General features: G+C 48.4%; 1 protein-coding gene across 2 annotated transcripts; it reads right to left on the bottom strand.

Annotated features, from left to right (window-relative positions):
• Positions 1-51618: 51618 nt before the first annotated feature.
• Positions 51619-115083, bottom strand: SH2D4B (SH2 domain containing 4B). Of its 2 annotated transcripts, XM_036495871.2 has the most exons (8): positions 114682-115083; positions 95396-95555; positions 93002-93149; positions 77737-77884; positions 70549-70765; positions 64808-64932; positions 54616-54836; positions 51619-52020 (listed from the first exon to the last, which is right to left on the bottom strand). In XM_036495871.2, exons 1-8 carry the CDS (start codon positions 114863-114865, stop codon positions 51928-51930), a joined length of 1296 nt encoding a protein of 431 aa, XP_036351764.2. In that variant the 5' UTR covers positions 114866-115083; the 3' UTR covers positions 51619-51927. The 2 variants fall into 2 exon arrangements, with proteins under 2 accessions (XP_036351764.2, XP_058527881.1); XM_058671898.1 differs by lacking the exon at positions 77737-77884.
• Between the last annotated feature and the right edge of the window lie 13087 nt (positions 115084-128170).

Here is a 128170-nt window from a genome sequence, read left to right on the forward strand (position 1 = left end):
CACACCTCTTTTTTTTAAGACTTACTAATTAATTGATGTAAAGCAGTATCAGAGAGAAAGATCTTCCATCTGATAGTTCACTTTCCAATTGGCCGCAATGCCTGCAGCTAGGTCAAACAAAAAACATTCTGGTCTCCCATCTGGGTGCCGAGATCCAAGAAGGTGGGCCATCTGCTGCTGATTTCCCAGGCACAATAGCAGGCAGCTGGATTGGAAGCAGAGCATCCAGGACTCAAATCAATGCCCCATTAAGGATTGCAAACAAAAGTAGCAGCTTGGGGCCAGAGCTAAAACTCAATTGACGAATCCTCTTCCTGCAAATGCTGGGATCCCAGATGGGCACCAGTTCATGTCCCAGCTGCTCCACTTCCCTGCTTATGGCCTGGGAAAGCAGCAGAGGGTAGCCCAAAGCCTTGGGACCTTGCAGCTCCGTGAAACACCCGGAAGAAGCTCCTGGCTTCTGGCTTCTAATTGGCTCAGCTCTGACCTTTGCATCCATTTGGGGAGTGAACCAACATATGGAAAATATTTGTCTCTGTCTCTCATTCTCTCTGTAAAACTGCCTTTCCAATAAAAATTAAAATAAATATTTTTTTTTCATGGGGCCAGCATTTTTGTACAAAGGTTTAGGCCTGTGAGGCTAGCATCTCATATACTGCCAATTCATGTCCTGGCTGCCCCACTTCCAATCAGGCTCCCTGCTAATGCCCCTGGGAAAGAAAAGGAGGTGGCCCTGCCTCCTGGCTTTGGCCTGAACTATCTCCGGCCATTGGGCCATGAGGTGAGTAAACTAATAATGAATGTCTCTCTCTTCACTCCACTTCTCTCTCTCTCTCTCTCTCTCTCTCTCTCTCTCTCTCTCTGCAATGCTACATTTTAAATAAATTGCTTTTTAAAAAAACAAAAGCCAATTTATCAAAATATGTGAATTGCCTTTATAGTCATTTAAGACTCCTTGAATTGGATTAGCTTTTGCAAGCTCTGGCACCATTACCTTTACCTTGCACTCAAGCATTCTTACCTGCCCAGGGCTGACAGAAAGGCAGCTACAACTCTAGGGGGCTGCTCCAAGACAGCCTGCAACAGGATGCAGGAACTGTGTGAAGACAGCCGCACAAGGTTCCTATTTTAAACTATTTGTAATCCAACTGAGCCATGAATACTGTCCACATTTTTTTAAACGCAAGCGTAAGACATGAATATTGGAACTGGCACCATTACATAGTAGCTTACACCTCTGCCTACAGTGCCAGCGCCAGCATCCCAAAATGGTGCTGGTTTGAATCTCAGTTGCTCCATTTCTATTCCAACTCCCTGCTAAATGTCAGGCTTGAGTTCATGTTCAGAACCAGGTAACCACATAACACACGATTCAGCTCAAAGCAAGCTTTACTGGGAGCGCTCCCTGGCAAGGTTGACTAGTCTGGTACGGTCAGCAGGCCAGGGAAGTTGTGCCGGGGGTCGTGGGGTGGCGTCTTCATATGGAGGTCAAAACCGGAAATGAGGTGGGGTCTGGGAACAAAGGCATTTGCCTTACATGGTGTTGTAGAGTGCTGATAGGTTCCTTCTGATCTTGGCGAGCTCATTTGGCTGTGGGGCCAGTTAGAATCTCCAGGGTTGGTTGCATCCACCACCATCCTCAGCCACCTTCTCCTTCTGGGACACTCATCACCACCCCTGCTGGGCCTCACACTAAAGACATGGGAAAGCAGCCAAAGATGGCCCAAGTCCTTGGGACCCTGCACCCATGTGGGAGACATGGAGAAAGCTCCTGGCTCCTCGCTCCTGGCTTCAAAATGGCCTAGCTCTGGCTATTACCCACAGTTGGGGAGTGAACAAGCACACAGTCTCTCCCCTGTCTCTCATCTCTCCATACATCTGCCTTTCCAATAAAAACAAATTAATCTTTAAAAATAAAAAGCTTTTAGAAAAAAAGAAAACAATCAAATTATAACATTCTGGAAAATAAAATTATATTTAAGATAGGTAAAGACAGATTCCATAAACTAGATTGCACTAAAGCGAATTAAATTGAACATTGACAAATTACAAATTCTCTGAAGATTTTACCCCCAAAAAAACATGAAGTGAGTCAAAGACTCCAACCTATGTCTACCCAGCATTCTCAAAGTAAAAAAGTAGAATGAGAAACAATATTCAAAGAAACAACAACCAAGAAGGCTCAAGCATTTAAGAAGAGTATATACACATATGTTGTGTATGTATATATGTGTGTGTGTGTGTGTGTGTGTGTGTGTGTGTGTGTGATAGGTAGATAGGTAGATAGATAGATAGAAAGCCAAACAAGAAGGATAGAAAGAAATCCACAACTAGATAAGTTGTGGTGATAACAGAAAAATCAAGACTAGAAAGTATAAATGTTATAAAGAAAGACAGCTGAATTACTCTCAAATTCTCATAAATAACAACAGATCCCAGAAAACAATGGGGTGACACCCCCTGGAGCTGAAGGGAAAGGACTGCCACCTGCAGTTCCTCTAGACTTCCCTTTCTAAAGGTTCCACCACCTCCCAATACCACCACCCATGTAGATCAACTCCTCCACACACGGATCCTTGGGAACACAGAACACATGTTCAAATCATGCAGTGACCAGAACTAACTTGCCAAACAGGAAAGACAATTAAAAAAAATTTTTTTATCAATTTAGACAGAGAAAATCACTGAAAGTAACCTCCAATGCAATATATTTTCTCCTAGTCCTAGAAAAGGGAATAGTGATCACACAAATTTTAAACACAAAATACATCTAGGAGGAAAGCCTTCCTATACCTTGTTTCTTCTAATATCTATGTTGCTTATGAAGAACATATATACAATAAATAACACAAAAGCCCAACATCTGGCAGGAAAGATAAGTCGTCCACATAAGCAACAAGGCAAAAGATGGCCATATCTTTGCTGACACATGAATCAGGTTTTGTACAAGTGCAAAAGCGAAGGAGAAAAGAAAGTTAAAATGAGAAAGAGAAAGAAAACTCATGAAAATGGATGGGAAATCGGAAGGCTTTGCTGAGAGAGGAGATGTGCAAGATGATTCGTGAGGAATAGGCAGATTGGGCTGCCAGCGGCAGAGCAGAGCATCCCGTGAGGAGGTCACTGAGACACATGCTACTCATAAAGGAAGAGAAGTAAGACTGTCTTGTGTGATTCGCACCTTATTTTATCCCAAAGTGGCCCCTGAAATTTTTGTGCATGAAGAAATAACATTGCCTTCTGAAATCCCAAAGGTCCCAGGTACTAGGGAGGAGACAGAAGGCAAAATAAGAAAGAGTGGATAAGTCACTACAGGGGTCAGGGTATTCTGACGTCACAATCTCCCAAGCCAACCTCTGGGAATCTTCTTGGTGGACTACAGGAAAGGGAACTGTGGGAGCTATGACCTACCAGGGGAAGTTCCCAAGTTCCCCCACCAGGCCCACTCCCAGACCCAGATCTCATGCATGCCAGCACTTACCCAGAAGTCTGTACCCCAGTGTCAGCTTTTGTGTGTACTGATGGATGTTGCAGTCTGGCCCGCCCCACACCCAGTTCTTGGATGTTCCTGCAGGTGTTACAACTTGAACCAGCCCAACCTGTTCCCAACCCCAGTACTCATAAGTGTTGTTGAGTTCCATGGTAATGTCTAGCTCAGCCCGTCACCACTCCCAACCCTGAAGCAAGCCAGCTGGCATGGCAGTCCCACAGGGGTGAGCCCATGATTCTGCATAGAATCTGCTCCCAAATCTAATTCTCTCATGAGCTGGTTAATGTCATGGCCTAACCTAACATGGTCTACTCCTTGCCCCAACTCTCATACAGTGGGTACTGTGGTTGAACCCTGCCAGGCAGGTCCCCCAGCCATAACTTTTGTGTGCACCCATAGGCAGTGGCCAATACCAACTGGCCCAACTCAGCTCTCTCATGTAGGCAGGTGTATTGGTTTGGCCCCAAAAGGTCCTCCTGTTTCCCTACACTATACCACTCAGTCTCAGTCCCCTCGTTCGGCTGAAAGTGTAGTAGCCAGGTTGGTGCAAGGTCCCCCAGAAGTCACTGCTCACCTGTCATGTTCTCCTTCAGCAGTTCTTCCTTCCACACAACTCCAGACCTGCTTCCCTGAGCAATCCACAGCCCCCATGCCTGCAAGCTCACAGATCCCCAAGCCCAAACCTCTAGAGGTGTGCTGTGCCAGCCTGGAGCCCTGCCTGCCTACCCAGGGCCCATACACACTCGCATGTGCATTCCCAAAGCCTGTCTTTTGCCACGCCAGCATCTGCCCCCATATATCTCTAAAAAAAATAGAATAGGTAACTATGCTAGCATACTGGTATCATTAGCACAAATTTGGCCTTAGCGAGGCCCTGGACGCCCACCAGCTATTAGCTGGTTTTCTCTCAGCAGTGTAACACTTGCCTAGGTAAAATGCAGTCTAAGCTGTTACCTACAGCTGGGGAAAGAGTTGTCTTAAATGAAACAGAAATCAGTTTGGCTGATGTGTCTTTTAAATCTATTTTAATTTGTAGAGGTCCTCCATTTTCTTTTTCTTTTTTTTTTTTTTTTTGTGTGTGTGTGTTTGTTTTTTGATAGTTTTTTGATGCAAGTGAGAAAGGAGCAATAGCAGAGAGGAGCTGGGGATTGCTGTCTGTTGGATCTGCACAGCACCCCTGAGCCAAGTGACAGCCTGGCCGGCACTGCTTAAAACAGACACCCTCCCTTCCATGCACCACCCAAACCTCCCTTCTGTGCATTGTTCAAACCCACCTCTTCTTCCATACAAAAATCACACGTTCTGATACTGCAACTTGCAACCAGAGTCAACTTGAACTATCCAATTACAAGCTGTGTCCCTAGTCATTATAATGTCCTAGGTCACCATAATATCATTATAATAAAGTCACCATGCTCGACACTCCCACTCCCATCATAAACCTGATGCATTGATGCTTCTGACATTTCCAAAACATAGCAAGAAAACAGTGATACCCAAACCTCCACACTGAATCTACCCCCTTCAAATTTTCAATGAATCCCTTCCCCAGACTCCATCCCCTCTGCCTCCAGACCGCAGAGGAGGACTTCCCTGAACCCTGCCGACTGCAGCTCACTCTCCTGAACTTGCCTGCACTTGCGCCTTGAGTATGTACTTTGGCTGTAGATAAACCTCTCTTTCCTACTCACCAGTATCTCTTCCTTGAATTTCTTCCTGAGTGAAGACAAGAATTTGGACCACACCTGCAACACCAGGGGCCATCCTACAATATTGTTATTGTTTTATTTTGCTTTTCACCTATTAGAAACCAAGTCATTTGTCTTCTAGAATTTTCTATACTCTGGATTTTGCTAAATGCATCCTTATAGTCCACTAATTTGTGCTCCATGTTTCCTGGAAATGGAATACTTAAATCTAAAGACCTTGTGGTAAAGTGAGAGAATGAAAGAGTATATTTGTATTTATGGTGTTTATTGCCATTAGAACAGAAATGCCTAATAATTTCTCTTCCTGTGGTGTTATCAACCATTTGTAAGCATTGACTGGTTCCATTGTCTGGTTTCATTAATGCTTTTTGGAGCCTGCAAAATGACCTAACTTGATCACTCTTTTTCTTATAAACTGAATTTCTTCATGTAGAGACACTGCTCCTCCAAATCCATTATCTTGAGAAAATCAGAAGAAACATTTGAAGCTTTCCTTTGTTTCCTAGATGTTTAAAATAATGTGACTCCCAGGCATCTTCTCAAAGTGACTGAGGAGATTTTTTTTATTATCAACAGTGTGAACACTTGCAATGAAGTCTATTTCTTACTTTAATCTGCTGCAATTATTATCCTCATGAATGATCCATGCAAGCCCATCTTTGACTGGGGGGAGCCTATTTGGGTGGTCTCTCAGATCCTCTGGCTCATCTCTGGTGATATTTAACAGCTTCTTTGCTACTTAGTGTTTTAGACTCATCCTGAACTGGAATGAAACCTGGGACCAGCAAATTCTACAGTTCTCTTAGAGGTCAATAACATTGTCCACAAGTGGATCCTGGAGTGCTCACGGCTACTGACAGGTCAGTACTTTGAAGCCTTCTCAGTAGATAGATCAAAATGTTAAGGTAAAAGTTCAATATGACAACTCAAATTGATGATTTCAGAGTTTTTTACTTAGCCCTGTCCCTCTTACATCTTTTTCTCATTGTAACCACACCAAAAATATAAATCTTAATAAGCTAATTGGTTTATCCATGATACACAAACACAACAGTCTCAGAATAACGGTGCCAACACGACTGCCATCAGTACAGTTTCTGGACACAACTGAAGATCTTTTGCAGTTATTTTTTGGTTTTTTTGGGAAAGACGCCAAAGTGCTTTGCTTTTGTACCACTTGGAACACTACTTCTCTGCAAAGTTATGCTGACAATTGAATTCGCGGTTAGGCTTATTTGCTCCATTTTTCTGAGAAATCTTTTTAAAGCTCAATTAGCTTTCTTTCGTCTCATCTCTTGACCCCGCAACTCATCCTTGCACCTCCATTTCTTTGCCTGCTCTTGTTCCATGAAGGCCATATTTTCCAAAATACACATTCTGTTTCCTGACTATAAATATTTTTGGCTTCAGGATTGTCTGAAAGGCCTAATTGCGTTCTTTTTGCCTTGTTTTTCTGCCGTTTCACTCTTAAACATGGTTCTTTGTAATAAAGCATAGTATTTGTTAAGGAGTGGATAGCTTGTCTTAAAACCAAAAATTGTCATCCCCTTACTCAATTCTCCTCTGAATTCCCTGAAACTCAAAAACTTCCTGCTGTGTTTCAAAACTTCCTCTCTCTGTGGGCTGGTGCTGTGGCATAATAGGCTAAGCTTCAGCCTCTAGGGCGCCAGCATCCCTCATGGGCACTGGTTTGTATCCCAGCTGCTCCACTTCCCAACCAACTCCCTACTTATGGCCTGGGAAAACAGTGAGAATGATCCAAATCCTTGGGACCCTATACCTATGAGAGAAACCTGGAAGAAGCTCCTGGCTGCTGGCTTCAGATCAGCCCAGATCCAGCTGTTGTGGCCATTTGGGAAGTGAAATAACAAATGAAAAAAAAAAAAATATATATATATATATATATTAAATGAAAAAAATTAAAATACATATATATATATATCTCCTTTCTGTATCTCTGTCTTTCAAATAAGAATAAAAGTATTCAAAACAAAACAAAAAAGAACGACAAAGCTACTCACCCCATTCTTGAACCATCAAGTCACATTATTAAATCATCAATTTTTGACCGCTAGGGTGGGTATCAGTTCCAACTCCATGGAGACTGACCAATGAGGTGCCCATGCACATATAGGGCTATGACCTAGGAATCACACCAGGAACCAAACATGTGCCCCACTGTTGCTGCCACTATGGAACCAAACATTGGCGAATCAGTGGAATCAGAATATACTGACATTTTAGGAAGTGAGAAGTCTATAGATTACAGTATCAGTTGACTGGGCTCTTCTTCATACTGATCCATATATGACTCTTCCAGGGGCCTTATTATTCAGAAATGTACCTGTTAAAGTGTCTACATCCTGCCTTCTCTGAATTGACCCCATAAAACTTTCCACAAATCCCTGATCTAGACATAAATGTGGTTTTTACTCCTTGTCACCATCCTGGTGATCCTTGTAAATAAAAGGATCTTTTATTTCTTTTCCCAAATTCTTGATGACATGGATTGGATTTTTATACGCCACACAGTGAACCTACCTCATTTGTAATACCTTTTCCTACCTTTCTCCAGTACAGACATGGAATTAATCATATTAGCTGATATCAATATATTCATTAATCTTACTAAGTACCAATAGCTATGAACTGAGCACCAACTACTACATACAGAGAGCTAGTTTAATGTCTGTAACAGTCCTAAATAATAAATAATGCTCTCTCTATATATTTTGGAAATGAGAAATCCAATATATGGAAATATTTCCCTCAAGAAAATACACCTAACAATTGCCTAGCTAGAAGGAATCTCTTCTTAGAGCTAAATCGAAAAAGAAGCACAATGGTCCGTCTTCCTGACTCTAGCATGTAATATAAGTTCATTACTTACTGAGCTACTAAGCTAAAAGGCATGGCATTAAAGATTAAGGCAAAGAATATAATTCCTAGTGAAGATGGGAGTAAGGTAAAAGCTCTTAAAAAAAAAAAAGATTGCAAACTAGTACTTCTCTGTTCCCAGTATCCTTTTCTCTATAACAGTCCCCAATATGTAATGCACCACAGCCAGGCCTCCCCTCTGGTTAGAAATAGAACGTGGAGAAACTACATGGAGCAGAAATATCCCATGGAGGTGGAAAATGATGAGCAAGACCCTCACCTCTCAGAAAATAAACCTGCCTGTTTCCTAGCCGGGGCAAAATTTGTCTCTAATGTGTGAGAAGACAGTAGGAAGAGGAGTGGCTGTTACCACCTCTTCCGGAAGATACAGTGGAAAGAAACTCACCACTGCAAGAGTTTAAGATTCAGGTTGGGCGAACTCAGCAGACACTAGGTCCTGCCTTAATGCTTTGAGTCACTGGTACTAAAGAAAGAGAGATGTCCTAAGACAATGGGCACCTGGTCAATCTTTCACCAGCACTGTCATTAAGAAAATTTCTTCCCAAATGTTGCCAGTGGCTGTGTTTCTGTGTTCAGAACTATTTTTGTTTGATTTCACTAATATTCATAGTGTAACTGGGAGAAAAATCTTTCAGGAGCTGCTTGCCTAAGGCCATCTTAAAGTGGATGTCCTCTGGATGTTAAATAACATCATCTTCACAACAAACCAAAGGTTAATTTTCCAAATTATCAAGTAAGGAAACTACTACTTGATAAAAATATGGTCAAGGTTATTTGGTTATTAAGTGCCGGAAGCTGAATTCCAAAACTCTTTTCAATTGCTCCATCTTACCCACTTGTCTCAGGGTAAGCTTTCCAGGCAATACTTGTCTCTGATTCAAAGAGAAGCAGTTCCATGTCCCAAGTACAGAGTAGCACATGCTGCTAACTTCCTTCTTCATCCCAAGCCTGTTCTGAACAGGGAACTTTAATTCATAAGGACCTTCCAGCTGTAGCTGTGCTAATGTCCCTGATGTCACCTATATTCCTCCATTGACTTGGACCTTGAACACCAGGTACCTATATATCTACGATCTCACTGCTGCTCTTCCCAATATCTAAGCAAAATTCTTCCAACAATTGTTAGCCAACCAGTGTCTACCATATGAAGCAGGGTCAAAAAACATGAGTTTCTTCTTTACTCAATGAGGCTTCCCTGTGAGGAAACCATCCCCCTGACAGAGCAGGCACATGCAATGGACCTTGGCTCTCCTAGTCTGAGCTAGTTTCTCTCACAGGACCTCAGCTTTTCCCACTTTAATAATAATAGCAATAATAAGGGACACTCCTTTTCTCTGACTGGTAGGGTTCTCCCAAAGGGACAATTCAGTGCCTAAGATACATAGAAAGGGAAATTTTCTGAAGGAAGTCCATATTGGTCCATTCTGAATGGACCAATAGCAATAGCAACATACCTGGGAGTGGGTAATGTATAAACAACAGAAGTGCATTGCTCACAGTTCTGGAGATGGGAGCATCCAAGTGAAAGGCACTGGAGAATTTCCTGTCTGGAGAAGGCTTACTTGGTGCTTCCCAGATTTCACTGTCTAGCTGTATCCTCAAGCTCACTGAAGCTTCCTGTGTGAGAACACTAAGTCTGTTCATAACAATGAGGTTCTCATGACCTAACTCCTCAAAATGCATCTCTCTCTCCTCAGGAGAGGCCTTGGAGCAGTGGATGAGGTGCCCTGGGGACATCCACACCCCATATGGATTCCCCTGTGTTCAAGTCCTCAGTCCACTGCTGATTATGGCTCACTAATAATGCATACCCTGGGAGATAGCAGGGGATTGTACAAGTACTTGGCTCCCTATCACTCGTACGGGAGACCTAGATTGAGTTCCAGGATCCTGGCTTTGATTTGGCCCAGCCCTGGCTACTGTGGACATGTGGAAAGTGAACCAGTATATAGAAAAGTCCTTTTCTCTGTCTTACTCTCTTTCTATGTCTTTTTCCCTCTATGTCTTCCTCTCTCTCCCTTTCACTCAAACATTTAAATAATTTATTAAATATTTAAAAATAAAGGACCCAACTTCTAGTATCATCACACTGGGTATTAGGGTCTAGCCTAGGACTTGAGGAACACCAACACTCAGATCACAGCCAAGTCACAAACAAGCCTGGGATGGTCTCCTGTCAGCCCTAGGGAAAGTGGAGTCCATCCTACTTCCATCGGGATAGCTTTTCTCACTCTTGGAGAGTGTTCTTGGAGACCCACAGCAAAACCATGCTAGAATGCACTAACATGTCCCTAAGGACTCTCCTCTGAGGAAACTGAAGACCATAATGGGCAAGCTTCTAAGTAAAAACAATAGCTGATTGTGCAGCTGGGAAACATGAGTTAGTGGGGGCTTAACTTTTCTGCTTCCCTTTGCTCACTCTTGGACTAGACTGTCCAACACAGATACGGCATTAAGTGCATATCTGCTAGCCACAGCCTATTCAGCCAGTACACTGGGTGCCTGCCAGAAGAACCCTAAGTGCTCAGGAAATGCAAATCCTCATTGTTTCTGACCAAGGTCACGATGGGGAAGGGGCTACGCTGAACTCCAGCCAAGGCATCCCTCCTTCCAGGCCACAGATTAACCCTCCACCTGACTCATTCCTGTTTAATTCCTCAGCAGAAACTTCTTAAAGCTTTAACTTCTTTTTAATCAGGTCAAATAAGAATGTTTTTAATTAACTGCCTTGGTTTTTATGCCTCACATCCAGCTGCTTTTTGCAATCTGGCAGGTCCCATCTGTCGGTTTTTCGACAGGCAGCTTATGCATTCATGGCTCCCTTCTCCATCCTTTTACCGAGTAACCCCTGTGGTACCCTCAGCATTATCCTATGTGCTTTGGAGACAAAACCCATGAAGAGGTGGAGGCAAAACTAGCACAGAGAGCCTCACTGCAGGCTGATGAGTGTGCTACCAAAGGGATATGCAAAAATGGGAAAAGCTGGTGTCCATGCTGCAGAAAAATTGAGAAGGAATTCAGAGAAGCAATAGCTTTGGGCCCAAAAGGATGAATTTGCCAAGTGAAGGAGGGCTTCTGTAAAAGGCAAAGAAAAATAGATGTCTTCCCAATGTTAACAAAAGCAAGAGAGAAAGCAATAGTATTCCGTAGCAAGTCAATGAATAAAACATTGGGAGTTAATGCACTTCACTTTGTAGTTTGCTAATGCCCATGTTATGAACAGGATTTGTCTCCCAAATGTTTGGTGGATTAGGATGGAGGCCTGATCTAATAACAGTGTGTGGAGATGGTGGTGGTGAGCTTTGGGAAAGTGATTGCTTTGACTTAAATTACTAAGATGGAACCCATGAGGAAATCATGACGGCTTCCCAAGAAAAGTCCAACAGAGGGGGTAGATGAAGACTGTCTCCTGGTTTACCATATGCTTCTCTCTTCCGCCCACACTCTTCCCGCTCACCTCCACCTCCCTCGACTCCAGCCACTGATCTTAAACTGTGAACCTCCAACATCATAAGCTGAAATAAACCTTCCTTCACAAGTAACTCCTCTTGTATATCCTAAAGGCATAGAAGCTCATAACACACTCCCTCCCAGGCCTGAGGAAATGGCATTCAGATACCAGCCTTAATTCCCCAAACCAGACAAATACTACATTCACACACACCCCAGGGAAAGGTGTGGGTGCCAAGCCCCACTTCACCACCGAGACACTCAGAGAAGGGAACTTGGGCAGATACGCCTAGAGAGAAGGAAGGATAAGGAAAACATTCCAGAATGGCCTGATTTCTGTCCAAGATTGGGAATGAAGTAGCCCAAGAGTCCTTCCAGAGAGCCATTCCCTGAGCTCTCACACAGGGTCGTCCAACAGCTGGGAGCCCATGGCTCCAGAGTTCTGGCCTCCCATGGCTGTCTCTCACATCAAGACAGTGACACTCTGGTATCCAGTCAGGGCTAGATGAAGACAAGACGAGAAGACGGGAAAGAGGTGTCAGAGGAGAAGAAAATGAATAATTTTGGGGGGATTTTTGTTTTTGCTTTTGTTCTGTTTTGTTTTTGGTGTTGTTTCCCACACCATGGCCTCACTGAGCCCTGGCACTTTTCTCAGCCTCACTATTCTTATCGTAAGATTGTTTTGCATTTACTCAGTGCTGTGTGCCGAAAGACACTAAATAAGTCATAAATGCGGGGGCAGCATTTTCTACTCTGCAATCCCCAGAGCTCCTAAAAATAACACTGAGCACACAGTGGGAAACTAATAGATGCCTGCTGTTTAAAACACAGATCCATTGATTACAGTAAAAATAGAGTAGATTGAAAATTCGCAGAAATGTGACCAGCACCATGATGCGTCTCTTGTGAGTGTCTCCGGCCACTCTTTTTTTTTTGCAGAGCCCTGATGCAGAGACAATCGCCTCCATGTATTTCACAGATTAATTTAATTGAGTCCCTGCTGGACAAAGTGAGTTGTTGTGAAAATTTATTCAGCTTCCAAAAATCTGCTGAAGAAGGAGCTGCCGATCGCACACCCAGTTCACCCTTCCACACCGGCTTTGCCCCGAAGCAGGCAGCCTGAAATTGAAGTTGCCTATCCCTTGCTATTTAATTAAATTGACAGAGTTGGTTATTTTTTTTTTTTTACTTAATCAATGCAGTGATTATGTCAGTTACAAAAGTCTGCAATTGCTCTTCCAGCTTGGCAGGGTACAAAAAAGCACAGCGTGGCCAATTCACACAACGGGGCTCTGTGACATGTCCCCACTGGGACAGAGATGAAAGCTCCAATCTCTTTTGCCGTGAACTTCATCTGGATCTGGGGTAAATCAAGACTGAAGCGCGCATATTTATTAAGCACTTGCTATGAAGGAAGCACTCTGCCGGCTAAGAGCTGGAGCAAATGGGAATGATAAAAATATCGAGCATGCGTTCAACATTTCCGTCTCACAAATACTTCCTCCCGGGGCCCGGCGGCGTGGCCTAGCACCTAAAGTCCTCGCCTTGAACGCCCCGGGATCCCATATGGGCGCCGGTTCTAATCCCTGCAGCTCCACTTCCCATCCAGCTCCCTGCTTGTGGCCTGGGAAAGCAGTCGAGGACGGCCCAAAGCTTTGGGACCCTGCACCCGCATGGGAGACCCGGAAGAGGTTCCTGGTTCCTGGCTTCGAATCGGCACAGCACCAGCCGTTGTGGCTCACTTGGGGAGTGAATCATCGGATGGAAGATCTTCCTCTCTGTCGCTCCTCCTCTCTATATATCCGGCTTTCCAATAATAATAAATTCTTTTAAAAAAAATATTTCCTCCCATCAGCTTCTTCAATCCTCATAGCTTTTCTGAGGGACCGATACAGCAGTCCAAGAAGCGCACCTGGACAATGGGTTTGTCAAAGATGGAGGTCCTGAGCAGCCGAGTGCTCCCCCCATGGTTACTCACCCATTACACGGTGGGGCCAAGACTTCAGGAGAGTATCACAATTCTGAGTTTCTAACTCTTTTCTATTTTTATTTGAAAGGCAGATCTACAAGGATAAGGAGAAACAGAGAAAGAAAGATCTTCCATCCACTGGTTCACTCCACAAATGGCTGCAATGGGCAGAACTGAGACAATTCAAAGCTAGGAGCCAGGAGTTTCCCCTAGGCCTCCCACATAGGTGCAGGGCCCCAATGCTTTGGGCCGTCCTCCACTGCTTTCCCAGGCCACAAGCAGCGTGCTGGATGGGAAGAAAGTGGAACATGTGGGACAGGAATTAGTGCTCACATGGGATCCTGGCACCTGGGAATAGAAGATTGGCTGGTTAAACCATTGCCCCAGGCCTTGAGTTTACGACTCTTTCAGGGTATGATGAACTGGCAAATGAGCAATGTCTAATAGAATCAATATAGTACAGACGATGAAGGCAGGAAAAGAGCGTGTATTCTGAAAATGATTGCGGGTCTAGTTAGATTTCTGGGATTCAGACTGGGTGTACAGTGAGTGTGTCTGATCACAGTAGGATACAGGGCTGAGCAGCACAGCCCTGGTGTTCAAACCACAGCATTGCATTTTCTTTCAATGGACCCTGAGGTCTGGCACTGTGCAATATGTGGATCTGAAATCCTCTATGGGCAATGATTCAAGTCCAAGCTGCTAAACATCTGATCCAGCATCCTGCTAATACACCTGGGAAAACAGCAGAGGATGACCCAAGTGCTTGGGCCACTGTACCCATGTGGGAGGCCCAGGGGAAGCTCCTGGCTCCTGACTTCAGCTTAGCCCAGCAACCAATTGGAGAATGAATCAGCAGATGAAGGATCTCTTTCTGTCTCTCCCTCCTTCTGTCTCTGTAACTCCACAATCCAGATAAATAAGTATCTCTTAAGAAAAAAAATTAGGGCCTGGCGAGATGGCACAGCAATTAAAGTCCTCACCTTGAACACGCCAGAATCCCATATGGGTACCAGCTCTAATCCTGGCAGCCCTGCTTCCCACCGGCTCCCTGCTTGTGGCCTGGGAAAGCAGTGGAGGATGGCCCAAAGCCTTGGGACCCTGCACCCATGTGGGAGACCTGGAAGAGGCTCCAGGCTCCTGGTTTCAGATAGGCTCAGCTCCAACCGTTGTGACCACTTGGGGAGTGAACCATTGGATGGAAGAGCTTCTTCTCTGTCTCTCCTCCTCTCTGTATATCTGCCTATCCAATAAAAATAAATAAATCTTTTTTAAAAAATTAAAAGATGTGTCCAGCCTTCAAGATACACTATCCCAGCCTCCTAATCAGGTCACAGCGATCCCAGCTGGGCCCTGCCCTCTCCAACTAGGACTATAACAACATCCTAGTTCTTTGGTGATAGCACTGAATTTTGGAATGTGTCATTACACAGTAACAGCTTGCCTCCAGATGCTAGCCGCGTGGCTTGAAGCACCATACCTATCTTACTAAAGAACCCCGGTCTCTAGAATGGGTGATTTTTTAAAAATCTATTTCCCATTCTAGACTAACCCAGACACAGAACATGCCCTGCCAGGCACGGTGTGCAGCACAAGACAAGCTCTGAGCAGCGTGGGTGTTAAGCGAGAACACAAGGGGATTTCAGCTTGCCCTGGAAAGCGCTCCACAACTTCTGTCCCATCAGACCTCCTCCTTCACATTCCCCCAGGGAGCAGACAGCACAGCCTTCTCCTCAGCCTTGTTGTAGATGAGAGAGGTGGCCACGGTGGTGTCCTCAAGTCCCAACACTCTTCCCTCCACTGCACTGGCCTCTGCCAGGCTCAGTGCCGGCCGAATGCCCACATTGCTTATACTCACCTCATAGCTGGTCTTGGGGTGGGGGGAGGGGCCTCTCCACCTGAATTTCTCTCTCCATCGAAGTGTGTCTGAACCTCAATGATCAAAGTTCAAGTATGATAGGCCTGCACGTACATCAAGTGTCATGGAGCTCAGGAAGTCACCGTGGACTCTTTCCTCCTGACGACCAGCAGGAGCACAGGAATTTTAAGACAAGAGGACATTCCAAGCACCCTGGAAAGACCTTTTAAGACAAGAGGACTTCCTGCCCCCCAAGGTTTGGACCTGCTGAACCAGACAGGACCCTGCCTCACATTATTGGCACAGATCCCACACGCAAGCCTCATTCTCTTACAAAAAAAGAAAAAAAAGGGAAAAAAAGGAAAAGTAAGCTTTTCTAAATCATAGTTGTAATTCTCTGCCCCCTCCCATGGTTAAACAAAAATTCATTCACTAGCCATCTCATGCATTCAACTGCATTTACAAGAATATCAAATATTTATCAGAGACTTAGTTAATGCTGTTCCATGTCACAACCCCTCAGTGTCTCCAGCTTTCAGATGGGTTTAGAAACGTCCATTGCTTCCCCAAAAATACACTCTAGCAGGGGTGGAAAATGGATCATTTGGTGTGGCCCTGGGTAGGCAACTGCAGGAAAGACTTGGAATTCAATAGCAGGCTAATCTTTAAGTTGATAACTTTGTATGGGCAGGAATGATGCTACAAATATCCAGATGGCCCTTGACAGAAAGAAAAAAAGGTTCTCACCCCTACTGGGGGGGAAGAAGGTACAGGAAGGCAAGGATGGCATCTAAGAATGGCACAGGTGGTAAGAAAGCACAGACTCTGCTTCCAACTCTGTTGGCTTTTGGACTGCTGTGAACCACAATTTTCACCTAAACAAAGTCAGAATAAAGCAGAGACTTCCCTACTCCACTCTCCTGTGACTCTACATAAGAATAAGTTCCTGTTTTTGAGCTGATGTCATGTGTAATTTTTTTTCTTTTTGGCTGGTTCACAGGGTTTGTAGTAAGCTTTGCCACTTAGCACCTTTAAAAATAACTAGGTTTGCCAAAATTCTGATAACGATTGTTTATAATTAGATGCACTTGTGAGCACAATATGATTACAACCTGCAGGGCAAGATGATTTCTCCCCTATTTCAATTATAGTTGGAAATAATTAAGTACTTCCTGCAACACAGAAAAGTACAGTTTTATGTCTCAAAATGCAAGTACTTTAACCAACTGAAGCAGTATTGCCCCCTTGGAGTTTATTGCACATGTTGAATTATTATTATTCTGATTATCACTCCATGATTATAATGTATTCCATTTAGCACTGTAGATTGCTAAGTACTTCTAGATAATTTATTACTTAGCCACTCAGTGGTTCTTATACAGCACCTGAGCAAAAGTTAAGGACAAAATGTTAGCCTTCCATCTAAATAGACTTAATTTTCAAATATTCAACGTTGAGTTTTATTATGCCTGAACAGAGCTGCTATGGTTTAATTCCTTTTGTCACCATCTCCCTGGATAATAATTCCTTAATTGCTTCTTAGCTGGAAATATTAATCATGGAGCAGCCTTTAATAAGACCAAAATTATGGTGTTTCTTATCCCCAAAGATTAATGGGGGGCAAATTGTTCTTCTCTTGCTTGACACAGGCTTGTGTGGCATAAACCAGTCTCCCTGGTTTGAATTCTACTTCAGCCAGTGTCTCCCCCATCCTCAGACAGTCTGAGCTCCTCCAGGATAGGAAAGCATGCGTGACTTGTCTCTGTATTTGCTAAGGAATCCAAGTCAATAGCCAACACAGTGGATTCTTACAGGCACAACTTATCTCAATAGATTATGGAAATCATGGTTACTATATATCTCTGCTTCTGTTTTCTATAGGAGCTCATCAGTCGGTTGGTTGGTTGGTTGATAAATTGGCAGAGCTTCAAAAAATTCTCTAGTGAATAGTAAATGAACCCCAACTGTGAGACTGATTCTATATCCTACAATAGAGATCCAAACAAAGATACGTATTTTCCTGCCCTTCACCATCAACTCAGCATTTTGGGTGAAAGATAGATTTCTTAAAAAGTAAGTTGATTCTGAACTTGAACTGTGGTTATGCAACAAGGTGGAGGAATCCACCATGGTGGGAGGGTTTGGGGAGGGGTGGGGAGAATCCAAGTACCTATGAAACTGTGTCACATAATACAATGTAATTAATGAATTAAAAATTAAAAAAAAATTTTAAAGTAAGTTGATTAAACTCCTAAGCACTTAGAAGTGAGTCTATCCCTGCAGATCTTGTCCAGAGTGGCCCTCTGGGACAGGTGTGGGACAGTTGACATTCAGTGTCACAGTGTGATAGTATAAGAAACCCTCTGTGATCTTCTTCAGCCAATAGGTGCTTAAGATCTCTGCTGTGAGAAGTTGTTCACAGAAGAGAGAATCCACACATATAATCTCACCGAAGGTTATTCTCCCAACCTCGGGCAAGTGAGATGGGTGTCTTGCACAGACCCCTATGTAAAACAACCTCCAGGACTCTAGAGCAAGCAGAGCAAGTGCAAGGTTCATGCACCCTGAAGGTTAGGTTGAAAAAGGGGAGATGAAACTGGTGGGCATTGCACAGACATCACTGAAATGCAAGAAGCACAGGCTGGGAAAAGTTGATTCAGAGACTCACTTACCTGAGACCATTAAGGAGAGTTTCAGAACCAGAGGTAAGTACGGTGTAAGACCAGGGTGTAAAGAAAGGCAGCCAGAAAGACACCAGAAAGATGGTCGGGAGAGACTGCCTATGTTACAATCGAAAATCCCAGAAATAAAATTCAACAAATGTAGAAAAGGAAGGACTCAGAAATTCGTGTTGATTATAAATTTGGAAGAAAAGTTAACTTTGAGTTTCTCCTTAAACCACATTAAGTAAATTTTTAAATGAATTACAGAGCTACATATTAAGATATTAAATTCCAATTATATAAAAATGAGACTATAAAATTGACTATCAAGTATGTAAATTAGAAGTAATAGAAGAAATCACAATGAATAGATCATCAGATTTAATTACATGCAATTAAAGCTTTCGCATAGTTAAAGAACCAAAATAAAAAAGGCAGATGAGAAAAGAAATCCTTCTGTAAATATATCTTTAGGAAAAACAAAGAGGTAATGATTTTATTCTGATTCAAACAAAGAAGCACCAATTTGAAAAGGAAAACAGTTAAATAGTAGATGGATTAGTAAAATAATGTTCAAAGAATTCAGGTATTATTGTCATTATTCTATTATTCTATTTATTATTTTAATCACATTTAACAGTGAATTATGTTGTGTTGAGTATGTATTACTCTGAGTACTTCTTATAAAAGCTACTTAATAATGGCTTCAATTCCCAAGAAACGATCCAAATTATGGAGAGAGGTATTATGGTGTAGCAAATTAAGCTGGCACCTTGGGCACCTGCATCACATGGCAGAGTGTCCGTTCAAGACCCAGGCATTCCATTAGTTATTTCATACAGAGTCAGCACTAAACCAATGCAGAATTGAGAGACTAGAATGGGAACAGCATAAGCACCACCAAGCGGGAATAATAATACAACAAACAAAAGTATGAGAACAAGTATGCCAAGAGGGAAAGAGGACTAGTGTTTTTAGTCACTTATAACAGCATAAGCACCACCAAGCGGGAATAATAATACAACAAACAAAAGTAAGAGAACAAGTATGCCAAGAGGGAAAGAGGACTAGTGTTTTTAGTCACTTATAACAAGGTGTTGGATGGTAATTTCACAAGTCAAAAACCAAGAAATGAAAACCCTCTAAGAGTCTACCACATGAACAAACAGCTAAAGAAAATGTGGTACAAATTCACAGTAGAACAGTACTCAGTCATAGGAAGCAATCAATCTCATCGTTGGCAAAATACATGGATGTCACTATGTTAAGTGAAATAAGTCAGGTGTAAGAAGACAAACACCACTTGAGCTCAATTATATCTGAACTCTGAAAAAGTTGATTCATGGCAGTTGAGAGCAGAATGCTGGTTGTAAAAGTCTGGGGAGAGAACGGAGGAGGGAGGGATCGGGAAAGGCTGGTTAATAGGTATTAGGTTATAAAAGACAGGAAAAGAAAGTTCTGGTCTTGCATAGTCACAAACAATGATGATAGACTCTGTATTTTTGGAGGTTTAGAAAGACTAAAAGAAAGGATTCAGAATACCTTCACCATAAACAACTGATGAATTCCAAAAAAAGGAACACCTCAGAAGATGCAGTCCCAAGGAAACCTGACCTTTGAGGCGAGGTGATGACCTCTTCTTGTTTTAGTGCAATTATAATGTTATAGAAATAAATGGGGCCCAGCGGCGTGGCCTAGCACCTAAAGTCCTCGCCTTGAAAGCCCCGGGATCCCATATGGATGCTGGTTCTAATCCCAGCAGCTCCACTTCCCATCCAGCTCCCTGCTTGTGGTCTGGGAAAGCAGTCGAGGACGGCCCAAAGCTTTGGGACCCTGCACCCGCGTGGGAGACCTGGAAGAGGTTCCTGGTTCCCAGCTTTGGATCAGCGCAGCACCGGCTGTTGCGGTCACTTGGGGAGTGAATCATTGGACGGAAGATCTTCCTCTCTGTCTCTCCTCCTCTCTGTGTATCCGACTTTGTAATAAAATAAATAAATCTTTAAAAAAAAAGAAAGAAATGAAATGAAATCCATCCTGGGTATCTCTCTCCCTCTCTCTCTTTCTTTCCCACCCCTCTCTCGTCTGTAAACTATCCACATTTTCCAACCTTCTCCCAGGGTTAGCATAATACACACTCCATAAGCATGTGACATTGATTCTACTGCAATGTAATTGTTACATTAACAGCGTGTTAGCATAATGAATACAGCAATAACTTCTCACACTGGCTGTACAAGGCCATTTGTGACAACTCAAACACAGGAATCATCACAGACATTATACAGACAAGCAAATGAAAACCCAAGAGCTACAGATAACTCACTCAAGGTTTCCCACCTGGGAGGGCTCAGGGCAGGTTTGCAATCCACAACAACTCCTGATCAATGCCACACATGCAAAATGATTCCTGATTTCCCCACCCACAAAACCGTCGCGTGCCCTTTAACTGTGCTTAGTGGAATTTACTTTTTCGTTTGCTCCACAGATAACTTCCCAGGATGTGGCTAGTCATTTCTGACCATTGTCAAGTCCTCAAGACATGGAAATTCCCAAAGCACAGTCCTGATTGACCCATGAGAAGGTCTGGCTCTAAACGGTAATCAGCACTTCAATCTTAATTGGAAAATAAGGCTCACCCTCTCTTCCCCCAGGGTTTTCTCCTCGCTTCTTGCTGCTCTCACTTTTTCCCATTTCCCAGCTGCTGTTTCTTTTCCTTTCTTTGAGTTTTTTTGAAGAATTTCCCCAGTGCATGAGAATGTTGGCAGAACAAGGTCATACTCCCACCACTCACTCACCTTCAGCAACTTTTTTTACAGATTTAATTATTTTTATTGAAAAGGCAGATAAACAGTGAGGAGGAGAGACAGAGAGGAAGAGCTCCTGTCCGATGGTTCACTCCCCAAGTGGCCACAATGGCCAGAGCTGTGTTGATCCAAAGCCAGGAAACTGGTGCGTCTGCCGGGTCTCCAATGCGGGTGCAGGAACCCAAGACTTTGGGCCATCCTCAACTACTTTCCCAGGCCACAAGCAGGGAGCTGGATGGAAAGCAGGGCTGCCAGGACCAGAACTGGTGCCCACATGGGATCCCAGCGAGTGCAAGGCGAGGACTTTAGCTGCTAGGCCACCGCACTGGGCCCACCTTCAGCAATTCTTATGACCCATCTTGCTTCAAGTTCTTTCTGCACCTGCCTCAAGCAGCTGCCTACCTGCCTGACTCCATTCTGTGCCTGGAACAGAATGCCTGAGACTGAATCACTTATAAAGAAAAGAGGTCTATTTCTTTTCTAAGTTCTGGAGCCTGCCTGCTCTGAGTCTGGCCAGGGCCACATTCCACTCTCCTTTACATCAGAAATTGGAAGGGCAGGTGGGCATCAGAGAAGATTGCTTCCCTGGGTGACAGCTTGCTCTCCTGAAAAACAAGCCCATGCCACACATCAGGCATCAACTCTTGATACCAACACAATGGCAATGGAATGCCAGCCTGAATTTGGGAAAGAGCAAGCTGTTTTCTAAAGCCAGCCAGGGGTATGTCAGATCCTGCAGGGGTTGGTCCTTTTGTATGCTGATGACTTTGAACTAGGGGTGATAGGGGCTTAGGTAGCTAGTTCAAAGTCAGGAGTTTGGAAGTCACACCTTGCCTGCCTATGTAATACTTTTTGCCCACCTGTGTGTCAAAGGATGTGTACTCATCTTTACCCCGCAAGATGAGGGCACTGTTGCATTGTTACATAACCACTCTCTTCTCAGGCCCCGTAAAAGCCCATGCTGGGGAAGGGCTCACTCTCTTACTCATGTGCTTCATGGCTGGGGCTTCGGCTCTCTTCCTCTCTCGTGTGCACCTGCTTCTCACATACCTGCTTCTTCTCCTGCTTCCCACGGAGGAACTCTAAGAACAAAAAGTAGCAATCTGTCTCCCTTACCCTTTCTTTTACTGGCCCACTCTCCCTAAACATGACGCATGTACATCTCACCCTCTGAATAAACTTTACCATTTGCTTAAGCTTTGTTGATGCCTGTGCTTAAAATACTTTTTAAGAGGCAAGAACCTCAGAAATAAATATTTGGCCCAAGCCTAGGCCACAGGAGGGGTACCTGGGAAACAGTAGCTGCAAGCTGAGGCCTTCTCTGAACTCCTCTGCCTAAAGATGAGATACCCAGATGAAGTCCCTGGGTATGAAAACCCTCCCTAGGAATCTTATCAAACCAGATTGACTTCCTGACATCATTCCAGGGCTACTCCCAGACAACCCCCATCACCTGGGAGACATTTCATCTGTATAACAAGAGCAGCAGCACAGTGCCTCAGGTAGCTAAGCCTCCCCTTGCAAGTATCGGGATCCCGTATGGGTGCAAGTTCATGTCCTAGTTGCCTTACTTCCCATCCACTCCCTGCTTGTGGCCCAGGAAAGCAGCTGAGGACATCCTAAAGCCTTGAGTTAATCTATGTGGGAGACCCAGGAGAAGCTCCTGGCTCCTGGTTTTGGATCAGCTTTGGCCATTGCAGCCACTTGGGGATTGAACTAGCAGATGAAGGATCTTTGTCTATCCTTCTCTATATATATCTGCCTTCCAATAAAAATAAATAAGTCTTTTTTTAAAAATTCATTCCCTTCTCTCACCTTCCCTTAATTTGTGCTGGCACCACCCTCTGGAAGCTCCAAGCCTCTAGTCCTTTTTTTCCCCTAAGATTTGTTGATTTTTTTATTTGAAAGGCAAAATTATAGGAAGAGAAAGAGAGACAAAGAGAGGTCTTCCATATGCTGGTTCACTCTCCAAATGGCCACACTGGCCAGAGCTGGGCCAATCTACAGCAAGCAACCAGGAGCTTTTCTGGGACTCCCGATGGGTGCAGGGGTCTAAGGACTTAGACCATCCTCTGCTGCTTTCCTAGGCACATTAGCAGGGAGCTGGATTGGAAGTAGAGCAGCTGGAACACCTACCAGTGCCCATAGGGGGGTGCAGGCACCACAGGCTGAGGCTTAAGTCTGTTATGCCACCATACCAGCTCCCGCCCTTGCTGCCTTCTGCAGCTCTGGATGCTATCCAAGCTCAGTCATCCAACCCCTTCTCCTATCTCACACATGGTAATGCACCTGTGCAACTGTGCATCATTAGACAAGGTTGGTCTCCTATCCATCTATTACATGTTCATCTCATCTGTAACACAGCTAGAAACTTAGAAGGGTAAAGGGAGATTGTTCTCCCTCCCCTCTGACACAGACACTGTGCAGCTGAGGCCCTGTTTCAGAGGAACTCGCCACCTGGTAGGGAGCCTGCTACAGCAACCATGCTCTCGGGGTGACCCTGCAACAGAAAGAGGACCCCCCCAATCCACATGGGAAAGAGGAAGTCACCTCGGGATATCTGTGTCTCCCACTACATGAAGAAAATGACAGCCTTTTCCAGGGAGCTAGGAGGACTCCAGGACCTGATGGGAGAAAACATTTGGCAAGATGCAGAGTGCGGGGAAATGAAAGGACTCGGGTAATATTTGAATAAATTATATGTTCGCACTCTGCAGTTATCATGATATCTTAATGGCTACACGGGTGATGCACCATTATCCTTTCAACATTATACATGTCTATAAAATTCATCACAAAATACATTTAATCTCTCAGGAAATCCCGCAGGCCATGACTTTAGAGCCTATCTGATGTCTCCAGACCTCCCTCCACTTAAGGCTCCCTTCACCCATCCTTTCAGCCTAGCCAGTGGCGTCAAAATCCACTCTGTCCTCATTCCTCCTACCACTGCCCAGAGGCAGCCTCTCTTACGGGGCGATGACTTTGTAATCAGAGTAAAACAGTGGATGGTCCTTTTCTATGTTCTATGTTGTTTCCATGTATATTGAGGCAAATAAGAGTCATGCATGTTTTAAAAAGATTCATTGAGTTACTTGAAAGAATTATACAGAAAAAGAGAGAAGGAGAGACAGGACAAGAGAGATCTTCCATCCAGTGGTTCACTCCCCAAATGGCTGCAATAACCAGGGCTGGGCTGGGCTGAAGTTAGAAGCAAGGAGCTTCTTCCAGATCTCCACGTAAGATGTGCCAGCCCAAGCACTTGGACCATTCTCTGTTGCTTTCCCAAACCATCTGCAGGGAGCTGGATCAGAAGTAGAGCAGCCAGAGCCCACACAGGGTGCAGGCGGAGGATTAGCATACTATGTCACAGTGCTGGCTCTGAGTACCTATCTTTTATGTCTGTTCTCCTTTGTTTAACCTAACACCCTAAATGCCAGAACTTCCTTCTGTGTAAGGCTCATTCAAGTCTCTCATGCAGTAGTACTAGGATTACCCAAGCATCTCAGAACATCGCTGGACGGCGCAGCAGACATAACTCCACCCAAGGGGAAGCCTGGCTGCACAGCCATCAGCCTTCTTCTCGCCCAGAACCCTAAATGCTGGACTCCAGTGTCCCTTTCAGTCACTTGAGCAAACCACAACAGCAGAAATGCCGCCACCTACCACTGAGCACTACTTTACACTCCTCGATGCCTCTTTAGGAAAGTTAAAGTGGTCAGAAGCTGAGAGAGGCACAAATGTGTGGATAGAGCTATTGATTCTTCCCTCCTCCAAGGTGTCAGGCTGCCAAATTGTGTGGCTATAAAACAGGTTAAGTGGCACGGCAGGGGGGACCCTGCACGGTGCTTCTTGGATCTCCTTGGCTTCCCCTGCAGCCCACAAGCCCCCAACTGCCCTCCCACCCACCCGTTTCTCCCTTGGCTTCTGAGAACCTACTGGGCTCTAGCTGCTGACAGTTTTTAGGCCGGAGAGAAAACACAAATGAAATATATTCAAGCCCCTGCTACTGATCACACTTGAAAATGTTGCTATAGCAACCAGCGGGGGCCCAAGAGTCACCATCCTCCCCTACTCTTCATGATCCCCTGCACCACATGCCCACCAGGTCCCACCTGCCTTTGCAGCTGCTGGTGACCCTACGCTTTCCTTCCAGCTCCTCCCTGACCTGGTGCGCCCCATCTGCACCCCCTCGCAGCAGGGACCAGTGAAGCATTCTGTTCAGGTCAAGGTTAAAACCTGCATGCAGAGCCCAGCATGGTAGCCTAGTGGCTAAAGTACTCACCTTGCAAGCCCAGGAGCCCATACGGGTGCTGGTTCGTGTCCCAGTGGCCCTGCTTCCCATCCAGCTCCCTGCTTGTGGCCTGGGAAAACAGTTGAACATGGCCCAAAGCCTTGAGACCCTGCACCCATGTGGAAGACCCAGAAGAGGCTCCTGGTTCCTGACTTCCGATCTGCTCAGTTCCGGTCCTTGCAGCCGCTTGGGGAGTGAATTGGTGGTTGGAAGATCTTGCTCTCTGTCTCTCCTCCTGCTGTATATCTGACTTTTCAATGAAAATAAATAAAACTTAAAAAAAAAAAAACCTGCATGCTGAGCTCTGGGTGACAAACTGGAGGCTGAGTGGACCCCGAGCCCCTCTTGCAGCCTCTAATCAGCAACCAGAACCCTAAGAGCAGTGCTCAAGTGGGCTTCAGCACCCGGACTTCAAGGCAGGGGACTCAGACACAGCCTGGATCCACTTGTACAAGCACACCCCAGGCCGGCTGCCATGTGCATGGCTGATGGTGCGAGACAGGGCATCACTCTCTTGGAGATGACTCCCAGGTACTAGGAAACGAGTTCAGAACTGTCGGGTCGCCACTCGGAGCCCAGTAGTCTATAAAACACCATCATAGGCCAGCAGCTCCAAGAGCTGGAGAAGTGGCAGCACGTGCCTGCCACCGCCATTCAGTGCCCGGTGGGTTCAGTCAGAAAGGCTCCTCGGTGGCCCAGATCTGGGCAGCAATAAAAACAACCACAGGAATCGCAAGACCTGCAAACATGAAGCTCATGGGGGGTGGTGGGGGGGATGCAGCGAAGGCATCCCAGGGCAGCTAGGGCTGGCCCAGGCTCCTCCCAGCTGATCTCATCTGAGACGGTCACACCCCATCCACCCCCATTTTATGTTCCTCTCATCTGCTCACATCCCTATCCCCTCAGCTCCTTAAGACCTCTGGAAATAAAACCAAGCAGGTGTGCTGGCCATTTCTGCTTTCGGGGCTACCTCATCTATTGGCTTGGACCAGGATGGAAAAAGAAGAAAAGCTACCAGGCTACTCTATCATAGCACAAAGATGCCCATGAGGAACAAGAGGTACCACATTCTGCCATCCATCTCTGGATTTCCCCACTCCTACCCTAAAGGGGCAGAGGACTGACACAGCACAGTACCTTCCCACATGCAAATGTGTCTTTCAGGTCAGGAGTTGCACAGCTGGGAAGCAAATTTCATAAGCCCTTTCTACTGATTGATGGAGTTAAATCAAATTCAGGCTGAGTGAAGGATCACTCACTCTTCACCACCAGGGCCCTTGCGCCGCCCAAGACAGGTCCCTGGACACCACAGAAAGGTGAGGAGACTTACAGGCCGGCTGACACCTGCCCTGCCAACATACCCCACCAGCAGGAGGCAGGTGGCTATAGGAGAGCAGTACAGGGACCCAGCAGGTCCAGGTTGAAAGTCTTCCAGGCTGGCTGAAAAAAAAAAAATAGCCCTGCCCCAATCTGTTGGTTCCCCAGCACAGATGCTCTCTTCAAGACCCAGGAACTGATGGTGTGAGCCCTGGGGGGCATGAGGCTACCAGGGCCTCAGGAGCTCAGCACCACAGTCAGCACCATCAGCCCAGCCTGACTGCTAACCTGACTCAGCTTCCTGGTTTTCCAAACCCTGGTTCTTTAGCCTGTCTTCTCTCCCTCTTCCTGGGATTGAGTCCAGCTGTCTCAGCAGCAGGTTCTTATCTGGGGACCCATAGGACCTCGGCGAGTACCTTCCAACAACCAATCTGAACTGTACCATCGCGACTCCCTGCTGGACTTTTCCCCAAGGTCAGCATTACTGGGGTCCCGCTGCGTGCCCAGCCCCAGCCTAACGGGATCTACCTCCCAGCTGACAGACGTGACAATGACTGAGCCTCGGTAATATCCGTGTGCCACACATGTCCCTGAATATGTTTATGAACTTGAAGATCACGGCAGACCCGTGAGCCAAGAGCTATGGCCCTTTTCGTTTTACAAAAGAGGCACAGAGAAGTTAAGAGACTCGCCCAGGTTACACAGCAAGTCACAGCAGAGTAGGGACTGAGCCTCGGTATGCACACTGCCCCCCTGTGGCACAAGGGGACTAGCACCAGGAGGGGCGTGAGGCTCTCCACTAAGCCTTTTCCGGTCAAGTCTACACAGGCGAATTTAGGAAAATCTTACTCAAAACCTGCCAGTACCAAGACAATTTGAGAGCACACGGACCTAGCCAGATGCTGGGGGCCGGGAGTGAAGTTTCGGGTCCGGGACACAAAGTCCTTCTCTGGGCCACGGTGCCACGGCGGAAGGGAGGGATCCAGACTGTTCCGCCAAGCAACGCCCCTGGGGAACCCTAGAGCCTTGGACACGCTCCCAGTGCCACCCCCAAAACATTCCTCCTCTCCAGCAAACGCGCGCACAGAGGCCGAAATGGCCACCCGGGGAAGGTACCCCCTTTCTCAGTCCCCAGAAGTGAGGCAGTCTAACCTGGGAGTTGGAGAACGAAGCCTTGCGCTCTGGCTGGCCCGCTAGCGTCCTGCGCTCCTCGGATACTCAGCTGCAGGGCGTCACCTGCTGGGCTAAGGAGGAATCGCTTCTCAGGCCCCTGCTGCAACCTGTGCCCACTTTGCCCTGGACCTGGCTGGTCTTCTCCTCAATCCTGGCCAGAGGGTGCCTTCTATGGCAGGTCGGTCCCGTGTGCACTAGTATCCACATCTGGAGTTGTGGCTGGATCTGTCAGTAGTGAAAATGTTCGTTGTTAATTGGCTATTTTTCTTTGTTAAAGCAAAGCAACAGGAGAGAGACATCTTTCACCTACTGAGTCATTCTCTAAATACCAGAACAGCTCTGCCTGTTTCAGACCAGGGCAGGAACCAGGAACTCCTCTCCGTCTCCCATATGGCTGCCAGGGACCCCAGTACTTGAGCCACCACCTGCTGCTTGTCAGAGTGCACATCAGCAGGAAGCTGGATTGGAGAGGAAGGCGGGCTCCAACTCAAATGCTCTGATATCTGATGCGGGCTTCACAGTACCCTCCCCTTATTTTCTTCTTTCCAGTTCTCGGGGGAAACTCCCTCCTCTCCCAGGTCATCCTCACCTTTTGAACCTCAGTTTCCCCGCCCACGAGCCTGATGGATGGCTGTCCTGAGAACAGCATCTGCCCCAGAGACGGACACCAGGAGCTGGGCAGGCGCTACTACTGTCCCCTGCGTCTGGTCAGCCACATACTGACCAGGAAGCAGGGCATGACTCAGCCCAGGCATGGACCTGCTCTCAGGGCAGCGCCTGGAAGGAACGTCTGGTCCCCTAGCCGCAGTTCCGGGCACAGCGCAGGGCAGCACACGGGATGCAATCTGCACATTCTGCTGGCTTGGCGGGCAACACCTGCCTGGATCTCTGTTCTCCCTCGCCCCACCCCCCAGGGAGGCACTGCTTCATCCTTCTCTAATCCTGCAGGGGCCCAGGGAGGGTAAGGGGCTCCAAAGAGAAGCTGAAGTTTAAAGAGAGGCTAAAGAGTGAATGTGGGAGACATTGACAATGGAGACATCTGTTTAGCTAACTGACCCGGTGTATTTCCTCTACTGTTGAAAAGTGCGTATGTGTCAGCTTGATAGGCTCCCTGGATGTTGGGAGAGCAGAGAGTATCAGGCAGCTGGGAAGCACGTGGGAGCAGGACCAGCCCAGCCAGGAGTCCTGCGAGGTCCTGGGAGGTCCCCCTCCAAAGTAGAGTGGCCCCATTTCTGAAGCAAGAGGCAGGCACAACCTCCTGAAGCTGGAAATCTCGAATCAAAAATGCTCTAAGTTCCAAAATGTTCTTGAGTGCTGACATGGAAAACTACAGGCCTGACCTCAGTGAATACCGATCCTAAAAAACAAGGACACTCTGACAAGCTTGTAGAAACTGGGACTTAAAAGATAAATTTATCATGGTGCAAGGAATGCTTCAATTCATGCATATGGGAGGTCTTCCATAATCTCATGGAAAATGGGTATTATAAAAAAGGATGCATGGATGCCAACATGTTTTCATCAAAATAAGCATTTTCAAGTCAATTTTTCATGGACTTTTTTTGAAGGTCTTTATGTTATATGAAGCAAGTTTCAGGCTATCTGTAGAAGGTATATAAAAATCATAAACTTTTTATGAAGATTTATTTATTTTATTAGAAAAGCAGATTTACAGAGAGAAGGATCTTCCATCTGCTGGCTTACTCCACAATATGAATGTAATGGCCGGAGCTAAGCTGATCTGAAACCAGGAGCCAGGAGCATTTCTGGGTCTCCCAGGTAGACGCAGGGAGCCAATCACTTGTGCCAACTTCTGCTGTTTTCTCAGAACCATTAGCAGGGGACTGGATCAAAAGTGAACCACTGATGGAGTCCAGGTAAGTCTGAGCAGTGATGTAGGTGTCTGGATCCCCCAGCCACATGGCTGTGACTGAGGGTACCCATAGTGGGCCAGGCTTCATGATGGGTATCCTGGCTCCCCATACACCACTGCTAGGCCAGAGGAGGGTCCTGGACTTGTGGGCAGGCAGACAGGGTGCCTACCAGCATTGGATTTCGCCTGCTGCCACCTAGCAGCGAGCTCTGGGATCTTGAGGGTATGGAATTACTGCCTAAGGACATCCATGGATAAGGTCACTGTATGTGTAAGTAAGGAATGAATCCTGAGGAAAACCCAAAACAAGGCCATTGTGCTTGCAAGTAAACGAGGGGACTGAGACCTAGTGGTTTGGAGGGGATATACCTGAAGATCTTTAAGACAGGCATGGCTAGACAGACAGTGGCATCTGCCAGCACATGTATGGGCTAGGTAGTGGGGCTGGTTGGGTTGAACTAGTCTTCAATGCCCATTGACATATATGAAAGCTGAATGGGATGTGGGACAGACAGAACTAGTCTGCCATACATACTGGCAAGCACAGGAACCAGGGCAGGAGGCAGGCCTGGTGGGGGTTATTGCAGGTCACTCTGACTAGGCTACAACTCCCACTGGTTTGCGTGGTGGCCAAGTGTGCAGTGGCAGGATCTGGCTGGACTACAACACACATTAGTTTGCATAGAAGACAGGTCTGGAGACAACTGACCCCGCAATTGCAACTAATAGTATGCACGTAGGCTGATTTGGGCAACAGACTGTGCCAGACCTGGTACTGCAGCCACACCCAAGAATCGGGTCTGGGATCATCTCAAATGAAGTTTTTTGGGGAATCCCCCCAACTGAACTGCTGGACTCAGAACTCCAACCATGGAGGAAATTGCAGGTTCCATTGGTCTGACCATGGAGTGCATGTGTCGGAGCGGAGCCTCCTCAGTGGCTTATATGGAGCAGTGCACAGCACATTCAGATGTGAATGAAGAATATGACAGTACATTGGAGTCTATAAAGGACACCTGGTACTATAATAGAGGACAGAGGACAGAACAAATTGATCAACTATCCTAGCCAAGAGTTGGCAGTGAATACCTGGGCAATTGGAGACTCTAAGATGGACTATGTCAGCCAGTGGAGTCTGGAGAGATTTAATCATGATTGGAGTGGCAAAATTGGCAGCAATGCAGAACTATTGAACTATCAAAAGCATTTGAGCAGGATCTTTGGAGCATGCCCCACTCTGGGGACCCTGGAATGGTTGGGAGGCTGACTGTGGCTTCTCCTTTTATATCTCTCCTCCCACCAGACACAGGAAGGAAAAAAAAGAATGTAAAAACAATGTTCTCATCCACTTTCCTCTAGCCCCTGACCCTTTGAACTTTAATCAAATATATAAAAATTATCAAAAATAAAATTTATAGAATAAAAAAAGAAAGAAAATGCCTTGCGGGGCCAGCACAGTGTCGTAGTAGGCTAAGCTTCCACCTACAGCCCTGGTTTGTGCCCTAGTTGCTCCACTTTTGATTCAGCTCCCTACTACTGCACTTGAGAAAGCAGCAGAGAATGGCTTAAGTCATTGGGTTCTTGCACCCATGTGGGAGACCCAGAAGAAGTTCCTATCTCTTAGCTTTAGATTGGTCCAACTTCAGCTGATGTGCTAATTAGGAAGTGAACCTGCCAATGGAAGACCTCTCCACACCCACCCTTTCTCTACGTCTCCTTCTCTCTGTAACTCTGTTTTTCAAATATAAAATAAAAATGAGTCTTTAAAAAAAAAAAAAAGCAGGCATCTTAATCCATTTTGCCACAAGGCTAGGCAGGTCCCAAATATTTTAGATAAGGGATACTCAACCTGCAAAGAAAGAAGAGAGAGGGAGAAAGAGAATTCTGAAATGTGGATTTGTTTAAATGAAGAGTTTTACAAAGATTTAGAAAACAATATTTAAGCACAAATGCAAAGCATTTTATGTGGAAATCAACATAACTTCATTAAACACACCTAAGTCATTCAAGAACATTCATTTGAATCAAGAGTAGCAGGTAACAGATTGAGGCAAAGATGGATCAGGGCCTAAAGCCTGGAGTGTGGGGGTGGGGGTGGATATAGGGCAGGTTTGATCCAGGAGCAGCGAGCAGCCCAGGGCCCCACAAGGAAGGATCACAGAGACACTGCAGAACCCACCCCTGGCCTGGTCCCAGGAACTTGCTCAATCCCCCAAAGGAAACAGACATCCCAGCAGTCTTTAAAACTGCTCACAACCCAGATGTGGGCAGCACCTGCTTCTATCCTAAGGGAGCAGGTTAGACGGATGGGTGCACTGACTGGGCATCCCTCTTCCCCACGGCAGGTGCTGTGGACATCCCCACCCAACTTCATCAGGTGCACTGTCACCACAGCATGTGATCCTATTCTCTCCACAGGTATTGGTGTTTAAGGCTACTGGTAGGAGGAGGGGTCAGGGAAGAACGTGGGTGATGTGAGGCAGGGACAGCCATAAGCAATGAGGAGAAGTAAGCAGTGGAACAGGAAAGAACGACCAATTAACACAGCAGATCCAGGTGACACCTGCATGTCCTCAGGAGTGGGGAGAAGGTCTCTCCCTGAGAGGGACTGGACACTGTTGGGGACTGTGATCCAAAGAAAAAGATGTGATCTTGACCAGCCACAAAGTGCAACTTCCCCAGACTGCATGGCAATAGTGGGTCCCCCATGGTGCTACCAGGCCACATAAACCCCTCACGGCAGTGGGAAGAATCAGTGTGCTCTTGACACGAAGCGCTGCAGTGCTGGCTGCTGCACTGAGATCTTCTGGCCGCTAAGCCTGGTGTCTGGGAGGTGCCCCAGCCTGCAGCAGGAGGTGCTGGTTCACAGTGGGAACTGGAGGGTCTTGCAGAGCCAGCCACACAGCAGGAAGCAGCCAGAAGCACAGCCATTTGGGAGTCGGCAGGAAGGACACCCTGGATCTCGCAGGAGGGTCTGGATTAAAGGGAAAAGCCCAGGCCCTTGCATGAGCCAAACAGGCAGCTTCTGGCAGTGCATCCCCATTCCTGTTCCAGGATCCCGGCTGGCCTCACAGTGTGGTTAGAAAAAAATACAACTCCCCACTTGGGAAAACCCATCTATCAAGGTTATGACAGATCTGATGGTGGGGACGTGATGGCAGCCACATCACCAACTGTGCAAATGCAAAAGCTTTATGCAAGCTTTAATTCCAGGAACAGACGGACAAGAAAGAAAATGTAATCATGTGATAGGCTTGATCTGTAGCGAACACTGTTTTGAACTAAATGGAGAGGACCTGGGTAGATGAGGGGATGAAGGAGTCGGGGCAGGAGACAGGAGCATGGAGGCCCCATCTGCTTAGGAGCCTGCTCCACAGACACTTGCCTGAAGCTGCAAAAGCTAAGAAACAGCAGCCTGCACCTGTGTTCTGGAAGAATAAACAGTTCACAAAATGACTAAAAAATCAAGAGGAAATGGCATGGAGCAGGGTGCTGGGCCCTGCCCTCAACGCTCTGGGTCACCTTGGACCCCAGACTCCCCCTGGCTCTGGATCTTAGTATCCACATTCAAACCTGATGGTGCTTTCTGGGTGAGCCCCAGGTGCTGGGCAGCCTTGTGGCTGTGGAGTCGTGGGCATGCAGGTTTCTGGGCATGGCCACACCATGGGCACTGAGTGTGAGGCTAAGTACGTTTCTCAGTATCATCAGAACTGATTAACTGATGGACCCTAGTCATCCAGCCTCAGCATTCATCTCAGAATGCTTTTCCACCCCAAGGAGCACATGCATTCCCTAGAGCAACCCCAGCCATCCCTAGCACAGCTGAAGGAAGTCCAGCCCTGCCGCAGTAATACCTGGGGACTCCCCCAAGGCCAGGGGAAAGCACCTCACTACTGGGCTCACACAGCCCTGGAGTGAATCATGGAATCACACTCGGCCAAGCCACCTGCCCAACCACTCTCACATCCCACTCCCATCTTCCACTCCCACCAGCACACCACAGTAGCACTCTCCATGGTGGGCAAAACCCACAGATGCACATAAAACAACGGAATGGACAGATGAGTGAGTGAGCAGATGAGTGAGTTCTTGGTGCATTGAAGTCTTTCTAGACCTCAGAGTTGAATCACCAAAGACAACAGGAGATGCGAAGCCACTGGAAACTCAGATGCTCTTTGCACTCGGAGAGAACAAGGAGTTAAAAAGACAGATGTGGGATTCCTCGTGTAGACTGCTCTTAAGGCAAAACTCAGGTGGGCATGAGGAAAGTGTCCCTGTAGCAAGCAACCTGAGTTGCTTGGAATTTTCCAAAGATTTGCTGGGCAAATCAGATGGGAAGAGCTGTATGCTGCCAGCTCTCGATACACGTTTGCATGTCATCCTGGCCGTGAGCTTGTAGAGTGAGATTCATGACTTTGTTTTGCCAATGAGGAACCTGTACCCCTACAAGCTCTTTTGTCTTCCTTTACTAGTGGGTGGCCAAGCTGGGGCTCCAAGCAAAGGCTAGATCGTGGCAGACACACCCCCACCAGGCTAGAGGCCCCGTTGGCCTGGCTGGGAGGGGCTCGATGTCAGAGTCCAGGAAGGCAGGTGCACTGTGTGTCTTTTCTGTGTCTCACTCCAGCAAAGACTGCATGTTTTCTTAGCTGGGGAGTGTTTGGGGGAATAGCCTGCAGGTCCACGGAGGATCCTGGTGAGAGGGGAACATGAGTGGGGAACCCCAGCCACTGAATTCCATTTACAAATGAGAAACTGACCACACTGCAGCAGCAGCATCAAAAGCATTGCTCCTCCACGTGTTTTAGGTGCATTTCAAGGAAGTGATTATTTAATGACTTCTGGACAGTTTCCAATATAGTTTTTTATTTTGTTTCTGTTTGAGAGTATTGAATCGTCAAAATACAGCATTTTCCTGGCTCCCTAATTGATAGACTCCTGCTTAATTGCCTCAGGTTTCATTCCTTCTTTGTTGAACTGACACGAGGTTTGTTGTTCCAATGCTGCCAGAAGGGGCAAGCTGCAATGCTGCTGGCCCACCCCTCCATCAGTGCCTGTCCCAGGATGGTGACACATACCACACCCTCTGCAGGTCCCTGAGCCAGGACAGGGGCTATGGAGCAGAGGCTGGGAAGGTTGGAATTGGGAAAGACGGTGGGTGGAAAGAGGATGGGGTGATCAGGAGTGCCACCTGCCTGGGATCCCACCATGACATCATGGCAAAGGTCTGTTTACATCATCAGCAGGCTATAGGCATCTATTGTCCGAATTGCCAAAGGATTTCTCACTTTCAGGTACTGGGAACTCCTGCTCTTGACCCTGGAGACTCCACATGGAACCCTGCTGACCCGCCAAGAAGCCAAGCTAGCCTCAAAAAGCCACACACAAGTTGTTGCATCTGTCTGATGATCCCCTATCTCAGCCCTGCCCCATTAGTAATGGGAATTAGGGGTGTGGGTACATGTTTGTTCTGAGTACACACACACACTGCTGCTCTTGTCTAGATTCCGGCTGGCACCAGTGGTGGAGGGGAAGTATTTTGCTTCACAGAGAAGACAAGCCTGGGACCCTTGGAGAAGAAAGTGGAGTCCCAAGCCACAGGGAGAGCCCATGGCAGATCTAAGTATGTGGGAACCGGATTCCAAACCTGACACTGGGCTAATTCCAAACTTAAGTATTGCTGCTGCAGGAGAAACCTCAGCTTCCCACACCCCGCCCCCACCCCAGAGAGCTCCAGCTGCATACATGTGCAGGAGCCAGGGGACTTGAGCTGCTAGACCCAGCTGCTCTTCAGGAGCTGTGAAGTCTGGGATTTGGGGTTGTCTGAAGATCATGGTGAGACACCTGCTCCAAAGCTGATATTTACCAAGTGTGGGGTCAAAGGGTTTGCTGGCAGTGGCATGCTCCCCAAAGTCTGTGTGTTGGAAATAGCATCCTCACTGCAGTAGTGTTGAGAGGAGGGAATTTGCAAGGTGACCGGTCCTGCATGTGTGAATGGACTCTGCTGTTATCCCAGAGTGGGGTCCTTCGAAAGCATGAGTTCCCATGTGCTGTCTCTCTGGGCTAAGATGCCCATGGTGTCCTCGCCCTGTCCTTCAGTGATTGCTGTGGTGACATGTTCTGCTTTCATCTGCTCAGCAAGTGGGAACCATGATCCAAAGCCTAGCAAGACCCAGCAGCTGCTCACTAGGCATGGAAGCCCAATACCAAGGATGCCGAGCCCAACCTCACTGCCATCACAAGTCCCAAATCTCCCAGAGCCCACTGAGCTGACTTTGAACACATCCATGAGTTCAAAGGGTGTCACTGAAGATCTGACTAGGTCCACAGAAAAGTTGTAGGAGGTCGTAAGCATAAAGCCCAGGGAGACACACATTTTTAGGGGCTCAGGGATCTGTCTACAGGATCTGGACTCCAGACGTGGGGATCTCATCTCATCCCTCCTGCTTTGGGCCCTTGGCCCTTGGCCTGGAGCCAGGCGTGTGCTCCAGGAAGCTGTCTCCCTCCGATGAGTTCATGCCCAGAGGGGTACAGTGCCCTCCACTGCACTCACTCTGGCATCACAGCCCACCTCCAGGCTGGTCCCTGGACAGTCTAACTACCCCAGCAGACACGGCAAAAGCCCACACAAGCAAGCAATTGTGAGCCAATGGATACCTCTGTCAATCAAACTACAAGGTCAACACACATCCTCCCCAGCTCCTTCCTGAACATACTCCTGTATTCCATAACCAGAAGGGTGCTGAGGTTCCTAAGGGACCTCTGAGCAGATCAGAAGACAGGAGCCCACAGCAGCTATGAGAGGTCACCAGAGAGTTCTTCATATGTCATCATTCTTGACATGCACATGGCAGGAGAGACCCAGAGGAGGACTGAGTTTGGAAGCAGAGGATATGGCACTTGAGTCCAGGATTTCTGCCCACAGCTGCTCTTCATTTGCCAGTACCAGCAAACAAAAGTGGGGGTGGGAGAAGATCACCTTGACAGCACGGCCACTCTGTGCTGGTTGTGCCTGATATGCCTCATCTCATCTCATAAGCTCCCCCTCAACACAAACATACACACACCCCATTTTGGAAACAAATTTCCAAGACACAGAGAGGTCAAGTAACTCACCATGGTCACCCCGCAAGGAAGTGATGGTGGCAGGATTCCAAACCAAGTCCTTCTGACTCTAAGGCCCGTGCCTCTGTCCTTCACCACCTTGCCCTGCCTTGTGGAAAACTCCAACCTCCTGTGACAAACTCATTAGAAACCCAATTGTTTGGTTACTACTGCTGAAGCAATCTTCCCATAAATGGATTGCCCCCAATCAACAAAATCATGAGTGTCAGAGAGTTCTTTACTTCCTAGTCTTCCAACCAAGCGGAGCACCCTGTGTAGCCAGTCACATCCCCAGCTGAGCTTTAAAATTAATTTGTAAGGTGACATGTGTGTTACTGCAACCATGGATATCTTGTGGCACTAGATGCCAACGTTCCCCTATGCCGTAGATGGTCAAAACACCTAAAGTCACCAACACTCCTGAGCATGGCTGGGAATAGGAAAGGCTACTGCCTAATCACCTCTCCAAAACCTTGATGAAATGACGTAGGACTTTGGTTAATTCCGCTGATAGGCAAGGAGACCGACTTTCTTTGGCTTTCCTTCTTGAGATGTTAATTCCCAATACAGTAGTTCTTCCTCCACTCAGAAAGAGAATGTGGGCCCAGGGTAAGTGGCAGGTGAGATCAGTCTAAGATCAGGGCAGGGAGCCACGTGGTTGGGCTGGGAAGAGAACCACCAGGACCTGTTGGTGAAGGGACACAGAACGTCTTCCTGGCTCTGTGCCTTGCCTAGCCTTTTCTGCCATGTTGCCTCACTCCTTCCCAGCTAGTGGTCAATAACCTGACATTGTCCCCTGGGCCAAGCATGGACAGCAGGGGCATGCCAGTAACCCAAGGCACACTCACTCCACCTTGGCCAACCGAGAGTTGCACACAGGCCAGCCCTCCTGTTGTGTCGCCACTGCCCCCTATGTAAGCTGTAACCATTCGCTGTTCCTTGTGTCTGTGTGTGCCTTCCATAATTCCTGGGTTTCTCAGAGCCTCCTTCCCTTCCCTTTCCCACCAGGAATTTCCTGAGGGTGTACACTGTACTGTCTGCCTTCTCTGGTGCCTGTGCCACTCGTCAAACCCCACCCACACACTACTCGGTGCCTTGTTCTAAGGCTCAGGAGCACTTGTCCTAAATCATCGTGTGTTTAAAACAGAGCTGCTGTTATGCCCCCAACAACTGCAGCAGCAAAGTGATAGTTGGTTGCCAGAAGCACCCTATGAAAAAATCAAGACAAGAGCTGAGTGGTGAGGAGATTTCCGACAAGGCAGTAGCGTCCTAACGCATCCAAAATTGGTCTCCTTGTCTTCCTTTGCCATCTCCTTCCTCCCACGGATGCTCTGTCCTAGGCGATGGGCTCATCATTCATTCAGTCCCGGACTCCAGAGAGTGAGAGTCGGCTCTGAAATCCCACAGCCAATCAGCAGCCAAGTGCTGTCAATTTCAACTCCTTCATGCTGCAAGCCCTCTGCTCTCCAGCCTGAGATGACATTCCGCGATTCCAGCCCTCACCGCGGCGCCCAGGATGATGATGACAGCGGCTTCTTAGCTGGTATCCCACAGCACAATCCAATTCTCCTTCCCTTCTGATACATCAGTGATCTGTAGAAAATGTACTCTAACCCCTGCAAATACAGTAAAGGGGTACTGCAAAATGTTCACGGGAAATGGAACCGAAAAATGAGTTTATTTGGGTACAAAAACAAAATCTTGAAATCTATCCCAAAAATTCACAGAAAAGCCTGTTAAGGAAGAAGAACTACAGGAATGTTTGGTGCATTTGATGCAGCCATTAAAATGCTGCTGGGCCTGCCTGCATCCCACAGTGCAGTGCCCGGTTTGAGTCCTAGCTGCCTGCATCCCACAGTGGAGTGCCCGGTTTGAGTCCTAGCTGCCTGCTTCCAATCCAGCTCCCTGCTGATGTGCACGCTGGGAGGCAGAAGATGATGACTCAAAAGCTTCAGGTGGAACACCTAGATGGAATGCCGTATTCCTAATTTCAGACCGGCTCAGCCCTGTCTAGTGCAAACATTGGAAATATGAACCAGTGCATGCAAATGCATGTTCTCTCTCTTTGTCTTTCTCTCTGGGTCTGTATCTTTCAACAAATTGAAAATAAATATTGTTAAAAAAGAAGAAGAAGAAATGCATTAAAAATCTTTGCTACCAAATAACCTTATTATTATATCTCATCAACTTCTCAAATATCTATACGATAGCAGAGGCCTTCCTTGGTCATACATCCAGAGAGCATGCCACACTAAATGAATTTAACTCAGTCCAACCAAGCCCTTGCAGGAATCTTTCAAAATTCATTAGTGTCCTTTTTGAAAGAAGTTGAATATACATTTCTCTTCACTGAGAAGGATACCAAAGGACAACAGACTATTGGCGTACAGTAACCCCTTCCTACCTACACTGACAGGAAAAGGAAACATTAAGAAAATCATTTTGATAAAATAAACTTCTCTTCTAATTCCATTTTTCCACTAGCTTTTTAAATTTTTGTGAGGGAAAGAAAGTCAAGTAATTTATTTATTTTTTAAGGCATCAAATTGTAGTTTTTTTCTTTCTATTATTATCATTATTATTTTATGATACAGCCCTGGGGTGTCCCCTATCCTCCACCACTAAATTCCCCCATATCATTGCAACAGTATAATTCTTCATAAACAGTCATAAGTCCATCACTGCAGGCATGGACAAAGGCAGAGTCCAGCATCCCATTGTCACGACACAACCAACAGCTTCACTGGGAGTCTGTCTTAGATCTGGAAGTAGAGATGCACACGGCACCGTATCCTCATATCTGACATGACAGTCTCCAGCACTTATCAAACCCACATCAGAGTGCTGGGCTTGGAGTCCCAGCTCGGGTCCCTGACCCCAGCTTCCTGCCAATGCAAACTCCGGGAGGCAGAGGAGATAAAGTAGTTTGTTCCCTGACACCCAAGTGGAGACCTGCATTCCAACTCCTGGCTTGGGGGTGGCCCAGACCCAGCCTTTGCGGGGAGTGCACTAGTACTAGATAGAACACTCTCTCATTAAAATAAATAAATCTAACACATTTCTAACAAAATTTAGCGCATCACCAACCCAGACAAAGTTGCAGGGAACAAACCTGACCGTAGCTTGCTTGTTTCCTGCTGGCCTCTCAACGTGAGCTTTAACCAGGGAAGCAGGATCAATATGTCACAGTTGCCATTCCAAGCCCACTCTTGGGCATGTCCCAGATGTGGGAGATATGTGGGCATGAAAGTAGCAAATAGGAGACAGAGGATAGATCGTATGGGAGGGAAATTACCCTGGTGTTTGCACCATCTGGGGACAGGTGGAGCAGTTCTAGAGTCATGGAAGCAGCCTGCCCCGTCACACCACTCTCCTGTGAAACTTTTTTCTGGGAGGTGAAAGGCCCAGCTCAGTATAGCCAGTGGCCCTCACTGCCCCTTCCCTACAACTGGAAATTCTTCACTAGCAAGACAACCCAGGCTTGGTCTGGGGTGTGGCTGTCTAGATCGTGCTACAGCCTGACTCCCTGACAGTCTGGCGAAACCACGCAGGTACCACCTAAGGGAGAAGGGGGATTGGAGGGAAAAGTTAGAAGTAGATGAGGTTATATGTGAAAATGTTATCAAACTTGTTCAGTTTGGGGCTGCGGAGAAGGGAAGAAAGAGAATTCGCACAGGCATTTAGTTAAAACGGAAATTCTTTGCTCTCAGAAATAGATTCCAGGACAGTGAGTAGCAAGCGGCAAACACACTGCATCCCTGTTGATGGGAATTTGGTGAGACACAATTTTTCAGATTTCCCACTTAAAAAACAGTGATACTAGAGCGAGTGGGTCTGTGGCTGAGGAGGTATGGTTCACACATCCCATCAAGAGCACGTTTTGCTCAACTTCATGACGGGAAAGGCTAGTTTATCTTTTGAATTCTTCGCATGAAAAATACGAAATGGAAATTATTAGGGTGGTGATCACAGTCAAGGAAGCCAGAAACAAATAAATGTAAAGGGAGAAAAAAAGTCCCGACGAAGATGTTTTAGATGGTTAGCTAGTAAAACAATATGCCATCTTTCTGAATTTGGGGATGTTTGTGAGATATAGCAACTTAAAATTATGTTTTGTAATTTCTTGTTATAACTTAGATATCCACTTTACCAAAAAAAAAAAACCTAGAAAACGTGAAAGTTATAAAACAGAAGGATTAAGGTATGACAAATTCGCTTTGCACACTTTAACAACAACAAAACTATTTTAACTCTCCCAGGGCGTTTTCATTTTGACTTCATGGGCTGAGACAGACCTGGGAGCTGGTTCTCCTCACGTTTGCACCGACGCTGAAAAAATAAAGGACCTTGGAGTAACGAAGGTGTTGGGACCATCAGCAGGTGCACGGGCTCCCAGCACACATCCTGAAACACACGCGTGAACGAAAGCCCCTGTGCTTGCGCGCCACAATGCTACACAGCCAGGTGCCACCGGTCTCGCAAGCAAAAACCTAAAACTCGCCTTCATCATCCCCACTCGTCGCAAAGAGCAGGTCTGAAGCCCTCCATGCCTCCGGACACCTCCCTCTTTCTCCCGGGTCTCAGTTCCCCACCAGAGTCCTCTCCGGCTGGTGCTGCACGCGCTCCCTGCTGGCAGACTAGAATATCACACGCTTGGGCGCCCCTGCTTTTTAATACATTGGCGTTACTTCCCCTCAAGAGCTTAGGACAAACCCAAAATGCTAAAACGCAACGATTCTCTGCATTTGAGGAGAGGAGAAAATGTTCCACGAGACCTTGTTCTGGCCATTCTCAGTTGAGATTAAGGCAGCAAGGAGTTTATGCATAAAATGACCATAACATAGCCCAGATCTGTGCCTTGAAAAGTGAAGGGATCAGACCTCAACCGGGCTCGGTTTAAAACGTAAATACGAAGGGCTCGCGCCAAGGCTCAACTGGCTAACCCTCCGCCTGCAAGCTCTGACATCCCGTATGGTGTGGATTCGTGTTCTCTGGCTGCTCCACTTCCAATCCAGCTCCCTGCTGTGTCCTGAGAAAGTAGTACAGGATGGCCCAAAGCCTAGAGACGTTGTACCCGTGTGAGGAACCGGAAGACGCTCCTGGCTGCTGATGGGCTTCTCTAGCTATTGCAGCCATTTGGGGGAGTCTTTTCTTCTTTCTGTAAACCTACCTTTCCAATAAAAATAAACAATTTTTTTAAAAAAAAGAAAAAGCCAATGCAAATGATAATGAGCAAATTCTAACAGTATCTGAGATCCTGTGTATTGCTAACATGTTCCCAGATGTGGCTGCTAGTGCTAACATGTTCCCAGACGTGGCTGCTAGTGCAGCAGGATTCCAAGTGGAAGTGCACAGACTTCAGACTCCCTTCCCAGCGGCCACGGCTTGCGTTCCCAGAGGGTCCTCTGTAACTGGAGGCTCATCTTCATGGTGGCTCAACCAGGAGGTGGTAGTACCTTGGAGGAGGGGGCGGAGCCTAATGGGAGGTCATCAGGCCACTGGGGTCATGCCCCTGATGGCAGCCCTAGGACCCCTTTGCTAGCTGACCGAGAAGACTGTCATTGGATAGAGCACACCCTCCCCTTTCACAGTCTCTGTTTGAGAGCAGACCACCCACCCCAGCACACCTCCTGCCATGATCCTCCATCACAGGCACAAGCCCTGGACCTGCCCAGATTACAAGCGGAAGAGCCCCTTGTGCTTCGTCAATCAGCTACCCCTGGCTTCTCGTGGTCACACAAACTGCACGAGCTTTGCAGACAAAGGGTTTAAACCTCTTGAATCTCAAATTCCAAGCACTCTTGGCTTCACCCTGGTCCAGCCCGGGCCATTGAAGACATTTGGGAGATGAACCAGTAATTGGAACATCTCTCCTGTCTCTCTGCAAATGTGTCTTGAATCAAATAAATGCATTTATCATTTAAAAGATGGTATTGGGACCGCTTCTCCATTGTTAGCCAAGAACCTGCTGTCAAACAGGCAGGCATATTCACAACTTTGTTGCACTTGTTGTATGGATTATATGGGTGGGTTTCTTTAAGTATCCAGCACAAGGAAGTGTGGCCTCTTAGTCACGCCAGAGATTTTCTCTCACAAGCTTTATGGCCTCAGCAGCTCGCTGCTCACGGATGCTGGGAAAGGCTTTGATTTACACAGACATGTAAATCAGAGCATCTCCAACTTAGCAGTATCATCGCTCCATTTATTAGGAGCTCACAGCCAAGGTTAGACCCACCTGTGCCCACGGAACCTGGGGTGATAATCCTCCTTGGCGTCCCAGTCGTCCCTAATGAACGCATGTCTCCTCTCATGTCCAAACTGTAAAGACACCGGAGAACTGAGATTGATGCTTCCTCGGCGCTCTGGAGGGGGGCTGTATTTCACACATGCTCCTAGCAGACACGGGGACGTGATCAGCAGGAGAAATCTTGTGAGCATGCGTAACAAGAGGCCTGGAGCTGTGGTCTGGCTGTCTACCCACAGCACCTGTAGCGGAGCAGCCCTGACAAGCCTTATGAGCTTGTGAGCCTCGGCTTCTTCCCCCATCGGTCCAGACAATGATAATACACCCAAATTAGAGAGTGTGGTGGTCTGAGTGATGGCCCTGATGTGTGGTGGCATCTCTTGTATGGGAAAGCTTGTAATTTAAGATGAACTGGCAGCTTGGCATTGTATTGCATCAGGTGAAGCAGCCACCTGCAATGCAGGCATCCTATACAGACGCTGGATTGAGTCCTGGCTGCTTTTCTTCCCATCCAGCTCCCAGCTGATGTTCCTGTGAAAGAAGCAGAAGACGGACCAAGACTTTGGGCCCCACCACCCATGTGGGAGACCAGAAGAAGCTCCTGGCCCCTGGTTTCACTCTGGCCTTTGCAGCCATTTGGGGGAACGAACCAACAGATAAAAGAAATCTCTCTCTCTCTCTCTTTCTCTCTATCTCTCTCTGTCTCTAAATCTGCCTCAAATAAATACAACTTTAAAAGACAAAAGGAACATCGAGCCCGTGCCTCCACTGTTAGCTCAGGACTTGCCTTTCCAGGAAGGCAAAGGTTACAGTGAGATCCATTCATGAATAAAACAGTGATTTCTTTGGTGCTGAAAGAGTTCAGGTCACAAAGCGCCCAGGGCTCACCTCCCCGTCTACATGACATTTCAAGCCAAAAATGACAGAGATGACTCTGGCCCCATTCCCCTAACAGAGTTCATAAGACACTTCTACTCCCCTGCCGACCCTGATCTCTACCTTCAAACCCCACCCTGCCCTGCCCTGCCCTGCCCTGCCCTGCCCTGCTCAGACATGCTGAACGCCTACAACTCCCTGGACCTCAGTATCCACTTACACCTCCATGCCTGATCAGCTGCCTGCCCTTCCCTCTCCACCCTCCCCAAATGCATGTCTCCACAGGGTTCTTAGTTACAACACGAAGGGGTGCTATCCTCCACAGCATCACAGCGAAGACTGCACGGATGGGCAAGGACGAGAGAGAACACGGCTGAACCACAGCCAAGATTGTGATGCAGAACAATCCAGGGCCAAGGTCCCCTACCCGTATACTGCCACTGTCACCAGTGTTGGTGAAGAGCCGTGGCGACCCTTTAAATTCACACTGACAGTGAAGCCTCCTAAAGAATTACTCTTTCTCTTTTACTGTGCTGCCTCTTCCCAGCAGGGCCGAGGAAGCAAGAGAGGCTGTCGTGAAGGACGGAGTCCTCCTGGCAAATGGGTCAGGGCTCGATGGTAAGTAAGCCCTGCCAGCCTCCTCATCCCACTGAGGACACATGCTCCCTCGGCCTCCTCTCTCTCAGCTGCCTTTCAGGGTGTCCTGACTGTTGTTGACTTCTGGGTGAAAACCTCTTTTCCTGCCAGGAAAAGAGCTGATGCAATACTTCTGGGGTGTGTCTCTGGCTCTGCCACCTCCCCATCACCCACCGACTATAGTCAAGTTAGCCCACAAGCCCATGAGCGCATCCTCTGGGAAGAGGACAGAAATGGATGCAAGATGCACCTGCAGAGAGAACTCCACATAGTGATGGAGAGGATGTGTGTCTTCCCAAGTGTCCCTCTGCCTCATGGAAAACATCTGCTTGGTGCCCAGGAACTCAAGTGCACCAGGAATACACATGCAGCCACATTAAGCTCATTCCCTGTTTACAAGAAGGGAGCAGGCGTACCAATGGATTTATGGATAATCAAAAGGTACATGTTAGGGGCAGGAGTCTGGCCTGGTGGTCAAAGACACCAGTTAAAACACCCACATCCCATGTCACAGTATCTGGGTCCAAATCCCTGGCTGTAACCCCTAGTACAGACACTAAGGGATGTGTTACGTCAGAGGGGGAGCAGGTGGGGGACAACAGTGATGGCTCAAATGATTCGTTTCTAACCACCTATTGTGGGAAACCTAGATTGAATTGTTAGCTCCCAACTTTGCCCTACTCCCATCCTAGATCATTGTGGGCATTTGGGGAGTGAACCAGTGGAGTGATGGTTCATATCCTGGCTACCCCACTTCTGCTCCAGCTCCCTGCTTATGGCCTGAGAAAGCAGTGGAGAATTGTCCAAAGCCTTGGGACCCTGCACCCATGTGGGAGACCTGGAGGAAGCTTCTGGCCCCTGGTTTCCGACTGGCTTAGCTGCAGCCATTGTGGCCATTAAGGTGTAAATCAACAGATAGAAGATCTTTCTGTCTCTCCTTCTCTGTAAATATGCATTTACAATAAAAATAAATACATCTTTAAAAAAAAAAAAAGAAAGGAAGGAAGGGTGATCAAGGTGCCTTGTAAGAGCAACCAAGAGCATGAAGCTTTATGGGTGCTGGTTCGTGTCACAGCGGTCCCACTTCCTATCCAGCTCCCTGCTTGTGGCCTGAGAAAGCAGTCAAGGACGGCCAAAGCCTTGAGCCCCTAAACTCACGTGGGAGACCTGGAAGCAGCTCCAGGATCCTGGCTTTGGATGGCTCAGCTCTGGCCATTGTGGCCACTTGGGGAATGAATCAGCCGCTAGAAGATCTTCCTCTCTGTCTCTCCTTCTCTCTGTATGTTGACTTTCCAATAAAAATAATCTTTTTAAAAAGAAAGAAGAAATGTTTCCTGAAACTCAGCATTCTGGATGTGTGAACTTAAAAAAAAAAAAAAAAGTGGATCAGCCAGACCTTAAAACAGTGCCCATATGGAATTCTGGCATTGCAGGTGGCAGTGTTGGTTCAAAAGTCAGTCATTCTAACTTTGGACGCAATGATAGTGAGATGAGCATCTGTATTCCTCACAGCATCCATTCACGTGTCCAAAAGAAGGGAGAGATCTGATTGGTCGCCAACAGCTGAATTAATCAATCAAACGTTGTATCTGCATACCATGGAATATTATTCAAAGAAATTGAAACAAAGAAAAAAAAAAGCACAGAAGAACTTTGAAGACCTTACACGAAGCCCAGGATAATCAGATTCCCAAGACAGAAGCAGAGTGATTATTGTCAGGGGCCAGGGGAGTGGGCACCGGGGAACTGCTGCTGAATGGGTAGAGTTTCCAGTTCTGCAAGAACAAAGGAGTTTGGGAGATGTTGGTGGCGATGGCCGCACGGCCGTAAGAGCACACTTAACAAAAGGGTGCAAATGGTAGGTTACACACATTCCACCACAAGGTTTAAGGAACAGTCACGCTGAGCTAGGGCTGGTTATGTTCTGTTCGTCTGCTGTCCAACCGGGGACATGTAGCTCTGCAGGAGCTAAAAGGGGGCAACGAAGCTGCCCCGGCACAGAACGGCTGGCTCTGTTTCTGAAGTCACAGAAGATACTTGCCTGAGGGAATTGCTGCCTCCACTCCTAGTTGGCCCATCTCAGGCAAGTTGTCAGCAGAGTTGCTTGTTCACTTGCTTTAATTTTTACTTATTTGTGTGGCAGCTGGAGAGACAAATACCCAAAGCCAGGAAGTGGGTCTCTCACACGGGTGTGGACAGTCAGTGACTGGTGACATTCCTCCTGCCTCTTAGGCTCTACATTAGCAGGAGGCGGGGGTCAGGAGCAGGGGTGGGGTTGGGGTAGGAGGTCACTGATCCCAGATGCGGTGAGAAAGACATAGGCTTCTCAACCACAAGACCAAAGAGAAACCAGCTGCGTTTTGCCGTCGTAGTCTCATCTTTTTGCTTACTCAGCCAGAGTGCCCAGCCTGGTTTTAGCTCCCACAGGTGCTTTCCCCTAAACATGAGAGCAGGTCTGGAATCCGCACGCATCTATCTCTGACCCAGAGCAATTGCAATCCCACAACCTCAGCTATTTCAAGCACTGTGAACCATAAAAAAAAGAGATACGCAGAGGGACTTCAGGAAAGGGTATCCAAAACAGAATTAAAGGCAAGTTTACTTCGGTGCAATATTGTTTGAAATCCGTGCATAGTTTTCCCACAATCTGCACCTGCCTTGAACTTTCTGAGGAGTCCTCATATGCATGGGTGCCAAGTTTTCTTCCCACCAGAACAGAACAAAATTTTCAGTCTGATTTCTATAAACTTTTGGAAGCATCCTTCTATGGCTGCATAGCTGCTTATAGGAAAATATAATCAATTCCAGAAAGGAAAAGATCAAATGCCCACATAAAGTATCTGTTTCACTATAGTGCACCTGCCGACATTTAGTTACAACCTTTAACCAAGAATGAAAGGTTCTGTGGATATCAATTAAAATGGTGGAAAGAGGGCCCGGCGGCGTGGCCTAGCGGCTAAAGTCCTAGCCTTGAATGCCCCGGGATCCCATATGGGCGCCGGTTCTAATCCCAGCAGCTCCACTTCCCATCCAGCTCCCTGCTTGTGGCCTGGGAAAGCAGTTGAGGACGGCCCAATGCATTGGGACACTGCACCCGCGTGGGAGACCCGGAAGAGGTTCCAGGTTCCCAGCTTCGGATCAGCGCGCATCGGCCTGTTGTGGCTCACTTGGGGAGTGAATCATCGGATGGAAGATCTTCCTCTCTGTCTCTTCTCCTCTCTGTATATCTGGCTGTAATAAAATGAATAAATCTTTAAAAAAAAAAAGGCATAGGCTAAAAAAAAAAAAAAAGTGGTGGAAAGGACACAGTGAGTTGAGCCACTGCTTGGGGCACCAACGTCTTATATTGAAGCACAGTTCAGTTCCAGGCTACTCTATTTCAGATCTAGCTCCCTAGTCACACATCATGGGAGGCAACAGAAAACAACTCAAGTGCTTGAGGGACCCTGTCACCCACGTGGGAGACCAGGCACCTAGCTTCATGCTGGCCCAGCCCTGGGTCTTGCAGGTATTTGAGGAGTAAGCCAACAGATGGAAGGTTCTCCTCTCTGCTCATGTCACTTTGCTTTTCAAGTAGATGAAAATAAATTAAATAAACATTTAAGAACAAAATGAAAATGCCACCAGAAAAACCAACACGTTTGCTGAAATGTCTCTGAACTAAAGAGAGACAGAGCGAGCAAAAGCTATCATTTCCCAACATGTGCCCCAGAATTGAAAGCCGGGGTCAGCAAATGTGTTCTGCAAATGTCCAGGGAGTGAATAGTTTAGGTCTTATGGGCCAGGCCCAGCCAAAGGCAATACATAAGCAAATCAGTGTGGCTGAACCCCAATAAAACTTCATTTGAGAACACCAAAATGTGAATGTAATGTAATTTTCACAGATCATAAAACATCATTCCTCTTTTTAATTTTTCCCCATGATTCTTATCTCACAGGCTGTAGAAAGCCAGGCAGCAGGCTGAGCTTGGGCCCCAGATAGAATCTGCCAACCCCACCTTCAAGGCTGGCTTCTCAAAGTGAGCCCTGCAGCCTCCCAGCATCAGCAGCACCTGGAACTTGCTAGAAAAACAGACCCTGCAGCCCAACCCCAGAACCTCCACAGGACACTCTGACTTTCAGCAACATCACCACGTGTTAGGTTTACACGTTCCAGTCTCTGCAGGGTCCCATGTTGAGGTATGGCCAGTTAAGCTACTACCTGCAACACGGCACCCAAGGTGAGCAATGGTGTAAGTCCTGCTGCTCCACTTCCCATCCAGTGCTCTGTTAATGCATGCATGAAAGCAGCACAAAATGTCCAAGTCCTTGGGCCCCTACCACCCACATGGGACATCTACATGGCTTCTGGCTCCAGCCCTGGCTATTGCAACCATTTAGAAAGTGACTAGCAGATGGAAGATGAGTTAAGCCATTCTCAATCTCTTTCAAATAAATTTCAAAAGTCCATACAGACTCCGAGGCAACCCCTCTGCTGCCACTCCCCAGAAAAGTGCCTCTGAACAAGTTCCAGGCCACTTTGTGCCTCAGTTTCCCCATGTGCTTTCTCACCAGCCTGACATGATTTTCAATGCCCCTGAAACAGTCCACTTCTCGGAAGAAATTGTGACCTAGTAAACCGGAGACCATTATCTAAGATCGCAGTGTCGTCCTGAGAGTCACACAAGGCCCCAGGGCACATAAAAAGACAGTGTCCAGGTGCCCGGGTCTCAGCATCCTCTTAGAACCCCGCCCCTTGAATGTTCACAACAAAATTCTCTGCCCGTTCCCCAGGGATCACCCTGCAGCTGGACCCCACACTGCCCTTTAATTCCTTGAAACTTATCTCCCATGAAGCTGCATAGTGTTTTTACAACTTATCTTTCTAGTTAGAAACTGTAAATTTTCCCTCTGCTGAGTCTCATAGCTGACTGAGTAGTTATCATGATATTTGTAGGGCTCAGGAAAAGAAGGGGGAAAAAAAAACAGAGAAAGATGCAATTCCCTTATTTGACAATCCTGACATTTATTAGCATAATAAAACTCTCAAGATGAAATTGTAGTTTTCCAGACAGTAATTTCATTTGCAGGACAACTTACAAGGAATTTATTTTAAAGCCAGGTAAAACCGCAAAGAGATGACACATGCAGAAAAACGTAGGCCCCAAATAAAATGGAAACAAATGTGTGAGGGACGGAGAACTCAGCTGTGGCCTCGCACGTATGCATCAGCAGCGACAGGAACAACAGTCCCAGGGGAGCCAGGTTCTTGCCCGCCTAGTCTGTTTTCCAAGCTGCCGCCTGGAGTTCTCTTCCCACCCCTTGGAAAAATCACTTTCTACTCCAACACATCCCTACTATGCACAACACCGTGCTGCCTTTATGGTTGTGGCTAACAACTCCTTTTACCTGGAGAGAACTTCTGAAATGGCCATTTAACTGGCCTGCTCCCAAACCTAACAACACCACACACACACACACACACACAGTTCCCTTCTCAGTCTCATTGACTGACATCACAAAGCCACAAAGCCAGTAAGCAACAGAGCCAAGACTAAAGCATGGTTCTTCAGAATCCCAGTGGAAATCGGGTAATTTGGCTCAGGCGCATTGGCTTAGCTAGCTAATCCTCCCCTTGCAGAGCTGGGATCCAATATGGGTGCTGGTTTGAATCCTGTCTGCTCCACTTCTGATCCAGCATCCTGCTAATGGCCTGGGAAAGCAGTGGAGAATAGCCCAAGTCCTTGAGCTCCCACACCCACAGGGGAGACCTGGAAGAAGTTGCTGCCTGTGGGCTTCGGATGAGCTCAGCTCTGGTCATTGCAGTCATTTGAGGAGTAAACCAGCAGATGGAAGATCTGTCTCTATCTCACCTTCTGTCTCTGTAAATCTGTCTCTCAAATACAAATAATACTAAAAATAAAAGAAAGAAAGAAATCAAGTAACTTTCCATACAGTTTGTAATGATCCTAAAGCACTTTTAGGGTTCAGAAAACAGGCTCCCTCTGGCACTTCCTTTCACCCATTCAGCAAGATGGGCAGACAGCAGTGCAGTCACAGCATTGAACTGCAATTTAATACTGTATATCGGGGCCTGACCCTTGCTTCCCCCAAAACGCAGAGCCCACGTGGACAAAGCACAGTGCAGCCAACTGAATGACGAGTGGGATCCCAGAGAGGCAGGGCAGGGGGGCAGCAGAGGAGAACAAACAAGCAGGCAAGGGTCCCAGCAGTCCAGCCTCCACTGGGCCTTCACATAACTCCGCTCTCTGTTCCAAGGCCCCAGACCCGCGTCTGGAGGAGAAGTGCTGAGCCAGTCTCAGCCCACCATCAGTTTGAGGCCTTAGCTTCCCAGTCCTTCCGTCTTCTGCCTCTGCAGCCCTGGGAAAGAAGCACCACATGTAGCTTGAGCTCACGTGAGGCTGATGGCTGTGGCAGGGCGTTCTGCTCAGAGCAGAACTGGTGGTAGCAGTGGCAGCTGGCTGCATCATCCAAGGAACAGGTGAGGCGACAGGTGAGGTGGAGCCTACATGTCTGATACAGAGGTCAAGTCAGGTTAACCAGGTCCCTGGCATCCTTAGCATCCTTGGCATCCCCTCACCCTATTACTCTTGTCAATACAATGATGTATGCATTGTAATGCTGTTGAGTTTCAAGGTGGTAATGTGACATAAGCGGGGAACATAGTCCCTGGCCTGAGAGTGACTGAGAGGTACTAGCAAAGTTCTTGCTACTGTGAAGAGCGTTATCGGATCCAATGGACAGTGAACTCAGATTCCAAAAGGCCGTGCGGACAGAGCTAACCACTGGAGTAACCCGCATGACTAGAGCCACGCCCTAGATAGTCAAGGCCACCTCAGGCATCCAGAACCTTCTCTTGGATTTGCAATTCACCCGAGGTCCTAAGGCACTTAGTAAGAATACATAAAGCACTGCCTCACTATTACAAAAACAGGGCGATAATGTGATTTGAATTGAGAGGAAGGTGGAAGAAGGGGCGTTAAACACGGAAGGCAGGACAGCATTAGTCATTTGTCCTGGATGCTGGGCCTCCAAAGGCTTAGGTAATTCCCACAACAATGTCAACGTGGGTGCTAAGGAACACCATGAAACATGCAGCACCAAAGTTCTCCAGTTAAACCCTTTGAAACCCTTTCTTTTCTTATCACTGTGCTTTAATGGAGCGGGAAATAGGAAACAACTGATGAAAGACATTGTTGATGTTGGAAAACTTTTGGAAGTGTATTCATTCAACAAACGTGTAGTTAGTCAGGGCTCTGGAGTTCTTCTGGGTTATTACCAGAGGATCAATGCCCTTTGGGAGCTCAGTTCGCAGTGGCCTGGACCAACAGCCTTTGCATGAAATGAAAGAGTTGCATCAACCCTGAGCAGTTTCTGCCCTGACCACCAGGGTGGGACCGGCAGCACACACACCATATAGTTCTTCTCCCTTGAGTCCTAATCATCTACTTGTTCCTCTGAAGGGTGGTGGATCTTCTCAAAGGCCACGAGGGATCAATCAGGTAAGCTCTGAATCAGAATTCATTAAAGGATTCCCAAGGAATCCAACTGATAAAGTAAAAAAGAAAGAAACAGTCATTCAAACAACAGATGATAGTCTGGTGGGCTGTCCCTCTGGCCACAGGCTTCCTGCAGCAGCTCTCCCCCGGAAACGGTGATGATTTCTTCCTGAAAGAAAACCAAAACAAAACAAAACAAAACAAAACAAAACAAAACAAAAAAACATTCACTTGGAATCAAGAAATGGAAATAAGCATCACCAGAGAGACAGATTCAAGACCAAAAGATCAGGTACCTGTTTCCCCTTCATAGAAATTGCTAACACTAATGGGGGAAAAATTCCTTTTAAAAGAAATTCATTTGGGCCCAGCACAATAGTATAGCAGCTAAAGTCCTAGCCTTGCATGAACTGGGATCCCATATGGGCACCGTCATGTCCTAGCTGCTTCACTTCCCATCCAGCTCCCTGCTTGTGGCCTGGAAAAGCAGTTGAGGATGGCCCAATGCATTGGGACACTGCACCCGTGTGGGAGACCTGGAAGAGGTTCCAGGTTCCCAGCTTTGGATCGGCGCGCATCGGCCCGTTGCGGCTCACTTGGGGAGTGAATCATCGGACGGAAGATCTTCATCTCTGTCTCTCCTCCTCTCTCTGTAAATCTGGCTGTAATAAAATGAATAAATCTTTAAAAAAAAAAGATCTTCCTCTCTGTCTCTCCTCTCTGTATGTCTGACTTTCCAGCAAAAATAAATAAATCTTTTTTTAAAAAAGAAATACATCTATAGAAGTCCAACAAATTAAAAAAGAAACCCATGAGCAAAGCAAAAACTTAAGGAATCCTTGGAGGGTGGGGCGGTAGGGAGAGACTATGGGATGAGATTTTCAAAGTTGATATGGGGCCCAGCTGAGGACAGATGGGGGCCTCCCCTAACCATGAAATAAGGTAAGCACATGCCTTCCTGGAAGGCCAGAGACCAAGGACCTCAGCCCCATCCATGGCAAAAAAAAGCTCTCTGCTCACAACTCCAAATCCCACAGCATGCAGAGCGTGGATTTGGGCAATAGAACCTGGCTCCATCCAATGTCACATGGGAAATTAAAAATTGGAAGATCACTTTTCATATTTATAAACATTTAAGGAAACTTATAAACATTTCAGGAAAAAAATCACAATCATAAAGGAAAGATGCTAAACTCAACAGTAAGACTGACTCCCAAGAATCTATTAACTCCACTAACCAAACAACAGAAACAGCCTTTAAGAGGGGTGTATTAATCTCTTCCATGGGATAAGAAGTTAAGTCATCCATGAAACAAGATTGGGCTCTAATAAGAATGTAAAAAGAGCCAATTAAGGAGCCTGGAAATGGAAAGTACTATCATATCCATTAAAACGAGAAAGTTCAGGAATAGTACTGGAAGCAGAACGGCCAAGGTTATAAACAGGTTTCCAGAAGTAACCCACGTGGCTACAAGTGATGCAAAGTTTCAACATCAGTGGCAGGCAGAGAAATGCACACTAAACAGTGGTGAACTACAGCGTCTACTCAACTGATGGGGAAAAACGTCAATGACTGATACCCCTACTGCTGGCAGCAGTGTGGGGACACGCCCTCACCGAGTGGGACAGATCCCGAAGCAGGGACATGCTTGTGGAGGGCAATCTGACAGATCTAAGTAACATGTACACGCTCCCCTCTCCAGCAATGCCTGTTCAAGGGACCCATCTGAGAGAAAGACCCTACAGGCATCCACAATGGCTTACCTAAGGAAGTCCCTGCAGCAATTCTGGGCTGTGAAACATGGGAAGCCACAGAAGTGGGCAGGTGGCCCTCAGATCTAATGGTCAGCATGTTCCAGCAAGACCAGCACTGCTGAAAACAAATAGGTCATAATCTAATCCTGGGCACTATTCAAACTGGGAGTGGGCAAAAGGCCGTGCAGGCAATGGAGCAGCCACAGCACAGGATCACGGAGGGTGGAGAGTGGTGAGCCAGAAGCTGAAACTACAGAGACCATGGTGGAAGCCTAGCACAAAAGCCCAAGACTGGGCCAGCGTGATAGCATAGTGGCTAAAGTCCTCGCCTTGCATGTGCCAGGATCCCATATGGGTGCCGGTTCTAATCCCGGCAGCTCCACTTCCCATCCAGCTCCCTGCTTGTGGCCTGGGAAAGCAGTCGAGGACGGCCCAAAGCCTTGGGACCCTGCACCCGTGTGGGAGACCCGGAAGAGCTCCTGGTTCCTGGCTTCGGATTGGCTCAGCTCCAGCCATTGTGCTCACTTGGAGAATGAACCATCGGATGGAAGATCTTCCTTTCTGTCTCTCCTCCTCTCTGTATATCTGCTTTTCCAATAAAAATAAATAAATCTTAAAAAAAAGAAAAAAAGCCCAAGACTGAAACTTACTGGAGGGAGTGACACAAGTGACTGCAAAGGAAGAACCAGGTTCCAAACACAAACAATAAAATGGACCTGTAGACTAGTTGGCAACACAAATTAGAAACTGGCCCTAGGGGCACAGTGTGATGGCCTAGTAGCTAAACCTTTGTCTTGCATGTGCCAGAATCCCATATGGGTGCTGGTTCGTGTCCCAGCTGCTCCACTTCCCATCCAGGCCCAGGGAGCAGGGTCACAGGTGTGGTCCGGGGGATGAACCAGAACTTGACCTCTTTGTCGCTTAGAACCTGCACCTACACTTGTTCTGGCTCACTCTCCAGTTCTGGTTTGCACCTCTCTCCTCCCACCCAGCACACCTAGAGGGACACCTTGTGGAAGTCGATGAGATCGGAGAGCGTGGCGTGGCGATTGGCGTCCACCCCCAGAAAGCTGTAGAAATCCCCAGAGGCATCCACCAGGAAGTGCTTGAACCCCTTCTGCAGGCGGTAGGAGAGGGTGTAACCCCAAATCTTCTCGCTGACCCTGACCAGAAACGCCCCCTCAGCCATGTTCTCCAGGAGATCCTCTGCATATTCTCGGCTGATGATTCCTGATGGACAGAAGAAAACTTATTAGAAAGTCAGCAACGGCTTCTGGACTGTCTGCCCCAACTTCCCGCACTCACCCCTGACCCTCATCCCGCAGCCCCTCAAGGGTCAGGAAGGCACTGGCCAGCTCCAACCACAGTCCACAGAGAAGACAACTTGGCCCCCAAACAACAGCTGCGAGCCTGGCGGCAGAGCTTCTGCTAGGAGCTGAATTGAGCATGCTGTTCTTCCAGTGCAGCCCATTTACTGGGTGAGCAAGGAATGACTAATGAGGTGGAACTCTGGCATCTATGTGACTGGCAACAGAGCTGAGCTCAGCAACAGTGGAATGGGAATCCATGCCCTGCCCGCCTCCCTCTGCAGGAGGGAAACTGGCCCTAAGGGCACAGTGTGATGGCCTAGTAGCTAAACCTTTGTCTTGCATGTGCCAGAATCCCATATGGGTGCTGGTTCGTGTCCCAGCTGCTCCACTTCCCATCCAGGCCCAGAGATGCAGTGAGACTTCTGGAGCTGAGTCTCACTCACCCTCATCCTACCCCCAAGCACCCCAGCTAACTCGGGCTCCTCCCTGAAGGCCCCATTCCTCTTCTGTCCCAGGAAGCTTGAGCTACCGGTCTTCACTCCACCCTGGTACAAATCAGAAGTGGATGACCCTGAACTTGTTGAATTAGCCAAAGTGGACCAGGGCCAGGGTTATGCAATGGATTAAACCAACACCTTCAACCCGGGCATCCCAGGTTGAGGTGGCACTTAGAGCCCTGGCTGCTTTGCTTCTGGCTGTTCTGCTCCCCAAGAATGTGCCTGAGAAGGTAGCAGAAGATCGCCCGTGGGCTTGGGTACCTACCCCCAGGTGTGTGACCCAGAGGGAGTTCCTAGTTCCTGGTTTCAGTCTAGTCCTAGGGAGTGAACCTGGAGATGGAGGATCTCCTTCTGTTTCTCTGTCTTCCTTCTCTCTCTCTAACTCTTCCAAATAAATAATAAATCTTTTTTTAAGATTATTTTTATTGGCAAGGCATATCAGATTCATTGAGAGGAGACACAGTAAGAAAGATCTTCCATCTGCTGGTTCACTCCCCAAATGGCTACAATAGCCGGAGCTAGCAGATCCAAAGCCAGGAGCTTGGAACTTCTGGTCTCCCACACAGGTGCAGGGTCCCAAGGCTTTGGGCCATCCTCCACTGCCTTCCCAGGGCATAACCAGGGAGTTGGATGGGAAGTAGAGCAGCCAGGACATGAACTGGCTCCCACATGGGATTGCCGCACTTGGAGGTGGAGGATTAGCTGGTCCAGCCAAAATAAATAATAAATCTTTAAGAGTAACATGTTGGGCCTGTTGCTGTAGCCTAGCAGCTAAAGTCCTCACTTTACACGCACTGAAATCCCATATGGATACACTCATCCCAGAAAGTTTCTAGACACGGACTCAAGGACTGAACGCAGGATTCTGAGAGGGCTGTACTGTCCAGTGCCAGGCTTGGTTCCAAGGCCCCCAACAGCCTGGCCAAGGTGTCCTCTGGGCTACACTCCAGCTGCAGGCTCTGCCTACTCCTCTCCTTCCATCCCTCTCTCTCCATGGCAGACCCACCCCACATTCTGAAGGGTCTCCCCACCTCTGCAGCCACTCGCCTTGGCCCTCTCTAGGGTTTTCAGCCCACCAGTCATTTGTACTTCTGCTTCCCTAAAGACCTGGGCTGACCTAGCATCTCCATCTGTTTACACAAAGTGCCTAGCAAGGTAAGAAGCATGTTTGCAACAGGGAACCACAGCCTGAACGCAAACCCCAACTCATGGATCTGACCCATCAGCAGCCCGGGAGGGCTTCCTTGATCCTCTCTGAAGCCTGCGTTGCTGTCCTCATCTGTTAAGTCATTCAGTAACACTTTTAAGGGGACTTGAGAATTAACACACGCATGAAAGTTCTTATCAAACATGCCTCAAGCACAACATAGAACTAAGAAGGCATGATCACTTGTGTTCAATTCATTGGGAATCCCACACACGTTAACACTAAGGCCAGCATGTGCAGGTACCAATGGCGATGAGTCCACCACCCCACAACCCAATCTTCTCAACCATGGGCTGCTGAGGAAGACGTCCTATAGAGGTGTCCCAGCCCGGGTCCCTGCAGCCTAATGAAGTTGGCTGGGCTGCTCCCGGAGGCGCTGAGGATGACTCAGAAGGAAGTGTCTATAAATTCTGCATTCTCTGCTACACTGACCCAGAAATCACAATGGTAACGTGGCATGACGCCAAACTAATGCAGCCTTCCAGTTCAGGATGCAAAGAACACTTCCCAGAAGATCCAACCCCCCAAAGGTGCCAACAGGAAGCTTGGAAGGAGCTGCTCTGCCTCCTTCGCGCCCTTCACGCTGCCCTCTCCCTGGACTGCCTTTCAGGCAAGGGGGCGGAGTTGGCAGACAAAGATCAATCACCCTCCAGTCATCCCACCTCTGCCTCTTAAACAAGCTCCACCCTCCTCACCCCTCCCAGCTGGGCAGCAAATACAATGCCAGGATTTTTACGACTTTCTAACTCCACCAACCACCAAGGCTGGTGGAGGGATAACACAGTTTTTTCACAGCTACCTTGTGGGTCGGTCCTTCCTTCCTTCCTTCCTTCCTACTTTTCTTCCTACCTTCCTTCCTTCTTTTGTTCTTTCCTCCACTGGGTTAATATTCCTGGAGGAGCCAAGCCTGTTGCCAGGCCCCTAGGAGCCAGCAGTAAATGCCACACAGTTCCTACCTTTCAGAAACTCTGACTCCAAACAAGAAAAAAGACTCACAGAGAAGTTGTTCCTAATAAATAAAATAAAATAGGGCTGGCATTGTGGCACATCAGACTAAGCTGCTAATTGCAATGCTGCCACCTCATGTAGGAGCACCAGTTTGAATCCTGGCTGCTCTGCTGTGGATCCAGCTCCCTGCTGTTAGTCTGAGAAGGCATCAGTGGTAGGCTTGCCCACATGGCCCCCTGCCACCCTACAGGAGACCTCGAGGGAGTTCTAGACTCCTGACTTCAGCCTGGACCAGCCTTGGCCATAAATGAACCACTGGATTGAAGATTCTCTCTCTCTCTGTCACTATACCTTTCAAATAAATAAATCTTTTTCAAAACAGATAAAAGGCTAACTATAAACTGTGAGGATTAAATTACATGGGTTTGGGCTTGGGTGCTGAGTGAGCACCCAAAATGGAAATGTCAGTGACTGTAATAAGCCAAAAAAAGTTGAATTTGAGAGGCAAGGCAGAAGGGCAGCTGGTGGAAATAACGCGCACACGTTCGGGGTCTCCAAGGAGAGCTAATGTGGAAATTGGGTGTGGCAGGATGCACAGGGCTCAGACATCCCTGTGGTTCTCCATACCACGGGAAGGGGGCAGGACCCGTTTCTGGGGGTGATGGGGAGCTACCTGCACACTCCCCGTCTCCATGTTCTGCACTGCAACACGAAGTCTGTATCCCTGATACAGACTCTTGACCTTGCACCTCCAGATTCATGACCCACAGTAAGCCCCCTTCCTTTTTTAAAACATTTATTTCTTTTTATTGGAAAGTCAGATATACAGAGAAGAGGAGAGACAGAGAGGGAGATCTTCCTTCTGTTGATTCACTCCCAAGTGGCCCCAATGGCCAGAGCTGAGCTGATCCAAAGCCAGGAGCCTGGTGCCTCTTCCGGACCTCCCATGCGGATGCAGGGTCCCAAGGCTTTGGGCCATCCATGACTGTTTTCCCAGACCACAAGCAGAGAGCTGGATGGAAAGTGGAGCCGCTGTGATACAAACAAGCAAGGACTTTCGCCACTAGGCTACCACACCGGGCCCAACTTCCTCCTATAAAATACATCCAGGGCCCAGCGCAATGGCTCAATGGCTAAATCCTCACCTTGCAAGTACTGGTTAGTGTCCAAACTGCTCCACTTCTCATCCAGCTCCCTGCTTATGGCCTGGAAAAGAAGATGGTCCAAAGCCTTGCGACCCTGCACTTGCATGGGAAGTCTGAAAGAAGCTCCTGACTTCAGATTGGCTCAGCTCCAGCCTTTGTGGCCAATTGAAGAGTGAACCCATGGATGGAAGATTTTTCTCTCTATCTCTCTGCTTCTCTCCATGACTCTGATATGCCGTTCCAATAAAAATAAATAAATCTTGAGAATAAAATGAAATGCACCCAGTGTTGGGTATTCACAACAGCAAATACAGACTAAGGCAATCTTTACCAAAAAATACGTATAAAATGAGAAAGAGTGATGATACTGCACATCTTAGCTGGATGGAGCAGTCTCTTAGGAGTTAAAACATCTGCTTGTTTAGGGAAGGAGCAAAGGTGTCCATTAAGTTTGGAATGTGTTAAGTGTGCACGTTACATTATCTAAACTAACCATTAAGATGTAGGTACTGAAAGTGGGATAACCTGTAAAGAATATGGGTGACAAAATGGAATGAGAAATTTTTTATTTCAATGAAGTGTAAAAAAACAAACATTTCTATTAGGCTGAAAATCTCACAAAACTCAACACTGTCGTGTCCAGAGATTGATACATAAGCAACAAGTGAAGCAGAGAAATGATTTGGTCATTTATTCATTCCAGAGCTCATGGATTAGAAAGGAGAGGGCTGTGGAAGGACGGCTGCTGTTTCCATGGCTCTGGCTTTCTTTATGCATGAGCATGCACTGTATTTGTTCAACATTTCCTATTCAAAATATATTAGCACTGGCGTCCTGTAGCTCCCCACGTATGCCACTGTGACACTCACTCAATGTCAATGCCCTGGGAGGACTGCGCAGGTAGGCACCCAGAACAAAAGACCAGTGATCCTGGGTGCCTTGATTTATGTATTGGAAAGTCAGAGTTACGGGGAATAAGAAGAAGGAGGAGGAGGAGGGGAAAGAGAAGGGGAAGAGGAAGAGGAAAAATGAGAAGGAGAAGAAGAAAAAAAGGAAAAGAAGAACAGGAGGAGGAGGAGACACAGAGAGAGAGAGAGATTTTTCATTGACTGGTTCGCAACCTAAGTAGCCACAACGGCCAGGGCTGAGGGCGACTGGAGGCAGAAGCTTCACCTAGGTCTCACACATGGATGACGGGGATGAAATATTTGGGCCATCTTCTGTTGCGTTTCCCAGACTATTAGCAGGGAGACGAGTCTGAAGTAGAACATCCGGGACATGAATTGCTGGCATTGCTGGTGGTGTTTACCCGCTATAGCACAACACCATCATGTGGTTCTTGATCCTAGCTGATTCCCAGGTTCCACTCCCAAGGAGCCTGGTTTAATTCACTGAAGGTATATACTAAGCGTAAATGTCATTTAACATCTTCTAGGTGATTCTGGCTTGAGATTCACTGAGCTAGAAAGTAGGATTGGTAGAGACATAAAGATGACTTTCACATTCTAGAAACTCCCTCTGGATAACAACAACGCTTGCAGACCTATACACAGAGTCGCTGAGGCTTGCTCCAGAGCGAACATAGGACGGGCCCCAGGAGAAGGCACGGCCAGGCAGAAAACGGAAAGGAGAGAGCTTTCCCTGGACTGGAGTGATGGTGGAGGGACAGAAGCACTGAAGGAAATGCCTTTCATCATCCTTCCCCAACCCACAGCCCAGGAGACGGAGAACACAGGGTAGTCTCTGTCCCTGAGTTCCTATCATGAGCCTGGCAGATCCCCTGTGCTTGCATACTCAGGCCTCGGTCAGGCAGCAGTGGCAGGTTAGAAATAGTCCAGAAATGCTGACTTTTTGCCTCCCCAGGTTTCTGTGAGACATGGCAGTGTTCTGGGACAGTTCTAGGGTTTTTGGAGTAAGGAAGTAGGCAGCGCAATCCTCATTTGTGACTGATGCCATTCTCCCTGCCACTTAGGGCCTGATCTAGGACAATTTCTCTTCAGGGTAAAAAGGTGAGCATCACCCAAACTTGGTGGCCAAATCAAACCAAACAATGCCAGGGGAATAATGGCTGCTGCAACCATCATGGATCCTGCTGCCAAGCAGAGCCCAGACTCAACCCAACCTTCACCAAAGGCCTGGCACAATGGCTCAATTGGCTAAATGTTCACCTAACAAATGCCAGGATCCCATAAGGGCACCAGCTTTTGCCCCAGTTGCTCCACTTCCCATCCAGCTCTCTGCTTGTGGCCTGGGAAAGCAGTCGAGGACGGCCCAAAGCCTTGGGACCCTGAACTCAAATGGAAAACCGGAAGAAGCTCCTGGCCCCAGGCTTCAGATTGACTCATCTCTGGCCATTGCAACCATTTGGGGAGCGAACCAGCAAATGGAAGATCTTTCTGTTTCTCCTCTTTCTGTAAATCTTATCTGCCTTTCCAATAAAAATAAATATTTTTTTTTAAAGTCAGAGACAGAAATAGACAGAAGTGTCTTTAGGAAACCAAGGCAGAAGCCCAACATACAGATCAAGGCCCTTGAGAAGAACCGAGGAGGGTGCACCTGAGCCCACCTGTAGGTGCCTGGAGTTCCTCTGAGACCACACCCAAGGCCAGCCAAGTAGCTGCAGCAGCCCCAGCCAGGCCAGGATGGTGGACAGATACTCATGGGGGGCAGTATTCCCTTTCCACACGGGGGGAAACAGTAGCAGTGGATGCAGAAGGAAAGATGTGAACTGGCCTAGCCAGCAAGTCCAAGTTTACTGTCACTGTCACAATACCAGCATCAATACTGCTGCAGGCAGGCAACCAGCACCCAACCAGCAATCAGCACCCAACTCCCAGTATTTCTGCACCCTTCAATCCTGATCCTGGGGGGTTCTTTCTGACACCTCCCCTAACCATCTGTCTGGATTCCTCATGAATGCCCTCAAATAACACCAACAACTTCAGGTTCATCAACAAAATACTTACTCCACTGATGCCAATTGGCAGCAGCCCCAGGAAAGGGAAGGCACTTTATGCTCTCAAAGGACATGGCGCTCTAATGGACCCATAAATCCTCTTGTTAGCAAATCCTCCGAGCCGACCGAGGCCTCCATGCCCAGCCCCTCCTCCGCCTCCGTTCCATTCCCTGAAATCATTAGCTCGGAATTGAACCTGAGTAACCAAACGAGCTCTTTTTATTTCTCTGTTAGCATTTTACCCTGGATAGAAAGAAGCCAAGGCAGACCAGCCACGACGTTTTACTTTTTATGGGTCTCAATTTATCAGATATGCATATTTCTTCAAGCTTTCACCGCAGCAACGCCTCACCAGCTGACAACTCCTCCATTACCGCTTTGCTATTTCTCATTCATTTTTGTAACTTTCCTTTCTTATCGCCAGGCTTTCCAGATGATATCATTAAAGAGGTTTGAAGCTCTTGGTTCTCTACGGTTTCTCAAAGCATCCTAAAGTCACAGAGATGGTGACAAATGAGTTCAAATGCCTTCATTTTTTATCACTGCAAATGAAACTTAACCACAGCTAACTGCTGAGACAAGGGTTTCTCAGGATGGACTTATTGGCTCTAGATGTATTTATGCACAAGAGGCAACATCCACGCCTACGGCAGTCTGTTCCACGCAGATGTGCCGGGTTGTAATCATTAATGTCATTTCTGATGGTGGGACAGGGGGTAGTACCAACTAGCCAATGACCCGGGCACTGGCTACACGGAGTCCTACGTAGCACTTACTGCACTGGCATATATACTGATGGCATGGCCATTTGCTTAACGTCACTCCTGCTGATTACACTGGCAGTTTCACTACAGCAGAGATCATGCTATTTTTCTCTCCATGGTGGCAATGGCCCATGATATTCAGTCATCTTCTGGTATGAGAACTGTGACCTTCCTTTAAGAAGCCATGTGTGCTGTCCATCTATGCCATAGGGTGAATTCCACCCACCACCACTGCTATAGTTTGAATATGATTTGATCCCCTCAGACCATACAGGACTTTAAACCCAAGAATACAACACAGTTCTTCCTAGGCGAAGAAACTTGGCCACTCTCCATATGAGAGTCTTTCTCTTCCATTCTGACATGCATCAGGAAAAACTTGGTCATTAAACAGCTCCATTCCATGTGCGAGCAACATCCTCGCATGCTTGATGGTACAACTGTCAGAAGATTGCAAAATCGGTTACACAAATTGTGAGATTTAAATCTTGCTTCTGTTTGCTTGGTGACAATACAGAAATTAACTTTTTCTTGCCCCATCGCAGTAGAGAATAAAGCTGAAAATAAATGAAAACACCTCGGCTGCACCCTCCCCCTTAGTTCCTTCACATAACCAGGGCAGCGGGCGGTTGAGCTGCATGATCTAAGACTCCAGCAGCCTTTGCTGGGTAAGGGCCACGCCCACAAATGGCCCATGAAGACTTCACTCCCCCAGCTGCCTGGGGACTCTGGGGTTCCAAGCATCTCGCACACCCATCTATTTATTCAGCTGGGTAGAACCAAAAATATGCAGGAGCTGGCCAGGCAGGAGAGGGGCAGTACCCACCATTAGGGCAAAATAGGTGAAGACAGAGGCTGAACAGCACCCAGGAGACTAGCAGGAATGAACCGGAGACAGGTGAGGGTCAGATGGGAGTTGATTTTGGCAAGGCAGATCAGTTCCAGCCACAGGGTCCCAGACAAACCTGAGTTCACTACTGCTGAAAGGAAAAAGCTCAGGGAACAAAACCAAGATGCAGTTAATGCAGAAAAACCAGCAGGTTGGGCCAGGCTGCTGCAGGATGTGTAGCAGGAGGGATGTGTCTTGGAGCAGACCACCCCAGATTGGACAGCATCTCCACTGAGCTGCCCAGCTGCCCAGACTCACGCAACCAAGTTCAGTCAAGAATCCTTGAGCCTGACCCGTACTAGAAAAATTGCCCAGCTGGTTAAGAAACTCACAAACCAAGACCAAGTGTTTGTCTTCATGGACTCAATGTTGGGGGTACTTTTCTGTACAGTGGCAGCCAATCACAGAGGGAATGAGTGGCCAGCGACCACTCCTATATCCTTGCCCCACGTCTCTGCTGAAGTCACACCCAGTTTCCCGTTTTGGGAATGTGTGTGTCCATGGCACCAGACTGCAACCCTGAGTCTTGAGATCCCTTCTTGAACTTCACCTTGTCAGTCCCTTGGTGACCCCCTACACTTCCCCTTTTGGAGTTTCCCTTCTCTTATCTCTGAGATGAAGACTGCTATGCCGAGGAGGTCCCCAGTTCTTATGTTCGGTCTGGATCAGACCCTAATCTCTTCACTCCACCAACAGAATGCTTACAGGGCCAAGGGTGCACCTACAACAGAGCCTACCAGGGGCCAGGGTCTGGGGGTACAGGCTCAGACACAACAAGGAGGGGCCAGCCCACCTGGAGCTTCTGGCCCAATGAGAGCTCACTGTCCTGTGGGCACGGAGACACGGTCTTTTGATGCCTTACAGGAGCTGCTGGGACCTGAATGTGTCCCCCAGAAGTTTACATGTGAGACCTGTAATCTCGCCACCCCCCAGGCCACTCACTGCTAGCAGAGACTTTGGACGGCACCTCCAAGGTGGTATTTCTGGCTTTACAGGGAGAAGGACTTAGGCTAGCAACTTGCTCTGCCCCGCTATGTGGTGCTCTCTGCCACCAGGTGGCGCAGCACGAGGCCCTTGCCAGACGCACAGCAGACCCAGTGCTGTGTTCTTGAACTTCTCAGCTTCCAGAATCCTGAACTCCATCAACTTCTGGCTTTGCATGAATGACCAGGTCACAGGTGTTGAATTGGAGCAACAAGAAACAGATTAAGCCTGGAGCCGCGGGCAGCCACAGAGGCCAGGTGGTGGCAGTAGAGGGCAGAATAATACTTGTCCCCTGCACAAAGAGGATGGCCCCAAGCCTCACTCCTGGGCCTTCCTGTCTCCCAGATCCCACTCCAAGACGCTGGGGAAGAATCCAAGATAGTGTGGGGCTTCAAGTTTCTACCTCTGACTAGAGCAGTCCTTCAGAACCCCCCAATCCAACCCAAGAGAGAGGCAAAGATGCAGCCAACACCTGCCCCAAGGCCTGGAATGGGATCCTACCATGAAACCAGGGGGCAATGCCCCTGCTGTTCCTCTCAAAGCCAGCTCGGCGAGGCAGCTGCTCCTCCTTGAACCACCGGACGATGACCTCCCTGGAGACAGGACGCAGTGGCCGCTCCCAAGTCCTGCCGAGGAGAGAGGAGGAGAGTGGGAGAGTCAGGGATGGAGGGAAGAAAGGGAGTCAGGGAGGGCTGCTGAGAAAAGGAGTGTGCATCACGTCCAGGAGAGGACTCAGTGAGCCCAGTACTCCAAGGCCCTTGGCAGGCTGCAGAGCACCAGCTGTCATGATATTCCCTCCCCGCCCTCAAAGCGCCTCACAGGTAGGAGGGAGAAAAGGCTAGGAGAGGCTATCTGAGGGGGGCCCGGGGGTGGTGATGGGGGAAAATATCCAGGGTATCAGCATCGCTTCCCAGGCATTGGTGAGGCAGGATCAGGATGAGAGAGCAAGCAGAGAACTTCCACCTGCAATTCCCATGAGGTCATGGGCAGAGGAGTCCGAGAAGGGGGTGAACAACTTGGCTGAGAGTGGACGAGGGACCTGTGGGCTGAAGACTCAGAGAGAGGTGAGGAGGAGCGGGGAAGGGCAGGAGAGATGAATTGAATACCTTTTTTTAAGAAGCATCTTTTATTTATGATTTAAGATGTAAATACGCAGAGTAACATGAGACAGATTGTCCATCCACCGGTGGATTCCCCAGATGGCTGCAGCGGCTGAGGCTGGGCGGAAGCCAGGAGCTTACAACCCCATCTGGGGCCCATGTAGGTGGCCGGGACCCAAGCACTGGGACTCTCCTCTGCTGCTTTCTCAAGCATGTAAGCAGGGAGCCAGATGGAAAGGGAAGCAGCCAGGGCTCAAACCCACGCTCACTTGGGATGCTTGATCGCAGGTAGCAGGTTATTACACTATACCACAACTCCAGCCCAAAATAGATTTTTTTTTTCAGTATGTTTTCATGTGCACCAAGACATTCATGGCTTTGTGTCTGAGCTATGGTTCTTGAACTCATACAGAGTGGGCCATATAAGACCCCTGCTGGAGCTAGGACTGGGGTTGTGGCGTAGCACACAAAACCACTACTTGAAGCATCAGAATTCCATTCAGCTACCAATTCCATCCTGGCCCCTGGGGCTCCATCTTCAATTCAGCACACTGCTAATGACCTGGGAAAACAGTGGAAAATGGCCCAAGTGCCTGAAAGACCCAAAAGAAGCTCCTGGATCCTGGTTGCAGATCAGCCTAGCTCTGGCCATTACAGCCACTGGGAGAGTGAACCAGCAGATGGAAGGTCAATATCTTTCTCTCTCTGGCTCCGGTTCTTTCTCTCTGTGTAACTCAGCTTTCAAATAAATAAATAATCTTTTTTGATAAAACAAACAAAAGGGACCTGGTATGGTAACCTAGTGGCTAAAGTCCTCGCCTTGCATGCACTGGGATCCCATAAGGTCACCGGTTTATGTCCCGGTGGCCCCACTTTCCATCCAGCTCCCTGCTTATGGCTTGAAAAAGCAGTCGAGGACAGCCCAAAGCCTTGGGATCCTACACCCCCGTGGGAGACCCAGAAGAAGCTCCTGGCTCCTGGTTTCAGATCAGATCAGCTCCAGCCGATGTGGCCATTGGGAGAGTGAACCAGCAGGTAGAAGCTCTCTCTCTTTATTTCTCTCCCTCTCTGTGTAACTCTGCCTTTCAAATAAATAAATAGTCTTGGACCCGGCACGGTAGCCTAGCAGCTGAAGTCCTTGCCTTGAACACGCAAGGATCCCATGTGGATGCCAGTTCATATCCCAGCTGCTCAACTTCCCATCCAGCTCCCTGCTTGTGGCCTGGGAAAGCAGTCGAGGATGGCCCAAAGCCTTGGGACCTACACCAGTGTGGAGACCCGGAAGAGCTCCTGGCTTCAGATTAGCTCAGTTCTGGCCATTGCGGCCACCTGGGGCCACAAGATAAATAATCTTAAAAAAACAAACAAACAAACAAAAAAGACCCTGCTGTTTTTGCATTACACTAAGAGTCTGACAGTATGTGACACATCACAGATCCTCCACTTCTACCTGTTGAATAAGTCCATGGTACAGCTGCACTATACTGATCTATGGTTGGGAAAAACAACCTCTGAACAACCAGGGTCATGACCCACCTCAAACAACCACGGCCTCTTTGGTGTCTCCAGCTGAGTGACAGGAACCCAGCAAATGCTTATTTTGTCCTTGCTACCCACCTCATCATCCTGGCCTACTGAATCCACCACTTTCTGTTTGACAGAAGAAACGCCAGCTCTGCTCTCTGGCTGTGCCCACCCAGAACTCTGAGACAAGCTCAGCTCTGCCCTGTAAGCTGTTTGTGTATTTTACCTGCCCTAAAATGAATGCACTCATGTGTACACATCCACAAATAGCAGTTGGATATTGTATGTTCTAGGAAGTATGTTAGAATAAAGACAGAGGCGGATGGTGTTTGGCATAGTAGCCTAAGCCACGGCTGGCAATACCAGCAAACTGGTGCTAATTCACATCCCAGCAACTTTACTTCCAATCCAACTCCCTGCTAATGTGCCTGGAAAAACAGCAGTGGATAGCTCTCAATTCCTTGGGCCTCTGCACCCACATGGAAAACCTAGAAGAAGGTTCTGGCTCCTAGCATCAGCCTGGCTAAACCCTGGCTGTCATGGCCACTTGAAGAGTGACCCAATAGATGGAAGATATCTTTCTCTGTCTGTCTGTCTCTCTATCTCTATCTCTCACTCTATATTTCAAGTAAATAAATTAATACTTTAAAAAAAGAAGAACCAGAGTCTCCTGGCCCAGGAGACTGCTTTGCAATGGGTGCTAGGTCTGTGAGCCCCAGGGGAAGTGAGCCCAGCAGGGCCCAGATCAACTCGCCCGGGTCCTTGGGCCTGCCTGTGCAGTAAGTCCCTGGGTTGGGGGCAGCCTGGTGGGGCCCAGATCACCTCGCCAGGTCCTTGGGCCCACCTGCACAGTGGGTGCTGGATCCATGAGCCTCAGGGGTAGCAGGGGACGGGAAGGTAAAGGTCCAGTGGGGCCCAGGTCACCTGGCCTGGGTCCTTGGGCCCTCCTGGGAGGGCTTGTCCTCCTCAGTGGAGCAAACAAAGCAGTGGACAGCAGGCCCAGATTCTCACGGAGAATATGGCAGCCCATTGGAGTCTGCAGAGGACATCTGGTGCCATGGCAGAGGAAGGAGAACAGGGGAAATTGAACAGACCCAGCCAAATGTTTGACAGCAAAAATCGAGGTGAATGGAAACTGCAAGGTCGACTGTGCCAGCCAGTGGACATTGGAGGGATTCCCATATCCTTCAATCGGTAAGATTGGCAGCATTTCAGAACGAACGAAACCACTTGGGCAGACCCCTCAGAGCAAGCACTACATCAGGACCCTGCGTTGATATGGGGTGGCCATTGCCCATCCCCAGTACTGGGGCGGTTGGGAGGCTGGGTATGGCTTCTCCCCTTGTCTCCACTCTTCCCCCGATACAGGAAGAAGAAATGAAATTTGGAAACAATGATCACACCCACTTTCCCCTAACTCTCAATCCTTCCCACTCTGATCAACAATGTAAACATCTTCAAAAATAAAAATTAAATTGAATTAGTAAAGAAGAAAGGAGGAGGTGAGGTTCTATTGCATATGTTATGGCCCCAATCTTGTTCTCCAAGGGCTGTCACCTCTCCACCTCTCCAGACTCGGCTTTAACCCTACAACCTCACAATGGACCTCCTCCCCACTGCGTCCTCCCCAGGACCTCTCCATCCCTCCGTGGTATCCTCAGATGCCTTTCCTCTTGACTAAGCAGCACCAGGAAGCCCTGCCCCACCCAGCCTCTTCCCCTGCATTCGGATTCCACTCCTTCCATCACCCCCCTACAAAAAAAAAAAAAAAATCCCTGTGCTCAGGGGGAAAAATTCTTCAAGTTTCAAGGACTCAAGCTCCTTAGAAGGCAAAAGGGAAGTTATAAATAACAGCCAAGAAAGCTTCTTCCCCCTTCTCCCTCTGTTTCTAAGCAGTGAATTTGAATTTGTGCCTAAGCAGAGAATTTTTGAGCAGGAAAGTATGATTTCCCAGAATATAAATGCTAGCTGGGGCACACTTGTGTTCACCCCACAGCATAGACAAGGGTGTGCTGGGCACAGCAGGTGCCGCTGAGCTGAGAGCATTAGCTCATGACCCCCTGTCCCGTGGGGCGACCACAGGAGGAAAGCAGAAAAGGACTCTCTCCATGGCAGGGTGTGCCCCAGGCCCACTGTGAAAGCCACCCGTCCATGCTGCCCACACACAGCCAGCCTGGAGCCGGGTTGCATCATGGGCCGTGGGGCTCCATCATGTGAGCTCCACAACAAATCACAGGCGAGGGAGCAGAAGGCTTTTGCAATTATGCACTAAAATCCAGAACCTGTAGGGAAAATCTGACAGCATTTTAAAAAGACAGAGAAAAGAAATCAAGCATTTTTGCGTGCCTGAAAATTCCATTCCAAAAGTCAAAAGAGAGATGACAATCTTCCCGACATTTAGGGAGTTCCTAGATAGCAATAAGGGAAAGACCAGCCCATAAAGAGAAACGGGTAAGGGCGAGCAGACAGTTAAGGAAATCGCAATGGTCCTTTAGCACATACCAAATGCTCAGCAGTCTCTCTCCTGAGTAGAAATGCTCTAAGATGTTATTTCCCACACAGAAGCCTGTCTTTCGTGTTGGTTAGGCTGAGAGGATCCCCCCCACACACACACACCCCAGTGGGCACCATCACTGTCAGAGGCAAGTTGATGATCACTGTAAGAATTTTCAATGTACACCTCCCCTGACCCAGCTACGTCACTTTTAGGGATTTCTTTTACAAATAATAGCTGTAAATATAAAAAGTTAAAGGCTGTTCCGTAAGGATACTATTAGTGATAACCAAGGAGTTGGAATAGCATTGTTGTCCATAGACAGAGTTTTTGATGCACAAACTATAGTATATCCATACACAGCACTCCACGGCTATGGTTAGGGGGTGCCAACGGGTATGCAAATCCCACCTCTGGCCCTTGCTTAGGGCAGTGGTTGCTCAGTACTAACGGGGAGAAAAGACAGGACAGGGAAGGAGACGAGCCAGAAGAGGCAAAAGATAAAGACAGGTGGAAGACAGAAAGGTTTCTAGGGACCTCTTGACCCTCAGGGTTGGGAATCGTGGACAGTCATCTGAGTGACCTTGCCCATTGAACCCTAAAGGAGCACAAACGTAAGGACCTCCTGCCTTTAATCAGCTGTTCTGCAGCCCTTGCACTGGAACTGGGAATGATTCCGGTAGTATCTGTGGTTACAAAAAGCTACAAACCCTGGTTCCTGGTCATCGGGCCACATTCAAGTCATTTGAGGTCTTTCACTACAAGCTCTGAACCTGGGGGGCATGAATCTTTAGCAGTGTATGCAAACGTGTCCACAACTAGGCATGCACATTTGGAAGAGAAAAAGGTATACAACGTTGCTTAGATTGTCAGAGGAAGCTTCAACTCCAAAACTGTTAAGAACCTCCTAACTCCCAAGTTATCAGAGATATCCAAACCTACCCTATTGTGTCTGCCTCCTACCCCTTTATACAAACTGGGAACACTGACACCCACAGGGGAGAAATGAGTAGCCTTGGACTTGGCAGCAAGTCAAGGGGCATAACCAAGACTGCAATCCCATAGTCACTTGCTCCTCCCCAAGGCTCTGCCTCAGCCATGCTGTCCCGCCTCCTCCCACTCACCTATCAGGCACCGCAAGAGGCAGGGGCGGGCCGGGGCCTGGGAGATGGTGGTACAATCTGGCTTCCTGCTCGTTGCTCTGGCCCAGCTCCTGGAACATGGAGCTGAGGCCAGCGACTGTCCCCTTCTGGATGGCACGGAGTGAGTGGCGTCGATATTCATCCCGGGCACGCTGGGCTCCACGGCTCCTCTCCTCATCAGCTGCCTTGGACCTGCGTACTGGCAAAGCAGAGACAACGCCATCACTCAGATCCACAGCCCAGACTGTACACTGCACAGACCAGGACTGGGGACAGGCGGTGGGCAGCACATGGACCCCAGATTCACCCAGAGACCCAGGACACTCACATAGCGTGGGCCACCAACCCTACAGGGACTGCATGGACATGCAAAGACTGGCACTCGCAGGTAAGCAGGCCCAGGCAAACCCATCTCTGGTAGAGGCAAAGACATTCCCAGCAGTGTCAGGTTCTCTGGTTGTTCCTGCAACCCCATTCCAGGATAAGCAAGCAATGTTTGGATGGAGATTTCCATCTCCATAGGTCCTTCTTCTGGGAGTGCCCTCCTCAAAGCAGCTTCTCAAACTCTGTGCTTAGACCAGTGCACCTGCCAGGGTCATCAACCTCTCCAAATGCCAACCCTGGTCACCCATGCCAATCACCCATGCTGATTGTGCCCTCTCTCTCCCCAGGCAGGTTCTGAATTCTCCATGTGTTTATCTACTTTGTCCAACTGCCCACTAGGCCCTATCGCCAGTCCTGCTCCATAAGTGAGGACCCCCACACGCTGGGACATTACAAAGTAATCTGCCCAAAGCCAAACCTAAGCAAGGGAATACCCAGTGTTGGAGTCCAAGTATGCTGCCTCCAAACCCAATACAGCCTTTTCCACCACACAGACTCAGGTCACAACTCCATGACTGACACCAGCGCTCTTTGCTACAAAAAGCCGAAGGAGGGGTCCGTGCTGAGGCATAGCGAGGAAAGCTGTTCTCTGCAGCATCACTGCGAGTCTCAACTACTCTGCTTCTAATCCAGCTCCCTGCTAAGGCAGCAGGGAGCACCCAAGTCCTTGGGCCCCTGCACCTACCTGGGAAACCCAGAAGCTCCTAGCTCCTTGTTTTGGATGAAGCTAGGCAGTTGTGGTCATGTGGAGAATGAACCGCCAGGTGCAAGATGAAGGACTCTCTCACTCTCACACTCACTCTCTCGCTCTCCAGCTCTGCCCTTCAAATAAGTAAACTAAAATTTTAAAAACAAACAAGGCCAAAGGAACCTCTAACCTGCTCATGTTATTCCTCTGGAAACTGAGGCCCCGGGGGATGAGCAACTTGTCCCCCGGGTCAGTGACCAAGTTGGGCCCGGAACGACACTTTCTGCTACCACAGCATGAGTGGCGTCCTTTCCTTTCTGGGTTCCTGTGACCTTGAGCTCTAATGAGTGTGAGGTGTGCATAGCGCATCAGGGGCTTCAGAGGAGGGTCCTCTCAGACAGGTGCATCCTTCAGAGGCAGGAAACACCTGCTGGACACAGGATGCAAGCAGCAGACGCCAAAAAGCAGGTGTTCCAGGCAGAGGAAGCGCGGATGTGAGGCCCAGAGGCAAGAGAGAGCTGAGATGGCCCTCTTAGGTCAGAGCCTGGAGGAAGGGGCTAAGAGGGGCTGAAGAAACAGAGAAGATCATTTAGGAGGTCGATAAATCTTGGCTTATGTGTTCTAATGCTTTCCCAAAGGCCCACTGAAAGCCACTGGAAGGTTTTAAAGGGGGAAGATCAGGCTGCTGCAAGAGAACTTCAAAATGTTCATGGAAAATATGTACATATTGCCCTAAAAATGATACATGGATTCCAATTCATTTTTGCACTAAAATAAAGGAATATTGTTTAATGTATCTTTTAATTCTACTTTCCCACAAACCTTCAGAAGTCCCCTCACATTTGCGTTTTTAAAACACACATTGTTCCACCACATTTGGACTGAATTTGACAAAAACAAAGAAGGAAAAGAGAAATTCAGGCACAGAGCAAAGGGGACGAGAGAGTGTCAGACAAGGGGTGCACACTCAGGAATGTTCAGAGTGGGCTGGGCGTTTAGTGCACCAGCTAAGACCCTGCTTGAGCTGTCTGCATCCCACACTGGAGTGCCCTGTTCAGGCCCTGGCTCTCGGCTTTGCATCCAACCTCCTACTGAGGCATATCCTGGGAGGCTGAAGATAATGGCTGCAATGGCTGGGTCCCTGGCACGCACGTGGGAGACAGGATGGTTTTTGTGCTCCTGGCCTAGGGCTGGCTCAGCTCAGACTGTTTCAGGTGTTTGGGAAGTGACTCAGCAGGTGGAACATGGATACTTCCTCTTTCTGTCTGTAATTTTCAAATAAAATGAAAATAAAATTTTAAAGGAGGTAGAATCCTCACAAGTCAGTCAGTTTTTGCATTGGTAGTAAACAAGATGAGAAATTGGAATGACAGTGAACGTTCTGCCCATAACACAAAACTACACATCAAGTTGAAGAAGAGAATTGAGTTTGGGGTGTTTGAGAAAAACATATCCATGAGAATCCAGGAGAAAAGGTCCAGGAGTCACCTGCTCCTTAGGGTTCCCTTGGCCCAGCCCGGCCCCACTTCCTTGCCCAGGTTAAAAAGAGTCAGTGCCTGCCAATATAGGATTTGGACCATCCAGCTGCATCCTGCAGAAGAGCTATGTCCTTCCAAGCAATAGCAATTGGTGGTGAACAGCACCTGAAACATGAGTGAATAATCCTACAGTACAAGACAAGGCATCAGTAAAGATTCAGTTTGTGCACGTGTCAAGGCACTTAAACTCTTGCTCCAGGCAGTGTTGGGCAACCTGCATTACCCACACTTGGACTTGACTTATACTTTGTCTATCAAGTCCTCACGGGGTTGCTCTGAGCTGTGAGGCAGTTCACAGGGGAGGCTTGCAGAGCCCTGGGCACACTCAGAGGCTCATGAGGTATCAGATAGCTACTGTTGCTGGTATCGTGTTAGCCACGAGAAAGAGAGATTACATGGCCACCTTTGGAAAGACTCCATCCCTAGATGCAGGTGGGGAGATGATTTAGGGATTGGGAATGGGACAGATGAAAACTATGGAGTTGGGAGGGAAGGGCTGGGGACAGAAAGGGGACCCCCTCACCCTGGGAAAGGAAAGCAGGTGGCCCAGATGTTGAGGGGTAACTCAGTCGGCTGGAGACGCTGACGCTGTGGGGGATGGGTGGGTTTGGCACCCAACACAGTAAATCCTGACAGATGAACCTCCAGTAGAGCAAAATTCAATCCACAGCTCGCTCCAACTCCTGCCCGCTTCCCGCGTTGGGTGCCAAGCTCCCTGTCCTTGGTGGCTGCCCACAGTGACCCCTTGTGGCATCTGGGAGACACTGCAGGAGTTCTGGACACCCATGGAATGTGGGAAGGACTTAGTCTGAGGAAAACACCAAGCCTTCCGGTATCTTTGAGAAAAAACAATCATCTGAGAGGTGCAGGCTGGCACTCTTTGTAAGAGCACCCACAGATGATGCCCAGAGATTGGGAAGCCTTTCAAAGTACAGACATCCGTAACCCAAAATGATTCCAGTGGCCAATTCTTGTACTTAACAGCACATGCTGCGTTCAGTGGAAACTGTCCTGGCAGTTTTGAATGTGGATCTTTCCCCAGTATAGTGCAGTACGGTCCTCCCAGGGCTGGCCAGGCAGAGTGAGCACAGCTCCCAGTCAGCCCCACACTCCGCAGGATGCTGCGCTGCTTACTGTGACGTGGGAGAGGTCAGGCATCCGCAATTCATGTTTCAGGATGTAACCCCACAGTAAGGCCACAAGTGCCTGTCATTGCAGCCAAAAGAAACATTTCCTGTTCATCAGTGCATCAGAAAAAGCCTGTCTCTCAGGTCATCTTTCAGCTTTCGGCCTCAAATTCTGCCTAGTCATATCTCATTTTCAGGCCAGACAGCACCACAAGCCCCTTCAGGTTCTACCTATCCTAAGCCTATGCAATTTTTAAATTATTATTAATTATTTTTATCTACTTGAAAAGCAGAGACACAGAAAGAGGAAGAGAGATCTTCCATCTGCTGGTTTACTCTCCAAATGCCCAGAGCAGTTTGAGCCAGTATACCATGTGGGTACTGGTTCAAGTCCCAACTGTTCCACTTCCAATCCAGCTCCCTGCTCATGTGCTTGGGAAGGCAGCAGCAGATGGCCCCCATGCTTGGGCACCTGCACCCATGTGGGAGACCTGGAAGAAGCTGTTGGTTACTGGCTTAGGAGCAGCCCAACTCCAGCTACAGTCATCTGAGGAGTCCACCAGTGAGACTGAAGACCTCTCTCTCTAACTCTGCCTTTCTAATAAATAAATAAATCTTAAAAGTAATAGGGCCTGGAGCGGTGGCCTAGCACCTCAAGTCCTCGCCTTGAACGTGCCAGGATCCCATAAGGGTGCCTGTTCTAATCCCGGCAGCCCCGCTTCCCATTCAGCTCCCTGCTTGTGCCCTGGAAAAGCAGTCTAGGACAGTCCAAGGCCTTGAAGACCCTGCACCCGCATTGAGGACCCAGAAGACGCTCCTGGTTCCTGGCTTCAGATTGGCTCAGCTCCGGCCATTGCAGCCACTTAGGGAATGAACCATCAGACAGAAGATCTTCCTCTCTGTATATCTGCCTTTCCAATAAAAATAAATAAACAGGGCCCGGCGGCATGGCCTAGTGGCTAAAGTCCTCGCCTTGAGCACACCAGGATCCCATATGGGCACCAGTTCTGGTCCTGGCTGCTCCACTTTCCATCCAGCTCCCTGCTTGTGGCCTGGGAAGGCAGTTGAGGATGGCCCAGTGCCTTGGGACCCTGCACCCGTGTAGGAGACCTGGAGGAGGTTCCAGGTTCCCAGCTTCAGATCAGCGCAGCACCGGTCGTTGAGCTCACTTGGGGAGTGAATCATCGGACGGAACATCTTCCTCTCTGTCTCTCCTCTCTGTATATCTGACTTTGTAATAAAAAATAAATAAATCTTTAAAATAAATAAATAAATAAATCTTCAAATAATAATATTAGTCACTGATGCTCAATCCAGACTGCAGAATACACCTTTCAGAGAGTGATGGGAACACAACCAACGTCACAGACATTGCCCTGGGCCTGAGTACACATGTCTTACTCTGCCTTGTCAACAGCCTGGCTAGTGGTGTGACAAGTGCTCATAGATTGTTGCTCAGAGACCTCAACCCAAATCACACAGTTCAAGGGGCCAGGGCGAACACATGTCCTGCTAACAGCTCCAAGACAGTGCTTAGGTTTCTGTCAAGTAACCACAGCAACCATCATGAGTGCCCAATTTTCATAGATAATATCTGCGGAGACAAGCTAGCCCAACTCTACATCTCCAGGCAGTTAGATAGTGCCCAGCTCCACGCCCCTACAAGTTCACAGGTGGAAAATTCTTAAGTGAATTTTTGTTCCACACACATGCAGAGCTTCTCCAAAGCCAGGGCTCTGCTGATTCAACCAAGCAACCAGCTCTGCAGTCAAGCGATGCAAAAAGGGATAATCCCTTTCTTCCTAACTTGCAGAATTCAATTTGGATACTTTATCAGAAACTTCTGTTCCTCAGTGGATGAATGGCCTATTCTATCTTCCATATTAAATTAATTGAGTGTAGAATGCCTTTACAGGATTTGAATGACAGGCTCCGGAGTTTAGCTCATCATTTTTAAGCATAAAATGTGGAGCTGGAAATCGGGTAGCCTGAGTTATCACATCTATTGTCTATTTTTCAGAGTTATTTCCCCCCCCTTTCACAAGTTGCCACACAGGACATTGATGAGCAGTCAGGCACTCCTGGGCAAGGTGATTTTCTAGTCTCCATCCCTAATGGAACCAGCTCTGCTCTCAACTGCCCATCCCATGAGCAAAAAGAGGAGTACCTCATAAGAGCATGGACCTTCACTCCCGTTTCATTCCCCAGCCAGGCTCAACTCAGCGGGAAGAAACTGACCAAGCACCCACTCAAGCTCACGCTCATTTGAGCAGGGCCATGCCAGGAGTCCCAGCCCAGTGCCCCCTGCCCCGCACTACAGCAGCCTCACATACCTCCCCTTTTTTCTCAGCATAAACCTCTGCCCTGCTTCTTGCTTTGTCCACTCTGAATTCAGATGAGTGAACTGGTCCCTACCACTTGTCCATCTTATCTTTGCAGCCCTATTTTTAACATTTTTAACATTTAATCATTTACTGGAAAGGCAGAGTTAGAGATAGGGAGAGAGAGGAGAGAGAGGGAGAGAATCTTCCACCTGCTGGTTCACTCTCCAGATGGCTACGCTGACAAGGCCTGGACCAGGTGGCGGTCAGGAATCAGAAGCTTCATCCAGGTTTCCCACATGGGGGCAAGGGCTCAATCACTTGGGTTATCGTCTGCTGCTTTCTGAAGTGCATTAGCGGGGAAATGGAAACAGAGCAGCTAGGACTCAGATCGGCATGACAGGTGGCAGCTTGACCTGTTATACTTCGACGCAGGCTCCTCCAGCCTCATGTTTCATCATCACCCAGCAAGAAGCCGAGGCTGTGGCCCCCCTGAGACATGAGCATGACCTATGTACAGTGTGGCCTTGCCTTGCTCAACACTGCACCCTCTGCTATGGCACCCTTCTGCTTCCTGCTTCCTGCTCACCTACCCACTTCTCCCAAACCAGAAGCATTTCCCAATGCTCTCCTTGGTCTAGAGGAATTCTCTCACTCTCTCCTCTTCTGCCACCCCCATATTTAAGACACTTCACTACTGGAACAACCACACATTGAATTGTGACAACTTAGGCACAGGAAGGTCTTCTTAAACCTGTGTCCCAATGCCTCCAGTGGAACCCCAGTGGGACAGCACCTTTGTGTGCCTGTGGCCTGTGGCATCCCCCCTCAAAGCCCTTCATTTGTGCGACTATCTTCTGTCTTGGTTGCTGAGTTCCTCTAAGCTACAGACTCACTGGGGGCTCCCCAGAACTTAGCACAGAGCAGGAGGTTAGGGGCAACTCAGTAAAAGCAGCCTTGTATTGTAAATGGAAGTGATTCCCCAGGGTGAACATGTGAACATCTCTCGGGAACCAGGACTACACAGTGGGCCTAGAGTGCAGGCGAGCTATGCTGAGTGTGGGTGCATGCACAATGCTGGCTCCCAGCCCCCCAAAGCAAGCTTAACTCACACTGCTCCTCCCACTCGCGCTCTTCCTTCTCGCTGGGGTGGCAATGCAGCTGGGCCTGCTTCAAGGTCCAGTAGAGTTCCTTCGCCCTCTGTTCTTCCTGCAGGCGGATCTGTTCTTCACCTCGCTTCCTCTCCTCTTCCTCTTTCCTCTGAAACATCACAGAGACAGAATGGCATTTAGGTGACTGCCACATTGTTAAGTAGAAGAACCTTGGATGTGGCAACACGTTAGGGATGGATTATCCAGTCCCGGTTGCCACACATGGGAAATGGCAGTAGTTGCTCCTGAACAGCAAGGCTGGGTAGGGATCAAAGGTGTGGAATGAATTACAGATACTGAAGCTTTCTGAGCCATGCTTGGGCAAGAGAGAGGGTAGAACCAAGGGCAGGTAGGACTGACACAGGATCCGATCTTGTCTTAACCCTATGTCTGAACGAGGTGCACACAGCCCACTGCACCTGATACTAAAATGTATCTGTACTGAACATGTACACACTTTCTTCCTGCTATTAGTCCCTAAGCAGTACAAATAGTCACTCAGCACTTTCATTGTCTTAGGTACTATAAGTAACACAGGGATGATTTAAGGCATGTAGGATGATCTAACCAGGTTACACTCAAATGCTGTGTCATTTTACATAAGGGACTTGGGTGTCCATGAACTTTTAGAACCTACAGGGTGAGGGGCGTATCCTGGAACCAGTCCCCAGATTAACCCAGGGATGACAGAATTTTCCACGAGACAACAGGTTGGGGAGTCCTAAATCCCCCATTCTGTCTTATTTTTAAGCTCCTAAGAAGGTCATGTGTGTGTATATGCCCATGAGTACATATGTATATTTTCTTGGTATATATCGTGTATTAACATGTATCTGTTAAACATGCATCCATGAGCTGAAATCAGATAATCAACAATATCACTTTTCTGGGTCACTTCACCCAAACCAAGCCAGCCCACCTGAGCGACTGCCCAGAGGCCACTATTTCAACCATGTTGGCTATGTTGGCTGTTACTTCATGTGACTACATCCATACCTCTAATGCGGCTAATTCTTGATTTATCAAGTCCGGACATTAAATATCACCTATCTTCTTGGTACTTTGGAGTGGTTCTCTCAGAAGTGAACATTTACACTTTCTCTCTCCTCATCCGCACCGTAAATTCACGTCACCACCTGTACTTGCATCAATAGCCAAGGTCCTAAACCTCTGCTAAGCAAACCAACATCACCTGCAACCCTGCACGTCCTAAGGACAATCAGGTGACTGTCCAGAGAGCAGAGCTGTTCCCACCCATCTCTTGCCCACTCTCTCAACTCTTCCTGATATCCCAAGCATTGAACTTTTCTCTTTCAACGTCCCATCTCCTTCTGGTAAGATGAAGGGATTTAGCAGACTGGAAGAAAATGAAAATGGGGACATGTGGATCCGGTCGCTCCACACAGAAACTTACAGCCAATCCCATATCCTGAGGCCCACCCAGCTCCTCCAAGCCCTGGACTGCAGAACTCCAGCCTGAGACTGCTCACTTTCATCCCCTCCCGACAGGTGCTCGCAAAGCTCCTCATCGAGCCCCCTCTCTCTTCCAGCTTCAGTGTATTCCTGGACGCTTTCTCACCTGTTCTCCCCTGCCTACTTCCTCTGTCCTTGTGGTAACTTTCTCTGTCCTTTGCTATTATTTCAACAGCTCAATAAGAGACAAAAATGAAGATAACTGTGAAGTTTTTGTCTCTTCTTTAAACAATAAAAAGGCTTTTGTGACTTCTGGAGAGGTTCAGACAGAAAACTTCTCTCTAAGGATGGCTAGTGTTCACAAATGTGTCCAAACTTGGGAGATTGGCTCCAACTGCTTTATGTTAATGGCATTAAAGGATAGATACTCAGTCCAATGGTAGAGTTCCCAAGTAGGGCCTTGGGAAATGAGTACAATGGATTGGGTCATTGGGTGGAGTCCAGGCTAGTTTTATAAGCATAGCAAGAGACAAATACACCCCCAGTCTCTTGCCAAGCATGCTGGGTCCCTCTTGAAGGCTCTGCTAGCAAGATGCCAAGCCAATGAGGCCCGCCTAATCTTGGACTGTGATGTTCCAGAACCAAGAGCCGAAATGCACTACTTTCCTTTCTTACGTTAGGCTGACTCAAGTATTTCATTGTAGTAATAACACTGTCACATAAACAGATCAAATGTTTAACTCCAAAAAAATAGACCAAGTTCCTACTTCCTAATGACCCAGTGACTAAGAGTTGCGGATTAAAAGCCAAAGAAATTAAGCAGCTTGTCCAAATATTTACCGAGTTTTTACAAGGCCAGCCTTGCTCTAGGCACTAGGGTTATAGCCACAAAGAATACAGATTCAGTCCCCACTATGGCAGAGCCGGCCTTCCAATGGTAGCGAAAAAAAAAAAAAAACTTTCAACAAATAAATTAAGAAAAACACAAGTTGGGGCCTAGGTGCCTGGAGTTGCACACAGCCAGGTGTCGTTTGGGGTGGTGTTGCCTGTGTTCCCTCCCAGTCCCAGAGGCTTGTCCCTAAGCCTATTAGGAAGAACCTTCCATCAGGTTTGCCCTCCATCACTGAGAGCCTTTGGCCATACTGGCTTTGGGTGCCTTGGGCTCTCTGATCTCAGGGACTAACCCCCGTGTGTGTGTGCCTGGCCTAGGCACACATGAGTGCATGTGAGACTACCATCTTCGCAGACTTGCACAAAGGAGCAGAACAGAGAAACCAGTACCACTCATACCAGGTAAACATGAAAGATCAGCCCGTCTACTCCGGCAAACCAAGTTAAGACCTCTCCAAAAGGCAAAAATTATCCAACAACTTCTTAGAGTCATAAGAACCATCTATCTTAGCAGACAGATGGGTCAAACCATTTCTTCTATATATCCAGATGCTATCCCACCAGTCTGCATCAAAGATTACCCCAACATCCCATGCTGGTTCAGCTCTGCAAGACTCATACCAACTCTCTATTTCTGGGCTGGGAAAACTAGCAGCAGATGGTCTTAGGTGTATGGGCCCCTGCCACCCACATGGGAGAACCACATGAAGCTCCTAGTTCTTGCCTTCAGCCTGGCTCCACCCTGGCCATTGTGATCATTTGCAGAATGAATCAATGGATGCAGGATCTCTTTCTCTCTTCCTTTGTCTCTATGACTTTCAAATAAATTAATTCAATAAAAATATAAAAATAACCGTGCAGAGAATTAAAACAGTGTGACAACATCTACGAGGTTACTTCAGACTTCCTGATAACAAGACTTGTCAATCTGAGAAGTGAATGAAAAGACAGGAACAGCCAAGTAGGACTAGGCAGGAGCGACTTCCTGGAAGAGGCACCCACAAGACCAAAAGCCCCAGGATTGCAACATCGCTGCCTGTTTGAGTCTAGAATTATACATTGCAACTGCGATCTGCTTTGGATGAACTGCACATACTGCACAATCACCCAGAAGATCTCCTGGAGGCAGAAGACATGAGCCTGGGGGGCCAGGGTGACATCAGGCTGGAGAGGCCATTTATGTAGATGAAGACAGCCTAAGTGTCTTGGGTCGCTTTTCCAAATACAAGCTAAGAGAAAGAGCAAGAGCTAATCAAGAGAGCGAAGAAGGAAAGCTGAGGAACAAGGAGAAAAAATGCAGAAGGGGCAACACTCATTGTGCAAGTTAGAGAAGAAAGAATTTTGAGGAAGAAGAGGTGGCCACAGAAGCTGCAGACTGCTGAGACTTGAGAAAAGATGAGCACACAGAAGCCACAGGAGGCTGCTGGAGGGCCCCAGGAAGTCACAGGGGATGTGAACAAGAGCAGCAGGTGCAGAGCAGGGAGAAGTCATCCAGGCACCACGCAGGAAGGAGGGGACTGCCGCGAACCCTTTCAAAACATTTCCTGTGAAAAGGAACAGAGACAGGAGGGGCAGGAGGGGAACACAGGGTGGTGACACAAATGCAATAGGTTGGTAGATTTTAGGATGGATATTATTAGATCAGAGAGTTACTGACTGACCCCAAACTGGAACCTAAGTCCCCAAACTGGGTGAGTTTCACTTCAAACTTGCAAGTCGCCTTCATCAGTCACAAACATCTCAACGCCATGGAAGCCACTCACACCGGCACAACCCTTCTCAGGTTATACAATAAACTTCCCGTTCCTCCGCCAGGGCTCTCCAACCTTCAGCCATGATCAGCACACCACTGCATCTCAGGGCACCAGCCAAGGTAACCCCCACATAGGCCCTTCAGATCCATCAGCCACCACACAGAAGGAGCCAAGCATGAATAGTCCTGGAGAAAATAGAGACATTCAAGACCTGCCCAGACCAGAATTGCTCCAGCCCCCACCACAGATGAAAAACGTGAGCATGTTTGCTTAGGCTGCCATAGCAGAGTGCAACAGACCACGAGGCTGTGATACAGACATGTCCATCACCAAGGGGTCAACAAGGTTGGGTTTATCCCAAGGGCTCTCTCCTTGGCTTATAGATGGCCACCTTCTTGCTGTATCATCATATGGCCTTTCTTCACGTATGTGCCAATCTGCATCCAATTTCTATTATAAGGACATCAGTCATACTGGATTATGGTCCAACTGAAGATTACATTTTAACTAAACGACTACTCTGAAGACCCCACCTCCAAAGACAGTTACTTTTCGAGACACTGGGAGTTAAGACTTCCAATTCCTGTGGCTTTGGTAGGGACCACAATTCGGCTCACAAAAAGGAGATTGCACTCCAGAGAAGGGTCAACACAGATCTATAGGGAGAAAGTGGCAGTTAGGGACCACCTCAAATGACAAGGTAGCGGTCCAGCTCCACCCAACCATGATTAACAGGAAGCAGAAGGTTAAATGACCTTGATCTGTTGTTCACTGGGCTTGCTAGGTAGGAAAATGGTAATCAGCCTGTGTGTGTGAGCGGGGCCTAAGGAAAACACAGCACCTGTGGAAAGGGATATGGCAGCCTTGGAAGCAGCCCAGGATCTTACACTACAAAGTCTTGCCCAAGGCCCAGCGTGATGGCTCAATTGGTTAAATCCTCACCTTGCAAGTGCCAAGATCCTATATGGGGGCTGGTTCAAATCCTGGCTGCTCCACTTCCCATCTAGCTTCCTGCTTGTGGCCTGGGACAGCAGTAGAGGATGGCCAAAGCCTTGGGGCTCTGCACCTGCATGGGAGACCTAGAAGAAGCTCCTGGCTCCTGGCTTCAGATCAGCTTAGCTCTGGCCATTGTGGCTACTTGGGGAGTGACTCAGAGGATGGAAGATCTTTCTCCTGTTCTCTTATAAATCCGATCTACATTGTAATTAATAAAAACAAAATCCTGCCCAGATCCCCTAATACGTTTATAGGTGTTCTCAGCCTTTTCCCCAAGCAAATTACCCTGGGGATAATCCTGTTTGGCTGGTGCCAAAAGAGTGGCCCAGGGTAATAACATAGGATAATAATACCTTGGAAGGAATTTCACCTATTTCACAACCAGCAAACCCTTTGTCTAAGAGATGTCATGGGTAGGGAAGGGGGAAAGAAAACACCCCGAAGAAATAGATCCCATACCCTTAAGACCCAGTGTGAATGTAAATGGAACATCCCTCACAGACGGGGGGCTGCCCATCCTTTCTGACCATGCACTACCATGTGAGGCCTTGCTTCAGCGCTTGTGTCTCACGCCTGAAATTCCTTTCTTACAGGAAGACAAAGCCTCCTACCATCCCTCTCCGCTAGCAAATTCCCTTCATCTCCAGAATCAGACAGCACCCAAAGACCCAGAGGTCTACAGCAAGCTCCAACCACAAAGCACATGACTGGTCACTCCCTAGGGCAGGACTCTTGACAACAGAAGCAGACACACTACAATGGCAAAGAAACAGAATTGCATACTTCTCGCCCTGGGTCTTGCCAACATGACTCAACCCTCAGAGCTGAATTACCTATAAATTTTCAGTATGGTTGCAACTATCAGAATCTTTGGGCCAATCTGAGATTGTTAAGGCAGCGTGGTAGATATTAACCTCTATGTGTAAGAGGAGCCAAAAACAACTGATGACGTAGATGTGTGTACAATGCAACAAGAAAGCCAGTCCTGAGAACAGGATGCAGACTCTTGTCTGTCTCTCTTAGCTCCGGGTCTCCCTGCCTATCTCTTATCACAAAGAATTCGCTGAATTGAAGGAACAAGACAACTGGTCCAACAAGATCAGAATCCCTGGGCTGAAGGAGTCATTTACTTGTCCAATAGATAAGAACCTTGGTGTTCAGTACTGCCCTGAGGGGTTTGTTCAAGAGAATTCCATAGCTGAAACCTCCCCACCCACGTTTTCCCAGAAAAGGAAAGAGGAGAGAAAAACCAAGGACCCCTCCTCAGGCCCATAAAAATGCCAGTCTGAATGTAGACTGGTCAGTCCTCTACTTAGACATCTGCCTGGTCCGTCAGGTGTAGCAACTTCTGTCTCTTCACTTTTTCCAATAAACTGCTAAAATCACCTTCCTGTCTGCTCGCTCATTGGCCACATTCTTCACCTTCAACAGCACAAGTTCCCAGGGTTCAAATCCGCAGTCACAGGATCATTGCAAAAAAAAAGAAACCATTCTTTTTCGCCAAAGAGAAAGATCTGTGTAGACAAACAGCAAACACGTAGACCCTCCTTCACCCAGAAACCAGTCGCCATGTTTCGGCTACCCCCAAGCCCTCTGAGCTCTCCAGCTCATTTCCCTTCCCCTGATAAACTATCAGTAACAGCAAACCACAGTCACCCAGATGCCCCAGTCCGCCTCGGGCCAGTGGAATATCTCATCCAGAAAAATGCTCTTCCAGGAAAGCAAAGTGGTTTTTGTTGTTGATCTAACTCCAATAATATGACTGGGCTGCATGTCATGCATTCCTCCACCTGCAGTGCAGAGTTGCAGGTGCTCCTAAAAACACTGCCTGAGGGAAGCAGTGCATCGGCGAACAGCTGACAGCAAGACAGGGTCCAAGGAGAGAGAGGAACCCTCAGATCGTGTTGTCTTGCTCATGTCAATCTTGTCCCACTCAGGTGAAGGCTAAAATTTTCAAGAGAAAAAACAGAGAAGTAATAAGTTTCTGGGCTAGTGTAATGGCATAGTGTGTGAAACTGCTGCCTACAATACCAACATCCTATATGGGCACTGGGTCCTCTCCAAGCTGCTTCACTTCCAATCCAGCTCCCTGCTAACGGCCTGGGAAGGCAGCAGAGGATGGCTCTAGTGTCTGGCCTCTGCCAAGCACACGAGAGACCCAGATGAAGCACCTGTGTCCTAGCTTTGACCTGGGGGAGAAGGGCAGTAGAATGGGGGCGGCTGATGAAAGCTGTCTCTCTGAGTTTTAAATAAATCAACCTCTTAAAAATAAAAGAAAGTTGGGCCCGGCGGCGTGGTCTAGCAGCTAAAGTCCTTGCCTTGAACGCGCCGGGATCCCATATGGGCGCCGGTTCTAGTCCCGGCAGCTCCACTTCCCATCCAGCTCCCTGCTTGTGGCCTGGGAAAGCAGTCGAGGACGGCCCAAAGCTTTGGGACCCTGCACCCGCGTGGGAGACCTGGAATAGGTTCCAGGTTCCCGGCATCGGATTGGCACGCATCGGCCCGTTGAGGCTCACTTGGAGAGTGAAACATCGGATGCAGGATCTTCTTCTCTGTCTCTCCTCCTCTGTGTATATCCGGCTTTCCAATAATAATAAATCTTTATAAAAAATAAATAAAAATAAAAGAAAGCACATTTTTCATCACTTCTAATCTTACTGGGATTAAGGTAGCAACAAATAGTTTCTCTACTTGTAGAATGTGTCATTTTTTCCTCAATTTTTTTCCTTTTTTCTTTATTTTTGACAACCTTTATATGGTTAATTAGGGCACAAAGGTTCAAGGGCTACAGGAAAATGGGTAAGACTATTATTTCCACATTCTCTTTTTTTCTGCATCTGGAGTAAAAAGGGAGATAAAGGGAGAAGCTCCACCCAGCCTCCCACCCATTCCAAGTTCCCTGACATGCTCCAAGGTTGCTCAAACCACTTGCTCGAGTGGTTTTGATATTTCAACAGTCATGAATTGCTGCCAATCTCACCATTCCAAGCACGATGAAGTTGTTGCAGAATCCACTGATTGACATAGTCCATCTTAGAGTCTCCGTTTGTCCAGTTTTTCATTGCCAGCATATGGCTGGGGTAGTTGATTGATTTGTTCTGTCCTCTGTTGTGGTGCCGGGTATCCTCTGCAGGTTCCGATAGACTGCCATATCCTCCATGAGCACCTGATTGTACTGTCCACTGCTCCGTCTGAGGCTCTGAGGAGGCTCGGCTCTGGCATTTGCACTCCATGGCAGACCATGGAACCTGCACTTCTCTTCATGGTTGGGGTTCTGAGTCCGAGAGTTCAATTGGGGAGATCCCCAAAGAAACTGTCTGAGGCGATCCCAGACCAGATTCTTGTGTGTACTTGCCAGTACAGGGCCTGGCATAGTCTATCGCCCCAATCAGCTGGTGGTTGCAATTACAGGATCGGTTCTGTTTCCAATCCTGTCTTCCACTGGAACCAATGGGTGTTGCAGTCCAGCCTGATTCTGCCCAGCACACACTCAGCCCTCAATAAATCAGTGAGAGCTGCAGCCTAGTTGGAGCAACACGTAATAACCCCTACCAGACCTGCCTCTGCCCTGGTTCCCGTGCTTGCCAGTATGTGCAGCAGACTAGTCCAGTCTGTCCCACATCCTATTCAGTTCTAATACATGTAAATGGGCATTGAAGCCTAGTTCAACCTAACATGCTCCACTATCCAGACCACACACATGCTGGTGGATGCCATTCTGTCTAGCCACCCCTGTCCCAATCCTGGTTTTCATGCTGTCCAGTGGGAGTTGCAACCCAAGAGGGAGGTGCCCACTATTTCCCTCCTAGGCCACTCCCTCTCCGAGATCATGCACTTTCCAGATGGTTCTGTAGTTTAACTTGACAGATTAGCCACCAGTGCCAGCATCTGCTATCTGATGCTGCGGCAAAGCCCAACCAACCCTCTCCCATTCTGCTTTATGTTTGCACCAGTAGGGACAATCAACCAAGCCTGGCTCTTCCCTGATCTGGCTCGCATGAGGCCCACAGGTGCTATAGCCCTGCCCGGTCTGGTCTGCCCCCACCCCAACTCATGCTCTCCCGTGGGCGAGGTGTTCCAGCAGGGGTCCCTCCACATTCCCTCTACCAGCTTTACCCCCTCCCTTCCTGGTTCCTACTAGTGCTGTATCCCAGTCTGGCATGGCCTGCCTCACCTCGGCATTTGCTAGTGGGTGCTGTAGCCTGGCCCGGCCAGGCCCATCCCCAATTCCAGCTGGTGGAGGTTATAGTCTAGCCCAGTCCAACATGTACCCTATCCCCGCTGTAATGTATATTGGTATGTGTTGTGACCATACCTGGCCCAACCCATACTGTTCTGGTGCTCGGATTCGTCAGCGGCTGATGTGAACTGGTTCAGCCTGGTCTGTCCCTGACCTGTGCCAAATGTATGCCAGTGGGTATCTTTCCCTGGCCTGGTCTGGGTTATTCCTTATCGTGCTTCTTGTACTTACCTGCAGGGACTGTGTCCTGCCAGAGGAGTTGCCCAGGCTCCTCCATCAGAATCTCTCCCAATGCCAGATTTCGCACATATCGGTGGGTCCATGAGCCAGCCCTACTCAGTCCACCTCCTGTCTTAGCAGGAACAGTGGCCTTTCCTGACTGGCCTTCAACACATTCTGGTTCTTATTGTTGGATGTTTCAGCCCAGCCAAGGCTCGAGAAGGTATCATTTTACTAACTGTTCCAAATTAATTCTAACTTTAAAGGAGAAAAGGAATACAAAGAAAAACTAAAGACTAGCTTGTCGGAATCAGCTGTATCTCTCCCACCCTGGGGAACCTGGGAGCAGGTGGGAAGGGGAGCGAAGACTCTGAACTGCAGGTGCGGTCACAGGACCTGAAGGGGACTGCAAGATCCTTCCTGAGCTAGTTTCTGTGATGTGGAGCAGGAAAAAAAAAAAAAAAGCAGTCTTAGAAGTGAAGAAAGCAGGGAAGAAATGCAAATATTATCTGGCCCCAGGATCTCCTTTTTATAAAGGAGTCATTTATATGCATGTAAATTACATTCAAATAGTGCTAGCCATAACAGACAGATTTTTAAAAACAGATTTCCAGCTGTCTCTATCTTCTGTTTTGAAGTTCCCTCTTTAATTCTGCACCAGGATTCTGAGATTCCTTTTCCATATCATGCTGGAGAACTGGCAGAGCGTGCGCCATCCTCCCCTGGAGCTAAGAGAGTGGTTCTAGCCACTGCCCACCAATTTACACTGGGGGCCTCACCCGTCTCCCTCCTTCATGTAGTAAAAACCCCAGTGCAGCCAATCCAAGAACTTTCTCTTTCCTCCAAAGCTACTCCTCTCAGCTACCTGTGGCAGGGCGCTCCTCAACACCCAGCGCCCAGCTTTGGACCTAAACACATTTGCTATTTGCTTTTCCTCATCCCAGTATCCAACGACTCGCCCCCCGCCCCCAGTTTCTCTAGGTCTACCCTCCTTCGTAGCCAGAGTTTCCACATCCACACTGCTAGCCACACTCTCCGCAGCCCTATGTAATGCCTACCTGGCAATCATACAATCCCTTACCCAGGAAACACCTCCCCCCACCTGGGATCTGGGTGCATATCACATAACCACTCCCCTTTCCAAGTTCATAAGTCTGGTAAGCGGAACACGCACTAGCTCACTTTCCAGGCACACAGACAAGGTAGACACTTCTCTCCCACCTTTCCCAACACGGTTCATTCTATTCCTATACATGGACCACGTATGACTATGAAGTCCTCGCCTTTTAAAAATACCTTATCACTTTGCAGGCCGTATTGATGCCTATGTGTAAATACTTTTTTTAATAAGAGACAAGAATCCAAAAAGAAGTATTAGGCCCAACCTAACCCACAAGAGTTTCAAGGTCAGTGCCAACTCATGGTGGAGGAACCAAACTCTCTTCTCTATGGGAAGAGTCACAAAGACCTTGTCACCAGCCATATGTAATCCACCACAGGCATATTTTCAGATGATACACTTGTTACTTTTCCACGTTGAAGAGTTCACACTATACAAGGGTAGTTAGTGGTTCTTCATGAACCTGCATTGCCCAGCTCCTTGCTCTGACGCCCCCTAAGCAGCTGCTGTAGCACCTCTCCAGGATGACTTGCATTTCTGAGGCTTCTTCAGGATGAAGACATGCCTAACAAGCCTGCCTATTTCAATTAAAGTGTAAACATTCATATTGGGCAAGTTAATTCTGAAAGCCAAAACACAACATCATGATAGCCATCTTTGGAAATAACACTGAAAGCCTTCATTGCCATTCCTTGTTGAACCCTAGGGCCTGGTCTGATGTCCTTGCTGTGTCCCCATGGGTCCTGGCCCAGAACCTCCTGACACTTCTCACCCTCCCTGTCATTGAAGACTGTCAGCCAGAAAACCTCTACCAGCAACTGAATCCCTTCTTGGTTTTGTGGTACAGCAGAGCCCAGGATCCAGTTCCACCAGGCTGGGACAGGGAGAGATCCAAGCTGCCAGAGGTGAGGTCCCAGCTGCCAGAGGTGAGGTTGAGGTCAGGGACACAGGAAAAGAATTGGTTTTCTTCCTCAGAGGACTTAGAGAATCCTATGCAAAATTCAATGATAAAAAAGTAAGTAGGGGCCTGGCACGGTGGCCAAGCAAATAAAGTCCTCACCTTGAACGTGCCAGGATCACATATGGGCGCCAGTTCTAATCCTGGCAGTCCTGCTTCCCATCCAGCTCCCTGCTTCTGGCCTGGGGGAGTGGTCGAGAATGGCCCAGGGTCTTGGGATCCTGCACCCTCATGGGAGACCTGGAAGAGGTTCCTGGCTCTTGGCTTCAAATCCACACAGCACCAACTGTTGCAGTCACTTGGGGAGTGAATCATTGGATGGAAGATCTTTCTCTCTGTCTTTCCTCCTCTCTGTATATCTGCCTTTACAATAAAAATAAAATAAACCTTTTTTTTTTTTTTAAGTAAATAGCTCTCTGCTGTGGATGGGTTTTGAAATACTACTCTGGAGGGCCCGGCGGCGTGGCCTAGCGGCTAAAGTCCTCGCCTTGAAAGCCCCGGGATCCCATATGGGCGCCGGTTCTAATCCCAGCAGCTCCACTTCCCATCCAGCTCCCTGCTTGTGGCCTGGGAAAGCAGTCGAGGACGGCCCAATGCATTGGGACCCTGCACCCGCGTGGGAGACCCGGAAGAGGTTCCAGGTTCCCAGCATCGGATTGGCGTGCATCGGCCCATTGCGGCTCACTTGGGGAGTGAATCATCGGACGGAAGATCTTCCTCTCTGTCTCTCCTCCTCTGTGTATATCTGGCTGTAATAAAAAATGAATAAATCTTTAAAAAAAAAATACTACTCTGGAATAATTATCCTTGTGACAGCCAGAAAGAAGATGACTGTGGCTATGCAGAGAAAGGGCCCAAAATCCACAGGAGCTCTCCATCAAACAGGGCCTCCAGCACCACTTGGGAAGTGAACCAGCAGATGGAAGATCTCTCTCTGTCTCTCTGTAAAAATATGCCTTTCCAATAGCCATAAATAAATTTTTAAAAACTAAAGTCTTAATGGAATACAACCACACCCACTGGCTTCCACAACAGAATTGATATGCAGCCACAGAGACACTATGCTCTAAAGCCATAAACTATTTAAAGCCTAAAATATGTACGATTTGACTCTTTTTTGACAGCAGTTTATTAATTCCTGGGTAAGACTGTCCTGATGATTGTAACTTCTTTTCAAATAGTTTAGCAAAACCACAATGACAAAATTTATACATATAAATATATGCTAGAGAAACAGAAACAGGGATAGAAAGAATGAAAATATGGCAAAATACTAATAATCAATGAATTCAGGTAAAGAATAAATGAATGTTTATTCTCTTCTTTCAGTTTTTTGCATGCTTAAAACTTTTTTAATACATTGCTTTCAGAGTAAGTATAAGTTGATTTGAAAACAAAAGTGAGTGTCCAAAATAAATTTCAAAACATGAGAAAATTAAATGAAGAAACCAATAACAATATAAATATACACCTAGAAATTGCATTAGGCTTTAAAATCATGGAACCATTTCACTCATAAGAATAGCAAACAATGTTAAACCTAGGTTAAACTGAAAGAATAATAAAGTGAAAAAGAAAAAAAAGAAATCTAGGGCACTTTAAAAATTAAGAATTTTACTAAGGACCCAAAAAATAAAAGCACATATGCATATTGAGAATGTTGCCCATATATTTACATGTTTTTTAAGCATTTTTAAATTTTGAAAAATAGATTTTTTTTAATTTTACCTTGCAGTTGGCTATTTTCTTTTGTTCTGCTGTACATAATTATGTATATATTTTAGAGATTTATTTATTTTTATTAGAAATTTAGATATATACAGAGATATACATATATGTGTGTGTATCTATATATAGCTAGATAGATATATACACAGAGAGGAGGAGAGACAGAGGAAGATATTCCACGTCACTTGCTTGTTCACTCCCCAAGTGGCCGCAATGGCAGCAAACTGAGCAGATCCAAAGCCAGGAGCCAGGAGCCAGGAGCTCTCCTGGGTCTCCCATGCAGGTACAGGGTCCCAAGACCTTGGCCCGTTCTCAACTGCTTTTCCAGGCCACAAGCAGGGAGCTGGATGGGAAGCATATGTGATCATAACGCATGCAAGGTGAAGACTTTAGCCACTAGGCTACTACGCTGGAACCAAGACAGGTTTTACAGAGAGAGAGAAAGAGAGATAAAGGGAAGGTCTTCCTTCTGCTAGTTCACTTCCCAAATAACCATAATGGTCAGAACTGAGCTGATTCGAAGCCAGGAGCTTCTTCCCAGATTCCCATGTGGGCTCAGATTTCCAAGCCTTGGGCCATCCTCCACTGCCTTCCCAGGCCATCAGCAGAGAGCTGGATGGAAATTGGAGTAGCCGGGACACGAACTGGCTCTTGTGAGGGATGCCAGCTCCATAAGGCACCCATATGCTCCATAAGCTTACAGTGCCACCACACCAGCTTTGTTAAAAATTTAACAAAGAAGAAGCTTGAGAAAACAGGAGATACGTGTTACTTTTTTTTTTTAATTTATTTATTTTTATTACAAAGTCAGATATACAGAGAGAAGGAGAGACAGAGAGGAACATCTTCCACCCGATGATTTGCTTCCCAAGTGACTGCAACGGCCAATCCAAAGCCAGGAACCAGGAGCTCTTCCAGGTCTCCCATGCTGGTGCAGGGTCTCAAGGCTTTGGGCCGTCCTCTCCTGCTTTCCCAGGCCACAAGCAGGGAGCTGGATGGGAAGCAGGGTTTCTGGAACTAGCACCGGTGCCCATATGGGATCCCGGTGAGTTCAAGGCGAGGACTTAAGCCACTGGGCCACGGCACCGGGCCCACGTGTTACATTTCTAACAAAACAATTCAATGGTTATGTAAAAATGTCAATTTTGCACAATTTGCAAACATTACAGGCTAGGGATTCAGTAAGGTTGTTACTTTCTTCTGTCAAATCATCTCTAGTTTCCTTGTTTCTCTCCTCCTCCTCTCCCCTCCAAAGTTTATTAATGCTACAGTAAATTAACTAATTAGTTAATTAACCTCAACATAATGACAAAGTAAAAGAATATTTTTTTTTTCAGGCAACCTAAGCTTACTACCAGAGCACAAGAAAACTCCCTTACCAATTCTGAACTTTCTCAGAAGTGCAGACAGTCACACCAACAACTCCCTATCCTAGGTCAGAAAAATATACATACATCATTTTGAGCCCTCATTCTAAAAGTCCCTCAAGCAAGGTATCCTGATACACAAGAAAACAAAGATCAAAGGCTCAGAGAAGTCACAAAATTTCTCCTCAAGGTGACACGTCTCCCCAGGGTTCCACCGCAGGAAGCAACAGAGTGGGAACTGGGTCACAGGCTGACCCTGTTCTTAGCAGGCTTCACTTGAGAATCCTTATTAGTTTGGGTACAGAAGGCATAAGCTCTTACCCTGACCCTTATCCCCAACCATGTATACACGCGGCCCTGGAAAATCTCTCCCTCATCCATACAAGAAGTGGATTGTTTCCATGGTGAGTGTCAAGTTTCTTTCTGCTCAGATGGTTTGTTCTACAACACACAGTGCCATTCAGGACCAGAGACCAGATCCAACCACAGACCAGCATCCCCAGCGCCGACTGCCCACAGCACTGTGATGCCCCAGCCCACCTTGAACTCCTCGTGGATGCGCTCCTCCAGGACTTTAGCAGCCTTCCGGTCCTTCATCTCCACTTTCCATTTCTCCGCCAGGATCCGGGCTTTCTCGTTGGCCAGAGCATCCCGGAACTTCTTGGTGATCTCTGCCTCCTTCTGTCTCCTTCCAAGAAAGCACCAATAAAGGTAAGCTTGAGCAAAGAAAAGCTGAAGAACCACCCAACAATGGGAGTCCCACTGAGGACAATGGACACTCACTCCTGGGTCTAACAGGATGGCAGACACCCCAGGTTAGCATGACTCAGTAGCAGTAAAGGTGGGAAGAAACATTCAAGAGTGTCAATCAGCAGAGCCGTCCAGGAAGTCAGGAAGAGACTCAGAAAGCCCATTTTTCATTCCAGTGTACCAAGGTCTGTAACACTGAAAAATCTTGTCGAGGGCTGGCACTGTGACCTAGTGGCTACAGCTGATTCCAGCCACACCAGCATCCCATATGGGAACCAATTTGAGTCCCAGCTGCTCCACTTCTGATCCAGCTCCCTGTTAATGGCCCGGGAAGAGTAGTGGAGGTTGGCCCAAGTGTCTGGGCCAAGTATCTGTCACTCATCCGGGGAATGGGACAGTGGATGGGAGATCTCTCTCTCTCTCTGTAACTCTTTCAAGTAAATCAATAAGTATATATCATGAAAAAGTTTGAGGAGACATAGAAGACAAATAAGCGTATTTCAGTGCAAAAAAAAAAGCACCTGCAAACCATACATAATTAATGAAGTTTTCAAAAATGAAATGAAAAATGAAGTTTCTTAGATATAAAAAATATTTCAGAGGACTTTTAAAGATTTTTTTTGAAACTCTTTGTAGGGCTCAGCACAATGGCTCAATTGTCTAATCCTCCCCCTTCAAGTACCAATACCCATATGGACGCCAGTTCATGACCCGGCTGCTCCACTTTCTGTCCAGCTTCCTGTTTATGGCCTGGGAAAGCAACAGATGATGTCCCAAAACCTTAGCACCCTGTACCCATGTGGAAGACCTGGAAGAAGTTCCTGGCTCCTGGCTTCAAATCAGATCAGCTCCAGCCACTGCAGCTACTTGGGAAATGAATCAAAGAATGGAAGATCTTTCTCTTTCTCTCCCCTTCTCCGTAAATCTGCCTTTGCAATAAAAGTAAATAAATGTGCTTTTTTTACTTTAAAGAAAAAGGGAAAATCAGAGTAGCTGGATAGAAAGTAAAGCAGGCAGGCGCCCAGCATGGTAGCCCAGCAGCTAAAGTTCTCGCCTTGCATGCGCCAGTATCTAATCCTGGCAGTTCTAATCCTGGCAGCCCTGCTTCCCATCCAGCTCCCTGCCTGTGGCCCAAGAAAGCAGTCCAGAATGGCCCAAAGTCTTGGGACCCTGCACCAGTGTGAGAGACCCAAAAGAAGCCCCTGGCTCCTAGCTTCAGATCGGCTCAGCACTGAACCATGAGGCCACTTGGGGAGTGAATCAGTGGTTGGAAGATCTTGCTCTCTGTCTCTCCTCCTCTCTGTGTATCTGCCTTTCAGTAAAAAATACATAAATCTTTTTTAAAAAATGAAGCAGTCAGGACACAAACCAGCACCCATAATGGATGCCAGTATTGCACATGGCAGCTTTATGCACTACACCACAATGCCAGCCCAGTCACAGGACTTTTCATTATCTGTAACTGATAAATATCTCACTGGTAAAACTCACCATAATAGCATCAGTGAATTGTGTCTCTCACGCAGTAAAATGCCATATCGTTGTCTTACATGGCAGTGGGAGTGTATTTTAATCCATATGTCAGGGAGTGAGCAGAACATGAGTCATCTAAATGCTCCCCATGGCTGGCTGAGGAGACAATTGTAGCTTTGTCCATGATCTGTCCTCTTTCATTTTCAGTATTGTTTGATTTCACAATTTTACAGTTGAAGCACTGACATTAAAGATGGATGGGTCAAGTTCAACTCAACCTCACATGGACTTCCAAATTTGGACCAAAAAAATTAAATTATGACACCAACTGTCACCCAGGACTCAATATGCATGAAAAAAATGTAGGTAACACGAAGAGGGAAAAGTTAATGATGAGAGAGAATCCCAACTACTGTTCACTCCCAGTAAGAACAAAAGCAAGGCGTACGTGTCATCTCAGTGAGTGCAACCTGAATTCCTATATAAAGGGTGACACCCACACTACAGATGGGAATCCTGAGGCCACGGGCCAGTTAACTTCCAATTGGTGGTATCAAGATTTGAACCCACACCATTTCTCTGATGTAGCATTCTGCTTTGGTCAACTGTTGTCAACAGAGTTCAAACAACCAGCTGACCAGAGGCACCTCCTCCCACCCAAAGCCAATTGTCAGCAGTGTGCACCCAGCCAGCAGGCCTGAACACTCTCACCAGAGCTCCTCAGCCTCCCTCTGGGCCTGCAGCCGCGCCCTCTCAGCAATCAGCTCCTCAGAGATGTCCTCATAGGGCTTGTCTCCAGGGCCTTCTCCCATGATCCAGACCCAGACTTCGCCATCGGCACCCAGGAGCCACTGGATGTGCTTGCCGCTCGCTGCCTCACAAGGGGAAGAGAACAGAGAAGGGAAAAGCAGTAGGTTTGAGTTCCCTTAGCAAAGGATGACCTCAGTTGGCCGACGCACACAACCATCACGCCCCTCTGCACAATGCCATTGCTCCATACAAAGGTCTCTGGAGGGACATGGGCAGCGGGCTGGCCCACAGTACCCCACCCCTCTGTCTCCCTCTAAGGAACAACACAAGAGCCAAGCCAGGCTCCTGCAGCTGATGGGCAAGGGAAGAGCTGATGTCTGGAACCAAGCTCTCCAGAGCTCCCCAGCAGAGAGTAGCATGCAATAGTCTGAAGGATGCGACCACAACACTCCAAGGTCCAGGCAGTTAGGAGCTGGGGAATCCCCACTGGGCTCTTCCTCGCAGGGGCTGCTGGAAGCAGAATAGGAGATTGGGGCATTGTGCTATGAAGCTGTGTGACCTACATCAGCCTGTAACATGAGCAAAGGATGCACCTGTGTTACATTCAGTCTCTGAGATTTCTCAATTTGCCTCTGGCCACAGATTCCATTGAGGACCACAACCATGGATGTGGAGGCCTGTCTGAAATGAGGAGCTGCTAAAACAGGAACTAACGAGCAACATCCTGTGCCTTAGCCTTCCAGTGAGTGAAGTTCAGGGGACTCAACGGCAGGAAAGCTGAGTCACACAGGAGCAAAGCCCTGGGCGAAACTGCCACATTCCATAACTCACACAGCAGCTCTCCAAGGAAAATAGTTGGAAACGATGTGTTAAGAGTGTGTGTTGGCTGCTAATGACTGCATTTGATAAAGAGTAAGGAGAAAGAAATGAGTTCAACAAAGAATTTGGGGTAGGCATTTGATCTGGAGGTTAAAATACTGGTTGAAATGGCCACATCCCAGGGTAGTTCCTGCGCTCAATCCTCAGCTTTGGATTGACTCCAGCTTCCTGCAGATAACGTGGCTGCAGATAACGTGGCTCAAGTGACCTGGACTGAGTTCCTGGCTACCAGCTTTGTCTCCTCCAGCCATTGCAGGCACTAGGGAGTGACCTAGCTAATGGGGTTCTGTCTGTGTGTGTGTGTGTGTGCGCGCACGCGCGCCTCTTTGCCTTCCAAATAAACAAACAACAACCCCCCAAAAAGTTTTAAGAACAAAATTGAACTCTTCGCAAGTAAAATGAAAATGAATAAGAGAGAATACAGAATGGAGCTTAGGAGGTTCAAAAAAATCCTTTTCCACTTCTTCCAGGACACAAATTGCAAGAGATGGGATTTTTTTAAATCTTTGTATAAACAAATCCAATAAAATTTTAAAATATTTATTTTCTGATTTAAAAGATAAGATAATAGAGAACAGATCTTCCACCCCACGTCCCCCAAAGTCTTCAGTTAATGGTTCTTGAGGAAGTGAAAATTCAGCCCACTTATGATGTCTACTATCCCGGACTTTGAGTATAACTCAATCAGATTAGATCACTGGGGGGGGGGGTCCCCCTCAAGATTGAAACCTGCTAACTCTATGAAGGCAGAGAGATAACTATGTGCCCCCAGCTCTTGCAGTATGATGCTCAGTGCCATCTTGGGATTCTACCAGCAGAAACTCCATCACCACAGGCCACACCCATGGGCCCACCCCCTCTTTTTTTTTTTTTTAAAGATTTTATTATTATTGGAAAGCCGGATATACAGAGAGGAGGAGAGACAGAGCGGAAGATCTTCCATCCGTTGTTTCACTCCCCAAGTGAGCCACAACGGCCGGTGCTGCACCGATCCGAAGCCGGGAACCTGGAACCTCTTCCAGGTCTCCCACGCGGGTGCAGGGTCCCAAAGCCTTGGGCCGTCCTCAACTACTTTCCCAGGCCACAAGCAGGGAGCTGGATGGGAAGTGGAGCTGCCGGGATTAGAACCGGCACCCATATGGGATCCCTGGGCTTTCAAGGCGAGGACTTTAGCCGCTAGGCCACGCCGCTGGGCCCACTCTTTTTTATTTTAGATGATGTTTACATAGTCAATCAGGGTGAGAAGGATCTAGGATTAGGGAGAAATGCGTATGGTCATTATTTCCAAGCTTTCTATTTCTTCCCATTTCTAGGGCAAGGGGGAGAGAAAAGGGGATAGGTGATACCCAGCTTCCCAACCATCCCAGTTCCTACCCAAGGATGGAGAAAGGCCACCCAATATCAATCCAGGGTCACATTGGCACATGTTCTGAAGGTTCTGCCCACGTAGATGCAATAGTTTCAAAATGCTGTTGATCTCACCGATCTATGGATGAGCAATCCCTTCCAATGTCCGTTGGCTGACACCATCGACCTTATAGTCTCCAATCGCCTGGATATTTGCTATCATTTTTGGCTGGTGTATATTCTGTTCTCCATTCTCTGCCATGGTACCAGATGTTTTCTGTAGGCTGCAATGAGCTAACATGTCCTCCATGTACACTATGGTCTGCTGTCCAGCACTCCATCCTCTGCAGTGAGGAGGACCAGTTCTCCTAGGTGGGCTCATGGACCTGAACCAGGTGACTTGGGCCATGCCGGATCCCTCATCCCCAGGACTCATGGTCCCAGCCCCCACCACACAGGTGGGCTCAGTGTACTGGACCAGGAGCCCCAGGCCCCTGTGAGCTAAATAAACCTTGTCTCTTTAAAAAGTGAGTGACCTCCACTATCTCATAGCATAAAAAAACTGACTAATACACACTCTGCCTTTACGAGAAAACAGGAAAACACAGCACATGACGAATGTAACACTACCTCCCCAAATATGCACAATTTTATTGTTTTTTAAAGACTTATTTATCTTTATTGGAAAGTCAGATAACAAAGAGGAGGAGAGACAGAGAGGAAGATCCTCCCATCTGTTGATTTGCTCCCCAAGTAACCACAACAGCTGGAGCTATACCGATCAGAAGTCAAGAACCAGGATAAGGAAGAGCAGGGAGCCCAGCATGCTGTGGGTGTGAATGCAAATGAGTTCAGCCGTTACAGAAAAAGGTATAGAAGTTTCTCAAGAACTTAAAAATAGAAGCATGCTAGAATCCAGCAATCTCACTGCTGGGCACTTACACAAAGGAAATGACATCTATATGTTGAAGAGATGTGCGCATGCCTTGTTAGTTGCAGCATTATGCAGAATTGCTGAGATATACAATCAACATGACCCATGGATAAGAAAAATGTGACATGAAATTCTACTCAGCTTAAAAAAAATTTTTTTCCCACGGGGTCTAGGTATGAGAACCCAACCACAGTGGCCAGAAAATAAGATAGGCTTTAGACATGGATGATTCTTGAGGCCTGAAGTAATGAAATTTTGGAAGGACTTAGGCAAAATAGCTGAAATAGTAAAAAAGAACCCCAAAGAATTTAGACCCCAGAGTCTAATGCAAAGTCCATTTCCAAATGGAAAAACCATAAAAAGCGTTGCTCAATCTTATATGAGAAAACCCTAGAAAGCAGTAATGCTGGTTCCTCCAGGAGCTAGCAGAGCTGTTACCTAAGCCCAGCTCCTCTGAGCTGGGGTCATATTACAACCAGCCATACTGGGAGCTGGAAGGAGAAATATGAAGAGATGGCACGCCCTGAGACCAGGGGAGAGAAATAAACCCTAGGTAGCTCTGCCCAGCATTTCCCAGCAGGGGCTGTGAAACAAAGCTGGAGAGGAGCCTCTTTCTCCAAAGGCTTGAATGAAACACAGACCTCAGATAGCCCCTGGGCCTTGGCCACAGCTGAGGAAAATACAGAGAACAGGAGAAAGAGGAGGAAAGGTCTGGACTGCAGCACAAATCCCCTGCTGGACCCTGGATCACTGGCCAGATGTGAGACCCCAAACACAGGCTTCTTTTCTCTAAACTGTCCCACCCTGTGATGCTCTAAATGCAGTGTCACCCCAAAATTCATTTATTCCAATCCCAACCTAGCTTGTGGGTATTAGAAGGTATGTCCTGTGGGAGGGTGGAGCCTCTGTGAATGGATTCAGTGCCCCAGAGAAAATCAGCTGGTTGTCTTTCTCCAAGGAGCTACTTTTGCAGAGAGAAGTTAGTCTCAGAGACCCAGAAGATGGTCCCCACCACAGTCCAACCATGTTAGCCAACTGAGCTCAGAATTCCAGCCTCTGAGCCATGAGAAAGCAATGTTTGGAGGCAGGTGTTGTGTGCAGCCATTCATATCAGAGTGCTGGCTACTGCTTCCCATTTGCCTCCCTGTTGATGAACCTGCTGGGAAGCAGCAGATGATGGCCCAGGTACTTAGGTCCACCCCTGCGGGAGACCCACGTGGAGTTCTGGCTCATGGTTTTGGCCTGACCCAAACCCAGCTATTGTGGCCATAACAAACCATGGATAGATCCTACTCACACACACACACACACACACACACACACACACACACACATGCACACACACACATATACACATATACATACCATAAACAACACACACATATATATATATACATGTATAGAGAGATAAAGACATATATAGAATATGTGTGTATATATATATAGAGAGAGAGAGAGAGAAAGAGAGAGAGAAAGAGTGTGCCTTTCAAATAAGTCAGTAAAATTTTTCCTAAAAACAGAATGGAGTCGGTGCTACAGTGCAATCAATTAAGTCACTATCTATGACACCTTCATCCTATATATGACCTCATGTTTGAGTCACGGCTGCTCCACTTCTGATCCAGCTCCCTGCTAACAGCCTGGAAAAGCAGCAGCAACAGCAGCAGATGGCCCATGTGGGGGATTCAGTTGGAGTTCCTAGCTCCTGACTTCTGCCTGGCCCAGCCCCACCAAGTTGCAACCATTTGGGGAGTGAACCAGAGAATGCAAGATCTCTCTCCTTCTCTGTAACTTCAGCTTTCAAATAAATCTTTTTTAAAACAGTAAAATTTTTTTACAGTAGTTCTATTTCTATTTTTTTTTTAAGATTTATTTATTTTTATTGGAAAAGCAAATATACAGAGAAAAGGAGAGACAAAGATCCTTCATCTGCTGGTTCACTCCCCAAGTGGCCACAACAGTCAGAGCTGAGCTGATCTGAAGCCAGGAGCTTCTACCAGGTCTCCAACATGGGTACATGGTCCCAAGGCTTTGGGTTGTCCTCCACTGCTTTCCCAGGCCACAAGCAGGGAACTGGAGGGGAAGTGGAACAGCCAGGATATGAACCGGTGCCCATATGGGATCCCAGTGCTTGCAAAGCGAGGATTTAGCCACAAGGCTATCATGCTGTGCCCAAAGTAGCTCTATGTCTTTCTGTTGTGATTTGAATATATAATTTGCCTCCCCAAAGTCATGCAAAAGTTCAAATGCCAAAGTCTTGAGTTGACAGCTAATGATGTAATGTTGATGGTTGATGGATTAAGGGCAGAGATTTGATCTAATGACGTCATCTGGGAGGTGGATCCCCAGTGGGAGACCTTTATCTCACTAGCAGTTTGTCCTTGGAAGGTAGTTCTCTCCACAGTGGATTCTAGAAGCCGAGGGTGCTTCCTGTCTCTCTCCACAAGCTGGCCTGCCATGTGATCACCCCTCAGCCATCCTCCAGGCTTGCCAACCCCTGATCTTACTTTGTGAACTCCCAAACTATAAGCTGAAATCATCTTACCCCTTTCTCAGTGGCTTTCTCGGGTAGTTTAGTTACAACATAGAACAGTTGACTAATATACTCCCCTTGCCTCTGGGTAGAGGGAATGACAGCTTCCTGTTGCTACTATTCCCTTCTGAGTCTGGGCCCCAACCCTTGTTTGTCCCATAATATTGCCTACAAGCCTATAAAGTATCTTTTATTTTTGCAAATCTATTTTATAAAAAAGTGACAGAGAAAAAAGATTTACAAAAAAGATCTTCTATTTGCTGTTTCGCTTCCTAAATGCCTCAGCTGGGCCAGGATGAAATCAAAAGCCAAGAACGCCATTTGGGAGTCAGGAACCCAACCAGTTAAACCATCCTATTCCACCTCCTGTGCCTCAGCGGGATCTAGATTGGAAGTACAGCCAGGTCCAGATGCCAAGCACCCTAAAACAACATGCAGTCACTGAACTGACGTGCTACAATACCACACCAGGGACGCATTGATTAAAAGCTCTTTAGAACCATACCACTGAGCCCAGGAGGCAGCAGGCTGGGCAGGAGGCAGAAGCCTTCAGGCCACACTGTAAGTACAGGGTGGGCTCCCAGGACTTGCTTAATTTCTGCCACGGAGGGAAGTGGGTTAGAAGGTCCAAGCTGTAGGGCTAGAGTGACCAGCTCAGTGAGGTTGAGCCAGCTCCACTGGGAAACACAGAAAGGGAAGCCCCCATGCATTCCAAGGGCACAAGTGTAACACCTGCTATACTGTGGGCACATCCAGGGTCTCACAGCCCTGGATTACAGAGGTCTAGCCCTTGGGGCACAAGTGCAGCACCTGCTGTACCGTGGGCACATCCAGGGGCTCACAGCCCTGGAGTACAGAGGTCTAGCCCTTGGCTTCTCTTTCCATGCCGCAGACTCTCAGCAGCACACAGAGCAGCACACAGAGCAATCCCACCCATATGAACCATTCAGAGGTTCCCAGTCTCAGCCCCTGCTGCCGTGTCAAGGAGGAGCCTGCCACCCAAACACACAGTCACAGGCCATAGATCACACATCCAGCTGCCAGCACTTTCCTGTGGACTACTCCACTTATTAAAGTCACCACCCTAAAGTCATCTCTGTACTTCATCCAAGGAGAAGTTGACCAGCATTCTAAAGAACAAGATGTGTCTTTTATTGGAATAATTGAATTTCCTCCCATTTATCTTCAAGTGTAAAAGTAAATGTGTAGGAACCAGCATGATGGCATAGCAAACTACTCTTCTGCCTGCAGCACTGGCATCCCACATGGACACTGGTTCTAGTCCCAGCTGCTCCACTTCCGATCCAGCTCCCTGCTAATGGCTTGGGAAAGCAGCAGAGGATGATGCAAATTCTTAGGCCCCCTACACCCATGTGGGAGATCCAGAGGAAGCTCCTGGCTCCTAACTCCTGGCTTCAGATCAGCTCAGCTCTGATTTAGGCCATTCGGGGAGTGAATCAGTGAATGGACGATCTCTCTCTATCTATCTATATCTATATATCTATATATATCTATATATATAGATATATATATATCTTATTTTCTCTATACATATCTGCCATAGATAGATAGATAGATAGATAGATAGATAGATAGATAGATAGATAGATAGATAACAGATCTGTCAAAGTGGTGACAGCGAGGGACAGAACACCCAGGAAGAAGCTTGAGCCAATTCTGAGGGGACCTGCCTCCAGGACCAGGAAAGCAAGCAGATGAGTAAGACTTGGTTCTTAGTTTTCTGCTTGGTGGTGGAAGTTCTCCCACTTGCTGAACGAACTTTCTGATGAAGACTCGCTATTCCCACTGCACAAGTGATTCTCTAGCATCACCCCTGTAGAACCACGGTGAAAATCCAGGTGGCCTGGTTGCAAACACCATAGTACAGGCATCAATCCAACTGCGAAAATAACCTGTGGCATTAGCATTTCTCATCCTTGAACCCTTTGGGTGCAGAAGTCTGGAAGAAGAAGCAGGGTCTGCCTCCTTCCAGCTAACCACCATAGCTGCAAAGGCGCCTGCCTCAAGGCGGTGGTGGGGCCAGGTCGCCTCTCTGAGGTCAGTTGCAGAGCCCTGTATGACCTTAGAGGCAGAGTTCCTGATTCCCTCCTCCCTTCAGAGCCCTCTTCAAAGCTTGTCCTCCTGGTGCTTCCACTGGGCCCTGACCCGGAGGACTTCGGCCTCCTGGGCCCACTCCTACCCCAAGAATGGCTCCTTTTCTCTTCTCCTCACATGGATTGTCTGAGAAACCTCCAACAGTTCCTCCAGAGAACTACTCCATGAAACACTCTCTTAACATAAAGAATACAGGGCCTGGGTCATCTCTCTAACTCCTGCCCCCAGGGACTATCTTAGAAGCAGTGTCCCTAAGTGCACAAAAAAGGAGGCTATGAGAAACAGCAGAAAAAAGCTACGGTCCATCAAAAATAAAGGAAAAAAAAGCTACGGTCCAAAAACCAGGGGTATCCACACCCCACATATCTCAGTGGGATTATGCACTCTTGCCCCCCAGGTGCTGAGCAAAGCTACTCAACAGCTATTGGAAGTAAACAGGAAAAGTCAAGAAGGGGTATAAAAACTCAGCAGTGTCCTGACACACTAGGGCAGCCAGAATGGGAAGACAGCTTCCCACGTAAATTTCCCATGGCACTTGATGACTTCAGAGGGGCCGGCTGGGGATCCTAACAATGAGAGTACACAGGCCAAATCACTCGTACAATAGGACAAAAAGGAAATAGAATAGTTCTCATTTTCCCTTCAAAGGGAAAATACAACATGAAGTGCCATGAAACCAGTACAAAATAAAGCTCATGTCCAAGTAATTACTGTTATTATTGGGTCATAAAAGGCCAACAACAAGCACAGAAAATACATGTTTGAAGAGGAAATAAGGCCTGCCACTGCCATGTTGGTGGGGAGAGTCCAGGTAAGTCTGGGCAGAGGTGCGGTAGCCACATGGCTGTGGCTGGGGGAATCCATGGCCAGGCTTCCTGCTAGGGATCCTAGCTCCCCATCCACCAATGCTAGGTGGTGGGCAAGTCCCGAGCTTGTAGGCAGCCAGAGTACCAACAGCACCAGGGTTTGCCTGATGACCACCTGGTGACAAGCCCTGGGGTCTTGGGGGTGTGGAATTATTGCCTAGGGATATCCATGCATAAGGACGTGTATGGTGGGTGAGAAATGAATACTGAGGGACACCCCGCAACAGAGCCACTGTACTTGCAGGCCAGTGAGGGGACTGAGGCCTGGTGGTGGTTTGGAGGAGAGAAACCAGAAGATCTGTATGGGTCAGACTGATGCACCAGCTCACAAGGGAGTCCTGAGTAGGGCTTGTTAGCATGGGACATTGCTGACCACACATGCCAACAAGTTCACGTGAAAGCTAGACTTGGGGGCCTGTCTAGTAGGGCTAGATCCCAACATCTGAATGAACGTTGAACAGGGGACAGGTCACAGGTCACATTAGGCAGGGTCATGACACTAACCAGCACATGAGAGAACAGGTCTGGGAGTAGATTCTGTGGGAGATATGTGGACCCAACCTTGTGGAAATACAAGTCTCACTGGTTAGCTCATAAGTTGGGGTGGTGATGGGATGAGCTAGATATGACCATGAAACCTGTCAACATTCACGGGTACAGGGACCGATAACAGTCTGGGCAGGTCCAGGCTGCGGCACCCACAGGTGCATCCTAAAACAGAGAATGGGGCAGGCTGAGTTGCAACATTCACCAGTTTATACAAGGCCAAGATAAAGACTATGTCAGGCAAGGGTCTAGGATCTGCTGGCACGTGTGAGATCTGGGTCTGGGAGTGGGCCAAGTCAGAGAACTTGGGAAACTCCCCTAGTGGTTCCCAGCTCTCACTGGTGAGTACATGATCCAGGCCTGGGGGTCAGGCATGGTGAGCAAGGTAGCTCTAACTGTTAACAAATGTGTGGGTTACTTTTGGAAGGGGGCAGATGAGGCAGAGCCAAGCAAACCTTAGCTTACCAGCAAGTGCAGAAACCAGGCTGGAGCACAGGTCATGCCAGACTGCGCTATCACACCTACCAGTTTACATGAGCCAGAAATGAGAGCAGACTGAACAGGGCTAGCTTGCATCACTCACCAACAAGAGCAGGGACTGGGACAGGCCGGGTCAGGCCAAGCTACAGCATTCAAAGGCAAAGGCCAAGACAGGGAATGGACTAAGTCAAGCTGGATCAGAGCAACCACTGGCACTTGCAAGATCTATGGCTGGAAGCAGGTGTGGTTGGGGAACAAAAGGAACACCCTCACTGTGTTGTGATTCCCACTAGTGAGTGCAAGGACCAGAGTCAGGACTGCGATCTGGTCTGGACATGGCTGCAGTCTCCCTCAGCACAAGCGTAGACTGGGACTGGGTCGGGTGTGCCAGACTGGGCCAGACTCCAGCACCCACAGGGTAGGTGTAGGATGGGATGGGCTAGGTCTTTGTCCCTAAGCCATGTCTGAGCTGTGTCTGGATGTGCACCAGGCTTGGCTGGGCTGAAACATCCAACAGTAAGAACCGGAATGGGTTGAAGGCCAGTCAGGAAAGGCCACTGTTCCTAGTAGGACAGAAGGTAGACTAAGTATGGCTAGGCCATGGACTCACTGGTGTGTGTGAGATCTGACATTTGGAGAGGTTCAGATGGAGGAGCTTGGGGAACTCCTTTGTCAGAACATGGTCGCTGCAGGTGAGCGTAAGAACCACGGTAGGGAGCAGTCCAGACCAGGCCAGATAATGGCACCTACCGGCATACATTTGGCACAGGTGGGGGTGAACTAGGCTGGGCTAGTTCATATCCCCTGCTGGCAAATCCGAGAACCAGAATGGAGTGCGGATCAGGCCAGATTGGGCCACAACACAAGCCAGTTCATATGAGGGCCAAGACTGGGGGTCAGTTGGGCTGGGCTAGGTTGTACCCCTCACCAGCATGAGCTGGAGCTGGGGGTGGGCTGGGTCCAGCCAAGCTACAACACCCACTCCCAAATGCCAAGGAGAGGTGGGCCATGCCAGACTGGGCCACAGAACCCAACCAATACACTTGAGACCCAGGTGGGAAGGGAGTGAACTCAGTAGGGGACTGTATGGGGCTCCCCTGCTGGGCCACCATTTCAACTGGTGAAAGTAAGAACTGGGATTGGGGGCAAACCAGGCCCAACAGGGCTATAACATCTGTTGGCTTCATGTGAGCTAGATCAGGGAAAAGCTAGGCTGGGATGACTGTTACTTCTGGTGCATGCATAAGCCAGTGTGGATGTGGTTTGGGTTTTGTTTTTGTTTTGTTGTTTTTTTGGTGTTTTTTGTTTGTTTGTTTGTTTGTTTGTTTTGTTTTTTAGCCACAGCATCAGCTGGCAGAGGCTGGCACCAGGGGCAAATTCTGTCAAGTTAAACAGCAGAACCACCTGGAGATGCAAGATCCAGGAGTAGGAGTGGGCCCAGTAGGGAAACTGTGGGCACTTCCCTCTTGGGTTGCAACTCCCACTGGTGAGCATGAGAACCAGGACTGGGACAGGCATGGCTAGACAGACAGTGGCACATGCCAGCACATGTGTGGACTGGATAATGGAGCTGGTTGGGTTGAACTAGTCTTCAATGCCCATTGACATGTATGAGAGCTGAATGGGATGTGGGACAGACAGAACCAGTCTGCTGTACATAGTGGCAAGCACAGGAACCACAGCAGTGGGCAGGCCTGGTGGGGGTTATTGCAAGTCACTCCAACTAGGCTGCAGCTCCCACTGGTTTGTGTGAGGGCCGAGTGTGTGGTGGGCAAGATCGGGCTGGGCTGCAACATAAATTGGTTTGCATAGAAGACAGGGCTGGAGACAGAACTGACCCAGCAATTGAAACCACCAGTATGTGCATAAGCAGACTGGGGGGCTGAGTGTGCCAGCCAGACCCTGTATTGGCATGCACACAAAAGAATAACCTCAGATGAAGTTTCCTTGGGGATTCCCCCTCAACTGAATTGCTTGACTCAGAACCCCAACCATGGAGAGAACTACACATTCCATGGTCTGACCGTGGAGAGTATGTGTCAGAGCTGGGCCTCCTCAGTGGCTCAGACGGAGCAGTGGACAGCATATCCAGGTGCACATGGAGGATATGGCAGTACATTGGAGTCTGCAGAGGATACCTGGTACCACAACAGAAGACAGAGGACAGAACAAATGGATCAACTACCCGAAACATGTGTTGGCAGTGAAAATTTGGGCTAATGGAAACTCTAAGGTGGACTATGTCAGCCAGTAGATTCTGCAGAGATTTCATCATGATTGGAGTGGTGAGATCAGCAGCAATTCAGAACTGTTGAACTATCAAAATCTCCTGAGTATGACCCTCAGAGCATGCCCCATAACGGGGACCCTGGGGTGGTGTCGAGTGGCTGTCCTCCATCCCAAGGTGCAGAGGTACCTGGGAGGCTGGGTGTGGTTTCTCCCCTTATCTCTTCCCTTCCACCAAATATAGGAAGGAAAAAAGAATGTGGAAATGATGGTCTCACCCACCTTCCTGTAGTCCTTGACCCTAATCACCCTAATCAACTATGTAAAAATCATTAAAAATAAAAATAATTTTTTAAAAAGATTTATTCATTTTATTACAGTCAGATATACACAGAGGAGGAGAGACAGAGAGGAAGATCTTCCGTCCGATGATTCACTCCCCAAGTGAGCCGCAATGGGCCGATGCACGCCAATCCGATGCTGGGAACCAGGAACCTCTTCCGGGTCTCCCACATGGGTGCAGTGTCCCAATGCATTGGGTCGTCCTCAACTGCTTTCCCAGGCCACAAGCAGGGAGCTGGATGGGAAGTGGAGCTGCCGGGATTAGAACCGGCACCCATATGGGATCCCGGGGCTTTCAAGGCGAGGACTTTAGCCGCTAGGCCACGCCGCCGGGCCCAAAATAATTTTTTAAAAAGAGGAAATAAGTCGGGTCACCAAAAGTAATCTAAAGTTCAATCTAACAGGGCTGGCACAGTAGTAGCATTGCAAGCTAATCTTCTCCCTGTGGCACCACCACCCCACATAGACACCAGTATGGGATGCTCCACTTCCCAATCCAGCTCCCTACTAAAGTGCTTGGGAAAGTGGCAGAAGACCGGCCAAGTGCATGGACCCCTTGACCGTACATGGGAGACCCAAAAGAAGCTCCAGATTTCTGGGTTTGAACCAGCCATTTTGGGAGTAAACCAGTGAATGGAAGATCTCTGTCTCTCCTCCCTTCCTCCTTTCTATAACTCTTTCAAATAAAGAAACATATAATTTTTAAATAAAGTATGATCTAATGTCTTTTTGATTATACCAACAAAAAATCACAGAAAAAATAAAAATAGGCTTATGTTTCTCACCTTCAATAGACCAGACTTCATTCCTGATAAAGACAGATAGTGTGGGGTTGAGTACATTTACCAAAATAAACTTTAAATGACATGCGCTATTAGCATTTTCCTACAGTCTCTTAAAACAAAATGTCAACAAAAGGCTAAGAAAGCTGCAGCAGATTTCCCAGTTAAGACAAAGTGAAAAAGCAGTAGTGATCAAGTCAAAAGCCTAACCGAAGCAAAGAAAATGAAATGAGCTATGAGCATGAGTAAAGAGGTGACCACATGGTCATGACTCACTTATTATAGCAGCGTGTATCAGCTTCTGCAACTAATCCCAAAGCACACACGCATTGTGCATTCTCTTACACTTCTACTGGCCACGTTCAAAGTCTAGGGGAGGGGAGTCAAGTCGTGTAGCACACAGACACACACTCATAAACTGAAATCCTTCCACATCTGTGTTTAGCAGGTCCCTGTGATGCATCCCACACAGCAAGGATCTTACACATGCACCCCATCATCCCAGTAGGCCTTCCCTGTTCTACTGAGACAAGGCAAATTCTGCAATAGAAGGTTGAACAATGTAAGCCACGCTCACCGTTTTCTGGTGCTTTCAGACCAATGGAGAAAACAAACCATAAGCAAACAAATAGTATATTGGAGGATGGCAGACGAAGGGGTGGTACAGGGGAGAAGAGCTAAAGCAAAATCATGGATGACAAAGATGAGTGGGAGAAGGTAAGTGCTGTGAAATAACCACCACCTCGTATCCAGTGCTGGCTGCTCCACTTCTGATCCAGCTCCCTCTTAACTTGAGAAAGCAGTGGAACATGGCCCACATGCTTGCACCTGTGTCATCCACACGAAAGACCTGGCTGGAGTTCCAGGGTCCTTTCTAGTCTTGACGTGGCCAACTACAGCCATTTGGGAAATGAAGCAGTGGCTGAGAAGATGTGTGTGAGTGTGTGTGTGTGTGTGTGAGTGTGTGTGTGTGTGTGTGACTCCCTCCCTCTGTCTGACATTCTGCCTTTCAAACAAAACAGGTCAAAGAAAGAAAAGACAGTGGAGGAGAGGGAAGGGAAGGGGAGGAGAAAAGGAGGGGAGAGGAGGAGAGATCAAGAGATTCCTGGGCCTGATGGGAGAAGGAGACAGGACCCATGTTTCCCTTTAGGGTGAGGAAGATTGTTCAGGAGAATGTTGCCTGTTGACAGCGTTTTGAAGGTGCTAAACATCACTACACTGAATTATAGCCTGCACAACGGTTTAAGTGGTAAATTGTACCTTCTGTATACTTTGCCACAATAAAACAAAGAGGTATTTTCTGATACAGGGAGTGCCAGGAAGGGCAGTTAGCTGGGGGTTGGGAGAGCAGAGCAGGGTAGAGTTCACTGAGAGGGGCAGCCAGAGACATGCTGGCTCCAGATTCCGCTGAGAAGGTACTGTCACCTAGAAAGCAGCCTGTGAGGGGTAGGGGGCAACAGCGGATCATAGGGCAAAGTGTGTATTGGGCATCCACAGGTAGGCCCCCAGGGCAAGGGGCTGCATGAGCTCAGCATGTGTCCAGAGCATTTAGCTGCTGTGTCCTGAAGGGAGTTGCAGGGGACGAGAGCGAGGCTGGGGGACCCCTGAGAACATGCCAACACTGGGAATGTCTGCAGACAGGTTCCAGGTTCCTGTGCCCTAGTGCTGACAATTGGGAATTCCATGCCTGGAAAGGGAGCACACTGAGGACAGGAGAGCACAAGGCCCAGCTGGCAAGGTCGCCATGGTTACTGGCTAGGTGCCCAGGGAAACAGACTTCATCGCATGTTTTCCCTCAGGGCAGCCACCGTGATTTAACACTGAAACACAAGGCCTGGCATGATGACTCAATTGGCTAATCTTCCCCCTAGAATTCCGGAATGACTAAATAAGCCCAGAAGACCCTCACAAGGTCTTCTAGTTTCCTAATACAGGGTTGAGGGTTACACAGTGGCCAAGAGTGGACTAAGGCAGAGGGTCCTGTGCAGGCCATGCCAATGCTGGAGGAGCTTGGCCTGAATCTTTGAGATGCTTCACAATGCAGCTCCCCACTGGGCAAAAGCACCTGCCAGCAGTACGATGGGAATGGTAATGTGAAGGTAAATGAGAAACCTCCCGAGGGCTGTGTTTTCCACATAAGCGGACAATGGAAGAACCTCTGTGCTTTCACAGTACCCCCTAGACTTTCATCCAGCTGACTCCTAGGCTCCCAATGGCATGCCCACCCGCTCCCTCTGCCCCAGAGCAATAATGTCTTGGGCCACCACCAACTAGAAGGACCCAGTCTCCCCAGGGACACCTTGAGATCTTTCAGGCTTCCAGCACCAGGGCATACCTCTGTCCAACAATGTTCTGGGAGTGTTATGTGAGCTACAGGGATAGTGAGGTCAGGCCTGCTAGGAGCTGGGACATGTTCCCAGAAGAGAGGGTGAAAGAGGAACCCTCTGCTGCCAAGCAGGACCAGGGAAGACTGGCAGGAAAGGCACCATGGCATTCCAAACTAGCCAGAACTAAGTAACATCCGGCTTGGAGATCTCAAGCGACTGGCACATAGCTCAACAGAGACGCAGTACCTGCTTCCTCCTGGACAAACCACGAGGAGGGGCACTGGGAAAGGGGGTGCCTATGAAGGGAAAGAAGCGAGAACACGTAGCCGCGGGAGCCTGTCCCTGTCCACAGGCTCCTGCCCTGAACCACCACGTGGTCCCTTGGCACTCAGCTTTGTGCCCTGCACCAATAGCTGTGTTCCCTGTGATGTGCCTACCCACAGTCTCGAGAGCCAAGCTTTCCCCAGCTCATCACAGTCAGCACTGACTTAGTCCTGTTGGATGAGAGAGTGCGTGAATGAATGAACGGATGCATGACCAGGGCTGACATTGTGGTGCAATGCTGGCATCCCAAATGAGTGCCAGTTTGAGTCCTCAATGATTCACTCCCTATCCAGCTCCCTGATAAGGTGCCTAGAAAGGCAGCAGAAGACAGCCCAAGTGCTTGGGTACTTCCTTGGACCCACATGGGAGACTCCTGGCTTCAGCCTGGCCAAGTCCCAGCTATTGTGCCCACTAAAAGAGTGAATCAGTAGATGGAAGGTTTCTCTCTCAGGCTGTCTCTTCCTCTTTCTCTGTGACTCTGCCTGTCAAATAAGCAAGTAAATCTTAAAAAAAAAATACTTATTTGTTTTTATTGGAAAGTCAGATTTACAGAGCGGAGAGACAGAAAGACCTTCCATCTGCTGGTTCACTCCCCAAATGGCTGCAACGGCCAGAACTGAGCCCATCTGAAGCTAGAAGCTAGGAATTTCTTCTGTGTCTCCCATGCAGTTGCAGAGTTGCAGGGTCCCAAGGCTTTGGAGCCATCATCTACTATTTTCCCAGGCCACAAGCAGGGAGCTGAAAGGGAAGTGGAGCAGCCGGGACATGAACCGTTGCCCATACAGGATCCGTAGCATGCAAGGCAAGGATTTAGCCACTAGGCTATCATGCCGGGCCAAAATCCTTTTTTTTTTTTTTTTTTTATCTTTTTTTCATATGTCCATAGATCTGTCATTTAGTTGAAGTCTCAAGTTCAGAAGTGTACAAATAGGGGCCAATGTGAAGGCTCAATTAATTAATCCTCCATCTTCAAGTCCCAGCATCCCATATGGGCACCATTTCATATCCAGGCTGCTCCACTTCCCATCCAGCTCCCTGCTTGTGGCCTGGGAAAGCAGTCAAGGACAGCCCAAAGCCTTGGGACCTGCACCCACATGCAAGACCCAGAAGAGGCTCTTGGCTCCTGGCTTTGAATCAGCTCTGCTCCAGCCGTTGAAGTCACTGGGAGAATGAGCCAGCAGATGAAAGATTGTTCTGTCTTGCTCCTCTCTGTAAATCTACCTTTCCAATTCAAAAATAAATAAATAAATAAGAATGAATGGAGAAAACCTCAGTCCAGACCCAAGGTCAAAGTCACAGGACATGCATCCTGGTTGCATTTCTCAGCAGCGGGGTGACCTTGGAAGTACTGACTCATGTCTGTGAGCCTCAGTTTCCTTGGTGTGAAGCGCAGTAACAAGGGCTTGACACCCCAGAGAGACAAGAGTGACTAGGGGCAGGGCAGGCAGCTGGCAGACAGAGTGCTTACAAAGCGGGGGAGCTGTTAGAAGTTTTCATCAGCACCTCAGGGCAGGAGGGAGCACTGTGTAACCTGGACCCTCCGGCCAAAGGCTCCTTGGCCTCCGAGGACATAGACACACATACACACATGCACACACACACACACACACACACACACACACACACGTGCTGTCCAGACACTTCCAAAGGCAACACTGCAGCAAAGATCTGAAGAGGTTCTGACCCTTCTTTCCCATGCTATCTATATAAATCAGAAAATGAATCACCCAGAAAAGTCTCCTGCCCCAGAAAACCAAATGAATTTAATGTATGATTTATACTTGAGAATACCGGTGTCACTGTGTGACACAAAAATATAAATATTTCTGCACTGAAATCTGTAGGCCATCTGTCCTCTCTCAGAAGAGTCCCAAACAGATGATGCAAGGCCCCTGGGTTCAGCCCAGGTGAGGCGGGAAGGGCAGCTTGTTGTTTTCCCAGCCAAGTGATGCAGGTGCCATGCAGCTCAGCCAAGAAGGCCCGGCCTTGGCATCAGCCACCTGCGACCACGTTGGCATTCTGCCACAATCACAAACTGCACACACACACACACACACACACATACATACACACACACTCCAGAATCTTACTGTGGCTGTTCAAAACAGGGATTGATTGCTGTGTGCTGCCCTGTGCGAGGGCCAAAGAGAGCAGCCAGGTTGGAGCACAGCACCATGCTCCAGAGGCACTGAGTTCATCAGGAGAGCCAGGCGAGCAGATGACAAATGACAGCTACAGTGTTCGTGTGCTAGCACAGGGCTGGGTCCTGCTTGCCAGGTGACCACAGAGGAACTCTTCAAGAGCATTCCCCCCAAATGCCAGGGGCAGCATCAGTCCTGATGGTGTTTATCAGGAGAATAAAGGCAGCTGAGCCTTCCCAACAGGAAGAGCTGCACATGTGAACACCAGGGACGACAGCCAGCACGTCCCAACAGCGGGCAGGCCAGCAGTGAGGCCGGGAGCCACACCACCCAGTCCCTGGAAAGGATTTCATCTCAGTTTAAAAACTCTAAGGGCCTGTACTGCGGTGCCTGCAACACTGGCATTCCATATGAGTTCTGGTTCGAATCCCGGCTGGTCCACTTCTGTTCTAGCTCCCTGTAATACGCCTGGGAAAGCAACAGACAATGAATGGCTCAAGCTCTTGGGTCCCTGCACTCACATGGGAGACCCAGAGGGAGTTCCAGGCTGCAAGAGTGAACCAGCAGATGGAAGACCCATCTCTCCCCCTCTCTCTACAACTCTTTAAAATAATGCATGTGGAAAAAGAAAAAAACTGAGCAATTCAAAGATACATATTGCTCTGGTGGACAGCATGGAATGAATGAGAGAGAGAAAATAAACAAATATTGCCAAGCGTGAAGCGAAGATATTCTCCTCATCAAGTCGTGGCCCAGCACAACCTCAAGGCCTGTAAGAGTTTCAGCAGCCCTCCTGTTTCCAGCCCAACCATCCTGATCCATGGCCTTGCACCACAGGGGCACCTGTCCTCAGGCTTCACTGGCATCGGACTTGGCATACAAATCCAATGAAAGACAGACCCCCTGCCTGACACCCTCCTCCCAGAGGTCCCATGGGGTCTCAGGCACAGCAAAGCCCATGAGAGCAAGGAGTGGTGTGCAGTCCAAGCCCCAGCTGGGAACCACCCTTCCTCACCTTGGAAACAGGAACTACAAGCCTGCAATGCACCTGGCCCAGAGTCAGTGGTAAAGGTCAAGACTGCGCCCTCTTACCCACTAGGGAAATCCCAACTGCGTCAGCACCTCTCAGGCCCCATAAATATGTCTTCCCGGAACCTGGGCCTCCACACATGCTATAAAGCATGTCCTGTATGGCCAGCTTGCAAGGCAAGGTTCCCGGATATACCCAGCTGCCACCCTAAAGATAAAAATGCAGGCTCAGTGAACCCAATACCTACAGGACAAAGGTCTGAAGCCCCCAGCCCAGGGTTGCCAAAATGTACAACCTCCTGGAGTATTGAAAAACAAGCAGCCTCTCCTCCGTCCCACTGCAACCCCCCCCCCCAATCCCACCTCAGCCACGCACCTCGCTTGATGCGCGGAGGCCTGAAGCCCTTGGCCTGGGCCAGAGCCTCAGCGGCCTCCCGCTCCCTCCAGCGTCTCAACTGCTCCTGTCGCATCTTATAGAAGAGGATGTGCTTCTGCACGTCGCTGAGCTCGGCCAGCAGCTCAGGATCAATGTACATGTCGCGCAGGATCTGCTGCAGCATGATGCAGAGTGCACCCTGCAGCCAGCCCAGGGTGGGGGCAGGGAGACTGGGCCAGGCAGGGCAGACCCCTACCCCGGCTCCTCACTCTGGGGTCGCTTCAGTGCGCGGCAGCAGCAGCATGGTCACTCTGCCTTAGCAGCAGCCAGCTGGCAATAAATCCATCTCCTCCACCCCAGGGCACCAGGCAGCAGGAATCCAACTGGCAGCCAGGCCCTTACAAGGAACAGCAACCTCTGGGCGCAATCCAGTTCCTTCTGTTGAGTCCTCGACACCATAGCCCAGCAGCATCTGCATCATCGCCTCACCTGGGGCTCTGGGACACTGGGGAGGACCCAGGGCTGCTGATCAGCTTGGCATTGCCCAGGCTCATCCTTCCATGGGCCAGTAGGTGTCAAGTGATCTGTTAGTGGAAGGTAACGATGACACCAGTTGTATCGATGACACGGCCCTGGCCAGCCGAGAAACGATCTCTCTGATGCAGATAATAGAAGGCGGTGTGCACACTAGCTCCATGCCTTTGGAGCCTATTTCAGCAGCCAGAGGAGCCAGCATCAGCTCCCAGGCTCCTTAGGCCTTCACTCTTCATCATTGCCAATTTGATTTTCCGGTATGTTGTCGGCATTAGCCAGGCAACGCTTCTATAAATCCTGCTCTGAAACCCTGTACCAACACAGAGGAAGGAAAAGCAAAGAGATCCACAGAGAACAAGCAAAGGGATTCACGGTGAAGTTCAAGGAGCAGGTGGAAGCAGACGCTAGAGCCACGCCTGAGCCTCGTGGGGCTCATGCAGACGATGGCTGTCCATCTCACTGTTTGTGGCAGATGTCTGAAGTTCACCAACAAGAAAGAAGCAGAAACCGCTTCCTCTCTATGTTGATCAGAAGCTTCCCAGCCAGGGCTGGCTCATGCCTCCCGCTTGGATGGAAGCCACCCTCTTCTGGGCCTGTGACAGGTAGGAGGGATATTGTTACCAAGACTCAAAACAGACCTTAAAGGGGCCGGGGCTGTGGCATAGTGGGTAAACCGGTGCCTGCATTGCCTGCATCACAAATGGGCACCGGCTACAGCCCTGGCTCACTGCTCTACTTTCGATCCAATTCCCTGCTAACGCACCTGAGAAAGCAGCAGAGGTCAGTCCAAGTGCTTGGGGCCCCGCACCCATGTGGGAAACCCAGACGAGGTTTCAGGCTACTGACTTCAGCCCTGGCTGTTGTGGCCATCTGGGAATGGAACCAGCAGATGAAGATCTCTCTCCCTCCCTCTGTCTCAGTCTCTCTCTCTTGCTTCCAAATAAATCATTATATCTTAAAAAAAAAAAATCAGAATCCTAACAATGTGTCAAGACACATGCTTATTTCAGACAAGGCAACAACCCAGAGGGTTGAGAGATTTGGCTCTGGCTACGGGCATGGCTGCATGGGAACTCTGTGTTTCAAATCCCATGTGCACCAATCTGTTGAAGGTTTTAAAACGTCTTCTGACTAGGATGAAACACACAGTCGGATTCCCGACTGTGGCTGGTTGTATTGGTGACCTTCACGTCACCTTCTAGCCAGGAGCAGAGGAAAGGGCAGACACGGGGAGCCATGGAGGGCAGGGGAGTGCATGCCCCGGTCAGTTCAGAGGCGCAGACACAGGAGCTCCACCGGACAGGGCTACACCCTGCACTCCCACCCGGTTCTTTCACAGTCACCTGTCACTTCGCGGCTGCCCTTCCCATCCTGCGTGCCCCTTGGTCTCTCCTCAGCCTCGGCCGCCCCTGGTGTTGACAGGAGCCACTGAGACAGGTCAGCGTCCAGCAGGGCAACCTCTTTCTTTCCCGCTGGGGCGCTCCAGGAGTCCCCAGCGACTGGGTGGCTGCCTGAGGCAGGCCGAGGTGGCCAGGTGAGGCTCCCCTTGGGTGCGGGGAGGGACAGCTCGCTGGAGGAGGGGTGGTTCTCCCCTGGCAGGCCCAGGTCAGTGGGGCAGGAGGCCAGGAGGCGCCAAGCGAGCCGCGGGACGAGGCCCGGAGCCCGGGGGAAGAGCTGGATCCCGTTTCTGAAGAGCCTCCTGGTCGAGCGGCTCGGCTCCGGACGCCTCCTGGCGGCCAGGCTGGTGCCCGCCCTGCTCCGTGGCTGGTTATGGGGGGCCAGGGCTGGGGAGCACGGTTGGAGTCTGGGTGCACGCCAGGATCCTCCCAGCCCCACTGGCCCCACCTCCTGGACAACGGTTGCCGTAGCCTTCCTCCTTCCGGCTGGTTTTATTTTGTTTTCAGCTTTCTTTGGCCGCTAACGCAATTGTCTCCGGGACCGGAAAGTACAGGCACGCAAAGCTGTTTGTTGTGCAAGGGCCTGGAAAGCACCTGCCGAATGGCCCGCAGTGGGGGCGGAGCCGCCCGGAATGGAGCCTAGGAGCCTGTCTGTCAGAACAACGGGGAGACTGTGCTTCCCGAGGAAGGGGTCCGCGGCAGGTGAAATGAGAGAACCACAAGCCGAGTATCGTGCACAGAACAACGCCCTGTTACCACGAGTCTAGCTGGCTCCTTCCTTTTTGTCTAGACAAAGGAAAATTACAGGAGATTACACACCTCATTCTTTTGCGCGGTTTCTTGTTTTGCGTGTGTGTGTGGGGGGGGGGGTTGTTGTTAATCCTTGCAAGGGGGAAGTTTAGACAATTCTGTGTTGTTTTCTATCATCAGGAAGCTGTACAGTTATACATATAGTTATAATCTAGGTGACTGAAACCAAACGAGTTACAAAAGTCCTAACAGCCTCTGCAGGTCGGGCTATGGCTTAAAAGGTACCAAGCCTACACGCATACAGCTCTCTCCACGGCAGGATGGCTAGAGGTTAGGATGAGTACAACCACTCATGCCACTCGGGGTCCCTAAGTGGAAGGACTTTAAGGCATTTTATTATTAAAAAAAATGGACTGATTGATACTTTATTTGAAAAGTACAAAGGAAGATAGCTTCCAACTGCTGGTTCATTCCCCAAATGACCACAACAGCCACAGCTGAACCCAGGCCAAAAGCCAGGGGCCAAGCATTCCATCCAAATCTGCCACACGGATTGAAGCTGCTCTAGCAATGTGATACATTCACAATCAGAATGCCCCAGTATTGTAAACTGTCCAGTTCACATCTGTCTTGGCAGCCATCTCCAAACTGGGTTTCAGCGATCTCTGGGACTCACACCCATGCATGGTCATTTGCCCCTACCAAGCTGGTCCACATGGTCAAGCGAATATGCTGCAAGTGATGGTATGTCATCAAGGATATTCCGCCTTCTGGCTCAGGCTCTCTCCCTCTCTCTCAAAACTCGGTTGTGAGACACGTGCACACAGGAGTCGCAGTCTGCTGCCAACAGCTGTGGAGATGGACAATGTTGTGGCATGAGGTCACTGCTGAGGCTGCTATACACTGCTGGCTGGGGCAGAGGGATCACCTGGCCAGCACTACATAGTGAATCAGTGAAAGGAAGATCTTCCTCTCTGTCTCTCGTCTTTCTAGATCTGACTTTCCAAAAAAAATAAATCGTTTTTTAAAAAAATAGATCTATATAAAAATTGATGGTGAGTATTGACCTAAGAGGACCTCAAGTTGTAAGATTTTACCTTATATATTATCAGGCCCTGGTTTTAGAAGACAGAAAGATCTGTCTGCTGGTTTAGTCTCACATAGTCACAATGACCAGAGCTGAGCCGATTCGAAGCCACGAGCCAGGAGCTTCTTCTAGATCTCCCATGCTGATGCAGGGTCCCAAGGCTTTGGGTCATTCTTGACTGCTTTCCCAGGCCACAAGTAGGGAGCTGGACGGGAAGCAGAACAGCCAGGACATGAACCAGCGTCCATGAGACCCCAGCGTACACAAGGCGAGAATTTAGTCACCAGGCCATCGTGCCAGCCCCACCTCCGCTGCTTCCTAAGGATAGTAAATAAGTCCTTTTAAACATATTTTACTTATTTATTTAAAAAGCAAAGTTTCCATTCATCCTTCCATTGGTTTCCTCTGCAGATGGCTGCAGCAACTGGGGCGGGGCCAAATCAAATCATTACTGTAATTTAAAGCACATTAAATCTCTTGCTGAGATTTTTTTTCGTTTACAAATATGTATTTGAAAGTCAGAGTTACAGAGAGTTGGAGAGACAGGGAGAGATTGGAACAGGCCAAATCTAAGAGGTTTATCAGGGTCTCCCATGTGGATAGCAGGGGTGTAAGAATTTGGGCCATCCTCCACTACTATCCCCAGGACATTAATCAGAAGTGGAGCAGCTGGGCCACGAACCAGCACCCATATGGGATGCTAGCATCACAGACAGAGGCTTTACCCAGCTACGCTCAAGACTCAAAATTTTGTAGAGTGTGGGTTTTCTCAAATTCTGCCCAGGGAGAAGTGAAGCCAAGCAGAGATCATCTCTGATGAGTAAAGGAGTTAGAAGTACAAGACACAAAACTCATAGCAGGGTCACTGCATGCAAACACACACACTCATTTCTGACTTCAACAGCAAAGCCCAGGACTGTGGTCAATCCCACCAGACCCAAGCTCTGCCAGGCAGCTCTTTTCCATGACTCAGTTTCCTGGCCTGTCTATGGTTAAGAATCAGGGAGTTCCACAGGGCTTCTGCATGGGCTTAATGAGACAGCCAGACACACAGTGGGAAACAGTGTGCATTCTCCCTGCGTCTCAATCCAGAGTCTGACCCCTCGCTCACTTGCTGGAATCAAAACAACATGAAGGCAGACGCAGCACATAAAGCAACTGCCTACAATGGATGCTGACATCCCACACGGGCACCAGTTCAAGTTCTAGCTGCTCCACTACCGAACCAGCTCCCTGCCAATGCTCCTGCAGAAGTAGCAGAAGAAGGTCCAAGTGCCTGGGCCCCCACATCCATATGAGTAGCCGGGAAGAAGCTCCTGGCTTCTGGTTTTGGCGTGGCTCAGCCCTGGTCTTTGTGGCTATTTGGAGAGTGAACCAGCACAGAGAAGACATCTCTCTCTCTCTCTCTCTCCCTGTAATTGCTTTTCAGATAAATACAATGTCTTAAGAACAACAACAGCATGAGGTGGGGCGAGTATGGCTATTTCTCCTTGCCTGGCATGCATCTCCATTCTCCAGCTTTAAAATTCTCAGGTGCTGAGTGGGCGTGTGACTCAGGACTTAAACTGATGCGTAAACACTCGGGGAAAGGATTGACCTTCTGTGACTATGGCTAAGGAAGCTGCTACCCCAAAGTGCTCCCCTGCAGGGCAAGGATGTGCATGCAGTTGGGGAGGGCAGATTAACCTGTAGAGATGCCAGCATGCCGGGGTCCCTCTCATTTCCTCTCTTATGCTCTTGTTTGAGTTCAGGTTTTGGGTGTTTCCCACCAGTAGGTCTGTAACTTGCTTTCCCTCTCCCGTTACCTTGCCAGGGTCATGCAGAGACAGGTGTGGCAGGAGACTCAGAAACTGGATCAGACCATCCTGCAGGTCTGTTTTACCCAGAAAGCCCTCGGGGCCCCTAAATCCAGTCATCCACCTCCTGTCAGATCCAGGTTCCCTTAGACAAGTGGATCCCAGCTTTCCTTCCTTTTCTTCATTCAGGGTGACCGTTTTTTAGGGAGATATTGTCATGTGTGACTGTGCCCAGCCCATCAGGTACAGCAGGAAGTCCTGAGGTCTCAGGTTGACAGGGACTTGATCCGGTGATAAGAATGGATGGCCAACAATTGCCTGCAGCCCCGGAGCCCCATGCCAGCTCATTGATTTCCTTACTGACCATCCAGGGTAACAGATTGACCAAGGCTCAGCCTAACACCAGAAACTTATTCATTCACAGGCCAGGCAAGCCCCTCAGGGCTTCAGAAAGCAGACAGGCCATCGCTGTGCCTGTGGATGGTCCCTCACAAACCGCACCCCCCAGTGCCTGCTGAAGACTGTGCCATCTGTGAGTCCCACCTGCTGCCTCTCCCAGTAACAGACCTGTCATACCCACCACACAGGCTCCAGGCTCACCCCAACCAGCAGCATGAAGTCATATCCTCTTGTCTTGAGAGTGGCTGTGCTTGCAAATGATTTCCACTGCCCCAAAGCAGGTTTCCAGGTGCCAGGGGAGCCCAAAGGCCCTGCCCTGTACTGTAGAGCAGCCAGGCAAGAACAGTTCCTATTTCTTCTTCTTTTTTTTTAAAGGTTTATTTATTTTTATTGGAAAGGCAGATTTCCAAGAAGCAAAAACAAAGATCTTCCATCCACTGGTTCACTCCACAAATGGCCGCAATGGCTTGAGCTGAGCCAATTGGAAGCCAGGAGCCTCTTCCTGATCACTCATGCTGATGCAGGGTCCCAAGCCTTTGGGCCGTCCTTTACTGATTTCCCAGGCCATAAGCAGGGAGCTGGATGGGAAGTGGAGCAGCCAGGACATGAACTGGCACCTACATGGGATCCCAGTAGGATTAGTCAGCGGAGCCATCATGCCAGGCCCAACAGGGCGTATTTCTTATGTCTACAGCACAGCAGCAGGCACTGGGCCAGGAGTTTTCTTTTCATGTCTCCTTGATTCCTCAGACCAAGCTTTGGAAGCAGGTGAGCTGGAGACCCTCTGAACAGAAGCTGGGGGACACACAAGCCTGTCAGTGTCTGGTCCCCCAATTACCTGCAAAAACAGATGTGGGAAGTCAGGGAATCCTGTTCCAATGTTCACTTCCCTACACCATGGGGCCTGCTGGCTTCCAGTACCGCAATGCCTGACCACACATCCCCCATCAAGTTCAACATAACTTCTGAGCTCTGGGTAGTAGAACACATGGCCAGGTCTCACCATGCAGGCCTCATGGCTAGGATCCCGCTGCCCTGGTCTTTATCCTCTTCCCACACACCCACCCCCCAACAGACTGCAGATAGCTCTAGCATGTTTGCTCTGGGAGCGTGGGTCCCTGAAAAACTGTGTGGAGTAGAACCCTCCCTATCCTGGCCCTAGCAACCCAGCAGGATAAACGTGTCTTTCTTCTTTATTTGAAAGGCAGATTTACAGAAACTAGGAGAGATCTTCCATCCACTGGTTCACTCTGCAAATGGCTGCAACAGCTGGAGCTGAGCCAATCTGAAGCCAGGAGCCAGAAGCTTCTTCCAAGACTTCAACCTGGGCGCAGGGACCCAAGGTGTCCTTTTCACTTTCCCAGGCCACAAGCAGGCTGCTAGATCAGAAATGGAGTGGCTGGGACTCGAATTGGCACCCCTATGGGATGCCAATGCTGCAGGTGGAGGCTTATCTGTTATGCCACCACACCAGACCCCGTGAGGACATATTAGTAGCAGGTGTATAGGGCTGGCGGAAGGACCTCTGGTCCTAAATGCCCTAATTCCAGCCACACAGTGAACATCCACTGACATTGTTGTTCCCTGGACCTGTGGCTGACACGGATCCTAGAACAGCCTTGACCTCAGGAAAGGGAAGGTTGCAGCAGGGGGAAAAAACAAAGAAACAAAAAAGCTACAGATCTCAAGGTTTTAAAGCACACTTTTGCCAGCTTGTAAGCAGTACAGCAGGGAGGGAGAAAGGGACGAGTTCACTCACCAGGGTTTGGAAGGCCCATGCCCTAATTTTCTTGGAACAGGTTTTCTTTTGTGCTAAGGAAATCCTACCCCTGCAGCTTCCAGGAATCACCAAGATCAACAGCTAAGAGAGGTCAACATACTTCAGACACAGTCACGCTTAGGAAAAGATTTCAACACACATGAAAGGAACATCCAGAACCATTCAGAAGAAAGCAGAACTCTTGTCCCAATGGTGGCTGCATGGAGGGAGGCACTTGGGGTGAGACCCAGAGCCAGAGATGCCAGCACTCCCGAATTTGCCCACTGGGTAGATGGAAGAGCCCAAAGCTGAGGAGCAGCAGGTGGGGGTGTGCCAGGGGTTAGTTGGGGGTAAGTGATGATAAGTTCAACAGTCTGAAATGTGGCGACCGAGGTGTCTGCAGGAGCGGATGGGGAGACAGGTGTCAAGCAAGTTGGTGGGCACTCGGGCTACAGACACGGCCCAAGCCATCCACTCAGTGAGACAGAAGCCTGCGCCACCAGCATGCTGTGGCCGGGGTTGGCCCTTACCTAGGGCACCTAAAAGATGCTCTCACCCTAACCTTCACTTTTCACTAAGGGACTAGATCCTTTAGACTCCCTGGCTGGGACAAAAGGTGGAAGGAAATTTGGCACAAGCAAAAAAAAAAAAAAAAAAAAAAAAACCACTCTGGATATCACAAGTGGAAAAGAAAAAAAAAAAAAAAATTGCCCACAGTTCCAGTTACCTGCATCTGATTCTAGACTTTTTTTCCCTTGGAGTTATTTTACAGCCGAGTTGTGGAACAAATGCAAAATTAGTTCTTGTCCAAAGAGGTGCATATATTATATCTGAAGATACAAATGACCCCTCAACTCCTGCAGAGGGAAAACTCAAAATTCAACAGTCCTGGGCCCAGCACGGTAGCCTAGCTGCTAAACTCCTCACCTTGTAGGCCTGGGATCCCACCTAGGCTCTGTTTCATGTCCTGATGGCCCTGCTTGTGGTCTGGGAAAGCAGTCGAGGATGGCCCAAAGCCTTGGGACCCTGCACTCATGTGGGAGACCTGGAAGAAGCTCCCAGCTCCTGGCTTCAGATCAGCTCAGTTCTAGCTGTCACAGCCACTTGGGGAATGAATCAGTAGACAGAAGATCTCCTCTCTGCCCTTCCTTCTCTCTGTATATCTGACTTTGCAATAAAAACAAACCTATTTTTAAAAAGATTCAACAGTCCTTTTATTCCATATAGATACATGGCACCTTGGGACTTACTGGAACTGTTACTCTTACCAGACCCCCTCAACTACTGAGTTAAATAAATGGTTAGAGTTGCCTAATCTGAAGCAAGGAGCCAGGAGGCTCTTCCACATCTCCCACGTGGGTGCAAGGTCCCAAGATTTTCGGTCATCCTCTGCTGCTTTCCCAGGTCACAAGCAGGGAGCTGGATCGGAAGTGGAGCAGCCAGGACAGGAATCAGTGCCCATATGAGATGTTGGTGCCACAGGTAGAGACTTATCCCACTATATACCATGTTGGCCCCAACATTTCAATTTTTTTAAATGTTGGGATATGTCCATGCTGAACAAAAACAAATAACCACTAGAAAAAAGCCCACAAAGTTGGCTGCTGCTCATAGCTAAATGCCTACTCGGGCTGTAAGGCCATCCATAAACATGCCCTGTAATCCTTGGTCCTTCACAGGAACCAATGTGGCTTAGTGGTTGGACACAGAGGGTAAGTGGAGGAAGACCAGGCCTGTGTGTGTGTGTGTGTTGTGTGTGTGTGTGTGAGAGAGAGACAGAGAAATAGATAGATTCTGGCAGTTTACATGTGGTTACCAGGACTGGGTTACATGGAGCCCACCAACCATCTCATTGTGATGCCTTGTAGCTTAACTCCTGGAGCTACACTCAGACAGGCAGCAAACCCCATCCCTTCTGCTAGTACAGACAGCAAACAGATCTTGAACTCTGTAAACCTGAGGAGGTTCCTGCTCACACTTCAAAGCTTGTCCCTACAGGGACAGGGAGATGACTTTCTCCCCCACATGGCTCCATACAGGCTGTGTTATGTGCAACCCAGGCAGTGCAGTCAGTGGGAACTGACAGGTACAGGGAAAAGTCCCATCAATCAATAAAGTTATATTGGCAATAACTGGGGGTGGGTAACATGCTAAGTAATCCGGACCTGTGCTAAATACTTTGCCTATCTCATTTCATTTCATCCTCAAAACACTATCCGGAGAAATTGTTACCACCTCCTGCACTGGAGAAAACTTTAAAAAGATCTGGTATGATGGCTCAATTAGTTAATTCTCCCCTTGCAAGTGCTGGGATTCCATATGGGCGTCGGTTCATGTCCCGGATGGCCCAAAGCCTTGGGACCCTGCACCGGTGTGGGAAACATGGAAGAAGCTCTTGGCTCCTGGCTTCAGATCAGCTCAGCTCCAGCCACTGCAGGCATTTGGGGAGTCAGCCAGCGAATATAAATCTTTTCCTCTGTCTTGCCTTCTCTCTGTAAATCTGCCTTTTTAATAAAAATAAGTAAATCTTAAAAAAAAATTTTTTTTTAAAGGCTCGGGGTTCTCTCAGTCACACCAGCAATGGACATGCCCAGCCCAGCACCCTCCTCATTAACATGTGGTCTCGTTTCTTACCAACCTTGAAAGCTGTGGGTTTATATAAAGGTCCTGTAAGAGCAAAACTGCCCACACCACACTGCCCACCTGCAGATGTGTGCTCACCCTCCACACCACAATACTGAGTTTTCTTGCCTGCCCAGAGGGGATTCACACACAAGCAGCAGGCCGCAGTGGGATTGGGGGGCACACACACCCACACCCCAGTCCCACCGTGGTCGTGTCATCCCTCCCTCAGTCTCTGATGACAGGAAGCCAGAGCAGAGACAAAAGGAAACAAGACCCAGCTGAAGTCACTGAGCCAGCTACTTGGACCAAAGCAACCCTGAAACTCACTCCCCACCTCTGGACTTTCCAGTTCCAGGAGCCAAGGCCCTCTGTCATTGTTAAGGCCAGTTGGGCTGGGTTTCCCATTACCTGTAAACATACCTCCTGGTGTCAGGGCAAGGCCCCACCAGGACAATTCACCCCAGAAGCCCACAGAAAAGGACCTTGCTTTTGCCAGCAAGGGCACTGCCCACTGTTTCGAGATTGTTTTTACTTGTTTTTGTCTCTATATTTTTCAAGTTCAGCTCCCTGGGAAAGCAGGGAAGATGACCCAAGTCCTTGGACCCTTGTCACCCACATGGGCAATCCAGGTTTAGCTCCTGGTTCCCAGCTTCAGACTGGCCCAGCCCCAGATGCTGCATCCACTTGGAAAGTGGGAAGATCTCTTTCCCAGTCTCTCTGTGACTTTGTCTTTCAAATGTATATAAAATGGTTATCTTACATCTGTATAAGGTACTTTCTGGTGCTCCAAGATGGGATCCCTGCGGTCAGCAGAACAGCACCTCTCAGAGGTATCCTTTAACTTTGTTTCTCCCTCACCAAGTTACGCTCCAGGCCCAGTACCTGCCTGAGCACCTTGGAGACCCAAAGAACATGTAGAGTGAACACACCTGCAGGGCAGCCTGTGGGGAACAAAGGCCAGGTCTTACCCACTCTACACAGAGCTAAAAAGGTCCTAAAGGGAGTGATTGCCTAGGTCTTTGCACTGCAGAGCTCTTGGTTGCCCAGGGCCTCCAGGACCTCTTCTGATCCATCAAGGGACATGGGTTCCCATAGTCCCAGGGGACACTCTAATGGCCTGTGACCTTGGGGAGAACACAGATCCCATGTTAGGATTGACCCTGGACTGGCAAGACCCACCTTGAAGTCATACAGCAGTGCCCTCCCCTCCCCTGGTACAACTCACGGCTTTTCTGCCAGCAGTGACAGGGATAACACACCTGGCAACCTGGCAGGGACACTCCCACGACAGCCTCAGGTGCAGAGACGTGTGCTCCGCCCTCCCCATCTCACACCTCTGAGATCCATGAGCCTTGAGGCTACTGGCTTAGAAACCTTCAAGCTGGGGCCTGCATAGTGGTGTAGGGAGGGTCAGGGACAACATCAGCATCAAATGCCTGAGAACTAGGTGCAATCCCAACTCCCCAGGTCTGACCCAGCCAGCCACTAATGAGCTTGGAAGGCAGTAGAGGGTGGACCAAGTACCGACGCCTGCCACCCAGGTGGGAAACGGATGGAGATCTCAGCTCCTGGTTTCAGCCCTGGCTGGATCATGCCATTGTAGCCATTTGAGGAGTAAACCAATGGATGGAAGATTCTCCCTCTTTCTCTCAATGGTTCCGTCTTTCAAATACATAAATCTTAAAAGCAAAAATCTAATATCAAGGTGGGGCTATAAGCCATGGTTTGTGATGCCACCATCCCATGTTGAAATGCCAGTTACTCTCTCACCCAGCCCTCTGCTAATGCTTCTGGGAAAGCAGCGGAACACGGTCCATCTAGGTGCTTGGGTCCCTGGAATCTGTGTAGGGGACCAGATGCAGTCTCTGGCTCCTGACTTTGGCCTGGCCCAAACCTTGCTCTTGCTGGCATCTGAGGAGTGAACCAGCAAGTGGAAGGGCTCTGCTGGATCTTTCAAACAGGAATCAATCTCAGCAACCAAAGCCGAGGAAGAGGGTCTTCCTGCTGAGACCAAGGCCATCCCATCTCTGCAAGAGTTAGTCTATTGCTGTCCAGGTAGTCTAGGTCAAGATCCACCTGGAGAGAAGGCTGTGGCCAATCCCACTGCTTAGCAGCAGAGTCTCCCCAGCAACTCTGCTTTGGGAGATTCCCATGCTAAGCCTCATGCTAACCTCATGCTAAGCCAGGACAGCTGTCACCCACAGATAGCTCTGGCCTAGCAGTTAGGTGAGCCTGCTGCCCCTGGACCAGGACCTCTGCCCCATGCAAGCAACATTAAGCTCTCCCATGGGTCCCATGGCAGGGGCAAGGGCTACCAGTGCCTTCCCTCTTTCTCCAGTAGCCTATCAGTGGCCACAGAGCCCAGTGACAGGATATGGCCCTGTTCAGGCATGCCTTATGTGCTGGTTCTGCTTGCCAGTTGACATTTTGATTCAACTCTGAGTCCGAATTCTGGGCTGGCAGCACCAGGCTTCTAGGGGGCTAAGCTCACAGAGTATGACACCCCCAGACCTTCCAACTCACTGCTTTTGTCACAGTCTCAGGCTTGGGGTAGGACAATGGCTGGCGACTGAATGAGTTTATTAACTCCTGACTCCAAGCACATCCTGGATTCCTGGAAAGCTCTGCATCCATGAATTGGAACAGTTCACATGGGGTAACCAAGGTCACACCACAGGCCTATCCTGGAGAGCAGCAAAGAGGGCAGTGGGAGCCCGCACCCACAGCTGAGGCCAGAGCAGCACACACAGGGAGGGTCAGGGACCTGGTGAGTGTGGGCCCCAGAAACAGGTATGTGAAGAACACGGTGACCCAGGGTGACTACAGAGCCTGAGAAAGGCTGTGGGTCTGACAGCTTGTAGGTGGTGGGCAGAAACTGCCAGGGGGAGAATGGAAGGCAAGTGATAGGAACATGGCAGCTTCACAGGATGAAAGGGAAGGCCAGCAACAGGAAGAGGCAGTTCTGGGAGGAGGGGACACGAGACACGTGGAAAGGACAGGAGAGAAGAACAGAGGTCACCTGCTAGCCTCCAGACAAGGGGTGGGGACTCGGGCAGGCCAGTACTGGGCATCTGAGTGTTCAGGGCTGGGGGAGATTGTCATGTGGGCCCCCTTATCCTCGGTGTCTTGCTTCTGCTCACCC

Source organism: Ochotona princeps, chromosome 13, assembly GCF_030435755.1.
Source record: "Ochotona princeps isolate mOchPri1 chromosome 13, mOchPri1.hap1, whole genome shotgun sequence".
In the NCBI taxonomy this organism is placed as follows: Eukaryota; Metazoa; Chordata; class Mammalia; order Lagomorpha; family Ochotonidae; genus Ochotona; species Ochotona princeps.

Excerpts from the sequence above, each read along its gene's own strand:
- SH2D4B (XM_036495871.2), bottom strand. The coding sequence starts at position 114,865 with ATGCTGCAGCAGATCCTGCGCGACATGTACATTGATCCTGAGCTGCTG. Across the intron at positions 95,556-114,681 it reads GCCTCCGCGCATCAAGCGAG|CGAGCGGCAAGCACATCCAG; the intron begins GTGCGTGGCTGA and ends CTTGTGAGGCAG. Across the intron at positions 64,933-70,548 it reads CCTCTTGCGGTGCCTGATAG|GACTTGGGAGCGGCCACTGC; the intron begins GTGAGTGGGAGG and ends TCTCCTCGGCAG.